At 36.5% G+C, this 144,179-nt stretch overlaps 1 protein-coding gene across 1 annotated transcript; it reads left to right on the plus strand.

The window, feature by feature from the left end:
- The first annotated feature begins 23,645 nt into the window (after positions 1–23,645).
- Positions 23,646–78,878, plus strand: LYPLAL1 (lysophospholipase like 1). Its single transcript, XM_036753438.1, has 5 exons — positions 23,646–23,783; positions 34,011–34,110; positions 53,782–53,951; positions 77,507–77,622; positions 78,521–78,878. The coding sequence occupies exons 1-5, from the start codon at positions 23,684–23,686 to the stop codon at positions 78,758–78,760; spliced, it is 726 nt and encodes a 241-aa protein (XP_036609333.1). The 5' UTR covers positions 23,646–23,683; the 3' UTR covers positions 78,761–78,878.
- Positions 78,879–144,179: the final 65,301 nt, after the last annotated feature.

Raw genomic sequence — 144,179 nt, forward strand, 5'->3', positions numbered from 1 at the left:
TTAGGCTATGAACTCTGAGGCATGGCTTTAATTCCCATCTCACTTGTAGAGCTGAAGGGTGATGCTTTTCTTCCTTCAAGCTACCAGCCCTGCATATTTCCCTAAGATATCTTTGATGATCCGCCATGCCAATCTCCTTTTCATGTCTCTAAGGAATATATTTTCCAGAATTCTAGAATTTTTTTAAAAGGAGGAAAAATCTCTATATGTATAATAGTAATAAAAATAAAATTCTCAACAGCAATAAAGGGAAATCATTTTGTGTCAGTTCCATAAAGGTAGGCCTTTCTAAGCACAATGTATATGTGTGAGGTGGGGGAGATACAGGAGAGTGGTTGATCATGTAGGCTGTGTATATATTCATATGGGTTTGTCTAAATCCAGTTCAAGGGGAAGTATGACTCTCTCTCTCTCTCTCTCTCTCTCTCTCTCTCTCTCTCTCTCTGTATATATATATATACATATATATATATATATATATACACATATATATATACATATATATATACATATATAAACATACACATACATATGTGTGTAATATATATATATAATATGTGTGTATATATGTGTGTGCGTGCATGTGTGTGTGTGTGTGTGTGTGTGTGTGTGTGTGTGTATGATCTCACTTACTCCTCTCCAAGGAAAATTTTGATTCTTGCCTGCAGAGAAGGAGAATAGAAACAAAAAGCTGGCCACCCTGCTATCCTCAGAGAAGGGGCTGGACTAGAATCATATTATCTGCTCCCCTAAGTATTACTGGTCTAGAGGAAACATTATTTTTTCTAGATGCAAGCTACTTGCCTGGTTGCTGTCCCTTAAAGAGGAAGGATGGCAGCTTATATCTGGAGGTTTGACCCTTCTCAGCAAATACTGCTTGCACTAAAGACCATCACAAATAGTGAATAATGAATAAACCTATTTATCCAAGTATATAGCAAACAGAAATCAGAGAGTGTTTTAACAATCCGGCTAGCAGCTTCTGTGGGGGTGTAAGATCCACCCACAGCCAGCACCCAGAAAGCTGCCGGCATGCCAGGAAAGCACAGGTGAAGGGGTTGACAAGCTTACTTTAATCCAGCATACAGAGAGCATTCAGTTAGTTCAGGGGACCATACAGACAGCATTCAGTTAGTTCAGGGAAAAAGCCAGCACCCTGAACTTCAGAACATTCATTTAGTTCAGGGAAAAATCCAGCACCCTGAACTTCAGAACAAAATACAAACAAATTGCAAACATCAATAGACAGACCCAATACAATTCATAGTTACCAACATCTAGGTTCAGCCTGAGAGCTCGGAACAAGGGCTGGCCCAGAGTCACACTCACCACAACTGCTGCTCCAACCGAAAAGGGATCTTCAAGCTGTCTTCTCTCCTCTTATAGGGTTTTTGACATCATCAAGCGTCATCTGAATGGCCAGAGCTGATTGGTTCTTGAGTTGACCCCTCCCCTTAGGACCCTGAGAGGTTCACATCCACATAGATTAGGTTAACACCCAACAGGGCATGGCTCTGGAGTTAACACCTCCCCTTAGCCAGCCCCATGAATCGTCACAAAGAGGCGGACTTAAACCCATGTGGTCTAAAAGCCTCTGCTGTCCCAGACACGTAAACTAGGCCCTCCCTGGAGTTAGCCCTACCTTGGGCCCCAAGGGCCCAGCACCTAGTAAGGCTTAATGAAATAAACTGAGTTATTCAAAGAAAACAAAGGCCATTTTGCTTACCGACACAGAGAGGTTAGTTATACAGATTAGAGTATTCCAGGATGAATGAACTCTCCCACTGGAGCAAGATTTTTCAGTTCAATCAAGAGTCCCTGATCTCACACAAATGGAAACTCCTTAAAGTCTCTAGTGGAAATCAGGAAAATGTTGGGGGTCTGGCTTTCCCTTACATGCCCACCTTCCAAAGTCTATTCTCATTCTTCCTGAGTTTCTTCCTGAAGAGTGTTTCTCTTAAAGCAGGAAAGAAGAAAGTCTCTTTTCTTCCAAGTCCTCTTGCCACCTCCACCCCTCATAAAGGCATGTAACATTGAGTCATTATCCTCTTCACCAACTCAGAATCACATCCCATAAGTAGCAAGCAGCCCAGGGCAACCGATCCCCCACTGAGTTGGTTGGGAGTCAGGTTACACAGGTAAGAAAGCAATTCTCATCATTTTATTTCCTTGGATCCACTTCTCCACCTTCCCCATTTCATTCAGTAATATAAACAGTCTTTTACTCTTCCAAGCTAGAACCTTTGGAATACTCATTGATTCTTCCTTCTCCTTTTGAGTAGAATATAAGATTGTGAAAGCTTCCCTGTGAATAACTCAGGCAAGGCAATATTCAAATAGAAGTAGTACAGATTTAGTTAGGATGTGAACCTCACTAGGCCTAAGTTTCGTTTTCCTGTAAATCACATGATTTCGGGGAAACCAGATGATATTCCCCTCTCCCCCTCCCATAGCCTACTTACAAACTGCCATCTTAGCATTAAAGTTTCCCTATAACGTAATTCTGTAGTTTCTGTGCTTGTATTGGGTAAAACTTATTCCTGGTTAGATTGTGAGGCCACCTGTCCCCGCAAATGGGGAGGGGGGTCCAGCCTCTGGGGTGGGATTTCTTAGAATTGTTTGTACAAGGATATATATCCCCTTGCTTGCCTTCTCGCCTTTGCCTCTCTTCACTGCTATCTCTGCCGTGGTAGTGAGAGATGCCCAATTCTCACGAGACTTGATCAAATAAAGCTTCTGTTTTTTTTCTGCCTTGAGAAAACCAAGGAGCCTCTGTTTTTTTTTATTTGAGTCAGTGGTCTTTTGACCTACACACTTTCAATTAATAAATAAATGTTTATTACGAGACTATTACATGCCAAGCGATGTGCTAACTGTTGGGGATGCAAAAAAAAAAAAGAGGCAAAAGACTGTCCCTGCCCTCATGGAGCTCACAATTTAATGGGGACAATAACAAATATATACAAACAAGCCAAATACAGGATAAACTGAAAATAATTAAGAGAAGACACTAGAAAATAAGATGAGTTAGATAAGACTTTATATAGAAGGTGGGATTTTAGTTGAGACTTAAAGAAAGTCAGGGAAGCCAGGAGGCTGAAATGAGGAGGAAGAGCATTCCAGCATTCCAGACATGGGACAGAGACATTCAGACAGCTAGATAAAATGCTCAAAATGGAGGGATGGCATGTCTTGTTCATGGAAAAAAAGCCAATGTTACTGGATCAGAGAGTGCATGGCAGGGAATGAGGTATAAGAAGATTAGAAAGGTCAGACGGGGCTAGGTATTAAAGGGCTTTGAACACCAAGCAAAGGATTTTGTATTTGATCCTGGAGGTGATAGAGAACCATTGGAGTTTATTGAATAGGGCAATGACATGGTTGGATCTGTGCTTTAGGAAAATTACTTTAATGGCTGAATGGAAGATAGATTGGAGTAGGGAAAGACCTGAGTCAGGCAGACCTACCAGCAGGTTATTGCAGTTGCCCAATTATGAGGGGGTATACCACAATGGTAGCAGTGCCAGAGGACAAAAGGGGACATATTTGAGAGATGTTACAAAGATGAAATTGACAGGACTTGGCACCTTATATCCAATCTGTCAAAAAGCCCTATCTATTCTTCCTCGAACATGTTTCTTCAATTAAGGAAACTTTTACACTGTTTCCTCATCATAACCGTTCTCTCTGACCATCTCTACCCAACTGGAAACTTGGACCCCACCTCTAGGTCCCTTGGCTCTTATAGGTGAGATTTTACCTTCTCTGGTTAGGGTCTAAGCCTACTTGACATTTCTCTGTGGTCCTCACCATCCCCTTTTACCATGGATATCTTCCTCCCACCCTCCTCTTCATCATTTTTTCAAAACTCCTTTATGCGTTGTCTTTCTCCATTAAAATATAAACTCCATGAGAACAGAGACTGTCTTGTTTACTTCTATTTATATCCCCAGCTTGACAAATACTAAGCACTTAATAGGTACTTTGTCTATCTATCGGTCTATCTATTTATCTTACATTTATTCTATTGTGTCCATTATCATGGCCCCTACTATAATCCAGGCTGTCATCACTTCATACCTAGATTATGGTAAAAAACAACACATGTTGGATTCATAGATTCTAGGTTTTCTTCTTTCCAAACTAATCTACAAATCTAAAATTCCCCTACTTAGTAATCTACAATGACTTCTTTTTCATTTTAATTAGATTTTTATTTTTTGTTTACAACACTTAGTTCTACATGTTCTTGAGTTTCAAATTTTCTTCCCTTCCCTCCCCTCCCCCCTCCCCACAAGACAGCATGCAGTCCAATATAGATTCTACATAAACCTTCACATTAAACTTATTTACACAATAGTCAAGTTGCAGAGAAGAACTATGACCAATGGAATGAATCATGAGAGAGAAGAAACAAAACCAAAAAAGAAGAGAAATAAAAGAGAGCAAATAGTTTGCCTCAATCTGCATTCAGACTCCACATTTCTTTCTCTGGATGTACCTAGCTTTTTCAATCATGAGTCCTTTGGAGCTGTCTCTGAGCCTTGTATTGCTGAGGAGAACCAAGTCTATCGAAGTTAGTTATCACAGAGTCAATATGTCTGTGGTTGTGTACAATGTTCTCCCGGTTCTGCTCCTCTCACTCAGCATCATATCATGTAGGTCTTTCCAGGTTATTATGAAGTCCATATCTTCCCCATTTCTTATAGCACAATAGTATTCCAATAAATTCATATGCTACAACTTGTTCAGCCATTTCCCAATTGATGGGCATCCCCTTGATTTCCAATTCTTTGCCACCACAAAAAGAGCTGCTATAAATATTTTTGTACATACAGGTCCCTTTCCCACTTGTGTGATCTCTTTGGGATATAGCCCTAGGAGTGTTATTGCTGGGTCAAAGGATATGCACATTTTATAGCCCTTTGGGCATAGTTCCAAATTGCTCTCCAGAATGGCTAGATCTGCTCACAAATCCACCTACAATGTATCAATATTCCAATTTTCCCACCCCCTCTCCAGCATTTATCATTTTCCTGTTTTGTCATGTTAGCCAATCTGACAAGAGAGATATGGTACCTAAGAGTTGTTTTGATTTGCATCTCTCTAATCAATAGTGATTTAGAGTATTTTGTCATATGCCTATAGATATCTTTAATTTCTTCCTCTGAAAACTGCCTGTTCATATCCTTTGACCATTTCTCAACTGGGGAACGGCTCTTATTCCTATAAATTTGGCTCAGTTCCTTGTATGTTTTAGATATGAGGCCTTTATCAGAGACACTCGTTGTAAAGATTTTCTCCCAATTTTCTTCTTCTCTCCTAATCATTGTTGCATTGGCTTTGTTTATACAAAAACTTTTCAGTTTAACATAATCAAAATTATCCATTTTGCATTTTGTAATGCTCTCTATCTCTTGTTATCTAGATCTGGTAGGTAAACTATTCCCTGCTCTCCCAAATTGCTTATAGTATCAACCTTTATTTCTAAATCATGAACCTATTTTGACTTTATTTTGGTATACAGTGTAAGATATTGGTCTATGTCCGGTTTCTTCCATACCATTTTCCAATCTACAATGACTTCTTATTGTCCACATCATCAATCTATATATTCTTTTGCCTTGTTCCAAGGTTTTCAATAATCTGCTCCCAACATATATGTTCAACTTTATTTTTTGACACTCTCCAATGGGGACTCATTACTCCATCAGGCCAATCTCCTCACTTTTGCCTATATGCCCCATTTTAATTCACACTACCATTACTTTGCTCATATTATATTCTCTCTGTTTTTCTCCACCTATTCAACCTGCTACCCTTTTAAAATTTTAGTTAATTAAATTCTGCAGACAAATGTCATGCCAAAATTCAATGACTACTATGTGCGAAGCATTAAGCTAGGCCCTTGATATACAAAGATCAAACAAATAACAACAAAACAGTCTGTGTCTTCAAAGTGTTGAAACTGTACTAAGTCTAGCTAAAGACCCATCTCCTTCCTGGAAAATTCTCTGGCTATGAAAATCCACTTTGATCTTTCCCTTTTCTGAACTTATATTACTTTTAGAGTCAGTACCAGTCAATTAAATACTTATTTATATTTTGTTTTGTATTCTTGTGTAATTATCTAATGTGTCTTAACTCTTGTCCCTCAACAAATTGTGTGCTCCTTGAAGCCAGGGACTCTATTATCTCCCTAGCACTTTGCTGAGTCCTTGGTAAGTGGTACATATAGTCATAAAAACGTACATATATAAATATATTTATTCATTTCAATCAGAAGACACTCTGAGATGACTGTTTCAGGGTGCTAAATGATATTCTAGCAGTACCTTCTATATCAGAAGAAGCCAACATTTTGTGTAGTTTACTGTTTTTCTCCCAATTGTTTTGAGTATGTGAATACACATGTGTGAATGGGCATATACATACATGTATAAAATGGACATATACCCATATTCCAGGGATTTACTAGAGCTGATTATTAAATTTTCAGTATCATCATTCACACCCCTAAAAATTGGCAAACACTACAAAGTGGGGCTTGATTGACTGTTTTGTTGATTGTCTAGGCTTTAAGAAGTAATGGAGAAAATATTAATAGTGAAGGTTAAACTTAAAAGCATATTGTGGGTAAATTTTTTTCAGAGCCAGTTGTTAAACACTTACCAGCACACTTATGTGTGCATTCATGCATGTGTATGTGAGTTGGCAATAAGCGCAAAGTCTGAAGAACAAAGTCCCAGTGTCAGCCCTATCACGTACAAGCTGCATGGCCTTGAACAAGAACCGATGCTTTGATTTTCACTCTTAGAAAACTGGGATGATAATATTTGCACTAAAAATCTGAAAGGGTGATGATGAAGATGAGAGTAGATAATGTATATAAATGCTTTCTAACCAGAGTGCTTTATTAATTGGGTTATTAGTACTATTATTTTCTTGTCTGATTATGATGCATTATTATTTTATGACAAGTGCCATTTTAGTTTCATTTTCTTTTTTTTTTTTGCCCCTGTAGTGGATGGTTTTTGTATCATCACTGTTTGAGGATGTGATCCTCCATTATAGCATACAAGAATGTTCTATCTCCTTGCATGTCATATCTTTGTTTTGGGTTCCTGAAGCTTTGCTCAGTTTAGCCTGTAGGAGTTAATAGTCTTCTCAAGAAATCTTATTTATGCCTTGAGGATAGTTTTCTCCCCCTGGCAGGCTCTAGGTCTGTCTTGCAAAAGTAAAACTTTATATTGCTTATTTTAAAATTGCTGCTCAGGGGCCCAGTATCCTGTCTTTGTGGGGAAAAGTTCAGCTTGGAATAAGATAGCTTTGGGGTTTAAAAGAAAGCTGCCTAAGGGGGGGTTAGCTTGGGATTTCTGTGATTATTTACAGAACATATAATTGTGTATTGAAAGCCATCTCCAGTTTACCTTGATAGCACTGGATGGCACTTATTCACCATTGGTGCCAGCCTTGGCTATATTCAAGTTTTGACTTGTGATTTTTTTTTCATGACTGGGGAAGTCTGGGCATATTTTATAAGCACTGATTATGATTCACATTTGCAAAGGATGTTCCTTTGCTCTACCTTGCACTTTGAATCCAGATATTGCTCAGCATAAGACAAAGAACTTGTTTTGGGTTAGGATCTAAGCCTTTCACACAAAATAAATAAAAGAAGGTTTATCTGAATTCATTTGTGCTGACACATTGTACTGTCTCACTCAGGATGAGTCTTTAAAAATATTTTGTAAGTTCCCCCCACTTGCTTGTTACATGTTAGGGTGTGTATGAGAGCAGGGGGAGAAAAGAAGCCAAGGATTAAGTTTATCTTAAAACTTGTAGTTTTTAGTCAATAATTTCATTTTAACATGCCCCATCATGCATTAGTAATTGTTTTAACCCTTGTTCTGCTGGTTATTTAGTAAGTTGAAGCCAGTTAGTTTTCAGTCAAGAGAAACCTTATCTCTTTGTGTCTGAATATCTAGGAAAAAGGATATTGAGCTGAGATAGTATTTTGGAGACCTACATTAAGACTCACACTACTTAGGATGAAGTGTGATATTGGCTTTAATTTTCTAGACTTGCTGTCTACATCAATGGAGATACAAAATATTACATTACTGCTACCCCCCAGCCAATTAGTCACCAAATTTTCTTGATTCTACATCTTCAACATCTCTCCTATTGGTCTTCTTTCTACACATGCCACAGTTGCCATGCCTCAAGTCCTCATCACTTCCCTTTTGGACCTGCTCATTGGTCTCTCTGCATCCAGACTCTCCCCTCTCCAGTATCTCCTCCACACAGCTGCCTAATTGATGACTATTCCTAAAGTACAGGTCTGACCGCATAACTCCCATTAGCAAGAAGCTTCAGTTACTCCCCACTGCCTTTAAGATAAAAAAGAAACTGCTTTGTTTGGTGATTACAGTCCTTCTTGGCAGCCTATACTTTCAGGCTATCTACATGCAATTCCTCATCAGGAACACTACTCTAGTCAGACTGGGTAACTTGTTCTCCACACACTCTATTCTATCTTGTACCTCTGTACTTCTGTATGCCCATGCCATAAATGTTCTCCTTCTTTATATATGCCTCTCTCTGGGGGTCAGATGCCTCTCTAGGTGGTATCTAGGGTCCCTTCCATCTCTAAATCTATGATCCTATGGTATCCCACTGGTTGAATGTAGAGCACAAAACCATTTCACTTTTCTATTTGTATTCCATAGCCTGGCACACTGCATGGCACATGGAACCCATTTAGTAGGATCATGAAGGTAGAACTAGAAGTAACCTCAGAAGCCATCTAATCCAACTCTGTCACTCAAGAGATGAGATCGTTGTTTGTCCTTTGTTCTCAAAGAGGATCATGACATCAGGGAAGTGATGCCATGACATGCAAGTGAATTGGATTTAACTGGTTGTGCAAAGTCACCAGGCTCACTTTTTCCCCCGGAGCCAACTGGATCCAGTGGCAAGATATAGATCAGGACCATTAGAGATGGCCCTGGATGCAGTGAAAGATTAAGGAACAAAGAGGTTAAGTGATTGTGATTCAAGTGTAAAATGGCAGAAGCCAGATTTAAATTCAGGTCCTCAGACTTCAAGTCCAGGATGCCTTCCACTGGGCATAGCTTCTTGATTCACTGGTTGGCTGATTGATTGACTGCCTCCTTGCTTTAGCTTTCTCAAGCCTGGAATGTGCTCTGTCTCTCTCAGGCACACACACACACACACACACACACACATACACATACATACACACACACACACACACACACACACCTCAGCCTCTTATAATCACCAGCTCCCTTTCAGCCTCAGGGCTTTCACTTCCCACCTGCCACCTTTCTAGATTTCCTCCAAACAAACCGTTTTTGTATTTGCTTTGTATATACTTTGTATGTTCTGTTTTCATCCTGTTATATCCTACCCTACCACTGCCCTTCACCACCCAGTATTAGATAACAAACATACAAACAACTATGCAAAACAAGGTACATACTTATGTGTACACACACATATAAAATTGTAGTCAACAGAGGGAAAGCACCAACATATAGCAGGCTATTTATAAATGTTTGTTGAACTGAACTGAATTGAATTGATTGGATTATCTAGATAAATGCTCAACTTTCCAGTTTACTATGCCTGTATAGAGCCAACAATCAATGTTACTTTAGGAAAGACAAATATTACATATTGATTATCACGGCATAAACTGTTTCCCTCACCAGGTGCCAAGGTTCTGTGGGTTGAACTCAAGACTCACAAGATTGCATTAAGTCCATTAAAAAATCTTTTTTCCTTCCTCACAAACGAAAAGCTATAAATTTAGGCCAATATAAACTTGTCAGAGTTATCCCTCTCAATTTCACACCAGGGTGTGGTGCTACACAGCTGGGGAGCTGAGCTAATAAGTGTTGAAAAATGAAAAATGCTGCTTTATGGCATCACATAAACTGGCAAAAAAAAAAAAAACAACTTCCACCTCCACCCCATTTTTTGACAAACAAATGGCAAAATCTATATGCCAGAAGAGTGAAGCTTCTTGGGCTTAGACACATGGGGGCAAACAAAATGGCCTGAATGGGAGTATGTTTTCCTAAAATACTATATGTATTATGAAGTGGCATACATTTGTAAAAACCTAACCACATTTGGTGCCTGCTTGATCCCCAAAGGAGCCATTTCCAGAAATGTTGGAAATGCTGCATAATGATCTATTTATCCAGTAGTGAAGCTGGCTTATCCCCTTTATAAAGAAACTGAACTTTCTTTAACAATGTAAATTATGTAGTATAAGTATCCAAATAGAGGTTTTTAAGTAATAGTAACAAATATTATTAAGTGATCATAAAGAATGTATAATACCATATGAAGTATTCTTAACTTATTTATAAGAAGAAATATCCTCTATACCAGCGGTTCTTGGGGTTTGTGAATTTGGATAAATGATGGATAGAGAGAGAGAGAGAGAGAGAGAGAGAGAGAGAGAGAGAGAGAGAGAGAGAGAGAGAGAGAGAACTATTTCTACATAATTGGTTTACTTTGTAATCCTATGTATTTTATTTTATGCATTTAAAAACATTCTGAGAAAGAATCCACAAGCTTAATCAGAATGCTAAATGAGTCCACTGTAGCAAAAACGGTTAAAAACTCTGGCACCCCAGTTCTAAACTCAATTGCGATACTGAGATTAGTATCATCACTGCCAGTCAGACAGAAATAAGCTGAAGAGTTGTCCCCTAAGTGTTATTGAGAGGAATTTTATTTTAATTTTCCTCTGGCCTTTAGATTGGTGGAGTGAGGTCTAGGTACCAGTGAGTCTCTGACTAGAACACAGAAAGAGATACTTCTTTAGTCTCCTCCCTGGGATTTCTATAACACTGAGGTGATGAAGGCATGACAGAAAGTAGAGAGTAACAGAGATGGGATCATGATGGCAGCAATCAACCTGAAAATCTACCAAGTACAGAATTAAGATCTATTGTTGGAAATTATTTATAGTTTTTAGATCTCTGGTTTTAATATTTAGTAAATATATCACATAACACTTCATGCAGTCAATTTATTTAACTAGTACATAAGCAAATACTCATTTTAAAAATAACATTAATAGTAAGTGAAGGAATTTGCTATCGTCATAGAACCATACTCCTTTAGAGTTCAAAGAGAACATAGAGAATATCTAGTTCAACTTCTCACCTAGCACCAAAATTCCCTTGCAGGTAGTCATCTAGGTTCTGCTTGAATATTTCTAGTGACATGGAACCCATCATCTTATAAGAAAGATAATTTCATTTTTGGACAGTTCTTAGAGAAAGTTCTTCCTCGTGTTTACTTTGATGGATGCATGAATTCATCAGCACAAGTGTTTTTTCCATGAATGAAGATCAAACTTACTCCCACAATCTCTTGTCTGATTCTTGTCCACATCTTTCTATAAATCTTCTACAGAGACTCTGTCCAATGAATCAGAATCCTTCTGGTTATTTTAATGTCTAAAGAGTACCAAGGCTGCAGCACTCAGGCTGTCTTTCAGTTCTCCTTCTTTCTCACCACATGATAGTCCCACCTCCTGTGCCTTCTGTCACATTCATAAGATCAGCTTTTGCATGGAAATCATCATTTGTAGCTTGTTGAAACTTAACTTGACCCAACCCTGTGTCTCTCCATTGCCTTGAGTTACTTGTAATTTTGATTTTTGTATGACCTATTCTTCTTTTTCATAAACCAAAATCTGCCTGGTTGTATCTTCTATCCATGGGTCTCAATTCTGCATAGTGCTTCTCAAACTTTTTTTTTATTTCACTAAATAGGATTCCTTATGTCATGAGGCATTGTAACACAATGGGCATATAAGCTGGCAACCAAAAAGGGCTCCTGAACAGTCAGGCCTCCAGACTCATTACCCAAAACTTGGGATTCTTCTACCTCTTCTTTTCTCTCTAGCTTCCTCATTCTTTGCTTTATTTAATTCCTCAAAACCTGGACAGGAGAGGAGGGTCCACTCTGCACTTCCAGGAATAGAACTGTTATTGTAGCCTTTCTGAAGTCAAGCTAGGAAAAGCAGACAACCAATTCTATCAAATTTGTTACTCATACCTCAGTGGTACCTTCTGCCCCTCTGACTGGAGGGTAGAGCTATAAACTTCTCCAGGTAAGAAGAGGGGATAGGACAAATATCTCCTCATTTCCCACCTGCCTGGTCTCATTTTGGTCTTCTTTGACTTCTTTACCATGCCCATGGTGCCTCCCTCTCTCTTTTTTCAGTTTCCTTATGTACGTTGCCATCCCCTAATTATACTGTAAGCTCCTTGAGGGTAAGGACTGTCTTTTTTCATATTTGTAACTCCAGGCCTTAGCACAATGCCTGGCACTTAGTAGGCACTTCATAAATGTTTATTGACTATTGACTATCTTTTAGAATGTGCTTCCCAGTTCCAGACCCAGTATTCGAAAGGTTCATTAGATTATCATAAAATACAGAGAAATTATTACCTCTCTTGGTTTGGACATTGTATTTCTATGCATATAACCTGAAATGACATGAGTTTTTTTTTAAGCAATATCATTTCTAGTTAAAGTTATGCTTATGGTCACTTAATATCTCCCACGTATTTTTCACTTCTTATCCCTCATCTGAAGAGAAGGAATAATGATATTAACTTTCCTGGCAACACCATGAGCAATAGCTGGGCTCCAAGCCTTTAAGAGTTGCAATAGCCTACTTGAGTTTTGTCTTCTCATTGTTGTCACATCAGATCTGGATTTACTCCATTGCTAACAAAGCCAGAAGGGCATAGTTAAATAAAATTCACGTGCAAGTCCCCAGTGAGTAATTTAGAGTTCAGATCAATGCAAGAGCTGCTCAAAACTTTCAGCAAGTCCACAAATTTGGCAGGGTATATCTGATTGGTACTTCGTGTTCAGTGGTTCAGATTCAAGTACCAAAGATTTCTAGTCTTACATCTCTTTAATGGCATCTTTAAAACAAATTTTCACACTTAATCCATAATTGGTAATATACTGTAGCCTGTTAATGTCCATGCATCTCTCCATCATCTTTTATATAACCTGCCATATAGCATTATCAGAAGAATACAATGTTAAAAGATTGGCACTTAAGACCCTGTATAATATGGTTCCCAACTACCTTCCTAGCCTTATCTCTTATTTTTTTCTTCATCAACAAATTGGAATACTTGCCATTGATTGCAGGATTATATTCTAAAATACAAAATAGGACCATCATTTTCAGATATAAAAGGCAGCTTTCTCTCATCTTTGTCATTAATTGTATTAAAATAGACTTATTTTAACTATTAAAATAAAACTACATCACCATTTATGTTATTGATGTATTCTTTTGTATATATTCCATGTAGCCCAGGATTCTCAAATGTTTTGCAGTGGGAGGAACCTTCATTTTAAGCAAAACTTCAGTGGAACCCTAGACATAAGAGTAATTATCTTCCACCTTGCTAAAAATCTATGAACCCTAAACACAGGAGTCAAAAGATCATGGATTTAGAGCTGGAAGGTCATCTAGCTTAGTAAAATCTGCCTCATTTAAAGATGAGAAAACAGATGACCATAGAGTTTAAATGATTTGGCCAAAATCACATTGATAATAATCACCAGAGGTAAAATTTGAACTCATGTCCTCTGACACCAAATCCACCCAAATACCGTGGTGCCTCTTGGCAGAAAAGCATGTTCTGCATTTAAAGCACTAGAACAGATTAGATTGTGCTGGAAGCACCAACAATTTTTAAGATTCCGAAGAGTTTTGTCAATCAGTCAGTCAGCAAGTATTCATTAAACACCAGATGCTAAGTACTGTGTTGAGTACTGAGGGAAAGAAAACACAACAACAAAATCCTTCCCTCAATGAGTGCACATGCACAGAGTAGAAGAAGATAATCTACAGGGTGAAGGCATTACCCCTGAAGGGAATGGGAAAGGTATCCTGAACAAAGTAGAATTTGAGTTGCCTTGAAGACAGAAATAAGCGAGTAGAGCATTCTAGGCAAGAGGGGACAGCCGTTGCGAAGGTTCAGAGACAAGTGATGGAAGATCCTGGTTGAAAAACTAAAAGGAAGCTAGAAGGAGTAAATGGGGTGAAGTAAGGTGTAAGATGACTGGAGAGGTAAGGAGGGAGCAGGTTATGAGGAGTGTTAAATGACAAACTGGGGACTTCAAATTTTGTTTTGGAAGTAATGGGATCCATTGGAGCTCATTAGAAAGAAAGAGGGGGAGGTATGTAGATCTACCTATTAGAAAAGTCACCTTAGCTGTGGTAGTAAAGATGAGAGGAAACAGGGCTGTGGATGAGTGAGTAGAGAGAAGGAGATATGTAAGAAACAGTATGAAGGAAGAAATCACCAGATTCCAGATTCTGAGGCAAGCTCGCTAACTAGTGCATGACATTGTCTTTATTTTCTTATCATACTACGATTTACCCTCCCTCTCTCCGTCTTTCATTCCTCCCTTCCTTCCTTATTCTCCTCCTTTCCTCCTTTCCCTCTCTCCTTTCTTTCTTTCTTCCTATCTCAGAAGCAAACTAGACCTTATAGTTTACTTAAATGAAGAGAGTGGTATTTTGTACAAAGCAAGGCTTATAGGGTGAATTTATATGTCTTGTGTGTTTATGGCCAGGGGCATGGGTTAAGATGAAAACAGAGTCCTATGTGAACTGAAATAATCAAGACTCCATACTGAGCACATCTTTTTGTGTTTTCTGGGAGTTTGTTTTAAGGCAACAAAAATGTTTATTGATAACTAAATAGTCTAACTGGTTCAATGACTGTTTTAAAGGGCATGGTGAGATTTGAGTCTGTGTAGGTCAAAAGAGACACAGTATTTCCCTTCTATACTTTCTATTCTGGTATGTCTTTTTCTGAATAAAGCAACAAATTGGTGGAAGATATTACCCAACTGGCCTGAGTGAATTCCAGATGTTAACCATATGACTGACCATCCACTGACTAACAAAAAAAAAGAGTTAAGGGAGAGGAATTCTCAGCATACACGACGTTTTTAATAACCATGCAAAAACGACTCCTTATATCAACTCCACCTGCATGATGGAATGAACCTGCATAAATAAAAGCCTCTTCTTGGGGGGTGGGAGGGAGATTACAAACTATGTAGCATCTGTGATCCAATTCTTTCATTAAAAAAAAATTGCTGAATCAAGGCAAGCTGACTACAAACTAGGTTTTTTTTTCTTCAATAAGCAGGGCCTCTATATTTAAAATTAGATTTCTAAAATGCAAAGAAAGGGAAATCCTTAGATCCCATACTCAATTATAGAAAGCTCCTTAGATGTTGTACAAACTGTACATAAAAACACTCTGTTATATTGTTTTCATCTGAAGCTGAACATTAAAGACCTTTTCTTTTCAGAATATGGAAAAGAAACAACTCACATACTTAAAGGTGGATACGGCTTTCTTGGCTTTCTTGAAATGGGATTATCGCCTAGAGTAAACACCATCAAACTTCATGGGTGGCATTTCTCACTCAGGAGCAAGCCATGCATAAATATTTTCATTAGAATTTAAATCTTTAATCTTTATAAATGGAACATTAGTAAAATTTATCCTTGAGTCTAAGCAATAGCAGGATGACCACTTGTTGGGTATGTTACAGAGAGATTCTTGCTCAAGAATGGTTTGAATTGGATAGCCTCTGAATTTCCTTCCAGCTCTGAGATTTTTATGAGCCTGTAACATAATTCTGTATCAGACAAAACTATCTTCCCCTGATGAGATTGACTTTTTTAAAGTCTATGTTTCCACAGATGTAGCAAAGTAGGAAAATTAAGGTTTATAATTCAAGTTCAAAAAACTTTCTTTGAATCTAAATTGAGGGTCCATGTTGATCAAGCCACTCAGGTTATATTGTATTACTCTTGTAAAAAAGAGAAGATAAGTCATGAAATTAAAATAACTTCAATATGACCTATGTAAATACACTATTGAGGAAAAAAAGAATGAATTAATCAGTAGATATTGACATCAATTAAGGTCCCTTCCTAAAGAAATTTAACCAGAAATTATATAGCAGATGTGCACTTAAGAGACCTGGGTTCAAATCCTGACATTGTCCTTTATAATCTATATAACCTTTAGTATATTACTTAATTTCTCTGGCTCTCAATTCCCTTATCTATAAAATGAAAGTATTAGATTATACAATATCTAATGAATCTTTCAGTTCTAAGCCTGGATTCTTTGTGTAATGAGGACAAAAGAGCCTAGAGATTGTGTTAGCCAAGGAGCTATAGTGTTTAATATGTTTTATCAATGCCTTGATTAAAGATATAAATGACATATTCATCAAATTTGCAGCTGATACAAAGATGGGAAGGATAGCTAAAATATTGGATGGCAGAATCAAAAGGCAAATGAATTTTAACAGGCTAGAGAGTTAGACTTAATCTAATAAGATGAAATTCAATGGAGATAGATGTATAGTCTTTGGGTAGAAATATTAATTCAACAAGTATAGGAAAGGTGATTCAGTTGTTCTGAATAAGATATTGGATATTTTGGGGACAATAAGGTTAATATGTATCTGCAGCCAAAAAAGCTTAATGCAGCCTAGAGCAATTAAAAGATCCTTAGTAACTTTCAAGTGAGCAGTTTCAGCTGAAAGATGAAGTGGGAAGCCAGGCTGTTAAGTTGTTAAAAAGAATGAGAGGAAAGGAAAGGGAGGCATCAATTAACCACGGGCTTCCCAAAGAAGTTTAGTCACAAAAGGGAGATGAGATGGATGATAGCCAGTGGGATGGACATATCAAGTGAAGTTTTTTTTGAGGATGGAGGAAACATGGGCATGATTGTAGGCAGTAGACTAGGAGAGTTTGAAGGTAAGTGAGAGGGTAGGGATGATGGAGGGGGCAATCTATTGGAGAAGATAATAGTTTTCCTTGATAGAGGTGATAGTTCCACTCTACCCTCATTGGACTTTATGTTGAGTACTATGATCTGTTTTAGGCACTACAGTTCAAGAAAGATATTGATAAGCTAGAGAGAAGTGCAACTAGCATAGCCAAAGTCTATGTATAAGAATTGGTTGAAGGAAAGGGGCATATTTAACCTAGAGAAAAGACAAGTTAGGGGGACATTATCATGGCTGTGTTCAAGTATTTGAAGGGATGTCATATGAAGGAGTGATTGGGCCCCAGATGGCAGAATTAGAAGTAATGGGTAGAATCACAAAGAGGCCATTATCAGGGGAGGAAAAACATTCCTAACATTAAGAGTTGTCCAAAAGTGGAGGGCTGCCTAGTGAAGTGGTGGGTTCTCCCTTTTTGGAGCCATCAGGCAAAGATTGGACAGGCATTTGATGGATACATTATAGCAAGGATTCCTTTGACTTAGGGGTTGGACTAGGCAACTTCTGTGGTCCCTTTCAACTCTAAAAATTAAAAAGATATGGGAAAAGAAACAGATGGTTTGGAAGTTATTGATATTTTCATAAGTGGCCAAACTACTTGAGGAGTAAGTAGGGTGGATATTTAGCAATTTAGTGGACATGCTTATAAAATCAAGGATAAATTTTTAATCAGTGAATATACACACTGTTTCTCTACTTATCCAAAGGAAAACTGGAAATTCTACATTTAACTTTCCTAGGAACAACAGGTCAGGATACTCAAGAATAAGAGAAGCCACACTTAGGAAATAAATGCACACATATGAGAATCATATTGCCCACACTCCCAATGCTGTTTCATTCATTTAATAAAAAATCATTTTCAAAGTACTAACATACTACTTTAAGGGGCTAAGATTTCATGAGATTTTTTTTGTAAAGCTTACCAGGTGTGCCCTGAAGCACTGCCAAGCACTTTATGGCACTACAAAATCCTAAACATGCCCTTCATTCTCTAGACCCTATCATAGCTTGGGAATAAAATGGTAGGTTTCTGTTTTTGCTTGCTTTTCTTGACTTGTACATAGACAACACCAAATAAACACAAGAGGAGGCAGAAAATTAAACTCTTTACGTGGTCCCAGTGAAAGTAAGCACATAACAGTAACAAAGAAGTTAAGAGATGCATCAGAATGTTTAAATAAAACTTTGCCAAGAAGATTTTCCACAAGATCAACAGGTCAAGGCTACAAAACCCCCAAACAGTCATGGAGAGACAATTAAACTTGAAAGCTATTCAACTCACTGAGTGAAAGGAATAACTTTTTTTTTTGGTCAATTGCTCACTTCCCAGATGGCATTTCTAAATACGGCATAGTAATTGCAAAACCTTCATTTTATTCTATGAATAGACTAAGAAGAGAAGACAGGCAACAAATAATCGAACATCTAAGTCATCTTTAGCAGATTCCCCTTGGAAAGACCACTTCCATGATGAATAAAAACAGGATTTGGAGAATCCAATTCAGTTTTGAATACTCCATTCTATAAATGGTCCTAAATCTGGAAAAGCTCAAGTTCCAGCTGAAACTGAGAATTTACCACAATCCAGGGAGCTCTTGACACAGGTCCTCCTACTTCTTAGTTTGCTTGGACAGGTGCTCATTTGGTTACGATAGCAAATCTAGGAAGTGTTGAAGATGGAGTTGTCAGCTGGCAATTTGGAAGTGAGGAACACAGAGAGTTCTGGGCAAAATTTCAAGAATTGGAAGTTGTGAGCCTTGAGAAAGGTAGTAGAGGAAGAAAGGGAACTATATCAAGAGCCACTGAGCTCAAACAAAGCCTGTAATATTTCTTGTGATTTTTTCATAAAAAACTTTTTGGAGGTATTTTCTAATCTCAGCTTCAGCTTTGGCATGTAAAGTGTTTGTGTTTACCCTCAGTGACACTGATGTGTGATTTTTAGGAGCTTCCTGCACTTGAAACATAATGGTGGTATTACGTACAAGTGGTCCATAATCAAGTAGTGATAATTTACTGATGTGATATATGAACTCACAACAGTCTTGTGAAGTAGGTAGTGGAATTATTAAAATATACTTGAATATGTCAATATAGGCATCAATTTTAGAGAGTCAGTTCATCGATAATTGCATGTCCAAGGACTTGAGTTAAAGAATTCCATGCACTGGCTACTCTCTTAAGAGAAGATTTTCTGATACATTCTGCTCCTTGGAAAAGGAAGAAGTTAATCCATACAGTTTTTGTACAATATCCTATTTGAAACACAAAGCCAGATAAAGGTTCCTATTCTTTCTAAAAGAAATTCTCTAGTCAAGGATTTTAGATGATCAAGAAGTTTGAGGTGTGTGTTTGTTTGTTTGTTGTCTTTTGTGTTTGAAGAAGAACAAAATGGCATCGCTATGTTGGGATCAAGGTACATTGTGTTGGACTGTGGCTGATCAGACCAATACAAACTCAGAAGGCTCTACCACAAATCAGGCATAGATAGTCCATGGGAACATTCGGAGTGGTGATGTCTCTAAATTTGCACACCTCATGTTTCTTTCAAGCTACTGATGTTCTGCTTTTCTTATAGAACACAGCACCTTCTTTGATGTGGGCACACCATGCTGGATGGTCCTGTGTCGGTATCTCCCATGTCTCAAAAACTATTTCAAAGTTCTTCAGAGAAATCTTGCGAGTGTCCTTGTATTGCTTCTTCTGATCTCCACCAAGCACTTGCCTTGTGTGAGTTTTCTGTAAAAGAGTTTTTTAGGCCAACATACCTTTGGCATTTGAACAGTATGGCCAGCCCATCAGAATTGTGCTCTCTGCAGTACAGTGTGACTACTTGGCAGTTCAGCTCAAGAAAGGACCTTAGGATCTGGTACCCTATCTTGCCAGGTGATCTTCAGAATCTTCCTAAGGCAATTCAAATGGAAGCGATTCAATTTCCTGGCATGGCGTTGGTATACTGTCCAGGTTTCACAGGCATACAACAATAAGGTCAGCATAACAGCTCTGTAGCCCTTTATTCTGGTAGGCAGCCTAATGCCTCTTCTCTCCCACACTTTCCTTCACAGCCTCCCGAAGACTGAGCTAGCTCTGGCCATGACTGTGTCAACCTCATCATCTCTGGACATCCCTGAAAAGTAAACGAACTTATCCACAGCATGCAAAAGTTCTCTGTTTGCTATAACCAATGGTTTCATGTATGGATGGTGTGGTGCTGGCTGGTGGAGAACCTCTGTTTTGTTGGTGTTAAGTGTTAGGCCAAAATTGGCACAAGCAGCACCTCAGCCACAGAGACTGCATTAAGTGCATAATCATCTGCAGATAGAAAGTCACGCACCAGCTCTTCCTCTACTTTAGTCTTGGCTTGTAGCCTTTTCAAGTCAAATAAGTTCTCAAAAGCAGCACCTACCTACACTGGAAATTAGCTTTTATCCAAGGACCAACTTCACTACATTAGTGAAGCTTATTAATAGGATTTCTCAGCTAGGTGGTGCCATAGTGCAGAGAATTTCAGGCCTGGAGTTAGGAAGACTTATCTTCCTGAGTTCAAATCTGGCCACAGATACTAGCTATGTGACCCTGGGCAAGTAATTTTACCCTGTTTATCTCATTTCCTCATTTATAAAATAAGCTGGAGAAGGAAATGGCAAACTACTCCAGTATTTCTACCAAGAAAACCCGCAAATGGGGTCCCAGACTTAAAAAATGTCTTAAAAACAACAATTTTGTTTCCCAAGACTTCTTGGCCCCTTTACTCCTCTGCTACATATTTACTCCACCACATGCATATTAAATCTTCTGTGCTATCTTCTATCCCCAAATCTCTTCCTTTCCCCATAATCTTTAAGGACAGGAAATGCTGTTTGTTTTGTATCTCCAGAATTTGGCCCAGTGCCAGGCATTGTGGTACCTGGCACCTAGTCAAAAATTAATATTTACCAATAAATGGATTGTATTGACACTCAATAAATGGAATGGAACAGACAGCCTGGTCTGTGGAAATGGTACATTATAATATCTTGTTGACAGTTATTACCTATATTTCCAAATCTGTAGCATATCATTCCCTAAAGAAAATTTCAGAAGATAAAACATCTCCATACATGTTAAGTATAAAATATTCAAACAAAAATATTATATACCCTATTTAAAGGGAGAAGTGTTGTCAGCCATTCAAATGGAAAACTTGTAGTAAAAGCTCAAAAGATAATCTTCAGTCCTAGTTCTTTTCTACCGTCTATGGCTTGAGAGATTCCAAAGTTGCTGCTACTATTACCTGGCCCCACCATGAGTGTTTCATCCACTTGGACTAGCCTCCTCCCATGTCATAGATCTCTCTTTCCAACCTCCAATATTGTCTTGGGCTGGAAGAATGTTTCATCTAACTTTTTTGCTGCTTCTGCCACTCCAGAATTCAATCTGAGGCATTATTTTAAAGTTGTTTGGAGGGGAATGTTGGGAGAGCTCAACTGAATGTTTTCTCTACCATCTTGAATCCACCCCTGCAAGTTCAGAAATGATTTAATTCTTGATAGATTAATAGCAGACCTATTGTCCCACAGAAAAGAAAGCAAACATTTCACTATAACGAAGTGAGAACACTAACTTTCTTCAGAGACAGGTAGAGAAGATACAGGTAGAGACAGGCTGGTGTAGTGGAAAAAGCTGTGTATGTAATCATCCTTAAAGTTGAAAGATCATTGGTTTACAGATGGAAAGGACCTTCTTTTTATAGATGAAGAATCTCTGACCAAAATGAAGTGATTTTCCAGAGGTCAATCACTCACTTCTGTATTAGCAACTGGGTACCCTAGCATACCCAGGATGGCCCGCTAGCACAGTTTCTTTGATCTGCTTTTATAAAGGAAAGACAACTTCAAAAGGGTTAACAAGTAAACAAGGCTGTCTCACCTTCTCACAAGGATGGCCCAGCATTAACTCCTACAGCATTCCCTAATCATCCTTCTTGCAGGAGGGGGCAACTCCATGGGGGTCAATCAAGATAGGCACAACTTGCGCATTCCCCTAAATCCCCTCAAGCCTCAGTGGGGGCCAGATTCCCCCCCAAGCCTTGAGGGGGCTGATCAAGGCACACACATCATCCTAGTTTGTGCATTTCAACCGTAAAGATTCCCACTCACTGACCAGTGCCCACCTGCTTTATACTTACACTCCACCCCTCCAGGGTCCTGACCATTACAATCTAAACAGGCAACACCTGGCCCTTACAGTCTACACAGGTCGGGGTGATATTTTGAACCATAGAACTCATATCTAACACCTGGGGACAAGAGATTGTTATGGCCATGGATCCTGGAAAACCAAACTCCAAAAAATACTAACAAAAATCCACTTTGCTTAGGCTTAGAATATCATTCTCTTATTCAATAAATTCCAGGGGATCCCTATTACCTCCTGGATCAGATATAAAATTCTTTGTTTAGCATTCAAAGCCCTTTATAACATGGTTCTTTCTACCTTTCCAGTATTCTTCCACCTTACTCTCCTTCACATACTCTAATCTGCTGACACAGAACTCCTTATGGGTTGCACAAGACATGACCTTGGGACTGTGTGTTTTCACTGGCTGTTCCTTCCTCACACCTAGAATTATCTTGTTTGTCTCCTGGATTTGTTGGTTTCCTTCAGGACTCAGGTACAATCCTTCTGGGTTTTCTTCCAATTTAAATTTTAAAAAGTGTTTTTAAACACTCGTTGTAAAAATTTGAGTTCCAAATTCTCATTCCCTCCAGCACCTCCTCCACCCATTGAGAAGGAAAGCAACAGGATATGCTTCAGGTGAAGTAGCACAAAAAATATTTCCATATAACCTATGTTGTAAAAAAAAAAAGCAAGAAAAATAACGAAAGTGGAAAAAATATGCTTCAATCTGCACTCAGGCTGCATCAGTTTTCTCTGGAGAATGATAACATTTTTCATCATGAATCCCCTGGAATTGTGAAAATAACATCTCCTGAAAGAAGCCAGTCTGATTAATATTTAGTGTCTTCCCTCTGAAATTACCTTTAATTTGGTAATATATCATTATATTATTAATTATATTCATGTATTATATTTATAATATTAAACCATTAATTTACATCTTGTTCGAACATAGGTGTTTGCATCTTGTCTTCACGTTCCCTAACCCCACCCCGTTAGATGGTGAACACTTTGAGGGCAGGGACAATTTGTGCCTTTCTTTGTATTCCAGGGCTTAGCACAGAATTTATTAAGCACGGGAGGTTATTAAATACTTCTTGAACGCTGGAGGATTTGAAACCATCAGTTGTGTTCCAAGTCTAGAGCTTATAGGTTTATAGATTTAGGTCCTGAAGGAAACTTAGACTGTTAAGTTCAATCCTTCATTTTACAGATAAGGAAACGAGGTCTCCGAGAGTTTAATTGCCCGGGGGAAATGCAACTAGCAGGTGTCCTTGACCCGAGTTTCCTCAGGGACCCCAGGTCCATCCACTGGATTATCCCCTGGCCCATTTTCCTACCTACACTACACCTTAACAGGCACAGGTATTTGCTACGTGGGTGACCTCTCTGGGTTTCCCTTTCCACGTCTACACAAGGAGGAGGCTGGACTTTGGAGACCTCAGTATTGGCTGTAAGCCAACCACCCTCGGCTAGCCCAGGACAGCGGGCGCGCGCCCCAGCCTCTCTGCATGCGCTCCCGATTTCGGGAACGCGACCCGATCCCGTGCGTGCGCGAGCCCGTTGGCAGACGCGAGGTGGAGAGGCGGGGAGAGGAAGTGGGACGACGATGGCGGCGGCAGCAGCGGCAACCTCCGCGCGGCTGCAGCGATACGTGGTGGCCCCGGCGGGGCAACAGAGCGCCTCCTTGATCATGCTGCACGGTTCAGGTGGATTGCGGATTTATGCGTCGGTTTTCCGCGGCGTGGGTTCAGGGGTCGCCCCCCCCCCCCCGTTCGTGATCCCCTTCCTGTCCGGGTCTGAAAGGCTCGGGGCCTGCCTGGTGGACTTCGGGCTAGACGGGGGCGCGTGCCGCTCACGGCCTAGGCCCCACCGCACAGGCCCAGAACTCCCGGGCCCCGCGCCCCTGCTCGCCCCCTCTTGGGTCCTCTACCTCCAGCCTTTAGAGGCATCACTCTTTGCAACCCCACAAGATGTGGGATCTTTGGCGCAGAGATTGTAGATCTAGAAATGAAAGAGACTTCGGAGGCCATCAGGGCCAGCCGCCTACCTCATTTTACAGATGAGGAAACTGAGGCACACGTAGTAAACGTTTCCCTCTCTTATCTCCTGAATCTCCTGGGCGGCAGTCTGACCTAATCCATAGAGTCCTAGCACTGAAATTCAGCGAGACCAAAGTTCAAGTCCTGCCTAGGACTCTGACCATGATCCGCCCAAGTCACCTAATAGATGGCATTTTATATACCGTTTTGCACAGCTCACATCAACCCTGGGGGGTGGGTGTTATTAGCTCCATTTTACAGTTGAGGGATTTGAGGTTAAATGCCTTATCAAGCTGGTCAGTGTCAGGCAGGATTCGAACTCGGCGCTCCATCTGTTGTGACAGCTTGGCACTTCTTTTGAAGATTTAAGTTGCAGAGAGAGGATTTCTATCCGGCATTGGTAGAAAGTTTTCTCACCTTGTTCTCTCTCTGACTTCAGAGCCCAGTCACTGCTTCCTTTGAGATCAGGCACAGCCTTCAGTACTTATCATAGTCCCTGGCACATAGTAGGTGTTTAATAAATGTTGGTTGATTTTTGTCGGATGAAGGCTATCTTTCCATCAATAGCTTTCACTTACTGCTTCAGACCTTAGATGTAAATTGATGGGACTATTGCCTTTGAGACATTTTCATTTGCTTTTCAAAGTTAAATATAAGGAATATTTGGATTTTCCGTCTTGGAGTAGCAGCATTGTACAGTGGAAAAGATGATGAATTGGGAGTGAAGAGAATTTTTAAAAGTCTCAAACCTTCCTTGTAATTTGTATGTGGTCCGGAGCCTATGATTCTCTTGTAAGCAGAGCTCTTTGTAAATCATGAAACATTGTATAATCATGGGCTATTTTGTGTTTTGGAGGTTTACACAAAATGTAAGATAGAGACAGTTACACCTGGAAAGGATTGTAAAATTATCTAGTCCCTCATTTAACAGAAGAAAAAACTGAAGCCCGGAGAAATTAATGGATCCACCCCAGGTCAGGAACCCAGGTCTTAAAGACTCCCCAAATTCAGACTGCATTTCAAGACAATTATAGTCTAGATGGGGAAAATAAACATGTGAAAAGTTAACAATTATCAAATTATTATCACAATTGAAGATGACAATAAATTGTTTTTAATACGTAATCATCAGATACAAGATGACATAGTGGGTTGAGAACTGGATTTAGAGTTGGAAGACATAGATTCCTGCTTCTGACCCTTACTAGCATGGCAGTGTTACCAAGAATTCTAGAAGAGTTGGCAAAAGAAGTTCTCCTTGTTGGTGAAATAAATGCTGTGTCCTCTGGTACATGTACGTGATCATCAAACGGACAGTTAATAATTGCCATAGTTAAGAGACTAAAGACATGACTCAAGCTGAAATAGGGAATCCTTTTCAAAGAAACTGGGATTTACTCTGAATCTTAGATAAGCATTAAAGCATCATAAATTTAGAGTTTATAAGCCCTAAATTGAATCTAACCCTAATCATCTAGTCTAACTAATCATTTAGAATAACCTTCTTTGTTTTACAAACAAGGAAAGAGAGGCCCAGGGAATTGAAGTGACTCTAAATCCAATCTCATTTGTTCATACCACTACACATTGCTTCCTGTAGAAGAGATCAGGTTGTGCCTTGAACTATGGTTTAGGGGGTTTGGGACATTATCCTATAGGCAATGGGTATCCTTTGAAAATTTTTCACTGGAGGAGTTATAAGGGATGTAGGAAGATTAGTTTTTATGTCACATGTGGGATGAATTAAGGCTTTGGGAAAGGTAATAAGGAAAGATTAAAAAAGGAAATTGCAGGTAGGCTATTGAAGGTCTTGAGATTATATGAGCCTAAACTATGTGATGTCAGAGAAATAGAAATGGAAGAGATGGACCATTTTAGGAAGAAAGAATTCATAGGATTTTGTGACTGGATGAGGGAACAAAAGAAGAGGGTGGGGCCAAAGATGGTTCCACAGTTTTAAGCTTGTAAAAATTTCATATCCTAAGTAGTTAGAAAACCTAACATAATCATGTTTGATTAAAAAAATCTTCTTTTAGAAGTACACAAAGCCTTGTTTTCTTATTCCCCTTGCCTATTTTTATTCAAATGCCTTTCCTCATGTTTAATTTGAAAAGAATTACTGCCGTTTTTTTTCTTACTGATGAAGGAAATTTTCCAAAGATTTCTTTCAAAATGCAAGTAGTGGAACCCTTTTATATTGGGTTCTCAATAAATACTTGTTGAATTGAATAATGCTGCTGTTGGGGGATAGGACTGACATCCATTTTGGAGACTAGCCATATTATATTAAGATTTTATTGTATATAGTTAGGTTTGAAGAGCAAATGTTTGACTCATAGTGTATCTGAATTTGTGTAAAAATGAGCCATTATAACAGGGTTCTATTTTACTGTTCTGTGATGGAGAATAATTCTTCCCAGGTGGATTTTGTGAATGTATTAGCATCTCTTCTTTGTAGCATTTTGTTTTTCTTTCCAAAATGGAAAAGAGATTTTCATAGACAACTTTTTGCTAGTTAAAAACTTGAAAGGAAGCAGATACTGGGCCTCACTTGTCATTTGTAGGAAAACAGGTGGAAGGTAAGGTTTGGCCCAATTTAATTTGAGGCTTTCCTACCACTAAGGCATGCACTGAAAATAGAATGAGATCTTTCTTTAAAGTGACAGGGAAATACATTTATTGTCCATTTAACTTTTCTTAAATGGAAAACATAATAAATTTCATGGAGAATTTTTCTAATTCAATCAGCTGGTTTTGTTTTGTTCTTTTACTGAATGCATGAATATAAGGAAATTAATGAGGCATACTATCTTTTGTATCTGTTAAAGTATTAACTTTATTTTTTTGAGGAAATAATCTTGAGTAGAAAGAGAAAATTATAGCTGGAGGGACACTCTACAAATAGTTTAGAATCTTACAGTTTATTATTTTTTTTCTTCATTATATTTGGAATTCAGCTAAAAGAACAACTCATGAGAAAGCAGATTGTTTTAACAGATGTTGTTGTTGCTATTTTGTTTTACTTTTCTTTGTAGTGTTCTTTACCAGTTAGGTAGTCATTTTATTTAATAGTTGATGTCTCTTCTTCCCAGGATTTGACCCAGTATGGATCCAGTATGTAAACAGTGAGAGCTGAATGGGATCTTAGATTCTCTGTAGTACATCTCCTTCATTTTAAAGATAGGGAAATTGAGACCCCAAGAGATTAAGTGACTTGCTCTTGGTCACACGAGTAGATGAAAGAGTTAGGATTTGAACCCATATTCTCTGTTTTTAAAGCTAGATATAAAGAAATTATTATCATTATCATTTGTATCTTTTCGATGGAGTTTAAATAGAAACAAGTCACTACTTTACTATTTTTCAGACTGGGACAGGTGGGTTAGATAAAATAAACAGGTCATATAAATACAACTTTAGGACAACTCCAGAAGCAGACACAATGAGAAGAATGATGTATTTCTCATCCTGTTTCCACATGACCATTTTTTTCTGTTGGATCTCTATACTTTAAAGCTTTTACAAAACCACAGAACTTGGAGATTGAGTGTTTGGCATAGTGACATCTATTAAAGGTGTTATTCTTAAATTTTTACAGATCATTGCTATGTATGAGTGATTATTGGCAATAATTTTGTCTCCGATAATGATCAGATTTTAGTACAGGTTATTTGTTGAATTCTTGAGTATTTTGAGATTTGTATTTTGGAGGTCTGTCATTTGTTAATTTATGAAAGACACAGAGTTTCTGATGTCTAATTCTAGCCACCAAGTAGTGCCCAGCACATACTATTTACTTAATAAAAGCTTATACCTTTCCTAGATTTCACCAAATTTTCTGATAAGTATCTCATACTATTCTTGGGAAGAAGATGGAGCTAGGTGGATTAAATTATAATACAGTTAGATGGATTCACAATAGTTGGATAGCTAGACTCCATGATTAGTAGTTACTATTTTATTGGCACCATGGGAGGATGTCTTTAGTGGAGTGCCTTTCCCTGTGCTCCCCGCAATCTGTGCTTGATCCTTTACTGTTTAACATTTTACCAATAATTTGGATAAAGGCATAGATGTAGTGCTCATTAAATTTTCATGTGACATTAAATTAAGAGGCATTGTTAACACACTGGGTGACAGAATTGGAATTCAAAAATGTTTTAACAGACTAGAGCATTAGGATGAATCCAATCGTTTGAAATTCACTAGGCATAAATATAAAGACTTACACTTGGGATTCAAAAAATCAACTTCACAAATACAGGATGGAGGAGGCATGGCTAGACAGAAGTTCTGAAATACACTTTAGGGGTTTAGTGGATTGTAAGTACATCATGAGTCAGCAAATGTGATGAGTTAACCAAAAAATGCTAATATAGTCTTGGGCTGCATTAAGAGAGTCATAGCTTCCAGGGATAGGGATGAAAGAATCTTACTGTGGTATTCTCTTATAAGACCTCATCTGGAATATTAGGTTCAGTTCTGGGTTCCATAGTTTAAAAACATTGATAAACTGGAGAGTGTCCACAGGAGGACAACCAGGATGGTGAAGGGCCTTGAGTCCATGTCATATAAAGATTGGTTAAAGAAACTGAGCATGTTTAACCTAGAGAAGAGATGATCTAAAGGGCTGTGCTGAGAGGCAACATGGTATAGTGGAAAGAGCTCCAGAGCAGGGGAGCTGGAGTTAGAGGACTTGGGAAATGATAGCCCAGGTAATCTGGAGCCAGAAGCTGTGGAGATGGGGCTACGTACATCCCCCAGTTCTGCCACTTCCTACCTTTGTGACCTTGGGGAAATCATTTCACAGTGGCTCTGGGTTTCATTTTCTTCATCTATAAAATGATAGCTTGTACTAAATGACCTAAGATCCCTTCCAGCTCCAAATCTGTGATGGTGATTTTATTATGACTGTCTTCAAGAATGTGAAGGTCTGTCAGGTTGGAAAGGGATTGGATTTGTTTTGTTTAATCCCAGAGAAAAGAACCAGGAGCAATAGATAGAAGTTGCAAAGAGTAAATTCAGGCTTGATGTTAGAAAAATACAAACGACAAACTTTCTAACAGGTATCTAGAAGTGGAATGGGCCCTGCCTTAGAGGACATCTTCAAGCAGAGTTAAAATGACCATTTGTCACATATGTTATAGTGAATATTCCTTTCATACATGGATTAGAATAGATTGCTTTTGAGGTCAGTCAATCAATAAGTATTTATTAAGCAGCAACTATGTGCCGGGTATTGTGCTTCTAACTCCCTGTCATTATGCTAATTTCACATAAATTAGCAATTTGTTTGACAACTCTTTATTTGTATATTGTTGATCAAGTTCATGTTGAAGCTACCCATGGAAAATTTTTTGAGATGATGATGATAATGGTCTTTGAAAATAGAACTTTTAATCGCGGCTATAATTGAATGTTCTAGTACAGATAATGTTTTTATATTGCAATGAATTATTGTTCTTGTGTTCCATAACTTTTGTAGAATAGGAAACATAACTAATTAAAATGAGATTTAACTAAAGTAGACTGTGTAAGTGAATACCTTCTGCAAGATATAATTTGACTTTTAAAGAAATAGTTGGACATGAACTTAATAAAGTGATAGTGATCACATATGATTCATGGACTTAATTGTCTAAAGCTATTTCATCTTCATTGGGTTTATACTTCATATATATCACTATGCCAACTACTGAAGGTTTTTTTAAAAATTCTCACTGACATATGCGAAGCTACTATACAAATATTCTGCAATATTGAAAAAACGATCCATTAAATTGTGTTTTTTTTTAACTTACTGGTTCGGAAAGTTTAGTATGATGTATATTTTAAATTTGGTAGACATCTGTGTCTATAAAGAAATTTCAATAGTTGGCTTTGAAATTCTTTTGAAGGAATGCCAGTTTTTAACTGCCTATGTAATACTAATATGATATGACATTGTTGTGAATCATCGATGATAAAACCTCAGTTTTAAGTCTTTGATTAGTAAAACCACCACTACTCCTTAAATTACTGAGTTGGTTTTAGTACCATTTCAATAATATAGATGAAAATCAGTAATTGGCATTCGTTTTAAATGGGTATATGCATAGAGGATGATTAAGCAATTAAACTTGATACAATAAAAATCCTGTCTTTAGGTAAGAATCAAAGACAAAGCTGGAAGGGACCTTAGGGGTTACCTAGTTCAATTCTTTCTCATTTACTCCCCCCTGGATTGCACCAACAGGAAATTAAGGTCTAGACCTAGACCCTACTTGCAAATATCCGCAGACTCTCAGAAGGATTAATTCCTAACTCTGGGTTTTTTAGATACCCCAAGGTGTATATTGTTTTCTAGTATATAAAAAATTTATCAAAACAAAATTTAAGTTTCTTTAAGTGAATAAATCAAAATGTACCATAGAATCATTTTGGAGAAGTGGTAAGATAATGAAACCAAGCAATGACAGGGTTTCGCAAACTTTAGCTACTCTTAGGAATTTATTTGCTAGCCTGAGGAATAATTTTTTTTTAAAATTTAAATTTATTTATTTACATATTTGGTTTTCAGCATTGATTTTCACAACAGTTTGAATTACAAATTTTCTCCCCATTTCTACCCTCCCCCCCACTCCAAGATGGCTTATATTCTGGTAGCCCTGTTCCCCAGTCAGCCCTCCCCTCTATCACCTCCCCCTCCCCTCTCATCCCCTTTTCCCTTCCTTTCTTGTAGGGCAAGATAAATTTCTACGCCCCATTGCCTGTGTATCTTATTTTTTAGTTGCATGCAAAAACTTTTTTTGTTTTTGAACATCTGATTTTAAAACTTTGAGTTCCAAATTCTCTCCCCTCTTCCCTTCCCACCCACCCTCCCTAAGAAGTTGAGCAATTCAACCTAGGCCACACATGTATCATTATGTATAACCCTTCCACAATACTCATGTTGTGAAAGGCTAACTACATTTTGCTCCTTCCCAACCCATCCCGCTTTATTGAATTTTCTCCCTTGACCCTGTCCCCTTTCCAAAGTGTTTGTTTTGATTACCTCCACCCCCATCTGCCCTCCCCTCCATCTTCCCCCCTGCTTTTTTTTTTTATCTTCCTCCCTCTTCTTTCCTGTGGGGTAAGATACCCAACTGAGTATGTATGGTATTCCCCCTCAGGCCAAATCTGATGAGAGCAAGGTTCACTCATTCCCCCCTCACCTGCCCTCTCCCCTCCTCCCACAGAACTGCTTCCTCTTGCCACCTTTATGCAAGATAATCCACCCCATTCTATCTCTCCCTATCTCCCTCTCTCAGTATGTTGCTCTTTCATCCCTTAATTTCATTTTATTTCTTTTAGATATCTTCCCTTCCTCTTCAACTCACCCTGTGTCTGCTCTCTCTCTTTTACATATACATATACACATACATACATATACACATAGATATATACATACATACACATACATATATATATACATAAACACATATATATATATGCATATTCCCTTCAACTACCCTAATACTGAGGTCTCATGAATTATACACATCATCTTTCCATGTAAGAATGTAAACAAAACCGTTCAACTTTAGTAAGTCCCTTGCAATTTCTGTTTCTTGATTACCTTTTCATGCTTCTCTTGATTCTTGTGTTTGAAAGTCAAATTTTCTATTCAGTTATGGTCTTTTCACTGAGAAAGCTTGAAAGTCCTCTGTTTTATTGAAACTCCATATTTTGCCTTGGAACATGATACTCAGTTTTGCTGGGTAGGTGATTCTAGGTTTTAATCCTAGCTCCATTGACCTCTGGAATATCGCATTCCAAGCCCTTCGATCTCTTAATGTAGAAGCTGCCAGATCTTGGGTTATTCTGATTGGGTTTCCACAATACTCAAATTGTTTCTTTCTGGCTGCTTGCAGTATTTTCTCCTTGATCTGGGAGCTCTGGAATTTGGCGACAATATTCCTAGGAGATTTCTTTTTTGGATCTATTTGAGGAGGCGATCGATGGATTCTTTCAATTTCTATTTTGCCCTGTGGCTCTAGAATATCAGGGCAGTTCTCCTTGATAATTTCTTTTAAGATGGTATCTAGGCTCTTTTTTTGATCATGGCTTTCAGGTAGTCCAATAATTTTTAAATTATCTCTCCTGGATCTATTTTCCAGGTCAGTGGTTTTTCCAAGGAGATATTTCACATTGTCTTCCATTTTTTCATTCCTTTGGTTCTGTTTTATAATATCCTGATTTCTCTTAAAGTCACTAGCTTCCACTTGCTCCAATCTAATTTTTAAAGTAGTATTTTCTTCAGTGGTCTTTTGGACCTCCTTTTCCATTTGGCTAATTCTGCCTTTCAAGGCATTCTTCTCCTCATTGGCTTTTTGGAGCTCTTTTGCCATTTGAGTTAGTCTGTTTTTTAAGGTGTTGTTTTCTTCAGTGTATTTTTCAGTATTTTTTTGGGTCTCCTTTAGCAAGTCATTGACTTGTTTTTCATGGTTTTCTCGCATCCTTCTCATTTCTCTTCCCAATTTTTCCTCTACTTCTCTAACTTGCTTTTCCAAATCCTTTTTGAGTTCTTCTATGGCCTGGGGCCAGTTCATGTTTTTCTTGGAGGCTTTTGTTGTAGGCTCTATGACTTTATTGTCTTCTTTAGGCTGTATGTTTTGGTCTTCTTTGTCAGCAGAGAAAGAATCCGAAGTCTGAGACTGAACCTGGGTGCGTTTTCGCTGCCTGGCCATATTCCCAACCAACTAACTTGACCCTTGAGTTTTTCAGTGGGGTATGACTGCTTATAGAATAACAAGTTCTATGTTCCACGTTTGGGGGGGAGGTGCCAGCTCTGTCAGACCCGCACTTCTCCTTCCCCAAGAACCCCCAGTCCAGACTGGGCTTAGATCTTCAGCAGGCTGTTTCACTCCTGCTCTGATCTGCCACTTAATTCCTCCCACCAGGTGGGCCTGGAGCCGGAAGTAACAACAGCTGTAGCTGCCCCACCTCCACTGCCCCCAGGGCTGGAAGCCTAACCTCGAACTCCTTCCACTCCTGCAGCTTTTCCCACTAACTTTCTCCGCAGTCTTTGGTGTTTGTGAGTGGAGGGGTCTGGTAACTGCTGCAGCTCACATATTCAGGGCGCTAGGGCCCCCTCCGCCCGGCTTCTGGTCTGGATGGTCCACGCTGTTCAGGCTGGGCTCTGCTCCACTCCGTTCCCAGCTCCCAGCTCCGTGTGGAATAGACCTCACCCAGAGACCATCCAGGCTGTCCTGGGCTGGAGCCCTGCTTCCCTCTGCTGTTCTGTGGGTTCTGCCGTTCTAGAATTGGTTCAGAGCCATTTTTTATAGGTTTTTGGAGGGACTCGGGTGCAGAGCTCACTCTAGTCCCAGCTTACCAGCCGCCATCTTGGCTCCGCCAGGAATAAATTTTTAAAAATTTTAACTTAAGCAAATAGAAAATATAATTTTTTAAAGTTTGTCTTTTTGTTTCCTTTTAATATATTTGCTAAGATAAATTTAACAAATGAGAAAATCCAAAACTTCATAATCAAACCACTCCCCCAGGAACTAGTGGTGAAACCATGAATTAAAGTCATAGTATTTTCTAGTCATTATTAGTTAAAACTAGCAGTTCTGTTACTTTTTATTATTTAGTCTCCAGGGGTATAGTATGACAGTCTTGAAAATGTTTGAATAATATAAATCTACCTTATTTTAATATATTTTCCTGCTTATTGAAAAATGTATGTTATTTATCAGTTAAAATGTGAATGTTATCTTGTAAGGATTACTCTAATAATAATTGATTTTATAAAGTATGCCACAAATAAGTTTAGTGTTTAAATTTGCTCTAATAAATATTTATCAATTTCAGTGGAACAATTTTGGATTTCTAACCTTTATAATTGAAATCTTTACCTTCATGTATCCCCAGGTGATTCTGGCAGAAGATTTAGAGAATGGATCAATCAAGTTTTAAATCATGATTTAGTTTTTCAGCACATAAAAATTATTTATCCAACAGCTCCTTCCAGGTATGTAGTGACTGGAGTCATTGACCAATATAACTTTTTTTAACATAAAACGCAAATAGTAAGGGTGTTGGAAATACGTTAAAATTACTTCCTTTTGCTTTGACTTTTTAGTAAATGCACTATTATTTTAAATTAAATTTTCGTTACTTAAATTTGACCCAAAAGTTAGGGAGGATGTCTAAGATTCTTTAAACTTGTTCCATTATGGTGAATCATAGTAATTTTTTCCTCCAAAGAAATTCTTACTTGAAATATTGCTTCTAGACCATTTCTTACCATGTGAATAAATTAAACCTTCTGTATCAAGGAGATACAGAAGCAAGATCCTATATAAGTCAATCGCAGGTAAGAAAGTAGTAGTGTTTTTTTTTTCATTCATAAGTAATACCCAGTGGGTGGGAGTGGACAAGCTTTAACAGGTTTTTCAAGTAAGGGCTAAGATTTCAGGGGATTTTTTAAAAATTATATTTAAGGAGGCCTTTCATGTAATCCCAGAGTTGGAAGGGACCTCAGAGCCCATCTTCTTCAACCCCTGCCTGAACAAGAATCCCCTCTATAACATCCTGGATAAGTTTATTCAACTTTTGCTTGAAGACTTCCAGTGGGGGGGGAATGTACACTAAGAAGAAATGATCAGACACATAGGAAAAGATCTTGGAAAGATTATGTAAGTGGTCAGTCATATCACAAGGCACAGAGAGGTCAATAGGATAAGAACTGAGAAAAAAACAGATTTAGCAGTTAAAGACATTGGTAAACTGGGAGGAAGCTGTCTTGGTTGAGCGATGGGGATAGAAACTAGATTTCAAAGGGCATAATAAAAACCATCTTTCAGAATGAAATCCTGAAGATACTGAAAGAAATTCCAAGGAGGAAGAAAATGGACAGTGTTCTGAAGAAAGCAATGTCTTTTCACATACACCTCACCAACCAAGTGTTAGGGAAATGTCACCTGGAATAGATCAACTAAAAAATGTAATTACTTGAGCTACCATCAGCAGTATTTGAAAAGTTCTGGAAAAGGGCAAAAGTCCCAATTTTCAGAAAGGGAAGAGTAGAATTTGTCAACTGTAGGCCAGTAACATTGACTTCAGTTCCTGGGAAAGCTGTAAAAAGGTGTCAGATAGATGGCCCACAGGCCACAGCACTCCACCTTGGGGCAGAACCAAATTAAAATGTAATTGACGAATTTTTAACAAAATAAAAACACAATAAAAGATAGATAATGTTAATATATCATTTTCTAAGTCATTATGCATCCTACAGGGATCTCTATTAGAGAATAGAAGGGTAAGTGGGAACATCATAAAAGCAGTTGACTTGGAGAACAGGTCAAGAAGAGATAATTTAAAAATCACTGGACTCCCTGAAAGCTATGATTTTAAAAAAAAAAGGCCTGAATATACCTATATTGCAAGAAATCATAAATGATGATGTAGAACTATGGGAATTATAGGGCAGAGCAAAATTGGAAAGACTGTCATTCACCTCTGGAAAGAAATCTCAAAAGGAAAATTCTCAGTGATATCATAGCCAAAATCCAGAGCTTCCATGTCAAAGAAAAAAAAAATACTACAAGAATACAAAAGGAGTTACAGTACCAAGTAACTACATCTTCTATTTCCTTCTCATCAGAATTTTTGTTTTTGTATATACATCTTCAGAATTTTATTCTTGAGAGCTTCCCAGACCTCCTTGGTCTTTCAGAATTTTAGTCCATGAGATTTTTCCTCTCATTTCTCTAAACCTTGAAATCTGTTCTTTGCAAAATCTAGAGTGAATATGAAATTATATCTCCATTTCATCTCTTCTATCACAGATTCTGAAATCATAATATAGATTGAGGACTGCAAGGAACTTTGAGATCATCTCATCAAATCCATATAGGTCACTAGTGAGGACACTAAGGCCCAGAGAGATTACATGGGTGTCCCACAGTCACAGCTACAACAGTACCCAGCAGAGGCAGAGTTTCAAACCCAAGTCCTCTGACTCCAAATCAGTTCTCTTTCTACTTCATCATTCTTCAGTAATCATCTCTCTCTGTGGTTCCCATCATTTCCATATCAGCAATTGCTTTTTTGTGGGTGAAAATTAAAATAAAAGGAGAAAATCCCCCTGGTTCTTCCATCTTCTGAAAAATGAAATTGCCATTATGGTAAGCAAAAATGTTATTTTTTGCTCAGCTTTTGCAGAGTGTGAATTTCAACAGAGGTTTAAATCATTGAAGTTCTTCGTTATTGCCTCCACACCAGACTCATGATCTGTTTCCTTGAACCCATCTCTTTCTTCTTCCTGTAGTTTGATACACCCTTAACAATACCTTTTATGTTTCTACTTCTGTTTATCTTCATCCCAAAAATTTCCACCAAGCTTTCCCTATCCTTGGTTCCTATATTAACTGACGTGAATTCAGGGGTCTCCTTTGTCTCTTCGTATCCTTTTTAAAAATTTCACATCAAAACCCTTCTTTTGTTTTAAAAATATTATCAAATACTTTGTTCTATCAGAGGACCAGGAAGAGTGGAGAAGCATTCTTTTGTCCCTTTTTTGTTTTTTTTTTTTTCAGTAGGGACACCAGCCTGCATTTTGAACATAGATAATCATTATTTATCTGTGGTAGAAAGACAAGTATTACCAGATAGTTTTTTCATTATATTCTACCTAGGTGTCTGTAAAATTTGACATCCTTTTCATGTTTTCTAGAAGCAAAATCCTCAGTCTTTCATTGTTCTTGATAATACCTTTTGTGGCCAGCTCCCTTGGAAGACCCACACATGACTTTCCTTAATCATTTCAGCTTCCTTTTCCTGGAGTCCTACTTGTTCTAAAATTTCTTTGCCCTTATGCCAGCTGGTAAGTGACAGAGGGAGCATTCAGTCCCAGGTCTTTACAGTCCCAAGTCTTAGCACTCTCCGCTCAGCTATGCTGCTGCTTTCCAGGTTAGGAAAACTAGGAAGGTCACTTTTAATTCTCTTTTTCATCCTTTATAAAATATGTGTTTTGCATCCAACATTGGTTGGATTAAATGACCTCTGAGGTGCCTTTTAATCTTATGACATCCATCATAAACTAGTTTATACCCTCAGTTTTCAACTTTGTGGCCCTCCTGTTTTAGAATAGGTTAAAGATTGAATTGGCCACTTTAAATCAATTTTTTTTTAGCATCATATTTATAAACACCTTAAGGTAGATGTTATGAGTATTCTTATTCCTATTTTATGGATAAGAAAGCTAGAACTCAGAGAAGGTAAATGAATTGCTTTTGAGCACATGGCTATTTATTGCTAGGGATTTTAACCCAGATTACCTAATTCCCAACTCTGACACCCTTTGCATTGTACCATTAGGCTGACAGGTAGTCTAGTGGATAGAGTGATAGACTTTGTTAGGAAGATTTGAATTTGAATCTTATCTTTGATGACCTGGGGCAATTCACATGTGTTTTCTGGGCTTCAGTTTCCTTATCTGTAAAATGGGGGAGTTGGACTTTCTAAGTGGCCTTGAAGGTGTCTTCTAGTTCTAAATCAGTGTATGATCCTATGATCTCTTTTGGGTAGAATTCTTTTCATTTAGGTGGTTCTTAAGCTTTGAAGAAACCAACCAAATGAGCAGATAAATCTTGAACAGTAAAATCTTTGAATCTTATGAAAGCTTATTCAGTCAATACAAAATTACAAATTCACATGGAAGTAAAGATTAGCCCTAAAAGAGTTATTTAAGAACTAGGCTACTTTTATTTTAAGACCTAATTACTTTCAGCCAGAAGGATTAAATATTTTTTCTATTTCCCCAGAAAGGAGTCTCTACTAGCTGCCTTTCCTTACTCTTTTGAGTTTTAAATTTTTTGCTTCCTTTCCTTAGGGAATGGCTAAAGTTAGTTCTGGGATTTAGCATTCACAAATGATAAATTTATTAAATGTTTGGTTAAATTAAGTTTTGATTTCTAAGAAATTTTACTAACATTTTTTGAACCAAACTTAATTGTGAAAACAAACTTTGTTTCATTTTAGAATATTCCAGATAAAACTGGTTTCTTGTACTGAAGAAGTTTTTAGGAAAATGAGGATATTTTCATTTAGAAAGTCACACAGGCACATAGCATAGTCAAATAACAGACTAGGTGGAATTAACTAGTGTATTTAAAGGAAACTGATTCATTTCTTTTTCTGTATTGTTAATGCCTCTACTTCAAGCATCTATAAAAAATGAAAATGTGGAAATTTTCCTTTAAGTAAAAAATATAGTGATTTGTAGTCATATATCCTTCAACACTATAGCTTTTCATAATGTTACCGTATACTCTTTTTATGAAAGGATGTATCAAAAGAAAAATACCTGAACTTCATTTGTTTTTTTTTTAACCATAAGAAGTGAACTACATTATGGAATATTACGTTTCAGGCCCCTGTGCCTGATAAGAACCATTAAATGAAACAGTGAAATAAAACAGATGCATTTAAGTACTGTAATGCCTGCCACAGTTTGGTACCAATATACAAACAAAGTAAGTTTGCAAAGTTATGCTTATTGGTTGAAACCTAAATACCAGAAGTCTGTACTGACCTGTCAAAATATTCGAATGTTTAAATATACAGCAAGTTATATATTTTTAAAGGTCTGTTATGTTTCATAAGTCTCTTTCTACAACAGCAATCAAGTGTATTGATGAAAATATAACAGTAGGTTACAAAACTTATTATTAAAAATGAACTTAAAGCATCAGGAGTTTAAAAGTTTGGTTTTTTGGTTTCCAAACTTACTAGGAATCTTCTAAACAAAAAATATAGAGAGTAATGCTCATTTCAGTATTTTAATCAAGTTTGAAAATGTATTTCAAAGTTACTCTTCTGTCCCAAGCAGTGATAATTTTTTTCTTTTATTTGTTTTATGTATAATGTAGGAGTTACAAAGTTTTATTTCCAGATATCTTATAGAACTTTTTTTCTAAAGCAATTGGCAATGTCAGCTGTTTATAAAATCTAAAATAACAAGACTAAGAATATTTAACTTGTCAAATATAATTCAACTTTGTGTTGATTAAGAAATAAGATATTGTAGGTTAAGGGTTTCTAAGATTAACTTGGCCATTCCATCTTACTTGCTCTCTCACATTTCTATTAACAATTTAAAATTAAACAGAAAGTTCATTGCATCTATATTATCTGTTTGCATTTTCTTTGTGGATTAAGAGAGGTTAAAGTAATTATTTTTTGCCTATCAAATTATAATGATAAGTGTTTTACTTCTTAGCCTTCAGATTGCCCAATAGTGTTACAAACTGAAAGGATAATCAAGTGTGATAATGTATATAAACTACTTTGCAAACCTAAATCTCTATATACATTATAGATATTATTGGTGTGAGTTTTAGTATTTGTATTCCTGTAGTTTCTACTTTTTAGTTAAACTAGTTGTGGTGATGTTGGTGGATATTGGTCATAATCTTTTTTTAATTCAGTTTTATGTTATTTTCAGTTCCTAATTCTCTTCTTCCATCCTTCCCTTAACTCCTCCATTGTGAAAGCGAGAAAAATAAAATATGTTACAAATATATATAGTCAAGCAAAACAAATTCCCACATTAGCCAGGTCATATATAACCTCTTAATCTCATGCTGCCAGGCTTAGTGAATGTAATATGTCATATGTATATCTGAGTTACTTTTTTTTTTCCCTAGACTTTAACATTTTGCTCCACAAAATGTTAATTACCTACTTCTGTTTTTCTTTAAGTTTATATACTTATGTTATGGGCCATATTCAGAAAATGGCCTATTTATAGAGCTATGTGATTATTTGGAGATGAATCAATTGTTCATGCCTAAATGCAGAGAAATATTTAAGGCTATTCAGTACTATTAGGATTATTAGGGGTGATTACAGATTATCAAATTAAAAAATTTCTAGGCAGTAACTAGTTTTTCTGTCCCTTTTTTACTTCTGATTCAGTAAAATGACTAGAAAATAGAATGCTTTACTTCTGCACCTTGACTCTGCCTTTTAGTAATTACTTGACCTTTGGCAAATCACTTAGCCTCTTTGATCCTCCTCAGCTTCCTCAGCCATAAAATAAGGGAATTGAATTAGATGATCCCTGAGATCCTTCCCAATTCTACCATTAACTATTGGAAATTCTGTCATGAGTCTGTGTAATTTCACATTTATTTTTCTAGCAAATTACTTTCAGAGCATCTGACTTTTCAAATGGTCTTGAATAGCTTTTAATGTTTGTAAGTGCTTGGGCAGATGTTTTGTTTCCAGTTTCATAATGTAGGCTACAATCAAAATATATATTATATCTAATTTTTTAAGAAGTGCCTGTTGGCCCATTGTCAGGTTAGCTCTGCTTCATTTGGAAAAACTAGAGAGATTTGGGCTAGATGATAATACAGTTAGATAGAATCGGAACTGACTGCATGAGTAGGTTCAGAGAAGGGTTCTGAAGAGTTATTGTGAAGGGTTCAGTGTTATTTTGTCCAGGGGTTACCCTCCAGCAGAGTGCCTCAGAGATCTCCATTTGGGCCTTGTGCTCCTTAACATTTTTATAAGTAACTTAGAACAAGAGATTTGATGATCTGCGCATCAAATTTGCAGTTGATACAACCTTGGAAGGGTTAGTTAACCTAATGGATGACAGAATTCAAAGAGATTTTGACTAAGAGAACGTTACACAAAAAACAAAACAAAAAACAATGAAAAAGAGAACATTACATTAGATCTAATAAGATGATGTTTAGTAAGAGTAAATGTAAAGTCTTATACTTGTGTTCAGTACACATCTAACAAGTGCAGGATGGAGGAAGACATGATTGTCTGAAAAAGATACAGGGATTTTAGAGCACTCTAAACATTGTGAGTCACTTGTGTGATGTTAACAGCTAAAAAGCTACTGCGAATAAAGGTTGCATTAAGAGAAGCATAGTTATCAGGTATTAGGAGATGATAGAGCCTTTGTACTCTCTCCTAGTCAGACCATATTTGGAATATTGTGTTCAGTTCTGGACAATATAGTTTAAGAAGGATCTTGATAAGATGGTGTCTAGAGGAGGACAGCTAGTACCCTAGAGTTATGTTGCTGTAAATTATGTCGTGTGAGGATCGATTGAAGTAAGTGCGTATATTTAGCCTGGAGAAGAGAAGACTCCAGAGAAAAATGGTGATTCTCTCTCTTCAAGTATTTTGAAGAAGTTGGACTTACTGTTTTACTCCAGAGGCTGTAATCAAGAGCAATAGGTAGAAAATTCAAAGAGAGAAATTTATATTTGATGTGAGGAAAAATCTAAATTAGAAGAGGCTGGATACATACGTGTGGGGGGGGGGGCGGGATATATATACATGGATATATAGAGACTTGTCATGTATGGCAGATTATCTTTAGATATGGATTGGACTGGTCCCCCAACTCTGAAATTCTATGAAGTACATATGAAATATCACCTGCATGCCTTTCTTAAGCAGGCAGAAGAAACAAAGTTAATTTTTCTTGTCTTTTATCTGAATTCAAATATTTTTTCCTAGAATTTTACATGTTGTAAAGTTAACAACTCAGTTTCATTAAATGCCAAAATACTTGAGAAACTAGCAATAAATATTTAACAAACAGCTCACTGTAGTTGAAAGAAAATTGGATTCAGTCTATAGACTTGAGTTGTATTTGCATATTTACTAGTAACTAACTTCATGAATTTAGGCAAGTTAACTTCTTCAGGAATTTCAGTTTTGTATGATGGGATTTGGACTAGATTAAACAATGAGGCCCCATTCGGCTCTGAACATTGTATGAATTCTGCCAAAAATGTAAGTTTGTTACTGCTGTCTACCTGACTGTGTTTACTATGTCATATTAAGCAATCTTCAAACACATACATGCTAACTGTTGAAAACTTGTTGAAATAGTTTTATCTTTTTGACAAAAATGTAAAATTTTGTCTTTTCTCAAACTTAGTGTATGGGGGATATCTGTTTTGCAAAACTAGTGTCTAGGAGGAGAGGATATAGGGTACAACAGAGGGAAGAAATCTAACATATTAAGGAAGCTTATCTGAGAGATCTTTTTAAAGACTTCCAGAGCTTGTAGTTTAGTTTGAAGTTGTAAGTAAAAATCTTGGGACTCCATTATGGTGTCATAAAATATATTAATGAACTACCCAGATCTAGTCTCAGTATCAGGTATAAAAATAATATTAACTGTGCTGTAAATTGATATATATATATATATATATATATATATATCTTTCTTGTTGGTATTACTATAAGTTATTTGGATCCCTCTATTTGGGATGACAGAACTAAGTATGTAATGTTTTGTTGACCAGATGGTCAAAGTTCCATATTATGGGGGACCTGGTTTAATTTCCTTTTCTTCTTAATCGATACCAATGATGCCTGTTTACTTTTCATGTCATTTTAAATGCTTCCCACTATTGACATGCTTTTAACTAACTTCTTTCATTAAATTATTAAAGCATGACCTTGTTAAGTATGAATTCCTATTATTCTGATTTTTACATTTTCTTTAAAAGTCAGGAGTTGAAATTAGATCTGTAAGAACCGATGCAACTCTTCAATCCATGTCTACATTGCATTTTAAAGAAAAAAAATTATTTTAGGTTAGCATAGGAATAGCTTTAAATAAATTTCCATTTTAATTACTTTGATGCTGCAGTATACCAAAGTATTGAAGTAGTTGTGATGCAAATTGTATTTAGTATAACATTTATTTGTGTGTATACTTACCTTCCTACTTTATAGTACTTTTGAACCTAAATCAGAGATTCTTGGTGTTATCTCTGATTTCCTCATTGTGGTTTTCATTTTTGGTAGCCCTGTGGAAGTGGAACTTAACAAGTCCTTAGTCAGCTTTCATGCTAGTTGTATATTTTTGGTATATTGTTTGAAGAGTTCAGCTATAGTATATATAGTTTATAGTAATACAAGCAAGACTACATAATTAGTGGGCATTTATATATTGTTCTTAGCCATGTAATGCTTTAAATCTTAGTGGAATTTTTGTACAACTTACTGTAGTAACTTACTGCCTTTGATATCAAGAATTTTGGGCATTGTGTTAATTGTATACTTTCTATTGTTTGATGATGTAGTTATAATGATAGGACTCCAGAACAAACGAGGCTAAGTGGTCCAAATGTCCATAAAAGTATATAGGAGAAGATAAACCATTTGTACTTTTCCTCTGTTAACTCTCCGACAGGCATATAAGGGTCACAGCTTTTGATTGGATGAAACTGCAGCTAGTACTCTCTTCTGCCTTAGATAGTTAATATTAGATCCTCTCGTCATTTTGGGGTCCTGATAAAGAAACTCCTCCTACTGAAGCCTGGTGTCAATAAGTGACCCCAAAATCTTCTCTACCACATCTGGGTCTGATTAGGAGTGCCCCCTCCCACATCTGGTACCAATTACATGTTTCAACTAAGCCCATTCTTAAGGTATATAATTTTGCCACCTGAACTCCAACTTTGGGCATGTTAACTCTCTGACATGTTTCCCTCGCCATCACACTAGGTGATTTTCTTGTATCACTGGGGACAAGCTCTGTCTGTTTATATTGCCATTGTGTGTGTGCGTGTGCACGTGCGCATGCGTGTGTGCCTGTGCGTTTGCGCACACCTCCGCACACTTTTGTTTGCCTGCTTTCTGTTCCACATAATAATAAAGCTCTTACGTGTGTCAGCTTCCTGAGTTACCAATTTCCTGGAAATTCCTAAACCCAGGACTTTGCTTTGATGCCAAATAAAGCAGGCATGTCTTCATTCAAGATTTACTTAGTTGCAACGGTACGTCAGTGCTATTATTGAGATACATTGATTGATAGGGCTAGGTAAATTATTAATACCATGCCTAAGTGCAAAAGCATTGACTATGAACATGCTATTAAGCAATTTGAAATTCTCAGCTTTTTTCACTAGTATTTAAAAGACTAGTAGTATTTTGTTAGAGAAATATTGTAGAGAAATATTCTCAATGGCATACTATATTATACTCAGATCATTTGGTGTTTCAGAAAAATTAACTCTTCCCAAGTACATGAATTTTCAGTCATTAATTTTGATGTTGGCAGAATAACATGATAACACCGATGCCCAGAAGGGCAGTTACCACCTCCTTTCAACTCTTGTCAAACATGAAAAAATAGTTATCATGTAGCCCAACCTGCTACATTTCAAGTAATATTAAACAATGTGATAGGCTTAGTACACGGCCTAACACATAGTAAGCACTTAACAAATGCTTGTTGAATGAGGTCTTGTCTTCATTATTTTAATGAACTTAAGATTCCATAAACTTTCATGTGGATATTTGCAGGGTGCAAATTACCAAGCCTGAAAAGCCTATGCATAGCATTTTATTATCTATGTTATATATGTTAGGTATTATATATAAAGTAAAATGCTAGTCATAAGCTTTTTATTTAGGCCTTGTAAAGTGCTTTACTCTTTGCACCCTTGATTCACTGGTCATTGCCAATAATTCTCCCCTTCCTTAGTATCTAAGGTGAAAATTAGAATCTGAGAATGCAAGGCAGTAATCTTGATACCACACCATGAATCCACTATGGGACATAGCCCTCAAAAACTAGGTTGACAAATTCTGACACAGCTATATATTTTTACTGAGGCCTCTTCATAGATGGGGGAGGAGTACAGCTGAACCTGTGACCCTTCTGGGAATGCTTATCTATTTGAATGATTGTGGATTCTCTAGGATGGCTTTGTGCATGGTATATAATTAAGTGGGGACGCAAGCTCAAGACACATAACCCCAGGAAACATAAACCAAAAAAGAATGGCAAAATGAGTTCATTACTATCCTCTAGGTAGTCAATCAGTAAACATTTACTAAGTGCCTATTATGTGCCAGGCATTGTACTAAGCAAAGAGATACAAAGAAAGGCAAAAGACAATTTCTGCTCTCAAGGAGCTCACAAACAAACAAGGCAGTGAGTTGAGTAAGATGAGTCTTTGGAACCAATTTTAAAAAATCTTAACCCAAATGCTGTTCTTTTTGTTTATCTTAAAGAGTTGTTTTGAAAAAAGTGCTTTTGGGGCAGCTAGGTGGAGCAGTGAGTAGAGCATGGACCCTGGAGTCAGGAAGATCTGAATTCAAATACAGCCTCAGACCCTTGACACATGTACCAGCCGTGTGACCTTGGGCAACTCACTTAACTCCAATTGCTCTGCCAAAAAAGAAAAAAAAAAAAAAGGAAAAAGTGCCTTTGTAAATATGTGTTATCAGTCTATAACTACGGTGGGCTAACTAGGGCTGTCAAAGTTCACAGACCCCCTGAAATCTGTCTACTGACTTCAGGTCGAGAGCCCCTGCTGTTAGACTTGTAAACATTGGCTACCTGTCTTTGACTTCACACCCACTTCCCCACCTCTGAAGCTATTTTACTTAGGAGAATGGCTCAGTATGTTCTAGACTTGTTGATAGAGTAGAAGAAAGCACCCTTTAATAGGCAGGATATATCAACAGAACAGTCTCTACATGACAGTTTTCACAAAGCCTTTGATCTTGATGAGAACATCTAATAAAAGAGTTCTTTCAGTACTTGTTTTACTGTGCAGCTATCCACACACCAGTTGATCACATCTTGTTCCTCCTGCATATTTGATATGCATATCGCTCAAAAACTAAACTTGTTTCCCTCCTCCACACATCTTAAGCATGGCCCTTGTTGATTTCTTTGGTTTGATGATGACTAAGTACTATGCAATGTGAAAATAACAATATATGGAGAATATCTAATAACTTTTGATAAGGAAAAATTTTTGATAAGGAAAATGGTTTTTGACTAAGCACAGTAACACATATAATCTTTTAAGTATTTTATTCACACGTCTTTTAGGGGGTGGAAGTTATCTGATATGTACTGCATATGACTTGGTTGATATTGTGTTGGTGTGTGATATGACATAATGCTCAGATTTCAAGGTGTGTTTTGTTTTCACTTAACCTTGAGTAGAAATCACACATGTGGAAAGTACTAATTGAGAGCCAGAATTACCTTCTTTGAACTTTGGATAATGTCTTCCACTGAACAATTTTCTTTGTCACTGTTGTGGTGTTTCATACTGCAAATTAATTTTAAAATGCTAGGGTATAAAAAATTAAAACATTGAGATTCTCTCAGCACCTTTTTAGTTCATATTTCTCTGAGTTCTTCGTGACACGTATCTAATGCGCTATTGCTGCTGACTTGAACCATTGAGCTAGGGTGTTAATTATTTTACCAGTATACTATGGTCAGTGTTTCCAGAATAAGTCTCCTCTTGAAAAGTTTATTATTTGGTCATAAATGTCATTGCAGGGTAGGAATGTAGTAGAGTAGGGGAAAGGGAGTTGCTATTCTCTGTTCAGTTTTAAGTCAGTTTTATTTCTTTTTATACTAATTAACCATCACAGTTGTGAAAGTATATAAATCAAGAGAGAGTTGGACACTTTTTAACCATTCTGTAGATATAAAAAAAGATAAGTTTTTTCATTTAGTAATATACAGTGAAAGATTATAGTTTTTAAAATATTACAGAACAGAATCAATTCTTTTGACCAAGTGGAACCTCAAACAGAAAGCCCCATCATCAAAATATAATAGTACCACAGCAACACCATAGGTTGCTGTCAGTAATAAAAAATGATATTAATAATGCTATCAGTATATGCATCTGTCTGGGACAGATTTAGATGGGGATAATATTTACACAGAGCGGTATCCGACAAACTAGTTATAGCATGACAGGGAATGTTCCAATCTATCTATCTATGACTCAGCAGGGGTTGGGAAGGGAGTGTGATGTGGGGAACTAGCCATAGTGATGGATCCTCTGGGATGGATACAAGTGGTGATTGGATGGCAGAAGATTGTAAGTCAAGGCCTGGGAAAGCATGCCCCCATTTGGAAGAAAGTATCTTGGGAAAGAAAAGCACCTTCATTGTCAGCACCCTGGGGCAAACCTGTTTCCCCATACTAGTTATGGCTATTTTATTTATGCGCAGGTTTTTTTTCCAACTTTGTTTCTCAACTTACTTTCCAGTTCTAGTACTGCATCTCTGTCTGAACTAGATGTCGTCCCACATCTCAAATTCATCTTGCCCCAAACTGAACTTAATCACTTTCCCTCAAATCCCAGTTCTCTTTTTTTTCGTTTGTGACAGCAGATTCATCCAGCTTCACAAATTCAAAAGGATTGGTGTTAATTTTGAATATTCTCCTTTACTTATATCTGATCAGTTACCAAATCAAGTAGATTTGACCTGTAATCTATTGCATCTGATACCTTCTATGTATCTCAGATTCCTAGAATCTCAGACCTAGGAGGGACCTCTGAGATCATTTTTTCCCCAGTAATTGAATGAGAATCCCCTTTCCAACATTGTTGCAAATTATCATGCAACATACTTTTTGAGATACTTTTTGAACTAATTATTACTACCTCAAAGGCAACCCATTTCCTTTTGGACAGTTTTGATTCCTAGGAAGTTTTCCTTATATTGATTCTGAAACTTGTCTCTTTGCAACTTTAACTCAGTATTCCTAGTTCTGCCTTCTGAGACCAAAACAAGTGTAGTCCTTCTTCCCCAAGACAGCCCTTCAGATGCATAAAATAGCGACAAATTTTTTACTTCATTTTTATCTTTACCAGGCTAAACATTTTTAGTTTTGACCACCCTACTAGCCCTTTGCTGGATGTGCTTAAGAACTTCCCTAAAATGTGACACCCAGAACAGAAAATAATATTTGATATATAGTCTTAACAGTGTAGAATATAACAAAACCGTAACATTCTTCATTCACTACACTTTTTGTGATGCATTCTAAGATCTCTAGTATTTTTATCTGTTATGTTATACATATTCTTCATTCATTGATCCTTCAGTTGTCCAAATTCTCTCTAGCTCATTTTCATAGGTTGTATTGTTTCATTCATGTCTCCTTTATCTTGTATTTGTATAGTTAATTTTTTAACCCAAATGTAGGACTTGATGTTTATTTACCTATCTTAAATCCATTTTCTTAGATTGAACTGACAGTTATGTCCTTTTGAGACCTTTTGGATCCTCCCTTTGTAATATATTTTATTTGCAATCATAGATCTCTGTGATCCACATATTGATGATCACGCCCTCAAAGCTACCATGTTGTCATTGATTGGAATAAAGCCAAGGACAGAGACTAGTTGTACTCCATGAGTGAACTCCTTCAAGGTTGACATTGAACCTTTAATCACCACTACTTAGGTTCATTTAATCAGCTTGTTGAATCCATCTAAATTATTATGTCGATGCCTGCAAGGATATGGATTAGATTCTATAGCATATTTTGTGTGTATATTTTTTCCTTCTTATTAGATTGTAAGTTTTTGAAAAGAAGTATCTATGGCTTATTTCATCTTCATATCCTCAGTTTATAAAATAATGCCTTTCACATTGTAGGTACTTAATAAATGTTTATTGAACTGAACTGAGTACACAGATCTAAGCAGTTCATTTCTCTATACAAAAAACCTTCCGGCTTCTCATTATCAAACTCTTTAGCCTAATATTTCTTCCAGATTACCTCTCCAGTCTTATTTCTAGCTATTTTCTTTAATACATTTTATATTTAAGCAAAACTGGACTGTTATCTGATCCCATATCTCCTCAAGACATCTTGTATATCTGTGCCTTTAGCTATCCTACTCCCTATGACTGGACCAATCTCTTCCCTTCTCTTTGTCATTTCTATCCTAGGTCAAAAACACTCACTCCATTAATGGGAGATAGGTCACAAATAACAGTATAATATGAAGAAGAATATGATAAGTGCAAAGGAGAGGTGCAGACAAAGTACTATGAGAAATTTGAGGAGGGAGACATCATTTTAAGCTGGGAGGATCAGAGCTTCATGGTAGAGGTAACATCTGAGCTGGACTTTACAGGATGGAAAGGATTTTAGCAGGTAGAAAAGGAGGTTGGTAGGGAAGCAAAAGAGGTCTTTTCCAGTCATGATGGGATGGTGTAAGTAAAGGCACAGAAATGGAAGGGATCCCAAAATGAATTGGCTAGAGAAGGTAATGTTGTTTGTCTAGAATTATATAAAAAATAGTAATTTGAAATAAAGGTGGCAAGGTAGTTTGGAACCAGATTTTAGAAGGCTTTTGAGTTCCAGAATAATTTATGTATGCCTTGTTGTTTACTGGACAATAGAGACCCACTAAAAGTTTTTGAGGACTAATATGATCAGGGAAAACTTATCAGGAATATATGTAATGGCTCTACTGAAGAAGAGAAAGACTAAAAGCAGGAAGACCTCATAAAAGACTTTTCACAGTATTTGAGGTCAGGCATGCATAATGAAAACTTGAACTAGGGTGGTTTCAGTGAGACTTGAAAGATAAGATTTGCCCACTGATTGGGCAGTGGGAATAATGGAAGGAATTCAGAGTCAAAGATTACTTCAAAATTTTGTGCATGGGTGATTCAGAGAATGGTGGTACTGAAACAAATTAGGGAAAAAAGCAGGTTTTCAGATAAAAATTTTGTTTTGTTTTAGAAATATTGAACTTGGGTGCTAGATGGACATCCAGGTGAAAAATTCCGGTAGGCATTGGAAATTGTTAGTCTGGAGCTCAGCAGAAATAGTCATGTCATGGCTAGAATTTTAGAAGATACCTATTTTATGTAAGTGGATGAGATTGCCAAAGAAGATGCTATGGAAGGAGAGGAAGGTGAAGAAAGATCTTTAGGGAATGCCAGTTGAGTTTAACCTGGAAATCATTGGAAGCCTTTGAGGGAATAATTTCAGTACAATCATGGGGATCAGAAGCTAAATTTTAAGGAATTCAGGAGTGAGTGAGTGGTCTAGAAATGTAGATAGTGCAGACAAGAGGTTTTTACAACCAACATTCAACAGACAATACTCCAAAAACCAAGTAAAAAAAAAAAAGCATCCTGTAGGAAGATAGGCCAGTCCATGTTCCTATTTGACACCTCTGGTCTAGACCATTCTTTTAAGACATTCAGCATTAGCCAGGAGAGAAGAGGTAATGTGGTAGCAGAAAGTAAAAGTTGGCAACGAAAATATGTGTGTTGTTTTAACATACTCATGTTTGTGCAAATTCATTTTTATTATTTCTTTTTTATTAATTTATTTTAAACTTAAATACTAAATCTTATATGCCCAATAAGAAAAGAAACATTATAAACTTAAATACTAAAACTTAAATACAAAATAAGAAAAGAGAAAAAAAGTATTTCCATGTGTACAGCAGAACATGAGAGGATTCAAAATATACAGCAATAAATTTCCATTTCAAGAAAGCCTATATAATAAATACTACATATTGTGTTCAGAGCTACCCATCTTGTCTTTGCTTCCTCTCTGCTGTGCACTTTTTACTTTGTTTTTTTTTTCCCCTTCCTCCCCCCCATTTTTATTATTTTAAAAATTGTTTACCTGACAGCATGTCAATTAGCAGAAGAAATTTGATCCTTAGTTCATTTGGAGATAATTTTAAGGTTTTTTACTTCAAAGAAAAGTAATTTAGTTTAAGTTTGATGCTATCCTTTACTGACACAGGTGGTTGTTGTCATAGGTATAACAGCCATTGAATGACCATTGGATTGTGTGATTTCTAGGGAGCAATAAATATACAATATAAAACTGAATGTACCAACTCTTTATTACCTTGCTGTAAATATCGTTGTACTACAACATCATTTTAACATTGTAGGTATAGTTTAATTGTATTTTAATTTTTAATTTTTTTAATTGGAGGTGTACATAAAGTTCCTTGCTAAATATGTTTACCATGGTAATGTCTGAATTGTATTCTACCAGCTAATAAAGGGATTTTAGTCTTGAGTATTTTTGTCATAATTACAGTGAGTTAGATTAAATAAAAATAGCTGTTCTTCTTAAAATGCCATGCTTCCATTGTCCATATTCCAAGTATCTTTTAAAAACTTTAATTCTTTCAAATATTTTAGTAAAAATACTAACATTTGTATTACATAAGCATAGACCTTTTTCTATTCTTTAAGAGCAGTTAATTCACAACACTGAAGCATTGTTAAAAAAAGTCGGGGGTGTGGGGAGGGCGGGTCTCAGTTCCAAGAATGATTCACATTTTAGGCTATGATATCATCCTTAAATTTAAGTGCTTTGACAGAGAAATAAACACTTGGAGAAGTAGCAGAATAAAATGGTGAACGAAGTAGGGGCAAGATAGAAAAATAACATTTTATTTCAAGCTTTTAAGAGTATCATGAATTCTCTGTGATGCAGAGTATGCTGACATTAAAGTGACAGTTAAAGAAAAATCTTTGCCTTGTTAATGATGCTAATCCTATTTAGAAGCCACCTGTTTTCATTTTTATTGTCACTTTAAGTAGATTGTCAGCAGTTTTTTTTTTACTTCCATTTCGGAGATTGGGGGCGCTCAAGCAAAAATTACGTTTTCCAAAATTCAAATTTAGACCATATCTTACTTCTCTTAACTCTATCCTGAACCAAGAGCAGGATACTAGAAAAATAAAGATGGGTGGGGAGGAACATGATAGCAATCTTATTGGTGTCTGTCACATACTATAACTGAACTATACTCAGCGAAGAGAGAATGTGAGTGATAATCAGGACCTTCTCTAACTTCTTTCCTACTTCTTCTAGTAGGATCAATCTTTCTACCAAATAATTTTGCCATAGGCACATTTGGATCATGAGCTTTATTAATGGCCTCAAAGATTCATTTTTCTTGCTCAGCTAGTTCATAGTTTACAGTTCTCAGTTCTGTGACTACACCAATGTGCTATAGCTCTTTTAATAGAGCCTTTGGTATTGAGATGTAGATTCAGCCCTGAACTATGGGATCTATCTAAATTAATCTAAAACTGGAATATTTTGTATCTAGTATGTCAGCATAACACTCATTCATTATGCATTATTTTTGACTGCCTCATATTATGAGTGTTCTGCTGTGATATTCTTAGTGTCCTTGCTTAGAAGAAGGTTGTTTTTTTTTCCTAGTGCTTCAGTCTGAATAATCACCTTGAGTATCCTATATGGAATATTATACCTATGTTTTAACAAAGCATTTGGTAATGGCTTTCATGTTACTCTTGTGAAAACAAAAAAGATGTGGACTAGATCAGAGGTGTCCAACATGCTGTCCCACTCACAACATTCCCTGGTGCCACCGAACTAGATTAAAATGTAATTGCAAAATATTTAACAAGATAAAATTTAAAAATAAAATGGAAATTAGATAATGTTAACGTGATTTTCTAAGTCAATATTCCCCTGTGGGTTAGTGATCCTGTTTCTATTGAGTTTGACACTACTGGGTTAGATGAAAGCACAGTTATATATATATATCATAATTGTTTAGACTCAAACAGTAATCATTAATTGTTCATCCTTAGCTTGGAAATTGCTAGCAGAGTGCCCGCAAGGGAGTTATGCTTAACTCTGTGCTGTTCAATATTATCAATGACTTGGATAAAGGTATAGGTAGTATATTTATCAAATATTCAGATGACAAAAGTTGGGAAGATAGCTGATATGGATGAGAGAATTAAAAAAAAAAATCTTGAACAGGTAAAACGTTGGATTGAATTCTATAAGGTGAGATTTAATGGAGATTAAATCAGCCTCCCCAGTCAAGACATTGATATGGCTTGATATCTTTTCATTTGAAAAAGATCTGTGGATTTCAAGAATCACAGAATCTGGTTTGAAAGAGATTTTGGAGATTCTCCAGAACCAATAATCCCCTCTTTACCATCCCAGCAAGTGGTCATCCAATATGTCCCTTTGTCTTCTGCTTGATGTTTAAGTTCCATACAGATTCAAAATTTTGCTCTGTTTGGAAGTGATTACAGTTATTTTTTTTTCTATCATTCTCATTGCTTGGGCAGACTTTGTCTAACTAGATTTGATTACTTAAGCCAATGATATGAATATTAACTCATGTCCAGGGCTTAAATTAAACAGGAAGCAAGCCTACTTAAAATTATTTGCTGATTTTTTTTATCTTTAAAATATGCTTTATTGATGTCTTTTCTCTCTTTATCAATATTCATTAAATGAATTTGAGAAAAATAAAATATAACTCACTTTGTTGTCTTATTTTTGTTTTTTTAAGTAGTTTGTGTTTGAAGGGGAAGTACTTGAGTTTTCTTTAAGAAACTGAAGTGTTATTATGTGAAGGAGGGCTTAATTAAAGTTCTTCTCCAACGACAGAACTAAGGGAAGTTGCTTCATGTAGGGAGAAAATTTTTGGCAATTAGAGCTGTCAAAAAGCTTAGATTTACCTTGGGAAGTAGCTGGTTTCCCATTACTGAAGAACTTCTAATATACTGGAAAGAGCATTGGGTATAGAATCAGAGGTTTCTGCTACTCACTACATGTCTGTCAAATAACATCAGTCTCTGGTTCAACTATGAAGTGAGGGGATTGATAAACTCAAAAATGCCTTCCAGCTCTAAATCCCATGGTCATCGGTTAGGGATATTATGGAGGGTTATATATTGATTTTTGAAAACTAGAAAATTTGTTCTCCATCTCAGAAACTCAAAAGGAATTTGAGATTGTTCCTATTTTCTTAAAATTCATTTAAACCTTTTATCTTTGGTAGACTTATTTAAATATCTCTTTACGTTTATTTTCTAGGCCATATACACCATTGAAAGGAGGACTCTCCAATGTGTGGTTTGACAGATATAAAGTATCAAATGATTGCCCAGAACACCTTGAATCTATTGACTCAATGTGCCAAGTACTTGAAAATTTAATTGAAGAAGAAGTAAAAAGTGGCATAAAGAAGAATAGGATACTAGTGGGTAAGACATTCTAGTGTCAGCAGTATATATAAAAGATATATTCACATACATCCAAACATATATATTGAACTATATCTGTGATGTATTTAAGCAATTATGTATTTTTATTAATAACAATAATGTATAAATTATGTTAAACTATATATGTTGTTTTCAGTTTAATTTATAAATTATTATAAATTTATAAGTTATTTTAGCATGAATCTTTTACATGATATTAGTGTATATACTTTGAGGTAATGAAGTATAAGTGTATTTTAAGAGTACTAACACATTTTTTCCTCAATGAATCATCTTTAGTAGATTATAAATTTCAAACTTCTGGGAGAAATTAACATAATTTCTCTGAACAATTATTTAAGCATGTGCAAGACTGACTGACAGTTGCAGTCCTTAAAAGGAATTAAAGTGCAAAAGAGAATACACCTGAAATTTGTTAAAAACTCATTTGTTCAAAACTAGTAGCCTACAGATATGGAATTTGGGCACTTTCAGTTAAACAGGGCTAAAATTTTTCATTTTTAAATTGATTTTGAAATAATTTGAAAGTAGATTTTATTGCTTTATCTGTAGCTGTCAAAAAGCCTAAATTGTTGTGTTTGCCCCTTTTCAGATTAAAAAAATAAAACTGTGACAGACTGGTAAAAGGTATTTGTTAAGAGATAATTTTGATTCTAAAGAAATTTGCAGTAGAATCTAATCACAAGGAAAAGGAATGCCCTTACTCCCGTTTAAGTAAGATTTTTAAAAAGATAAAACATGTCTGAGACAAGGTTTTAGGGAATTTAAATGAATTGTGTTCTTTGAACTGTTAAGAGGTCATAGTACTTATTAAGCTGCTTGAGGAAATTGATTTAGAGGTTTTCTTGAATTCAGAGTAACATTTAAGTCATTGACAAGGCAGTCAGAGAATAATTAAAATTATGCACAAAATTGTATTCAATTTTCTGTTGTAGGTTTCTTGAAAATTTCTCCAAGTTATTAACTTAGTGGTGATAATGTTCAGTATAGATAGTAATTTAGTTAAGGTACATTTTTTAGCATATACCATGTGCAGGAAATTACTGTGTTTTATTCTGTAAGGGCAGAATAAGCATAAATAATGTGCCCCCCACCCCATCAAATTCAGTTAAATTTAACACATTTTTATTAAACTTCTGCTGTGTGCCATCCATTCAATTACCTAGAACAGGATGTATCTTCATAGATAACTGTAATTCAGGGCAGATTGATAATGTGTTTAAGAGAGGTATGGGGGCTATTCAGAACATAGACTTCTAGATCCCAACTGAGGCATCAAGGAAAGCCATCCCAGGGGTAGCATTTGAGTTGGACCATGAAGAGTGAAGATTTTCGTTGTCACATCTGAAGGCAAGAGAGGGAATTTTATTCAGAGAAAACAGCAAGAGCAAAACAGAGGCAGTTCCAGTCAGAAGACAGTGAGTACTCTAGGACTGTGTAGGAGAGCTGTGAGAATATTAGATTGTAAAGGTTAGTTGGAAATAGATTGGATGGTATTAATTGCTGGGCTTAAGAAGTTAAACATTTTTCTATAGGTGATAGGAACCAATATGGAGATTTTGATAGATCTTAATGACTCTTATGATGTGGGGAAATGCAGAGGGAAAAGTTAAATCCTGGTTGACTCAGAGAATATTTCAGGAATGTATGATTTCATTGGCTTAGGTTAGCCCCTCTCTTGACACAGATACAATTGCTGTAGTTGAAAATAAATAAATAAAAATTCAGCATCCTATCGCCAACATGTTAGACATACTCTATAGAATCTCTTAGACATACTTCTCATAAGGCAGGTACACAGTTTGTTACCTGTTTTACACTCAAAGCCTTTCCAGCTCAGCCAGAGGTTTCATTTTCCTGACTTATCCTCTGAGACCCCAAGGTCACCTCCATGCCTTGATGAAGCATTAAAAAAGATTACCAGCCAAATTGGAAAAACACCAGACTTCAAGAATCTGCAGCCTGATCACACTTTCATTCAACAAATATTTATTAAGCATCTCAGTTCCACCTGAACTCATAGTAACTCTAGTCTTCAGTGTAGTGGGCTATCATTGCAAGGCCAGGGTGACAGTGAGTTGCTTGATAAAATGGCTTATTTTCTTCCTTGTGCCCCATAGTCTCACTACTGCAAAAATGACTTGAATTAAAGATATATTCCTTTGAGAAAAATCTAGTGATAAGAGGAGAAAACATTTCGGATGACATTTATAAGAAATAGAAGCAGTATAATCATGAGTGTATACAACAGACTACCTGGATCAGAAGAAGAAATTGATGAAAATAGGACACAAAAAACAAGCTTCACACAAAGAATCAACGGCCGTCCAATCTAGTCCATAGATCAAAGCAGTTCCTACTATAAGAAACATCCAGATTGGTCCTCCTACCTCTACTTGAAGTCCTTCAAGGAACAAGGAAGTCTATTCCTCTTATGGGCAAATCTCATTGTTAAGAAGATGGTTTTTTTTGTTTTGTTTTGTTTTGTTTAACTTGGCCTTTTTGTAATCTTTACCAGTTTTTCCATGTTGTGTTCTCTGGGTCCAAAGAATAAATCCAGTCCCTCCTCCATGTGATAGCCCTTCACATACTTAACAACAATTGGCACATCTCTCTATGAGTCTTCTTTTTTAAGGCTGACCATGCCCAGTTCTTTCAATTGATTGTAAATGTCATGAACTCAAGATCCCTTGACATCCTGGTTGCTTGTGTTGGTCACTCTTGGGCTTAACAATGTCTTTATTAAATTGTAATGGCCACAACTGAACACAGAAACCTAGATGAAGTCTGACAAGGGCAGCATACAATGGTACTATCAACCTTTTATTCCTGGAAATCTGCCTCGCTTAATAAGGTCTAAGATTGCATTAGCTTTTTCCCCTGCTGTATTATACTGCTGACTCACACAGAGTTTGTAATCCATTAAAATCCCAGATCTTTTTTAAAAAAATGACTTATTCAAACAGTGGATCTTTTGGTTTCACAGGTTTTCCTCCCATTGAATCTCGAAGGGCTTTAGTTAATATCAGATTTGCATACCACCCTATTCACTTCACTTGAGGTCAAAACTCTGTTGTCCTCTCTGTGCCATTACCAGTATAATATGTAAATTAATTATATCAATAATACTGCTAGAATATTATTCTCCCTGATACCATGCCAGATAATACAAGGGCAGTTGAACTACAATACTTCACATTGGTAGAGTTCTACCAAGATAACTTTGTATCTCCACCAAGAACATACTCTTCCAACTATTGATGGATTCTAGGTTCACTTAACATCTGCCAATAGGACCATAGTTCTGGCACTGGATAATTACATAAAAGAAGTCACCCAAGCACATCTACAGACCACTCCAGAAGCTTTTTTTTTTTTTTTGCTTTGACTTCATTTTTAATAAAGTCTCCTTGGTAGTAAGAATTGAACAAATAGTTCAGCACTTAAGATGTAGTAAAAACTTAAGATATTTTATTGAGGCCAAAATCATCAGAATAGAAAACCCAGTATGCAAAGACAAAGTGACTTCAAAAGGCAGAGCTAAATGGCAAAGTGTTATTTTGTGATTTCCTTTTTTCTCTATTCTTTATTTTTATAAGTATTGCTATAGTTTGCTTTTTACATCAGGTTGCAAACTATATCTCTTGTTTTTGTATCTGATTGTAAATTACATTTCTCATCCTACCCCTACCATCCCTTATCTAAGAAAAAAAGTTTAGCAAAAGTAACTAAGACATCAGCCTAGTCCAACATTACATATAATATTCCATACCCATAGTACTACATTTTTGCAAAGAAGGGATGGAGGTACATTCTTACACATCTTCTTTGGATTTAAGCTTGTTCATCATAATTTCACAGTGTTCAGTTTTGATTATTTTGTTGTGCTTTCCATTTACATTTTTGTAATTATTGTGAATATTCAATGAATGAATGATGAATTAATGAATGAAGCATTCATTAAGCACTGAGGATACAAATAGGAAAGTAAGACAGTCCTTCCTGTCAAGGAGTTTACACTGTAATGGGGAAAGGTTTCAGCTGTGAGTCAGATAGAAAGGTCCCATGGTCCTTAGGATGTAGGAACAAAGAAAATTGAATGTCTCTTTATTAATATCATTTCCACTGATAAAATCTTATTGGTTTCTGATGTTGAATCATTTGATAGTCTCAAGGACTTTAGTGGTAAGAACTATAACTATAGCACCTGTAGGAATAGTTGGTAGGCTATATCTCCATAGGATTTTCTTCCCAGGATTTTGGCTGAGGGCACTGGGCTGGAAGCATTGCTATTCCCAAGGTTCTTAGGTGCAGGGTTCTGGGCTTTCCATCAGGGTCTGAGGAAGTAGGGTGATCAAAGTAGTAGTGGTAGTGGTGTGACTTGCATGACATGTGCTGTTTCCTGTCTTTCCCTCAGGGTGCCTTGCTGCTTTACCTAGTCTGGTTTGCCTGTCTTGTGAGTGGAAGTTGGTCAGGATGGCTCACCCCTTCTCCACAGGAGTTGCTTACCCCAGTGATGGCTATTAGTGCTGGGCTAGAAGTAGTATTAGTGGACTGTGTCATATTGCTACTCAAGGGCTCTTGTGCCTATCTGCCTTTTGGTAGCAGTTAATCAGCGGTTGTCTCTGGTGATGATGAGGAAGGAGGGCACCTTTTCTGCAAGGACTTTTCTTTTCAGTATTAGCTACGGGGGCCATGTTGGAAGCAGGTGTGGTAGTTTGGGAGACACTGCTATTCTCAAGCCTCTTAGATTCAGGGTGCTTGGCTGTCTCCATTAGGGTTTTAGGAGAGATAATAGTCCTGGTGGTGCTTTGACTGGCCTGGCACATGCTACCCCCTGTCCCTAAGGGTGCCTTGCTGCTTCTTACTTATTGTTTTCCTAATTCTGCTTGCTTTACTTTGGATCCATTCATGTAAACCTTTCCATATTTTTTTGGATAGCAGTTATTATGGTGCAGTAGTATTATATTGCATTCATGTATCACACCTTGCTTAACCATTCTCCAGTCAGTGGGAATCTACTCTGTTTCTCATTCTTTGTTGCTTTAAAAAACTTATGCTTCAGGTATTTGGGCATATATGGGACATTGAATGGGGCAGTATTCTGTAGTTCAGACGTTCTTAACCTTCTTATACTTCCATTCTCTATGAAATTAGAAAGGAAGTATATTCTAGAGTTTATCATAAAGGTGCACATAAGATTTAAAATAGAGATTATTTTTTATACATTGCTTAAGAAAAAAAACTAACATAGCCTGGGTGTGACAGGCTATAATAGTAAAAGTCTTAACCACGGTTGTGTCATTTATCATGGACAACTGCACCCCATTTCTTTCTCTCTAATATGATTCATATTCAACCTATCCTCACCCTGTTAGGGTAATTTTTCTGTCTCTTTCAGCAAATGAAATGTCCATATACTAGTCAGTTCCTCATGCATCTAAAAATTGTTAAAACATTTATCAGAACTAAGTCAAATACATTACTGAGATTCTTGATTCTGTTTCTTGTCAACCAAAAGTTTTATTCTCAGTTTACTTTTTGCTTTGAATTTAAGGACTAAAAATCGTAATTCTTAGAGATAAGTTTTTGCAAATGGAAGTAAAGCCTATGAGCACATTTTGTAAAAATGGAATGTGCTTCTCCAAGTGTATCCCCAAAACATTGTCATTTCATTGATTTGAAAGCAGTCCAGAATGTCCAGTTATTGAGGAGATCCATAGCTTTATCTTTTACTAGATCATTGTTGTTGAATTTTCCTAGCTCAGTATGAAAATATCCAATCTCATTCATCTGGTTTTGGGAAGTAATAATTATTACTTAAACTTTTCAAATGCATTATAACAACTCCTTCCCTATCCGATCCTTCTTGTGCCTTCTCATCATTCTCTCTCTAATCCACAATTTTTTTATGAACATTACTATTTGTGGAATAGTTTAATATTTATTTATCTGACCCCCATAATGCCACTTTGACTAGCTCATATTCCCTCAGGTACATGTTCCCCTGTTAGGGAATAGTGTATAAAATGTCAGCCTCAGGATCTCTGAAATGAACTAGCTGTGCAACCTTGAAAAAGTCATTTAACTTCTCTGTACTTTAGTTTACTTTGCTGTAAAAAAAAAAAATGAGTAGGTTAGAGACTGTTGGTCTCTAAGGTCCTTGCCACTGCTAAATCCCCGAATTGGAATTGGAAAAGACCTCTTCCACATTGAAAGCCCTTCAAACTGAAGATAACTATTAAATAGTTCCCCTGAGTTTTCTCTTCAGGCTAAACATCCCTAGTTCTTTCAGTTGATCCTCATATGACAAGATTACATTAGCTTTTAGGCTGCTATATTACACTGTTTACTTTGGTTAAGAACTTTTTCAAACAAACCACTGGTCCATTTTGTATTTGTGAATTTGATTTTTTTGTACTTAAGAATGAGACTTCCCATTTATCCCTATTGAATGTCATCCTTCTACATATTCAACCCAGCGTTGAAGTCGGGATCTTTTTGGATCCTGTTATCTAATGTGTTAGCTATCTCTCCCTTCTTTGCTTGATTTACAAATTTGATGACCATACCATCCATGCTTTTTTTCAAGTCATTAATAAAACGTCAAGCCGCATAGAACTAAGCACAGAGCCCTTAGAAACAGAAGATCCTCCTCATTGGTGTACCGTTTATTAACTATTTGTTGAATTTGGCTATCTGTTGAGTTCTGAATTCATCTAATTGTATATCACTTAATCCACATCATCAAAACAATCTAATACTGGTTAAGAAATAGGGTGGTGGACCAGCGAAATAGATTAGGCACACAACACAGTAGTAAATGACCATAGTAATGTGAAAACCCAAAGATCAATTTTTGGGACAAAAATTCACTATTTGAAAAAAAAAAATGCTGGTCAAACTGGAAAGCAGTTTTGCAGAAACCAGGTATAGACTAATAACCTATACCTTATGCCAAGATCAAATCAAAATCGGTACATGAGTTAGACATAATAGGTAATATAAGCAAATGAGGGGAACATGGGATATTTTACCTCTCAGATCTATAGATAAGAGAATTTATGACCAAACAAGAGATAGAGAATTACAGTTTGTAAAATGGATAAATTTTAATAAATTAAAATAAAAAGGTTTTACACAAACAAAACCTATGCAGCCATGATTAGAAGGGAAGTAGGAAACTGCGGGGTAGGAGGGAAAGGGAATTTTACAGTTAGTTTCTCTGATAAAGACCTCATTTCTTAAATATACAGAGAACTGAGTCAAATTTATAAGAATACCAGTTGCTCCCCAGTTGATAAATGGTCAAAGGATGTGAACAGACAGTTTTTAGAAGAAGAAATCAAGGCTATGGTCATATTGATTAAAGAAATGCAAATTAAAATAACTCTGAGGTACCACCTCATGCCTGTCAGATTGGCTAATATAAAGGAAAATGTCATATGTTAGAAGGGATGTTGGAAAATTGAGACACATTGATTCACTGTTGGTGGAGTTGTGAACTGATCCAGCCATTCTGGATATCAGTTTGGAACTATACTCAAAGGTCTACTAAATTGTGTATACTCTTTGACCCAGCACTAGGTCTGTATCCCAAAGATGTCAAAGAAAAAGGAAAAGGACCTATATGTACAATATTTATAGCAGCTCATTTTTTGGTGACAAAGAATTAGAATTGATGGGATGACTGTTAGTTGAGGAATGACTGAACAATTTGGGCCATATGATTTTAATGGAATACTATACTATTGTGCTACAAGAAATAATGAGCAAGATCATGTTAGAAAATGCAAAGTGAAGTGAGAAAAACCAGAAGAACATTGCACAAAGTAACAGCAACATTGTACACTTATCATAATAAGTTAGCTGTTATGAGAAGTTTAATGACCCAAGACACTTCTGAAACATTGACAGTGAAAAATGCTTTCCATCTCCAGAGAAAAAAACTGATGGAGTTTGAATATAGATGGAAGCATACTTTTTTTTTTTTACTTTATTTTTTCCTTTTTTTGTGTCTGTTTTCTTTTGTAATGTGGCTAATATGGAAATGTATTTTGCTTGACTTCACATGTATAATCTATATCAAATTGCTGCCTTCTCAAGGTGGGGAGGGGAGGGAAAGAATTTAGAACTCAAAATTTAAAAAAAAAAAAAGAATTGTTAATTTGCTTTTTACATGTAATTGAGAAAACCTTAAAAAAGAAAGAAAATTTCTCTTTTCCTCTTCTCTCATACTTTGGTGTTTAGAACTAATTCAGTTTTCTTTTTTGAAATCAATTTAAGATTCCTTTTTCATGTTCTGTTAATTTGGGCATTTTATATTTTTGCTTAAATTTTCAGTTTCACCAACATTAACTGTACTTAGCAATTGTTGATAACTTTTTGTGTTTCTTTTCTGCTGTGCTGTCCTTTTCATGTTTTATTAATTTGATTTTCCCCTCTTCTTTTTTTTAATCTTTATTCAGAAGTTTGTCTATTTTATTTGTCTTTTCAAAGAATCGGGGTTTTGTTTACAAGTTCTTGTGGTCTTTTCATTCTCTTATTTAACCTCTATTTTTTAAGATTTTGGGCTTTATTTATTTGTTGGTTTTCTAATTTTTTAATTCCATATTTGATTCATGGATCTTCTTTTAAAAATTTTATTAATGTAAATTCTCATGGATATGATTTTTCCCTTGAGGACTTATTAGATACATTTAAGAAATTTTGAAATATTGTCTCATTTTTTTCATAAATTTATCATGTCAATATTAAGTCTCCATTTAGGTGTATGCTTTTATTTATATTATCTGTATTATTTGCAATTTGTATTATTTTATCTATAATATATTTGATTGGTATTTCTGCATTTTTAGAACAGTATTTAGAAAACAGCTGTTATGGAAGGAAGGTCAGTAGCATTTATTAAGCACTTGTGTAACAGGCACTCTGATAAGTGCTTTACAAGTGTTATCTCAACCTTTTCAGGTAGGTGCTGCTATTAACCTCATGTTACAGTTAAGAAATTGTGGCAGATGGAGGTTATGTGACTTGCTGAACATTACACAACTAGTAGGTGTCTGAGGATTAATTTGAACTTGGGTTATCCTGCCTCCAGGCCCCAGCGCTCCATCCACTCCACCACTTCACTGCCTGTAGTGGCTAGAGTAGAAAGAAGCCTGAGTTGGGAGTTGAATCTTGGATCTGCTACTTAGTTCTTCTGTAATCTTGGATAAATCACTGAACTTCCTTTTTCAGTTTCCTCATTTGTAAAGTAGAGGGGTTTGATTAGAGAAAGGAAGGGAACAAAGATTTGTCAAATACCTGCTATGTGCGACACATTGTATTAAGTGCTTTACATGTATTATCTCAACCGATCCAAGGTTCCTTCTAGCTTAAAACACAATAACCCTATATCTGTTATGTTTTGGTGCTTTCACTTTAGTGTGTATAATCATATCACCACTTAGTAGCAGCTTGTGATAGATTTTCTTTGACCTACAAATTTCCTCCTAAATCTGCATTCTTGTAAGTCTTAATTAAATCTCTCTCTCCCTCTTGTAAATTTCTTTCTGCTTATTCATTGGGATTCGGCCAACCTGGGTTCTGTTGTTCATTGCTTAGTAATCCCAAGATTTAGTATCTGGAAAGTGGAGGAATCCATTGTACCTCCAAATTTCTTATTGGAATAATTTTTTAATTACGGAAGATTAATGTAGAAGTGGTGTGGAAAATGGATTTAAAATTGGAAAGAGTGAATGTAGAGCAATCTCTTAGAATGTGTGGACTTGGGGCGAGATGGCTAAATGAGTAAGTACGGCTATGCCTTAGTCCAGCTTCCCTTTATCACCTCAAAACCAGAAATGTTCCAAATAAAGTAAAAGAATAAAGAAGGAAATCTTTACAAGAAAAACAAAACAGAAAAATCAGTAAAGGGACTAATCCTTAACACTGTGTATAGGTGTGGGGCAAATCTTAAGAAGAAAGGAATGATTTTCATTAGCAGCTAGACACCCCAAAAATCTTTCCTTAAGTGGTAGAAGATCTTAATAAAATACTTAAGTGAAAATATAAAGAAGAAGATTAAAGCTCTTTAAAAAATCTTAAAAGAGAATCAGCAATTTTAAACAGATGGTAAGAAATCTTAGTGGATATTTTCTAGACAGTAGCAGAGATGGAACTTAGAAATGCAGAGATAAAGCAATAAATATGAGCAAAATGAAGTCACTAAAGTTGGAAGAATACTCTTTGCAAATCAAAACATCTGATCTTAATGAGAGTAATTGGTAAGAGTAACAGAGGATCCTTGTCCTCCAAGAAAAAGAGTGTAATAGAGCCTGAATATGATATTTCAAGGAGTCACAAAAGAAAATTGCCCACAAATATTGGAAATAGACTACAGATTGATACCTGTGTTGGCAATCAAAATGGGCTCTTATCACTTAGTTCGACCAAGTGCCCTTGAAGAGTTTGGCCTTTATTTCCTTGACCAAATTAGGAGTCCTTGATGACCTCCTTGCCTCAAGGGAAAGCCTAGTTTACATGGGTTTGAGTGACATGTTTGTGACATTAGAGGCTTTTAGACCACTTGGGTTTAAGTGGCTTCTTTGTGACGATTTTAGGTCACGTGGGTGAGTCGCATATGTGACTCACCCTTGACCCTGAAAAGGTATAAAACCAGGGGTTGGCTTTCTCTTTTTCCGGAGCTCTGACCCACAGCCATGGTGGCGTGCGTGACCCTGGGCCAGCCCTTATTATGAGCTCCCGGGCTGAACTTAGATCTTGGTAAGTGTATTTGGTCTGTCTGTTGATGTTTGTAATTTGTTTGTATTTGCTCAGAAGTTCAGGGTGCTGGCTTTTTCCCCTGAACGAAGTGAATGGTATTTGTATGCTAGTAAAGGAGATCAAAAGAACCTGGGCTTTTGCAGTGTTCTGTGAGCTAGTTGTTGTTGATTTTACACCCCTCACCACCACAGCAGCTGCTAGCCAAATTGTTGAAACAATACCATACATAAGACACTGTCAGCGAGTCAAATGAGATAGTATACGTAAAACACTTTGCAAACTTCAACGTGCTATATAAATACTACTTATCATCATCATCACTGTTCCCAAGTTTCACCATCTTCAGGAGTTTTGGTATCAAAGAAAAACCTTGTGAGAAGCCAAGGGGAAGTAGTTCATATGTGAAGGAACACAAATTTGAACTACTCAGCAGTAATACGAAAAATATATAAAAAAGTAAAGGAAAATAGCTTGCACTGCAGGATAATGTAATCTGCAGAGCTAAACATACTTTTGTATTAAAAAGATGGATCTTCAGCAAGATAAACTGTCACTCACTTCTCCTAAGAAAACCAAAAATGAGCAGGTCCTCTGAAATGCAAGTTGAATAAACAAAAGAACTTTTAAAAAGGCTAACCAGTCCATATAATGTTAAAAAGCCAAAATATCCCTTCAAAGTTTATATGTTGTATGAAGGAGCCGCAAATAATGTACCTTAGATGCTCTGTATTTGGAGTCAGGAAAGGGGGCTCATAGAACACGGGTGCTGGTGGGACATGAAGAACAATTTTGAATTATGTAAGATAAAATTCCCTTTTTTCCCAAAGGTTCTACTACTGAGATTGTAACTTGAGCAAGTTATTGATAGCAAGAAAAGACTCATATCTACAAAGTTGTTCATAGCCACATTATTTGTGATAACAAAAAGTTGGGAATAAAGTACCCATCATTTAGAGAATGAATGAACACGTAAGTATATGAATATAATGAAATATTATTATGCAATAAGAAATGGTAAATATGGAAAATTCGTAGAAACAAGGGAAGACTTCAATGAAAAGGATGCATGATGAAGAAGGTAGAACCCAAAGGACAATATATACAATGACAAGAACAACATTTAAAATGTTGGCAATGGTATAGGACACTTTAAACAACATCCAAAATGTATGCAAGACATTGATGAAGATGAGCACTACAATTCCAGTCAATTACCATAATTATGGTTCTGCCAGAATCAAAGGTCGCATCCTTCTTTTTGTTAATTTGTAATTAATGTAATTTTAATTAATTGTGTAATAAACAATTTGTAATAAATGTGATTTCTGTTCTTTTAAATTTATCTTGGAGAATCTGCTTTGTAAAAGAATTTGTTCATTGAGGATACTTGTGTCATCAGAGAAGGTATCAATAAATGTACTTTTAAAATAAGCCAAAAAAAGAGAGAGAGATACTTAATCCATTCTAATTTTTACCACAGTGTATTCTTAGAAACTGTTGACACAGCAAGCAGAATGATTAAAGGCCCATCATTTCTCCTCCCATCACTACCCCCACCCCAGACATACCCCTTTCCCCCAGAATCACTGTTAAATAGTTTAAAAAAAACATGTACCATTTGAATTTGCAGTCACTCAGTTTGACTACTAGCTGTTAATCATGCATATTTGAGATAAGCTCTTTTTTTTTTTTGGAGGGGGGAAGGGAGGGCAATTGGAGTTAAGTGACTTGCCCAAGGTCACACAGCTAGTACATGTGTCAAGTGTCTGAGGTCGGGTTTGAACTCAGGTCCTCCTGACTCCAGGGCCGGTGCTCTACTCACTGTACCACCTAGCTGCCCCAAGATAAACTCTTAATTAAGTTTATTAAGAATATTTTTGTAGCCAGACTAGTGTGAAACCTTTGAAAGATCTCTAGCCCTGGAGTCAGAGGACTTAGGTTCATATCCCACCTCTCACCTATGTTACCTTGGACCAGGGGTGGAGAACCTGCAGCCCTGAGGCCACATGTGGCCTTCTAGGTCCTTGGGTGCAGCCTTTTGACTGAGTCCAAGTTTTACAGAACAAATCCTTTTATTAAGGGGATTTGTTTTGTGTAGGTTCAGCACCCACCTTTGACCTATAGTATATATGTTACCTTGGATCATTCACTTAACCTCTTTGCGCTTCTGTTTCCTCAACCATAAAATAAACTAGATGATCTCTGAAGCTCCTTCTGGTTCTAGATCTATGATACTATGAATCTGTTGAGGAACTGAAGTATTAAAGAATTAAGTTGGCAAGAAGTAAAGTATTATATATCAGCCATGTTTTTTTCCTGAAATGTGGTTTGTGTAAAAACCTGGGTGTGACCATAAGAGTGTTCTTGATAATAAAAATGATAAAACTGAAGAGAGCAGTGGTGATAATAAGAATAAAATATCTATGTGAATAGAAATAAATGTTAAAAAATTAGTGGATATATTTAGGTAATAATTCTCTATCTTTTTTTCAGTGTATATAGTAGGGGCTTTACATTTGGAGTGAGACTATCTGAATTTAAATTCCAGCTCTGCCACAGAATGTCTATGTGACATTAGGCAAGCCACTTATCCTCTCTAGGACTCACTTTTCTCATCTATAAAATGACCTTTACTCTACCCTGGTAAGATCATATCTAGTATATTGTATTCAGTTTAATTGTGTACGCAGGTCTCATTCTGCTGATTTTGCTTTGCACCAGTTAATCAGTTAACAATCATTTATTAAATGCTTAGTATGTGCCAAATACTGTGCTATGCACTGAGGATCCCTCCTGCCCAAATTAAAAAAAAAAAAGCCTTCCCTCAAATAGAGGAGATGAAAATTATCTGAAAGGGGAAGGCATTAGTAACACATCTCCTTGATCATTCCATGTTTCCTTGTAAATGTCATATTTTATGCCATTATAATATTCCATTACATTAGTGTAATTTGTTAAATACCTACTATCTACCAGGCATTGTATTAGGCACTGGGAATACAAAGAATACTGTAATCCTCCTCAGCGATTCTGCATTCTTTTGGAGAGACGAGTACATTTATAATCATGTATAGAATAAATATGAAGAGAATAACTACAAATAATTGCGTACTAGAGTAATAAAAATGTTGTTTAGGAGGGGAGAGGTATAAGTGAGGAAATTTTGAAAAACTTCATGTAGAGGGAGGTGCTTGAACTCTGTCTTGAAGGAAGAGAGAAATTCCTTGAGTGACATTCCAAAGGAGAGTGCATTCCAAAGCATAAGGGATGGTCAGTACACAGGTACCAAGACCCAAGATGGCATGTGCTAAACAGAAGATTACACAGTGAAGAAGGAGGAATAATGTTCAGTGGAAAGATAGCTTGGGACTGGTTGCGAAGGGCTTTAAGAGCTAAACAGAGGAGTTAGTATTCATCTTTGAGTCAATAGAAAGCCACTGGAGTTGCATGAATAGGAGAGTAATTTGGTCAAACTGTTTTTAAGGAAAATCTTTGAACACATAAAGATTGGATTCACTGAATGTTTTGAGGTCAAAAATGGCACAATTTAGCAGCCAATTGGATAGAGGAGAGGAGAATGAGAAGTCAATAATATTGAGATTACAGACCTGAGAAACTGAAAGAATGTTGTACCCTTCAATTGAAATAGCTTAGAAGAAGAGTAGGTTTGGGTGAAAAGACAAATGAGTTTAGTTCTAGACATGATGAGTTTGAGATACCTCCAGGTTTTCCATTTTGAAATGTCAAGTGGGCAGTTGGTGATGTGGACTAACTGGCTCAAAAGGTATTTTCAGTTTTGCAACTCGTATTGTATATTGCCTTCCAAAATGTTTACACCAGAATGTAGTCCCATAAACAATGAATAAAAATGGTTGTTTTCCAACAGCCATGCAAACAATGAATTTTATTCCACCTCCCCTCAGCTTTTTTTCTATTTTTTCCCATGCTAGTGGGTGCAACCTGGTATCTTAAAGTTTTCCTAATTTGCTTTTCTTTGATCATTATAGAATTTGAAGAATCTCTCATTGAATACCACCAGTCAGAACAATGGGCACTTAAAACTTGATCAATATTCACTTCTTATCTCTCCCAGTTAAAAGATTTTGGGGACACTGGTTCTTTCTAAGCAGGGGAGTGTCATAGCCAGATGTGAGCTTTAGAAATATCATTTCAGTCACTATGTTAAGGATGCATTGGCAGGGGAGGGAAATACAAGGGGCAGGAAGAACAGTTAGTACGCTATTAAAATAGTCAGTGATAGAGGCACTGAAGTCTTGCCGTATGGTAGTGGCCATTGAGTGGAGAGAAAGGAATGGGGTGTAAGAGATGTGGAAGAAGGAAGAAGGTATACTTGAGATTTGACTCTTAATTTGTAACTTTGGATGAAGGGAAAGGTGATGGTACCCTCGCTAGAAAGAGGAAAGTTAGGAGAAGGGGTGATTTTAGGAGAAAAGATAAAGTCCTGTTGTGTAAGTGGACATATAAATCTTGAAGAAATTTAGCACTAATGCTGAGTTTCATTTTGAATTTTTGTTTTGACATCAGTAGGATTTTTTTAGGCAGTGTTATTTCCTTCCATATGGTTAATTTCACTTAACCACAATGTCTGACAAAGGTTATATTATTATTATAAAATATCCACTACTTGGCAAAGAAGGATTACAAATGAATTCATAACAATCTAGAAATTCCCTAATGCCTTTTTATACCTTGTTTAACATACTTAGTGAATTACTTGCTCTTTGAGAGCATTTTTGTCTTTGTGTCCCCAGTGTTAATGTCTGGCACATAGCAGGTGCTTAATAAGTGCTTGTTGATCGAGAATTTGGCTACTCAGATCAGCTGTGTAAGATAGATATGAAGCATGGAAAAACTGAATTTGGCTTCTTGGCTTAATTTTAGTTTATAAGGGTAACATTTCTGATTTGGTACTTAATTAACCTTTTCTTCCTTTTGATTTGATAGCATTTATCATTTAAATTGTATTAACTTATTTTTAATTTTTAACATTCATTTCCATAAGATTTTGAGTTCTAAAATTTCTCCCTCTCTTTCCCTTCCCCCTCCCCAAGAGGGCATGCAATCTGATACAGACTCTAGATATACATTCATATTTAACATTTTCACATTAGTCATGTTGTAAAGAACAATTAGAACCAAAGGGAGGAACCATGAGAAAGTATGCTTTGATATGCATTCAAACTCCATAGTTCTTTTTCTGGTTGTGGATAGCATTTTCCATCATGAGTCTTTCGGAGTTGTCTTAGATCTTTGCATTGCTGAGAAGAGCTAAGTTTATCACAGTTAGTCATTGCACAATGTTGATATTACTGTGTACAATGTTTTCCTGGTTCTGCTCACTTCACTCAGCATCAGTTCATTCAAGTCTTTCAAGGTTTTCTGAAGTCCATCTGCTCATCATTTCTTATGGAACATTAGTACTCTATTACATTCATATGCCACAACTTGTTCAGCCATTGCCCAATTGATGAGCATCCCCTCAATTTCCAATCCTTTGCTCCCACAGAAAGAACTGCTGTAAATATTTTTGTACATGTGGATCCTTTTCCCATTTTTATGATCTCTTTGGGATACACACCTAGTAGTTGGTATTGCTGGTCAAAGGGTATGTTTGGGCATAATTCTAGATTGCTCTCCAGAATGGTGTGTTGGTAAGCCAAATGGGCTCCTTAGCACTTAGTTCAACCAGGTGCCCTTGAATAGTTTGGCTTTTGTTCCATTTGAGTAATTCAGTGTATTTCATTGAGCCTTACTAGGTGCTAAGCCCCAGGCCCAAACCCCGATTAGGTGTAAAACCTTAGTGGGTGTGGATTGGCAACTAAGGTGGGGCCCAAGGTAGGGCTAACTCCAGGGAGGGCCTAGTTTACGTCTGGGACAGCAGAGGCTCTTGGACCACGTGGGTTTAAGTCGCCTCTTTGTGACGACTTTAGGTCACGTGGGTGAGTCGCATGTGTGACTCACCCCTGACGCTGAAAAAGATATAAAATTAGGGGTTGGCCACCTCTTCCTTGGAGCTCCTACCTACATCAGTGGTGGCGTGTGACTCTGGGCCAGCCCTTGTTCTGAGCTCCCGGGCTAAACCTAGATGTTGGTAACTATGAATCTGTATTTGGTCTATCTGTTGATGTTTGTAATTTGTTTGTAATTTGCTCTGAAGTTCAGTGTGCTGGTCTCTTCCCCTGAACTAAGTGAATGATATTTGTGTGCTGAATTAAAGTAAGCTTGTCAACCCCTTCACCTTGCTTTCCTTAGTTAAGCAGATCAAAAGAACCTGCGCTGTTGGCAGCTTTCTGGGTGCTGGCTGTGGGTGGATCTTACACCCCCACAGAAGCTGCTAGCTGGATTGTGGAAACAAATAGTTGGATCAGTTCACAACACCACCAACAATGCATTAGTGTTCCACATCTTCTCCAGCATTTATCACTTTTTTTTTGTCGTGTTAGCCAGTTTGATAGGTATGATGTGGTATGTCAGAGTTGTTCTGTTTTGCATTTCTCTACTCAATAGTGATTTAGAGCAGTTTTTCATATGACTGTAGATACCTTTAATTTCTTCCTCTCAAAACTACCTGTTCATATTCTTTGACCATTTATCAACTGGGGAATGCCTTGTATTCTTATAACTATGAGATAATGGTTATAAAAAATGTTTCCCAGCTTTTTGCTTCCCTTCTAAACTCAGATACATTGGCTTCATTTATGCAAAAACTTTTCAACTTAATGTAATCAAAATTATCCATTTTGCATTTCATAATGTTCCCTATCTCTTGTTTGGTCATAAATTCTTCCATTCTCCATAAATCTGACAGGTAAACTATTCCTCGGTCTCCTAGGTTGCTTATGGTGTCAGCCTTTATATATAAATCATATACCCATTTTGACTTTATTTTGGTATGTGAAGTAAGATGCCTGGTTTTCCAGCAATTTTTGTCAAATACTGAGCTCTTATCTCAGAAACTGGAGTATTTGGGTATATCAAATAGTAGATTATTATAGTCATTGACTACTGTGTCTTGAGTATCTAACCTATTCCACTTATCCACCACTCTATTTCTTAGTCAGTACCAGATAGTTTTGATGAATGCTGCCTTATAATACAATTTAAGAACTGGTATGGCTAGGCCACCTTGTCTTGCATTTCTTTTCATTAATTCCCTTGATATTCTTGACATTTTTTTTCTTCCAGATGAATTTTGCTGTTTTTTTCTAGCTCTGTGAAATAAATTTTGGGTATTTCGATGGGTATGGCACTGAACAGGTAAATTAACTTAGGTAGAATTGTCATTTTTCTTATATTAGCTAGGCTTACCTATAAACAACTGATATTTTTCCAGTTTTTTAAATCTGGTTTTATTTGTGTGAAGTGTTTTGTAATTATGTTCATATACTTCCTGGATTTGTTTTGATAGATAGGCTCCCACATATTTTATGATTTCTACAGTAACTTTAAATGATATTTATCTTTCTCTAGCTGCTGGGCTTTCTTAGTAATGTATTGAAATACCAGTGGTTTATGTGAGTTTATTTTATATTCTGCAACTTTGCTAAAGTGGTTATTTCAAGTACTTTTTTTTAACTTGATCCTCTAGGATTGTCTAAATATGCCATCATCTCATCCGCAAAGAATGATAGCTTTGTTTCTTCTTTGACTATTCTCATTCCTTCTATTTCTTTTTTCTTCTCTTACTGCTAAAGCTAACACTACTAGTACAATATTGAATAGCAGTGGTGATAATGGACATCCTTGTTTCACCCCTGATCTTACTGGGAATGCTTCTAGCTTATCCCTATTACATGTAATGCTTGCTGATGATTCTCAATAGATGCTACTTATCATTTCAAGGAAGATTCCATTTATTCCTATGCTCTCTAGTGTTTTGATTGGGAATAGGTGGTGTATTTTGTCTAAAGTTTTTTCTGCACTTATGATAATCATATGATTTCTGTTAGTTTTGTTGTTGATAAGGTCAGTTATATTGATAGTTTTCCTAATATTGAAGCAGCCCTGCATTCCTGGTATAACTCCCACTTGGTCATAGTGTACTATCCTTCAGATAAGTTGCTGTAATCTCTTTGCTAACATTTTATTGAAAATTTTGTATCTATATTCATTAGGGAAATTGGTTTATAATTTTCTTTTCTTTGTTATGGCTCTTCCCAGTTTAGGTATTGGCACCATATTTCTATCATGAAAAGAATTTGGTAGGACTCCTTCTTCACCCGTTTTCCCAAATAGTTTATATAGTATTAGAATCAATTGTTCTTTAAAAGTTTTGTAGAATTCACTTGTAAATCCAGCTTGCCCTAGAGATTTTTTTCTTAGGGAGTTCATTGAGGGCCTGTTCAATTTCTTTTTCTGAAATGGGGTTAAGTATTTTATTTCCTCTTCTGTTAATCTGGGTAATTTATATTTTTGTAAATATTCATCCTTTTCAGAAAGACTGTCAAATTTATTGGCTTACAATTGGACAAAATGACTCCTAATTATTGTTTCAATTTCCTCTTCATTGGCGGTGAATTCACCCTTTTCATTTTTGATACTGGTAATTTGGTTTTCTTCTTTCATTTTTAAAATCAAATTAACCAAAGGTTTATCTGTTTCATTGTTTTTCTTTTCACATATCCAGCTGTTAGTTTTATTTATTGGTTCAATAGTTTTCTTAATTTCAATTTTATTCATCTCTCCTTTGGTTTTCAGAATTTCTAATTGGATATTTAATTGGGGATTTTTAACTTGTTCTTTTTCTAGCTTTTTAGTTGCATGCCCAATTCATTGATCTCCTCTTTCTCTATTTTATTCATGTAAGAATTGAGATATAAAGCTTCCCCTAAGAACTGCTTTCTCTGCATCCCAAAAGTTTTGGTATGTTGTCTCATTATTGTCATTCTCTTTGATGAAATTATTGATTATTTCTATGTTTTGCTGTTTGACTCACTCATTCTATAGGATTAAATTATTTAGTTACCAATTAATTTTTAGTCTATCTTTCCATGGCCCTTTACTGCATATAATTTTCATTGCATCATGATCTGAACAGGATGTATTTAATATTTCTGCCTTTCTTCATTGGATTGTGAGGTTCTTATGCCCTAATACATGGTCATTTTTTGTGTATGTGCCATGTACTGCTGAGAAAAAGGTATATTCCTTTCTGTCCCCATTCCATTTTCTCCAGAGGTCTACCATCTCTAACTTTTCTAAAAGGCTATTCACCTCCTTAACTTCTTTCTTGCTTATTTTGTGATTAGATTTATCTAGTTCTGAGAGGGAAATGTTGAGGTCCCTCACTAGCATAGTTTTGCTGTCCATTTCTTCCTGTAACTCCCTTAGCTTCTCCATACTATACCACTTGGTGCATATATGTTTAGGAATGATATTGCTTCATTGTCTGGTACCTTTTACCAGGATGTAGTTTCCTTCCTTATCTCTTTTAATTAGATCTATTTTTTTGCTTTCGCTTTGTCTGAGATCAGGATTGTTACCCCTGCTTTTTTTTTTTTTTTTTACTTCAGCTGAAGCATAACATATTCTACTCCAGGCTTTTATCTTTACTCTGTGTATATCCCTCTGCTACAGATGAGTTTTTTGTAATCAACACATTGTAGGATTATGGTTTTTAATCCACTTTGCCATCTGCTTCCATTTTATGGGAGATTGCATCCCATTCACATGTGTAGTTATGATTATTAACTGTGTCTTTCTCTTCATCCTATTTTCCCCCCTCCCCGCCTTACGCTTTTCTCTCTCCTTTGATCCTTATGCTCCTCATCAGTGTTTTGCTTCTGATAACTACTTCCCTCAATCTGCCCTGCCTTTTCTTTCATCTTTCTCCTACTACTTCTTCTCTACCTTCTATCTACCCCCTCCCTTTTCCTTCTCCTTTCCCCTTCTGCTTCCTGTTGTGTAAGTTAGACTTCTATACCTGAGTATTTTATTCCCTCTTTGAGCCAAATCTGATGAGAGTAAGATTCAGACAATGTTCCTCACCCTCCTTTCTTTTCTTCTACTGTAATAGGTCTTTGCACCTCTTCATGTGATGTAATTTAACCTTTTCTGCCTCCTCCTTTCCTCTTTTCCCAATACAATCTCTTTTCACCTCTTAATTAGATTTTTATCATCACATCAATGACAAGACAACTCATAACCACTCTCTCTGTCTATGTATACCTGTATTAAAAGTCATAATGAAGATACAGTTCTCAAGGATTACACGTATCATCTTCCCTGTAGGGATATAAATAGTTTGCCCTTATTGAATAATGTGTTTGTTTTCTCTTTCCTTTTTGACTTTTCATGGCTCTTTTGAGTCTTGTATTTGAAGATCAGATTTTCTGTTGACCTCTGGTCTTTTCATCAGGAAGGTTTGGAATTCCCTGTATTGGCAACCACACTGGTATACCCAGGATGGCTGCTAGTGCAGGTTCTTTTATCTGCTTTACTAGGAAAGCAACTTAAAAGGGGTTTTACATAATTTTTTAATTACATAAAATACAAACAAAGAAAATACAGAGAAGAGAAATAAAGAACACTAGACAGGGCTCTACTGCCTGAATCAAAACAATACCACTATGTATACTTTACATTCACCACTAAATTGAGAGAGCCTTTAGCTCTGAGCATTCAGGGAGCTCTCAACATAAGGCCACTCAGAGTCTCAACCAGGGAGTCATAAGATCCTTCTTGTAAGTGAGCCCCCAAAGCAAAAGCTCACTTCTCAGAATATATACTCTTTCAGCTAATAAGCTCAGAGCCAGAACCCTCCTGACTCAGTGCCTAATAAGAAATTAACAAAAAGTGTGTAAGCCTTCCTACAAACAAGAGCACTTTCCTTAATGGGCTCCACATGAGGCCTATTGATGGGCAGGGAATATCTTATTCCCCATTGACATTGAGCGTCTGTCTCCTCCCCTGAAAGATTATGCTATTTCAGTGGGTAGTTGATCCTTGATTATAATCCAAGCTCCTTTGCCTTACAAAATATAGTATTTTAAGCCCTCTAATCTTTTAATGTAGAAGCTGTAAGGTCCTGCGTAATCCTGTGTTTCCATCATATTTAAATTGTTTCTTTCTAGCTGTTTCTTTTTTCCATTTGGCCAATTGTACTTTTTAAGGATTTGTTTAATACAGTTGATTTTTGTCCTTTTTCAAGGTATTGACTCTCTCTTGCATACCTCTCATTTCTTTTCCCAATTTTTCTTCTACCTCTCTTATTTGACTTTTAAAATCCTTCTTGAGCTCTTCCAAGAAGGCTTTTTGGGCTTGAGACCACTTGGTATTACCCTTTGAGGTTTCAGATGTGGGTATATTCACAATGTTATCCTCTTCTTGTGTTTTATAAGAATCTGTGGTCATTGTCTGTTTCTGCTTCTTGTTCATAATGTTTCCCTATTTCCTGGCTTTTAAAGTTAAGCTCTCCTGCTGGAGCACAGGGGGCACTGACCCAAGCTTCTTGTGCTGGGGGCCAGAGACCAATTCAATGACTTTGTGCGCTGGGGCCTCAAGTGCTGGCATCTGGAGGCTACAGGGGTCTGATAGCTTACCTGATGTTGAGCTGGGGTCAGCAATGCTGAATCTTTTGGGGTGGAGTGGGGTCTGGCCCCTGGAGGATGACTGCTCTGAAGCTCCAGAAGTTTGGGCCGTTGGAGGAAGCCTGCCTGCTGGGAACTGTGTTTCCTGGAGTGTTGCTGAGGCACCAGGAGGTTAGGCTGCTGGAGTCTACCAGTTCTCCTGCCTATGCCAAGGCACTTGGAGGGTCCTGGTGTTAGTGTTTGTCTGTTCTACCACCCAGGGGCTTAGGTTCTCCTGCTGGTTTGCTGAGGTGGGGCTTACCATTGGCTTTCTGGGATGCTTCCCATCCTGTATTGCTCTCTTTCCACCAGAGCAAGAGACCTTTCTTGTTACTCTCACAATCGTTCCAGGCTAAAAGACTGCTGCACCCATCTTTCAGCTGGCTCGCCTGTTTCAGTTTTTTCTCCTGAGGCAACATTTTCTGGGTTTTTAGAGGTCAATGAAAGGGGAGCTAGAGCAACTTACTGCTTATTCTGACATCTTGGCTCCCAGAAGTCTCTATTACAATCTTCATAATACCAGTGATATTTGACCTCATCATTTTCATTTTAGTGCTGAAAATTAAGTGAATAAGTAGTTTTAACTTGGCTGATAAACCAAATATACTTGGCCCTCAGATGGATGTCTCATTAGAACACTGGTTGAAAGTTTTAATAAAGGTTCAAAAATTAACTGAGCTTTGAAATAAATAGCCCTTTTCTTCTTAGATTTTATCCCTAGAGAAGGGAATATCTTGGCAGTGTTAGATAACACCTGGCTATGACTTTAAAAAGCCACAGAAAAGAGTCCCAGCCCACTCAACTATCCTAATGATATATTCTTTCCATATTCATTTTACCAAATCGTGCCTACCTAAAGCACTAAAAAGAAAATGGCACAGGCTTTTTCTTAATGACTTTTTTTCTACTTGTTTGAAGGACCCAAATAATAAATAGATAAATCACTACAGTAAATTAATTTTACAAAGTGTGAAAGGTTTACTGGAACAGGTTAATTTCTATTTGATAAGATTTTACTAAGTGCTGCTTTGAGTTCTGAGATATTTTTAGCTTTAGACCCTTTAAAGGCCTTGAAATGTTTATATTTGAAGGTACAGTTGCTGTTCTAATATTTTATGTAAGTAATTAAGACTGTTCATTTTAATTACTACTTAGACTAATATAATTTGTTTCCTCTAGGAGGATTTTCAATGGGTGGATGCATGGCACTACATTTAGCATTTAGGAAGCATCGTGATCTGGCTGGAGTATTTGTACTCTCTAGTTTTCTCAATAAAACATCTGCTGTTTATCAGGTACGTTACAGACTTAAAAAATACTTTGTACAGAATATATAAATTGCTGCTAAAAAAGAAAAATATTAATTTAACAACAGTAACAATAAGAACTGAGCTACACAGCAATTTCTGGGGATTAATGACAAAAAATGTGAGGTTGATTGATTGTGGCCAGTTGATAATGAAAATAGTGAAAACATTATTAAGTGAAACATTTGAGGGAAAAGATTTTCAAGTCCCACTGTACTCTCCTTGGCAAAGTGTATGTATATGCTACATATCTGTATGTGTTAAAGTTATGTCAAAGTTTGTACAGTGTATCATAAACAAGTCAGTGACAAGTCATTTCTAATATTTTTTGTACAGCAGGGTTTTTTTTTTCTGTTGAAGTTGTATGTGTTTTAATGGAGTAACTCATTAGTAGGCACTTCTTCATCAAGAGTAGATACTGTATATGAGGCATAAAAATTCATTCAAGCATATAAATTCCCTTATCCTTCCATCTTCTCTCTATCCTATATCTTGGTCGGGCAATCCCTTCTTCCTCCCTCTTCAGGAAAAGGGGACTGTGAATCTCTTCCCCTCTCAACCACTAAAGGAGGTACTACATCCTTTCTCCCCAATTCTATTAATAGAGAGCCAACATTTCCCCAGCCTCTAAGTGATAAGGCCATGTGAACCTTAGGAGTTCTGCTAACCTCTTAGCTAAGCCCTGATCCTAGTCCTCTTGTGAGAAACTCGAATCTGAGACAGTTATCACTGTCTTCTTCCCCTCAGCTATTTTCCCACTGATGTAGCTTTAAGAAGGTCAAAACTTTATGTCAATCCCCTCCATTTCCAAGCCATTTTTGTCTTGTTCTTGGGTGACAGTTAATTAAATTATTGATATAGAACTTTTTTTTCCCCTTCTCACTAGGCTCTTCAGAAGAATGAAGGAACTCTTCCTGAATTATTTCAGTGTCATGGCACTACTGATGAGTTAGTTCTTCATTCATGGGGAGAAGAGACAAATTCAATTTTGAAATCTTTGGGAGTGAACACAACATTTCATAGCTTTCCAAATCTCTATCATGAGCTAAGCAGAAGTGAGCTAGAGAAATTAAAATCTTGGGTTCTTGAGAAACTACCAAAAGAAATAGAAAAACCAAATGAATAAATCAAGTGTTTGTGTTTTTAAATAGTATGTGTTTGTAATGTCCTTATTATCAGAAGTGAATTTTGCTGCCAAAATATTGTATAAGCAGTGATCACTCCAATTAAACTATTGAAACTAATGTCATGTACTGACTTGTGTCTAATCATTTTTTATGTTGGCTTTTTTACTTTTTCTACTTTCCTCCCTATTATCAGTAGTAACTTAATGCCTTACAGTAGTAGCTCTGTAGTTTGTAGAATTATATGATTTCACAAAATTATCTTAAATGACCTCTATCATATCCCTAGGTACAATTTGTATGTAACAAGATTAGAAAGGGCAGGGTAGTCTGAGGTTAATCACCTCTATTTACAGGTTATCCCTCAAGCCTTACTTGACTGTTTCTCATATTTAATCTTATCTCAAATTTTAGGGCAATCTAAGTGTTTATTTGGATTTTTCCTCATTAATATAATTTTAAAATCTCTCGATCAATTAAGCTCAAATGTCCCACCCTAGTCCATCAAATATTATTTAATCAGCTAGAGAAATCTGCCTTCCTATGAGTAGTTGCTCATAATTCACTATATATTAAAACTCCTAATCTCTTAGAGTTAAACTGCTTAAAGTTATTGAATATATTATTTATTAATAATCAAATCAATAATAACAAAGGCATAAATAATTATTGACAATGTTTTAGCTGTGAGAATGATCTCAGAGATCTCTAAGCATTGTTGGTGGAATTATAAACTGCTTCAATCATTCTGGAAAGCAATTTGTAATTAATTGTGCCTAAAGTTATTAAATTGTGCATAAGCTTTGACCCAGCAATACAGCTTCCAACTTTAAGACCCCAAAGAGATCAAAGAAAGAGAAAGGTGTGAATCTGTATAAAATATATAGCAGCTTTTTTTGTGGCAGCAACAAAATGGAAATTGAGGAGATGCCCATAAATTGGGGTATACCTGAATGGGTTATGGTATGTGAATATGATAGAATACTATTGTGCTCTAAGAAATGATGGAGAGATAGTTTGAGAAAAATCTGAGAAGACTTTATGAACTGATATAGAATGAAGTGATCAGATCCAGGAGAGCAATTTATACAATAACAACAATATTGTAAAGACAATTATCTCTGAAATACTTGGGAATTGTAATAATAATGACCAACCACCATTCCAAAGGACTCATGGTGAAATATGCTCTGCACCTCTAAATAGGAGCGCGATGGATTCAGAATGCATATTTTCTTTCTCTCCTCCCACACCCTCTCTGGACATGGCCACTGCAGGAATTTGCTCTTCGTGATTATACATATTTGTAATGAGTTTTGTTTTTCTTGCTTTCAAAATTGGGGGGTGAGGGTGGGAGGGAAAATTTGGGACTGAAAATAAAATTGAATTGGAATTATCTCTAAATATGATTATAACTGCAGATGACTTCCTTTTCACTCAAGATAGCAAGGAAAGTCTCTTCTCAAGAATTCTCTTCACAAGATTAAGTTAAAAATAGTTTCATCATGAAAGAATATCCTATTCTTTTTCTCTGTTCTCGCTAACATCTTTCTGGCCACAAAAAGAAAAGTTTCTCCAGCAATTCTAAAGCCACCACTTTTTTTCTCTAGATCCCCCACCCCCTCATAAAATTACCTTTATAAAGTTTGTTTAGTAAAATACTTTCCAAGCTTCCCTACCTCTTAAAGAAACAGTAGTGATTTCTATAACTTCTAGAGTGAGCTTTCGAAACAGGTATTAGATTTTTCCCTTGGGCCAAACATTTTCAATCCTTTGAAAATTATTTAGGAGTATATAAAATCCATAATATTATTAACTACAGCACACATATCCTAATACAAAGTACCACTTAATGGGCAGCCTCAATAAGGAGAAAAAGAACCCTAGCAAAAAAAAAGCACAATAGTCAACTAGAAAAAAAAAAGTATAACACTAGCAATAGTACTTCATTAGAATAACAATAGTACACATCAAACTTTACTTCTAGGTGAAAAACTTCTGTTTTTTTGCAACATCACTATTTAGCCTATTCATAGGTTGGATCATTTATTTAGACTATATGATCTGTTTTTACCCATTAATCTGTCTGTGCCTAAATTGGTTGATATCATTACAAGTTAAAAAAAATTGTTAAAGAAAAAGTAAATTGACTTTTTTGCCTTGATCGAATATTTGTTACAGTGGTTTTGTTTTTGTTTTTTTGGAGGGTGGTGAAGAAGGGAGAGAAAATAAATGTAATGTAAAACAAAAATCATCAAAATAAAATTTAAAACAAAATGAAATTATTTGAGAAATGGCATTCCTACAAAGCATACTTTTTAAATGTTGTTAGTGGCTGACTTAAATTTGTTAACTTTTGTAATATGAGGTCTTTTAATTTAATTCATTGTGAAATTTGGAATTTTAAATTTGGAATGGAATTAATGGTACGAAATGAATACTGGATGTTGTGTTTTAAAGAAATTCTGTTTGGGTCAGAGTGCTCATGAGATGATATTTCTCTGTTTTTGGCCAACAATTTAGTTTCTAGGCTTTCATTTTTTAAAAAGAAATGATGTCATTTTATTAGCCCTTGCTTTCACTACACTTTTCTAATCATGTATCTCTCTGATGAGATTCTTTACCTCAAATACTGCTTGGATCTACTGCCATCTCTTTCCATTGTCCTTTAGAAATTAATATAATAGTGCTTTTTTAAAATTTGGCTTTTTGCAAAAGTAACAATGTTCAAAACAAACTGAAGATGAGGCAGAGGTAGAGCCAGGATGGCAGAGTAAAGATGGGACTCTCCTGAGCTCTCCCCCAAACCACTCCAAATACCTTTAAAAATTGATTCTAAACAAATTCTACAGCAGCAGAACCCACAAAGATGGAATGAAACAAATTTCCAGCCCAGGACAACTTGGAAGGTCAGCAGGAAAAGTATTGCACCAGGGTGAGAGAGGAGTGCAGTCCAGCCCAATCCAGGGTGGGCTGCACCAGCACAGACCAGGTCCCAGCAAACCCTGAGCAAACCTTGGGCCATCTGAATCAGTGGCAGTAGTGGCAATTTCCAGACCTTTCAGCCCATAGACTCCAAGGACAACTTAGAAGTTCAGCAGGAGAGATCTGTTGCACAGTCCCAGTCCCAGCGACCAGGAGCAGACATTGGGAGCCACTGAATCAACATGGGCAGCAGCAATTCTGGAAGCAGCTGCTTCTAGAGCTCTCAACCCACAGATCCTAATGGGGTTGAACAGCTGGTCAGAAGGAGATTACAAAAGTCTTTTTGCTAGCACTGAGGCAAGATTCTGTTTGCTTTGCCCTTACTCGGGTCCTGGTCAGTCCTAGGTGGCAATTCCGGAGTGAGGAGGAGCACTAGCATAGCAGAGCTTGTGGCCACAGCGGAGGGGGGAATCCCCCTGACAGTTTGAAGGCAGAGAAGTGTGTTTGTGGTTGCTCATAGACCAGAGCACAGGCCAGGAGAGCAGTAAATACCTCTCCTTAGGTCATACCACCTTGTAAAAACTGAAAACTTACAGGTCCTTAAAAGTATTTCCGTAAACAGCTGAAAAAAACACCCTGAAGTTAGGACAGTGCACCCTGCACCTTAGAAGCAGAGACCTACTTTAACAAACAAGTTAAAGGTCAAGTAATACACTGGGGAAACGAGCAAACAATAGAGGGGTGGGGAGAGGCAACAAACTGACTATAGAAAGTTATGGTGATGAGGAAGATCAAAACACACTCAGAAGAAAACAACAAAGTCAAAGCTCCTGCATCCAAAGCCTCCAAGAAAAATATGAATTGGTCTCAGGCCATGGGAGAGCTCAAAAAAAGGATTTTGAAAATGAAGTAAGAGAGGTAGAGGAAAAATTGGGAAGAGAAATGAGAATGATGCAAGAAAATCCTGAGAAACAAGTCAACAGCTTGGTAAAGGAGACACAAAAAAATACTGAAGAAAATAACACCTTAAAAAACAGACTAGGTTAATTGGCAGAAGAGGTCCAAAAAGACAATGAGAACAATTGCTTGAAAGGCAGAATTGGCCAAATGGAAAAGGAGGTCCAAAAGCTCCCTGAAGAAAATAATTCCTTAAAAATTAGAATGGAGTAAATGGAAGTTAATGACTTTATGAGAAATCAAGAAACAATAAAACAAAACCAAAAGAATGAAAAAAATAGAAGACAATTTGAAATATCTCATTGGAAAAACAACTGACCTGGAAAATAGATCCAGGAGAGATAATTCAAAAATTATTGGACTGCCTAAAAGCCATGATCCAAAAGAAGGGCCTAGATATCATCTTTCAACAAATTATCAAGGAAAACTGTCCTGATTAGAACCAGAGGTTAAAATAGAAATTGAAAGAATCCACTGAGTACCTTCTAAAAGAGATTCCAAAATGAAAACCACCAGGAATACCGGAGCCAAATTCCAGAGTTCTCATCTCAAGGAGAAAATATTGCAAACAACAAGGGGGAAAAAACAATTCAAGTATCATGGAGCCACAGTCAGCATAACACAAGATTTAGCAGCTTCTACATTGAAGGATCAGAGGGCTTGGAATATGATATTCCAGAGGGCAAAGGAGCTAAGATTATAACCAAGAATTACCTACCCAGCAAGACTGAGTATAATCCTTCAGGGAGGAAAATGGATATTCATTTAGATAGAGGATTTTCATGCATTCTTGACAGAAAGACCAGAACTGAATAGGAAATTTGGCTTTCAGATACAAAACTCAAGAGGTGTAAAAAGGTAAACAGGAAAAGAAATCATAATGGACTTAATTAGGTTAAACTGTTTACATTTCTACATGGGAAGATGATATTTGTAACTTATAAGACCTTTCAAATTATTAGGGTAGTTAGAAGGAGTATATAAAGACAGAAGGCACAGGTGTGAGTTGAATATGAAGGGATGATATCTAAAAAATAAAATTAAGGAGTGAGAGAGGAATGTACTGGGAGAAAGAGAAAGGGAGAGGTAGAATGGGGGTAAGTCTCTCACATCAAAGGGGCAAGAAAAAGCTTTTACAGTGGAGGGGAAGAGGGAAGAGATGAGGGGAAGTGAGGGAACCTAATTCTCATCAGAATTGACTCAAAGTGGGAATACCATACACACGCAATTGAGTATAAAAATCTAACTATACAGGAAAGTAGGAGAGGAAGGAAACAAGGGAAGGCAGGGAGGGGATAGAAGGAAAGGCAGATTAAGGGACGGGGTAGTCAGAAGCAAAACGCTTTTGAGGAAGGATGGTGAAAGGAGAGAGAGAATAGAATAAATGGGGGTGGGGAGAGTAGGATGGAGGGAAATACAGTTAGCAATAGTAAGTGTGAAAAAATTTTGAAGCAAGTTTCTTAAAGGTCTAATTTTCAAACGTAGAGAACTGAGTCAAATTTATAAAAATAAAGTTCATTCCCCCATTGATAAATGATCAAAAGATACATCAGTTTTCAGATGAAGTAATAAAAGCTATCTAGAGCCATAAGAAAAAATATTCTAACTCACTACCGACTGGAGAAATAAAAATTAAAACAACTCTGAGGTACTACCTCATACCTCTTAGATTGGCTAGTAGGACAGAAAAGGCAAATGACAAATGCTGGAGGGGATGTGGGGAAAAATGAGACATTAATGCACTGTTGGTGGAGTTGTGAACTGATTCAACCATTCTGTGCAGCAATTTGGAACTATGCCCAAAGGGCTATAAAATGATGCATGCTCTTCAACCTAGCAATACAAGTACTAGGTCTGTATGCCAAAAGAGATAAAAAAGAAAAGGATCCACATGTACAAATATATTTATAGCAGCTCTTTTCTGGGGGTAAAGAATTAGAAATTGAGGGGATGCCCATTAATTGGGGAACGGCTGAACATGTTGTAGTATGCGATTATGATGGAATATTATTACACTATAAAAAGTGATGAGCAGGGTGCTCTCAGAAAAACCTGGAAAGACTTGCATGGGCTGATGCAAAGTGAAATATACTGTGTAAAAAGTAACAGCAATATTGTAAGATAATTAGCTGTGAATGATTTAGCTGTTCTCAGCAATGAAATGATCCAAGACACCTCTTGAAGGACTTATGATGAAAAATGCTATCCATCTCCAGAGAAAGAACTGATGTCTGAATACAGATTGAAGCATACTTTTTTTAAATTTTGTTTTTCTTGATTTTTTTGTCTTATGTTTTCTTTCACAGCATGACTATTATGGATATGTTTTGCATGACTACACATGTATAACCTATATTGAATTGCTTGCCTTCTCAATGTTGGGGGTGGGGAGGAAGGGAGAGAATTTGGAACTCAAAGTTTTAAAAACAAATGTTAAAAAATTGTTTTTACATGTAACTGGAGAAAAATAATAAATACAAAATAAGAAAAATGAAGATGAAAATACTACCATATTAATGAAAAAGTAATTTATTAAGGCCTTGCTTTGTGCCACACACTGTATTATGTGTTGGGAATACAAATACAAAAGCAAAGACAATCCTAGTTATTAAAGAAAAAAATATATTAATGCTAACATAGTACTCTGTGATTGAGGCTCAGCTCTGCCAGAAGCAATTTTATTTAACATTTGTATAAGCCATTTCTAGCTTAGAGAGAAAGATGTCTAAACTGGCATAATCCCCTGTGCTCATTGCCATCACTCTCTGCCCAAGGCAATTTCAGGTAATATTTATAGAAATCTTGAACAAGGAAAAAATATCTTAAACTACTATCTGAGTTAACATTCCAGAAACAAGTAATCAAGTCATTATCCCATTCCTCTTGAACACTTTCCCTGACTCCTCCAGTTAAACAAAGGGACTTACTTCATTTAAAGTGGGTGTTTGGCCAGCCCAGACACTCCATTTAAGGAGAGTGCCCAAACAAGCTATGTCTCATTTCTGTCTAGGCTGTACTCAGGATGTCCTTTACCCATGCATCTAAGTAGCTGTGTCCTCTCCAACTTTTCAGCATTTTTTTCCTGCCACTTAACAGTTTTCAACATTTACTTTTACATTTACAGGATTTTAAGGTCCAAATTTTTTTCTCTTCCCCCCCTCCAAGATGGCTTCCAATCTGATATAGGCTGTATGTGCACAATCATATTAAACATATTTCCACACATTAGTCATGTTTTGAAAAGAATCAGAACAAAGCGAAAAACCATGAGAAAGAAAAAACAAAACAACAACAAAAAAGAATAGTATGCTTCAATCTGCATTCAGACTCCATAGTTCTTTCACTGGATGTGGACAGCATTTTCCATTGAGTCCCTTGGAACTGTCTTAGATTATTTCATTGCTGAGAAGAGCTAAGTCTATCAAACTTTATCATCACAAAGTGTGGCTGTTACTGTGTACAATGTTTTCCTGATTCTGCTCACTTTACTCTGCATCAGTTCATGTAAGTCTTTCAAGGTTTTTCTGAAATCCACCTGCTCACCATTTCTTACAGAACAATAGTATTCCATTACATTCATATACCACAACTTCGTCAGCCATTCCCCATTCGATGGGCATCGCCTCAATTTCTAACTCTTTGCTACCACAAAAAGAGCTGTTACAAATATTTTTGTACATGTGGGTCCCTTTCCCACTTTTACAATCTCTTTTGGATACAGATCTAGTGGTGGTATTGCTGGGTCAAAGGGTATGCACAGTTTTATAGCCCTTTGGGCATAGTTCCAAATTGTTCTCCAGAATGGTTGGATCAGTTCACAACTCCACCAACAATGCATCAGTGTTCCAATTTTCCCACAACTTCTCCAACATTTATCATTTTCCTGTTTTGTCCTGTTGGCCAGTCTTATAGGTGTGATGTGATACCTCAGAATTGTTTTAATTTGCATTTCTCTAATCAATAGTGATTTAGAGCATTTTTTCATATGATTGTAGATAGCTTTAATTTCTTCCTCTCAAAACTGCCTGTTCATATACTTTGACAATTTATCAATTGGGGAATGACTTGTATTCTTATAAATTTGACTCAGTTCTCTTTAAAAATGAGGCCTTTATCTGAAACCATGACTGTAAAGATTATTTTGTGGTTTTCCACTTTCCTTTTAATTTTAGTTGCATTGGATTTGTTTGTGCAAAAACTTTTTAATTTAATGTAATCAAAATTATCCATTTTGCATTTCTTAGTGTTCTCTATCTCTTATTTGGTCATAAATTCTTCCCCTCTCCATAGATCTGACAGGTAAATTATTCTTTGCTCTCTGAATTTGCTTATAGTATCACCCTTTATGTCTACGTCATGTACCCATTTTGACCTTATTTTGGTATATGGTCTAAAATGTTGGTCTATGCCTAGTTTCTGCCACACTATTTTGCAGTTTTTTGTCAAATAGTGAGTTCATATCCCAGAAACTGGAGTCTTTGGCTTTATCAAACAGAAGATTACTATAGTCATTGAATACTGTCTTGTGTACCTAACCTATTTCATTGATTCACCACTCTATTTCTTAGCCAATATGAGATAGTTTTCATGAATGCTTCTTTATAATGAAGTTTTAGATCTGGTATAGCTTCCCTTACATTTCTCTTCATTAATTCCCTTGATATTCTGGATCTTTTGTTCTTCCAGATGAATTTTGTTATTATTTTTTCTAGCTCTATAAATTATTTTGGTAGTTTCATTGGTATGGCACTAAATAGGTAAATTAACAGGTAGAATTGTCATTTTTCTTATATTATCTCAGCTTACTCATGGGCAACTGATATTTTTCCAGTTATTTAAATTTGATTTTGTTGTGTGAGAGGTGTTTTGTAATTGTGTTCATATAGTTCCTGGGTTAGTCCTGGCAGGTTGACTCCCAAACACTTTATGATGTCTATAGTTATTTTAAATGTAATTTATCTTTCTGACTCTAGCTGCTGAGCTTTGTTAGTAATAGATAGAAGTGCCAGTGATTTATGTGAGTTTATTTTGTATCCTGCAAAATTGCTAAAGTGGTTAATTATTTCAGGTAGTTTTTTACTTGATTCTCTAGGATTGTATAAATATACTATCATATCATCTACAAAGAGTGATAGCTTTGTTTCTTCTTTGACTATTCTCATTCCTTCTATTTTTTTTCTTCTCTTACTGCTAAAGCTAACACTACTAGTACAACATTGAATAGCAGTAGAGATAATGGACATCCTTGTTTCACCCCTGATCTTACTGGGAATGCTTCTAGCTTATCCCTATTACATGTAATGCTTGCTGATGATTCTCAATAGATGCTACTTATCATTTCAAGGAAGATTCCATTTATTCCTATGCTCTCTAGTGTTTTGATTGGGAATAGGTGGTGTATTTTGTCTAAAGTTTTTTCTGCACTTATGATAATCATATGATTTCTGTTAGTTTTGTTGTTGATAAGGTCAGTTATATTGATAGTTTTCCTAATATTGAAGCAGCCCTGCATTCCTGGTATAAATCCCACTTGGTCATAGTGTACTATCCTTCAGATAAGTTGCTGTAATCTCTTTGCTAACATTTTATTGAAAATTTTGTATCTATATTCATTAGAGAAATTGGTCTATAATTTTCTTTTCTTTGTTATGGCTCTTCCCAGTTTAGGTATTGGCACCATATTTCTATCATGAAAAGAATTTGGTAGGACTCCTTCTTCACCTGTGTTCCCAAATAGTTTATATAGTATTAGAATCAATTGTTCTTTAAAAGTTTTGTAAAATTCACTTGTAAATCCAGCTTGCCCTAGAGATTTTTTTCTTAGGGAGTTCATTGAGGGCCTGTTCAATTTCTTTTTCTGAAATGGGGTTAAGTATTTTATTTCCTCTTCTGTTAATCTGGGTAATTTATATTTTTGTAAATATTCATCCTTTTCAGAAAGACTGTCAAATATATTGGCTTACAATTGGACAAAATGACTCCTAACTATTGTTTCAATTTCCTCTTCATTGGCGGTGAATTCACCCTTTTCATTTTTGATACTGGTAATTTGGTTTTCTTCTTTCATTTTTAAAATCAAATTAACCAAAGGTTTATCTGTTTCATTGTTTTTCTTTTCACATATCCAGCTCTTAATTTTATTCATTGGTTCAATAGTTTTCCTAATTTCAATTTTATTCATCTCTCCTTTAGTTTTCAGAATTTCTAATTGGATATTTAATTGGGGATTTTTAACTTGTTCTTTTTCTAGCTTTTTAGTTGCAGCCCAATTCATTGATCTCCTCTTTCTCTATTTTATTCATGTAAGCATTGAGATATAAAACTTCCCCTAAGAACTGCTTTCTCTGCATCCCAAAAGTTTTGGTATGTTGTCTCATTATTGTCATTCTCTTTGATGAAGTTATTGATTATTTCTATGTTTTGCTGTTTGACTCACTCATTCTATAGGATTAAATTATTTAGTTACCAATTAATTTTTAGTCTATCTTTTCATGGCCCTTTACTGCATATAATTTTCATTGCATCATGATTTGAAAAGGATGCATTTAATATTTCTGCCTTTCTGCATTGGGTCATAAGGTTTTTTGCCCTAATACAGGATCGGCTTTTGTGTATGTGCCATGTACCACTGAGACAAAGGTATATCCTTTTCTGTCCTCATTCAGTTTTCTCCAGAGGTCTACCACATCTAACTTTTCTAAACTTCTATTTACTTCCTTAACTTCTTTCTTACTTATTTTGTGATTAGATTTATCTAGTTCTGAGAGGGAAATGTTGAGGTCCCTCACTAGCATAGTTTTGCTGTCCATTTCTTCCTGTAACTCCCTTAGCTTCTCCATACTATACCACTTGGTGTATATATGTTTAGGAATGATATTTCTTCATTGTCTATGGTACCTTTCACCAGGATGAAGTTTCCTTCCTTATCTTTTTTAATTAGATCTATTTTTGCTTTTGCTTTGTCTGAGATCTGGATTGTTAGTCCTGCTTTTTTTTTTTTTTTACTTCAGCTGAAGCATAACATATTCTACTCTAGGCTTTTACATTTACTCTGTGTGTATCCCTGTGCTACAGATGTGTGTTTCTTGTAATCAGCACATTGTAGGATTATGGTTTTTAATCCACTCTGCCTTCTGCTTCCATTTTATGGGAGAGTTCATCCCATTTACATGTATAGTTATGATTACTGTGTCTTTCTCATGCTATTTCCCCTCTTGTTTATGCTTTTCTCTCTCCTTTGATCTTTATCTTCTTCATCAGTGTTTTGCTTCTGACAACTGCTTCCTTCAATATGCCCTGTCTTTTCTTTCCTCTTTCTCCTACTACTTTTTCCCTCCTGTCTACCCCTTTCCTTTTCTTTCCCCTTTTCCCTCATTCTTCCTCTTTTGTAAATTAGATTTCTATACCTGAGTATTTTATTCCCTCTTTGAGCCAAATTTGATGAGAGTAAGTTTCAAATAATGCTCATCTCTCTGAGCTGGGATCTGCTGCTTCCCTTGGCCACACTAAGACATGTGGGGGGGTTTTGATGTTAGTGTTTGCCTGCTCCACTCCCCTAGGGCTCAAGATCTCCCACTGGTTTACTGAGGCGTAGCTTACTTTTAGTTTGCTGGGACTCTTCCTGTCCTGGAATGCACTCCCCTTTTACCCAAGTGAGACTAACTTTCTTGCTTCTCCTCCATGTTTCCTGGGCTAAAAGACTGCTCCACCCCATCCTTCTGCTACCTCTCCTGTTCCAGGATTTGTTCTGTGGCACTATTTTATGGTTGTTCTGAGGTAAATGAGTGAGATTGACAGCAATTTACTTCTTACTCCACCATCGTGGCTCCTGGAAGTCCCTCCTCAGCCTTCTTGTGTGTGTAATTCTTCCTCCTACTAAAATGTAAACTCCTTGAGTGCAGAGACTGTCTTTGTATTTGAATATACATTCTTATTGCTTAATACAGTGCCTGGGCCATACTAAACACTTAATAAAAGCTTATTGATTGATTGACTACCATTGTTATCTTAATCCTTTTTAATGGGAACTTGAGTCCTAGGGCCAATAGCTCTCTAGTGCCAGGAGTACATGAGACTGCCTCTAAATGAGTCAATAACCAAATTACTTTTGGGGTGGGAAATACAATGAAGTAAATAAAACAAAAGGGCAGCTAGAGTGGCTTCAGTCAGCAAGACTTCTTCCTCAGTTCAAATCTGGCATCAGACACTAGCTGTGTGACCCTGGGAAAGGCACTTAACTCTGTTTGCCCAAGTTTCTTCATCTGTAAAATGAGCTGAAGAAGGAAATGGCAAACCACTCCAGAATGTTTGCCAAGAAAACCCCAAATTGGGTCAGAAAGAGATAGACATGACTGAAACAACTGAACAACAAATAAGGCAAAAGTTATTCATTGTTAAAGGTTTGGTAGCACCTTCAATCCATTTCCATAGGAAATGAATCCCCTCCCCTCCTCTTTTTTTCCCTTTTGTCATCCATTTTCCTGTGGTGCTCTTCCAAAGATTTTGCAAAGGGGTATTTAAATTAGATAAAAACTACTTCTTAATATTTTCAGTTTTCCAAAAAAAAAAGACTTTGTGTTTCTGGTTTTTAAGTATGCTTCCACACTTAATTCCAGTGTGTAAGACAACATACATTAGGGAGTGGTAGCCATAGAGAGGCACTTTGGTCCAGAAATTTATGTGGTTGGTGAGTGAGGCCAGAGAGGAATAGATCAACACATCCCATTCCAAAACAATGGCAGAGTTGATTTGATCATGGCTCATGGTTCCGGAACTGGATAGGTGGAAGAGAGAGGTGTGTGTGAAAGAGTGTATAACCATTCTGGGGAGTAGGGCTTTAGGGCAGATGTTTCTCTAGGACAGAGGTTCTTAACCTGGAGACCATGGACTTGGTATTTTTTTTAATAGTATAGTAACTATATTTTATTATAATTGGTTTCCTTTGCAATTCTATGCATTTTATTTTATGCATTTAAAAACACTTTGAGAAGATGGGGTCCACAACATTAACAAGTTTTAAGAATTCCTGTTCCAAGGCCAGATCTCTAGTGTGGATGGCAAGGAAGTTGGTGAGAAAGTTATAGAGGAGCCAGCCAGGTAGGAAATAGTGAAATGACACATGAAAAAATAATTTGCTATTATCAATAGAAATATTGTTAAGGAACAGCTAGGTAGTCTAGTGGATAGAACATGAGGCCTGGAGTTAAGAAGACTCCTCTTCCTGAGTTCTAGTCTGGCCTCAGAGACTTACTAGCTGTGTGACTGGGCAAATCCCTCAATGCTGTTTACCTCAGTTTCCTTATCTTTAAATAAAATGAGCTGGAGAAGGAAATGGCAAAACACTCCAGTATCTTTGCCAAAAAAATCCCAAAAGGGGTCACAAAGAGTCAGACACAACTGAAAAACAGCTAAACAATAACAAATTGTAAGGTAGTAATATTGCTGTTATTAGAGGCATGTAGGTGTTGCAATAGATAGCTCACTAAGCCTGGAGTCAGGAATCCAGTCTCAGCTATGCGATCCAGGGCAAGTCACTCAACCTCTCTTTGCCTCAGTTTCCTCATTTGTAAATTGAGGACAATAAGAGTACTGAGAGAAATTATTACTTTGCCACTGTATTAACAACCAATTATTAAATTAGGATCAAAGCTTTTACTCCTTTATTTCCCCATTTAGGGCCCAGCTCCTGTAAAATGTCAGTCAGTCCCTGAAGGAAATGGATCACTGATAAGATATTGCTAACCTTCAGGGAACATGTTCCTCAATCTTGAGCCAGACCCCACCCAACCAGAATAGTGGAAGGTATAAACAGAATCCAGTCTGGGCAAGTTCTTGCCCCAAAGAGAACAGCCCTATCCTTGAACCATTAGAATTTAGGGTGACCCAGCTCATGAAGGAGAAAACCAACCAGAGTGGTCTGGGTGGGAATGGATTCCTCTGTCCAGATTGCTGGAGGCAGCTGAATCTCATGATCAAACCACCTTCTCAGCAGGAGGAGCTGACCACTTCGAGCCTACCTCCCCATTAAATGTCTGCCAATCACAGTTAATTTTCACTTACCAGGACATCCCCTTTTACAAAGATATTTAAAGCATTCATTGTCTCCACTGGGGGTCTTTGGTTACTGAGAGAAACCACTGACCTTCAATATACTGATTATTAGCTAGCCTAATTAATAAAATGATTATTAATTACCCAGAAATTCTATCTCTTGGGTTTTTCATTTGTCACAGTAACTTTGTCACAGGATTGTTGTGAGGATAAAATAAGATGATATTTGTAAAGTTTCTTTTAAAGGTCTATATAAATGTTAGATATCATTGGTGGTAGTAATTTTATTATTATTAATCATAATAATCATAATAAATGGCATTGTTTTCTATAGGTATAGCAAAATAGCCAACTAAAAATGTTGAGATATTACAAGATATCTTAAATAGACATAACCAAATTACTCTCTTTTGATAGGCCAACAATGCAGATCAAGTGGGAAAACTGCCCTACTCAAATTGCTTATATAGAATCTTGCACACTGTTAGGTAGTTCCACTCTGGCATCTTGTGTCTACCACAGAAGGATTAGGAAAACCATTAGCAAAATAATGATTGTATGTTGTTAAGTTCGTATTCCCTAGGCAAACTAATTAAAGACTTCTGTTTTGATTACTACTTTTCTTAAGCAAGTTGTTGTTTGAATGTAACCCCTATATATAATGTTATATTAAAAATCCGGGCTAAAATATTACACAAATAATTTTGATCAAGACAAAAGCTTTTCACTAAAATGTGGGTATAGAAGATAAGCTGAACTCAATTCAATAATTTGCTAATTGTTCTTTGATTCAACAAAGATTCATGCAGATTCTATTCCAGCTCAATTAGGATACCTTTAAGACCTTGGATAAATCACTCAGCCCTTTCAGGCCTCAGTTTCTTTAAGAAGCAAACACATCCTTATATACTTTAGTGACAAGGATCTTGAAATGTAACAGATGTTAGACAAAGGATTGAAACAGTTAAAGTTTTGTTGGCCCTGTTGCACACTCTTACTGCCACCACCCTACTTCAAGCCCCTAATCTCTTGCCTAGGCTGCTGTAATAAATAGCCTTCTAAATGGTCTCCTTTTCATAATCTGCTGAAGAAATATTTTTGATGTGCAGGTCTAAATATGTCACTGCCCTTCTCAAAGACTTTCACTGACTTGCCATTGTCTACAGAAAAAGAATACAATACAATTTCTAGACTAGCATTTAAGACACTACAATTGCTCTTCAACCTATTTTTCCAATACAAGTAAAACTGGATTAGTAACCATTTCTTGAAAACTAGGACCAGGTGGATTTACAAGTCAATTCTACCAAACATTTACAGAACAATTAATTCCATTCCTACATAAACTGTTTGAAAAAATAGGTAAAGGAATTCTACTAAATTATTTCTACAGTAAAAATACAGTCTTGATACCTAAACTGGGAAGAGTCAAAACAGAGAAGGAAAAGTATAGAACAATATTCCTAGTGAATATTGATGCAAAATTTTAAAATACAATATTAGCAAGGAGCCTACAGTAATATATCACAAAGATCATTAGGACCATGCAAGTTTTATACTAGGAATTCAGAGCTGGTTTAATATTAGGAAAACTATAAAACTTAAGTGAACATATTAATAACAAAATGAAAATCATGATTACTTCAGTAGTTGCTTCAGAAAAAACTTTTTTTATACCAAATACATTTATTCCTAGAAATATTTCTATTCCTAGAAAATCCTAGAAAGCATTGGAATAAATTGAGCTTTCCTTAAAAAATGTAGTAGCTACATAGAACCAAGAGGTCAGCATTATTTGTAATGAAGATAAGCTAGAGGCCTTCCCAATAAGATCAGGGTGAAGCAAGGGTGTCTATCATCACCATTACTATTTAATATTGTCCTTGATATGCTAGCTATAAGAAAAAGGTAATAAAAAAATTGAGGGAATAAACATGGAAAAAGAGGAGGTAAAACTATAACTTCTTGCAAGTGATATGATTTTTCTTAGGGAACTCTAGAAAGTCAACTAAAAAATTGATTGAAAAAAACAGCTTAAGCAAAGTTGCAGGATACAAAATAAACCCATGTAAATCCTCAGTATTTCTATGTGTTACCCACAATATCTAGCAGGAAGAAATAAAAAGAAAAATTCTATTTAAAGGAACTATAGATAGTATAAAATACTTGGAAGTCCACCTGTCAGGATATGCAGAAGAAGAAACAACTACAAAACACTTTCCATAAATAAAGACATCTAAATAATTGGAAAAAATTAATGGCTTGTAGATAGGCTGAGCTAATATAATAAAAATGATAATATTCAGTGCCATACCAATCAAACTACTAAAAGATAGATTTATAGAACTAGAAAAAATAATGACCATTCATCAGGCAAAGAATATCAAGGGAATTGATGGGAAAATGGGAATGAGACCTAGTAATATCAAATCTCAAACTATAATACAAAGCCATAATTGTCAAAAACAATTTGGCACTGAGTAAGAAACAGAGAGGTTAATCAGTGGAACAGAGTAGGTACACAAAAACTGAAGCATATGGGAACAGAAGCCTAGTGTTTGATTAAACCTAAAAATCCCAGCTATTAGGGCAAGAACTCACTATTCAATAAAAAATGTTGGAAAAAGTAGAAAATAAACTGACAAAAATAAGTATAAACCACCATTTCATACCATATACCATCCGTGCAAAATATTTTATATGAGCTCTTTTTGTGGTGGCAAAGAATGGGAAAATAAGGAGTTTCACATCAATGGGAATTGGCTAAACAAATTATGGTATATGGATGTGCTGGAATACTATTGTGCTATAAGAAATGATGAGCAGGATGGTTTCAGAAAAAAACTGGGAAAATGTAAATGAACTGATGCAAAGTGAAGTGAGCAGAACCAAGAGAATAATTTATACCATAACTTTAATATTGTGAAGAAAAAACAACTTTGAACTCTGAACAGTGACCAATCACAAAGCCAAAGAACTCATGACAAAACATGCTATCCACCTCCAGACAGAGAAATGATGGAATCATTACAGTTTGAACCCTCTTTTGTTTTCCTTTTCCCTCTCTTTTTCCCCTGTGGAATGTAGGAATTTGTTTTGCTCGACTATACACGTTTGCAATGAATTTTGGGTTTTTTGCCTTCTCAATGGGTAGAGGAGGGGGAGGTAGGAGGAAGAGAGTATAGAACTGAAAATAAAATAAAATTGAAATTTTTAAAAAAATTCCTTGATTTTATTTTACCTTTTTTTTTCCTACTTCCCTGCATTAGATATGGGGAACTCTCTTTTCCTCAAATGCATTTTTTTTAATCTCTTCCTGTTGTAATCCTCTTGCCTAAGACCCAGCTCAGGTGACAGGTCTTCCATGAAATCATCCTTTACTATCCTCCAGCTAGAAATGGTTTCTAGTCTAAATCCCTCTACCTCCATCTAGAAGTAATTCCCTTTCCTGTTTTAGACAGTTCCTTGGATTGCATGTCTACCACCCTAGTGTAAGCTCTTGTATTCTCTTCTTTGTATTTCCAGTGCCATAATACATGATTGTGTGTGTGTGTGTGTGTGTGTGTGAATGTGTGTCTGTGTCTGTGTGTGTCTGTGTGTGTATACAGGGTATCCATAAAGTCCTTGTGCAATTTAAAATAGTTGTAACTTTGTAACTATATGTGATAGAATCTGTAAAAAGCAAAAGAAAAAAAACTTAATTTTTTTATTGTTCTTGTTCATTTTCAACATGTCCACCATCATTACTGATACAAAGGGTAATATGATTCTGTAGTTCGTGGAAAACATTTTCAAGCTGATTTTCAGTAATGCCAGCAATCACATCAGTTATCCTAGCTTGCAAGTCTTCCTTAGATCAAGGTTTAGCTGAATAAACATTAGTTTTCACATGTCCCCATAAAAAGAAATCTAATGGAGTCAAATCTGGTGAACATAGAGACCAAGAAAATGGTAGACTTTGGACAGCGGTGGTAGATTTTAGTTCAGCCAACCAAAGAACACAGTTTACTTTCTCTTCTAGTGAAGCTATGGGTCAACAGTAATCCTGAAAAATAAGTAATTTTTAAGTTGAATTTCTAAAAATAAAAATAAACATAAAATTTCTAAAGACAAAAATAAACTAGATACATCAAGCTTTCTAATCCTTGTTACAGATATATATATATGTATATATATACATATATACACACACATTTGTACGTATGTATATACACACACACTCTTACATATGTGCGTGTGTGTGTGCCTGTGTGTATGTATACAGGGAGAGTTAAATTAAATTGAAACAATGGGATCTGTGAAAAGAGCACTAGAGTTGTAATGTAAAGACCTGGTTTCCAGCCCCAGCCCCATCACCTATTTATTAGCTTTATAATTTGGGGAGAGTTGCAAATACTTCTGAAACTTAATTTCACCATCTATGAAGTGGGGATAATAATACACTAACTGTCTGAAGTATTTGTGTATGTGTGTGTGTGTGTGTGTGTGTGTGTATGTGAAAAGCAGTTTGTAACCATATATAACAATGTAGATAAAAGTTATTATTATAATTCAGTGGCCGAAGGAAAAAGAGATCAATTTCAACTTATGTTTTCCTTGGCTCAAGAAATTTTTTCCATATTATTTAAGACCAAAGAATAAATGATATGCTTATGAATATATTAATCTCATCTCACCACACATTTTTTATTTAAAGGACTGTAATTAAATAATAGTTTAAAATTTTAAATGATAGCTTAATAAATATAGTATTTTACAATTTTTAACTTCAAATTTAAAGTCTTGAGATTCACAAATATTTTAGCACTTTAATACCATAATCATGATATTATTGCAGGAAAGTGATGCTATGACTTGCAAGTGAATTGGATTTAAGTGAGGCAGGGCTGTGCAAAGTCACCAACCTCACTTTCTCCTCTTGAGCTATCTGGATCCAGTGGTAAGATATAAACCAGGATGACCGGATATAAATCAGGACAACTGAAGATGACCCCAGATGCAGTGGGAGACCTTGGCCTTTTTTGGGCTAAGGTCTTTCCTAGGTCTTGGTTTGACTGAGGCAAAGCCCACTCAGTGATTATAGTTAAGTAAGAGATGAGGCAAAGAATAGTCAACCTATTCAACCTAGTCAAATAAAAACATTGATCCGGGAGGGAAGACCCTCAGGATTTCTGGCCAAAGCAGAAACAATTGCTATTTGCATTCACTCTGAGCCACCTGAGACTCAAAGAAAGACCACTAAGTGGGGTGAGGGCTGGGACCTATTGTTGACCAATCAATCATGATGATAACTTTAATAAAAATGTAAAAACCACCTTTGAACCCTGTAGTTCATGTTCTTCCTGGTACCTTTTCTAATTGTAGTGCCTGGATAGAATTATAGTCTCATTTAATCTGAAGACATCTGTTTCTAAAAGTGGAGAAAATATCTTTAACATCAATATGAAAATATTCAAAGTGCCTGATGTCTGTTTAAAACATCTACACATGCTGTCACAAGAAGTACAAATTTTTCTTTGCAACTCTAATTATCTCTTCAGTGTGAATTCTAGCTACCTTTGTCCCACAAAATCCCCCAGCCACCCACCCAAGGAGTCACTTAACTACTTGGAGGAGCTATTTGTAGGTCATGGCAAATGCCTTCTTTAGAATTAGATATCAATATCCAATTACATGGATACTAGAAAACAACAAATCAGCCCACTAAAAAATGACAGCTAACATAAGTTGGCCATATCTCTAAAATATAAAGTTATGCCTTTAAATTAATCCCTCTTACTGGTATATAAAAACAATTGGAATTTAAAGTAAATCATCTTTTAAGACCATTTAACAATCTTGTGCATATGGAAAGAGAGCCAAGTGGGTAAATATCTTGCATGCATGGAGATGAGATCCAGATGACTACAAACAGGGAGAGAGTCTTTTGAAATACATTAAAAGAGGAAAAAGAAATGAAAACATAGAATAGTTACAAACAATTGAAATGACTTTCCTAAGCTGTTAGAGGCAGTTTGACATACTGTGTAGTGAACTAGCCTTAGAATCAAGAAGATCTGGGTTCAAGTCCCAAGTGCTGGCTATGTGACCTTGGGAAAATTACTTACCCTCAATGCCTGAGGCACCTCTCTGACCATAAGTTGCAAAAAGAGATGCCCATCTGTATTGATGGAGGAAATTTCCCCACAAGGAGCTCCCTATACGATGAAATCAGAAGTCTAGTTAAAAAACATAACAGAACAAAACATACTGTGCTAACTAGTCGTCTGGTCTGAAAATATTTTATCCTATATTTTATGCTTCCCCTTCATGTTAGACATTTATTTAGTCTATAGTTTATATACATATATATATGTATGTAATATATATATACATACATACATATACACATACATTTATATATGCATATATACATACATATACACATATTATGTGATGATCTATTATTCAAATCTTATCCTAACTAGAAACAAAACTCTTTTTTTGGCTCCTGAAATCAAAGAATCTAAAAACTTGTGCGTGTTGAGTATTTATATTGCTTTGTATATTTGAAGATACATTTTTTATTGTCAGGTATGTGCATATGTATATGGCTGCAAATAATACCATAATTCACATGTGAAGATTGTCAATTTATTCCTTGCTAGTACTCGCTAGTACCGTGACACAGCAGTTCTCAGTGTGGTCTGCACACCCTTGGGGGCTGCTGAAACTCTTTCAGGGAGTCTGAGAGGCCAAAACTATTTTTATAATAATACTAAGAAATAATTTGCCTCTTAAAATCCTCCTCCCTTTTCCAGTTATGTATGCCAGTGAAGCTTTTTTTTAAAAAAAAATATTTTAAGCCAAAGCAATATATCACAAAACAACCTATTGAAACAGATTGAATGCAGAAGCAAATTATATGAATCCAGGTGTCATCTATTAAGTCAAACATAAAAGAGATTTATAAAACTATGTAAAACAATGCTACTCTTTGCACTAATTTTTTTTTGCTTTGGAAAATAGTCACATTTTTAAAAAATTGTCATTTATCTTAGCATGCGATAGGTTTGTTGCTGCTTTTAAATAAATACATATTTTTAAATTTATCAGTTTTGCTTTGCAAATATCTTTAGATATGCATAAGCAAAACTTTTTGGAATCTGTAATAATTTTTAATAGTGTAAAGGGGTCCTGGGAACAAAAAGTTTGAGAATTATTGCTGCAACCTATTCATGTTTGTGCTGAAATGTTACAGAGGTTTCACATGCTTCCTTTTTCCAGAGAGCTACATTTCTCTTCCAACTACAAAAGCCCATCTTAAAGTCCTGTAGATTTCAGTGATATGTAACAACAAACATTTATTAGGCACTTAGTATGTGCCGAGTTAGGTACTAAGTAAGCATTGGGGACAGAACGAAAAGTAAAATCAGTCCCTGCCCTCAAGGAGCTCCCATTCTAAGGGAAAAGACAAAATGTAAATAAGTACATACAAATGTATACAGAGCACATGAAAAGTCATCTCAGAAATGAAGGCATTAATAGCTGTAAGGAAAGGCCTCCTACAGGAGATATTATATAGATTTATCATGTTCGTGTGAACATAGGTTACTTTTTTCACTCAGACCTGGTTATTGCTTATAGTGAGTGCTGTTTTTTCAACATATGAACTTTTCTTTTCCAAGAGACTTCATCTTAGAAGTGAAACCCATATTTAGGGAATGGCAATATTTTAGAGTATTTAATCTGTCCATTTTATGCCAGATGACTGAGATTCTCTCTGCATTTAAAAAATAATACTTACAATGGTTTGGTCTCACTTTGTTTTTTTTACTCCTTTGTAGGAGTTCAGCAGTATATGCACCCCCAAAATACAAATATTGAATAGATGACTCACCCAAATGCTAGTAACACCCTTTCCAAAATAGACAATAATGATGTAAGTCCAAGTTCAAGGAATTATAAAGCCGTAAGTATGTGAAAGACAGTTCAGATTTATAAAGTCAGTCAATAAATGCTTATTAAACACCTACTATGTGCCAGGCACTATGTAAGCACTGGGTCATCTATAATTAAATAGATATGCTACTAAAATTATATAAATCATTGATGATTTTCAACAGGAAGTCAAGTTAAAAGCAAATTATTACCATGTTTCTAATTAATTGGTTAATTAATTCTTCCTGATTTCTGTATTCCTTTCCTTTCTTTAGCTAAATAAAAGTTCTTGAATAAACAATCATATTTTTACTGTAGGATTCTTATGGTAAGTTTTTCTTGAAATACTTTGCCTTTCACTCAGTTTCTTAAAAATGTTAATTTTCATTGCTAATTCTATTTATTTATTCTAATTATTATTTATTAACAACGTATATTAAGAGCTATTGTGTAGCTCACTGGACTAGTTGAAATTGGGGCAGCTAGATGGCACAGTGGATAGGGTGCTGGGCCTGGTACCAAATCTGGTCTCAGACATTTACTAGCTGTGTGATCTTGGGTAAGTCGCTTAAATTTGTTTGCCTCAGTTTCCTCATATGTCAAATGAGCTGGAGAAGGAAATGGCAAATCGCTCCATTATCTTTGCCAAGATAACCCCAAATGGGGTCACAAAGAATCAGATACAACCAAAAACAACTGAATAACAACTTGCCATGTATTACATATGCAAACACATATATACTCTAGAATAGATTATTATAGGATCATTGATTTAGAGTTGGGACGTAGGAAGTTAACAAATCTAACTCTTTAATTTATAGATAAGGAAACTGAGGCATGCCAGTTATGAATTGACTTGCCCAGGGTCACTCAGCTAATAAGTATTCGAGATGGGAGGTTTGAACCCATGTATTTCTGAATCCAAGTCCAGAGCTCCATACATTTTTCCACACTCCAGTTTTATGTAGACAATGAATAGTTTCCTCTTGCTTCTTACTGTGCAGTTAGGGTGAGCAAGAATTAAATCATTTTTTTTTATCCTGGTACTTGAGAAATACAGCAAAGATGTGGCAAATTATCAGGGCCACTTAATGTGCAAAAAATATTTATTTCTAGCATTTGGATTGTATACATTTCTTGCTAAAGTTGTGCAGTCCAAGATCTCATGTGTGTCGATAATTCATTTTGACTTTCAGGCAAGAGGCAGGAAGGGTTTTCACGATGAAAGGAAAAGATTAAGATAATCTTACCAGATTATTAGGAATGCTGGACTACATTTGTATGTAGAAAAGTGACAAGACAGTGTGCAGATATTGCAATAATTGCATCATTAAATCACACTTTTGATGCCCTCGCCAAAGTGTTTTCAAATAGATACTTCTGTAAGCAAAAATGTAAACATTTGAAACGTTAAGGTGACTTTCTTGAAATGGCAGATTTTTTTTTTCCATCAAGGACATAAACTTTCTAAAATTGATACAGAAGTACCGTTGATTACTACCAGACCTCGCCGAATTGTAAAGGGAAATTGTCGAGCCATGCTATTGTTTGCATGACACAATCCAACCACATATGTATCAGCATGAAGAATCAAAGCTGGATCTGACTTGGCATTGCCACAGGGGAGTTTAATAGTGTTTGCGCATTTGTCTTTAATATCTGAGACAGGGCTTTTAATGTTAACACTAGGAGTGTATGACATTGGCCAAAGTAGTTTCTGCATAGTATCATAATAGTCAAGGTAGCCACTTCTCCTGTTCGTGATTATGTGCTATGGGCCATACAAAATACTCTACTTGTTTTATTTTAGAATTATTCATGAAATGAGCCCTAGAATTAGAACATAAGTCTTACTGGCACCAGTAAGACTTCTCGATGCCAATGTGGAGATTAGGTATACCATGTCTGCTTTATATACCAATTCCCAATATGTAATAATGTTCCTGACGATTTTTGGCATGTGTTGTATTGGGAGCTGCAAAGATAAGTTGACGTTCTGAGTACCCCCTCTTGGATCAAGGCCCAAACACGTGGCTTTAAGGCTTAGCGTTCATTCATACCTCTACAAATATTGTTTTCATTATGGTGAGCTTAAATAAGCATTAGCAGCCTTCCTATCAAATAAATTAGTCTTTATGTGAAAGGCTTGTAAATAAAATTGTTGCATAGTGGAATAATAGGAGTATGTAATGAAACTTGGTTTTTAGCCAAACAAACATATGGATGTTAACTTTTTTTTAAAGGAAGAAGCTCAATCCATGGCTCCCATGTGCTCTGATTGAAGTCATGTACTCAGGTATATCTGGACCTTGTTCATTTAGCAATACAATATTCTTTTAGGCAGGGTGACATTCTTATTGTCCAGGGTGTTAAATGTGACTAGGTATACTTTTCTTTGGAGGATAAAGGGCCTGGGAGAAGTTTCCAATAGTTAACATAGTTTTTCTCTAACAAATTTCATTGGATGACAGTAAGCCTTATGACACATAGCAGCATTAGAATTTTTTTTTTCATATAGACCTGTGATTTCTTTAAAGTACAGAATTCCTGGAAAGGAAATTCCCTCTATCAATGCAGATTTGCAATTGTTCTGTAACTTACGGTGTTATGGACTTCACTAGAATGATAACTGGTTAAGTGCCTTACCCAGGGTCAAGAAGCCATTATGTGTAAGAGCCTCCAAGGCTATCTTTCCATTCACTAGGTCAGGCTACCTCTTAATTTGTATTATCATATAGTATTGTCTTGTAGTAGTTAGACATTTTCTTAAGATAGCTTTTTCTGCAAATCTAGTTGCTTTCAAAGGACCTCTTCTTGTTAGCTAATTGTTTCATTCACCCAACATACACTGAGCCTCTTTGACATGCAAAGTTCTAGGTGTTGTGAAGAGTGCTAAATGTGTGTGGTTGTGCTTATGTGATGCCAAAATATGCTATCAATTTGTCATAAAAAATGTCCTCTGTTTTAATATAAAGTTCTAAAATGATGGAATATGCTGTTGGGTAGAAATCCTCATATGACCTTCCACATTCTGTAAAATTTCCGAAAAGCCAATTTTATAAAAAAAAAAAAAAGAAAGCATCTTTTAGATAGGGAGTCCATATTTCATGTTATTGATCTTTATTAATAATAATGGTAATAATAATAAATAGCTAGAATTGATATCGTGCTTTAAAGCTTGAAAGGTACTTTTTGTGTGTTACCTCAATTGATTCTAACAACAGCATTGTGAGAAGAGTGCTGTTATTATCCTCATTTCACAAAAGAGGAAACTGAGACTGAAGCCAACTGATTTGCCCAGGGTTGCACAACTTGTTAATGTAGGAGGGAAGATTTGAACTCAGGTCTTCCTGACTCCCATTCACTCCAATTTGAAATAATTAAGTACAAATACTAAAGAATGAAGTAGTCTTAAAGGACAAATTATCAAAGAAAAATTCTAGATAAAATTCAATACATTCATCACTAATACTTATGAATCACTTCTTAATCTAACTCCTCAGCTACGGACTTAAAGCCAAACTGGCGCTAGCCTTCTTTTCATACTTATTCCATATTATTAATTTTCTCATATACTCTGTGTTCCAGTTGAGTTGGCGTACTATTCATTCTCTTAAACTTAACTTCTCATCTCTCACCTCCATGTCTTTGTCCAGGCTGTCTTCATGCCTGGAATGTCCTCACATCTCACCTATGCTTTTTAGAATCTTAGCTTCTTCCAAGGATCAGCTCAGGTTCTACCTCCTATGGGAAGCCTTTCCTGGTCATCCTAGTTGTTTGAACTCTTTCCGTCCTCATATTATCTTGTATTTGCTTTTGTGTGCGCATGTATCCCTTACTAGAATGTAAATTCCTTAAAGGCAGGAATCATTCTTCATTTTTCTTTTTGTATCCCTGCTGCTTAGTACAGTGCCTTAGACCTAGTAGGCCTTTCTTAATACTACTGCCTGGAGTCAAGAAGAGTCATCTCCCCGAGTTCAAATCTGGCTTCAGACACCTACTGGCTCTATGACCTTAGTCACTTAACCCTATTTGCCACAGTTTCCTGGAGCAGGAAATGACAAACCACTTTAGTATCTTTGCCAAGAAAATTCTAAATGGGGTCACAAAGAGTCGAACACAGCTGAAAAACAACACAACACAAAATATTACTGATTGAATACAACTTAAGAAGTAGTAATAGTTTAACTAATATTCCCATCCTAAGACATCCTTTGTTATGGCGCTCCTATTGATTTGAGGAAGTCAACAATTAAAACTATACAGACATTAAGTCAGCAAGTCTTTATTAAATATCTGAAGTGGAAAGTTAATATTATTTAATTTATGGGCCAACAAAATGAACTCAAGGAACTGTTTCACTAAAGAATTTCATTCAGTAGCGCACAAATTATTTTTGTCAATATTAGCATAAAATGGACAACTCAGAGGAAGATTTAAGAGTGAGAAGTTGCCAGGCATCTAAAATCTTTATAGTTCCCCCTCAAAATAGTAACAGAAAAAAAAAATTGGTGCTCTCTTTCTAACCCATTGACACCTTGTATGTAATTTTTTTTATATATGGCTTCCTATAAAGCCTCCCTGGAGCGAATTTGCCTGGGAGTTCTAGGCCTTTTAACATTCCACAAATACTGCATAACCATGAAATACATGTGTCCATCTGTTATTGTGTTGGTAAACAAAATGGACTCTTAGCACTCAGTTCAACCAAGTGCCCTTGAAGAGTTTGGCCTTTGTTTCCTTGATTAGATTTGGGTGTCCTTGATGACCTCTTTGCCTCAGGGGAGGGCCTAGTTTACACATGAGTTTGAGTGACATGTCTGGGACAGCAGAAGCTTTTAGACTACATGGGTTTAAGTAGCCTCTTTGTGACAATTCTAGGTCACGTGGGTGAGTCGCATGTGTGACTCACCCTTGACCCTGAAAAAGATATAAAACCAGGGGTTGGACTTTCTCTTCTTTGAAGCTCTTACCCATAGCAGTGGTGGCCTGCGTGACTCTGGGCCAGCCCTTGTCATGAGCTCCCGGGCTGAACCTAGATGTTGGTAACTATGAATTGTATTGGGTCTGTCTGTCAATGTTTGTAATTTGTTTGTATTTATTCCGAAGTTCAGGGTGCTGGCTTTTTCCCCTAAACTAAGTGCATGATGTCTGTATGCTGGATTAAAGTAAATTTGTCAACCCCTTAACGTTGCTTTCCTTACTAAAGCAGATCAAAAGAACCTGGGCGTTTGCAGCATACTGGCAGGGTGCTTTTTGTTGGGCTTGTGTTGGTCTTTGACCCCCACAACAGCAGCTGGCTTGATTGTTGAAACAGTTATCCCTCAATTTTGCCCCATAATATGCCACTATCTTCTAGTTGTGTGTTTCTTGGATGGTATCTTTTATGTCACATCTTACATGCAAATTACCATTGGAAATATGTTGAAACCTCCTTAAATTTCATGAATTTCTCCACAGTCCTTTGACTAAACTGAAGAGTTAGAAGCTACATATGTGTATGTTTAATAAAGAATTCTATACAACAATATATATGTAACATAATAATTTTATATGTATGTATACATACATACATATATATATACACACACACACACACACACACACACATATATATATATATATAAATTATATTAGTTAAACTATCCTTCCAGGCTAATTACTCAATACTCTTCCTCATGTTCTCTACATTCCAGGCAAATAGGCTTACTGAATTTTCCCCAAACATGACATTCCATTTCCACTTTTATGGTTTTTCCTGATTTGTCCCCCATACTTGGAATTTTATCCCCTCCTCACCTCTGCCTTTCAGAATCCTTAGCTATCTTTAGAAGTCTTCTCAAGTGTCATTTCCTAGAAAATAATTTTCTTAATTTTCCCAGTTATTCACCCTTAAAATCGCTTTGTGTTTATGTTGTACAGATATCATTTAATTATCTGCGATCATGTTGTATCTTCTATCTCCCCCATTCCACCATAGGATATACCCCTAGAAGACAGAGAATCACTTTTACATTTGTATGCCAAGTGCCTGACAAATAGGAGGTATTTTCAACTGATTCTTAATTGATGGAATGAGTGAGTAAAGTGGTGAAAGCTGTAGTTTTGTCTGAAAAATTAAAATTAAAAAATGAATGTTAGACTAAACTGTAAGTTACTTTTTCCTGGAGAATTTTTGAAAATTCTGGTTTTATAGTCTTTAAAATAACAATTTCTAAACACAATAACCACCATACAGAAAGAGCTATTACTGAGTCTATTAAAAATCGACAAAGTCCTCCTCTAATGCCGTATTGTAGTGTGAAGATATTTTGCTATGAAATTCTGGTAGTGAAATATTGAGGTCCCCTACTGTTAATACCATCCTGCCAATAGAAGAAAATGTGTGGCTGTAACCATACAGAGAAGGTTGTATTATATAATAGTTTTGAACTCTTTCTCCTGGTAGGAAATACTCTTAAAATACACTCAAGAAAGTAATTATACTTATATTTCTTGTATGTACTCTATGTAATTTGTTAGGGAGTCTTTTGTTAGCATAGTTTTTGCCTATTGTTGGTGGTATTAGGTAGCTTATGTACGAAATATATATCTAAAAGGAAACTCAGCTCCTATGACATGGGTGGGAAACCTTCAGCCTTGAGGCCACATGTGGCCTTCTACGTCCTTGGGTGCAGCCTTTTGAATGAGTCCAAGTTTTACAGAACAAATCCTTTTATTAAGAGGATTTGTTCTGTGAAGTTTGGATTCAGTCAAAGGGCCCCATGTGAGAACCTAGAGGGTGACATGTAGCCTCAAGGCTGCAGATACCCCACCCCTGTGTAACTACCATATTTCACCATGTATAAGACACTCCCATGTATAAGATGCACCTTAATTTGGGGGTCCAAAATTTGAAAAAAAAATGTATTACATAAAGTTATTGAACTCAAGTTTTATTCATCATAAAATTCATACAATTCCTCATCACTGTCAAACTCCCATCATTAGCTTGTCCTCATCTGTGCTTGATGACAAACCACTGTCTTCATATATTGCCTCATCCTCAGTTCCATCTATGGCATTTGAAATGCCACACTTCTTAAATGACTTGACAATGATCTCAATCTTGATATTATCCCAGGATCTTTTTACCCAGGTACACACTTCTCCTACAGTTGATTTCTTCACTTCTCCTGCTGGTGTCAAATTGTCCCCAGAAGACTTCATTCATTGGTTCCATTTGTCTCTCATGACAACTGTACCAAAATCTTTTCTGAGCCATTTCTGGGCAGAATGTGGAAAAACATAACCTAAAATACTGGTAATAAATGCGAAACAATGAGCGCAAAGACAAGAGCAAAAAAGCGGGAAATGCAAGTAAAAAATCTACAACCACTGTATAAGATGCACCCAGTTTTTAGATCCCAAATTTTTTCAAAAAAAAAAAAGGTGCATCTTATACATGGGGAAATATGGTATATTTTCAGGCAAAGGGTGGAATGAGGCAGGATCAGACTTGGCCCCTTCCCTACATCAGGGGCATGTAGACAGAAATAGCAAGTGACTGATGATTTTACCAGGGAGAAATTAAAACTGAAAATAAAAACTATAGATTAATATAACTATTGAATATTGATACAAAAACATTAAACCAAATATTAGCAAAGAAGCTATAGTAGAATGATATGATTTTTGAAAAATCTTCTTTTTACCCAGACAAGGTTGGACTCATAGCAAATATTCAACAATAAGTTAACATTAAGAAAACAATAAACACAGTAATTTATACAACAAATAGTAAATTAGTAACAAAATAGTAAAATTCTGTGACTACATCAACAGAGAAATATTCAACAAAGTAAAGAGGTCACTTAGGCAGGTAGGTGGCGCAATGAGTAGAGCACTGTAAGACAATAATAACAATGTAGATGATAATTGTCAAAATGCCTAAGTAGTTCTGTATTGCAAAGTATATGAGACTCTCCACATAGAAGGTAGAAGAAGTAAACCATTTATTCAGACACCAGAGAACCATATCCCACAAGCCATTTATCCAGTCTATCACAGCAGTAAAATATTCTACACACAATATTACAACCCGGAACCTCACCATCTCAAAACCTCTCCAACACCCTGCTGCGTCTTCCCCAAACAAACTCACAGTACATCTAAGTCAGCCTGTTCAGTTCTAACAATCACAAGGGAAGCTGTTAGCGGCTATTAGCAGCCATAACTGAGCGCGCTCTCTCTCTCTAGCTCTCTCTCTCTCTCTCTCTCTCTCTCTCTCTCTCTCTCTCTCTTTCTCCCTCTCTCTGCACTTCCTGTGTCATAACTTCCCTTTTCCTGTCAGGAAGCTCCTCCCACTACATGTAACTTAGGCTTCCTGTGACCTAAGCAGGTCGCATGGCCTATTAACTGGTGGGAAAGATCTTCAAATCCAAATTGCTACTACATTGGGCCCCAAGATCTTTCTTATCCATTACATAGGGCAGTGGGAATTCTGGGATAACTGGTGTCAACAGAACTTTACACAACACTATAACAGGGATAACATAAGATAAGCATATAAAACAATGTTATCATTCCCTCCTTGAATGAATGGGGCTCAAAATCTTGGGGTAAGGGGCAAAGATCTTGTCTTCCAAAGCTTCTTCCTGCTGGAATTGGATATAGAACTGTCCCTGCCCAAGAGATTGAGTCCTATCCAAGAGGTCAGTTCTTTAGCAATCTGGAATTTGGTTGATGTCAGGTCCAGGGATGACACATCACAGTTGTGGACAGGTGCAGAGATGACACATCACAGTCATGGACAGGTCCAGAGATGATATCTGAACATATCAGAGGGTGACATCTGGCTTAAGCAATCGGGCATCTGCAGGTGGATGGCACTAAACATGCAGGAAACAAATCTCACAAACAAATTCAGCAGACAAAAGCCAAAAAGAAACAAAGAGACTATCATTGTCTCATTCACGATAGAATATATGAGTCAAGGGTATAATTTCATAATCATTTTCTCCTGGGTAAACTATTGTTACAGTATTGTCTTTCCCATGTGCTATAATTTCTGCAGCCTTTGGATAAAGTGGAAGAAAGCATTGGTCAAATCAATAACTGCGTACCAAGTCCCATCATATTTCTGGATCCTTTCTGTTAAGGTAACAGTTTCTGGAACAGCAGCATACAAGGGTGGAGTCACTTTATTCAATTGTCTATAGTCCACTGTCATTCTCCACATTCCATCTGACTTTCATACTGGCCATACAGGATTATTCCAATGAGTAGTTGTAGGTACTAACACTCCTGCTTCATCATATTCCTTTATAGTACTGGCAATTTCATCTTGCCCACCTGGAACAAAATACTGCTTCAAAGTAATTACTTTAGAACGTTCAGGTAAAGTGATTGGGTCCATCTTTATTTTTCCCACCAAAACTGTATTAATTCTTATCTTCCTTACTGCAAATTGATATCTCCTCTCAGGCAAATTCAGTCATGCCTTTCAATGTATCTATTCCAATGATGCATTCAGGAATGGGTACAATGACCACAGTATATTCTTTCTTAGGCAATTGTCCAATTTTCATTATCAGTTTCACTTGTTTGGCTGATATTTCAGCCCCTCCTAGTCCTGTGATGGTAATAGGAGTTCCATGCTTAAATTTGTCAGTGTTTCCATAAATCAAGCTGGCTTCTGCCCCAGTGTCTATCAATGCCCTAGTTACAGTATTTGATCCATTCTTCCAAAATATAGTCAGATTAATACGGGGTCTGTAATCCCATCAGTGTGTTTCTTTAATCTGAGCTGGGGCTCAGCCTATTTCCTAGTCTCCTTGAAGGTGTGACTCACTTAGATACAAGGGTTCAAGATCTGTAGAATTTGTAATGGCAGTTCTTACTTCTCTATTCTGTTAGCTATTAAGCCCCTTATCTTGGTACATTTTGTATAGCTTATCAGTTGGAATACCATCTATTCTTCTGAAATCTACCCCTGCTTTCAATAGAGTAGTAAACATTTCTCTCCTTATCATTCTATTACAACATTGAATCTGTGGGTTTTTTACTCTTCTCTCCTGAGGAAATTTATTATTCCTCCAGTTTCATAAGTCACTTAACTGTGAAATCTTATCCAGCACCTATGAAAGAGGGTTCCCTACTTCTGCAATCAGGAGAGTCAGAATCACATGTTTATAAGTGGGGGGTGCCATCTTAACTATCAAATTTCTATGAGAAATTCCCAAGGGAGTTTCACAATAAACTTCAGTGTTCCCTAACATAATAGCAGTCTTCATTACCTCTCCTTTAACTTTCTTGTACAGTCCCTAATTGAATACCAAGGTCTATCTGCAGTAGGCCACATAGTATCTGCAGGATATTCCTTTTTACAGCCCATTGCAGCCAAAGCCATCAAATTGGTTGTTTGGTTAGTTCTTTCCAAATGATAATCCCTAAAAGCTTGCTGTACAAAAGAATTCTTTTATTTTTTAATAAGATTTTTTGTTTTTCATTTATAACACTTAGTTCTACATGTTCTTGAGTTTCAAATTTTCTTTCCTTCCCTCCCCTCCCACCTCCCCCCCAAAATGGCATGCAGTCCGATATAGATTCTACATAAACCTTCACATTAAACTTATTTACACAGTAGTCAAGTTGCAAGGAAGAATTATTACGAATGGAATGAATCATAAGAGAGAAGAAACAAAACCAAAAAAGAAGAGAAAAAAAAGAGAGCAAATAGTTTGCCTCAATCCGCATTCAGACTCCACATTTCTTTCTCTGGATGTAGCTAGTGCTCTCCATCATGAGACCTTTGGAGCTGTCTTTGAGCCTCGTGTTGCTGAGGAGAACCAAGTCTATCAAAGTTAGTCATCACAGAATCAATACGTCTGTGGTTGTGTACAATGTTCTCCTGGTTCTGATCCTCTCACTCAGTATCAGATCATGTAGGTCTTTCCAGGTTATTATGAAGTCCATATCTTCTCCATCTTATAGCATAATACTATTCCATTACATTCATATACCACAACTTGTTCAGCCATTCCCCAATTGATGGGCATCCCCTTGATTTCTAATACTTCGCCACCACAAAAAGAGCTGCTACAAGTATTTTTGTACATACAGGTTCCTTTCCCATTTGCATGATCTCTTTGGGATATAGCCCTAGGAGTGGTATTGCTGGGTCAAAGGGTATGCACGTTTTTATAGCCCTTTGAGCATAGTTCCAAATTACTCTCCAGAATGACTGGATCTGTTCACAACTCCACCAACAATGTATTGATGTTCCAATTTTCTCACATCCTCTCCAGCATTTATCATTTTCCTGTTTTGTCATGTTAGCCAATCTGACAGGAGAGATGTGGTACCTAAGAATTGTTTTGATCAGCATTTCTCTAATCAATAGTGATTTAGAGCATTTTGTCAATATGCCTATAGATATCTTTAATTTCTTCCTCTGAAAACTGTCTGTTCATATCCTTTGACCATTTCTCATTTGGGGAATAGCTTTTATTCCTATAAATTTGGCTGAGTTCCCTGTATATTTTAGATACAGGGCCTTTATCAGAGACATTGGTTGTAAAGATTTTCTCCCAATTTTCTGCTTCCCTCCTAATCTTTGTTGCATTGGCTTTGTTTATATAAAAACTTTTCAGTTTAACATAATCACAATTATCCATTTTGCATTTTGTAGCGCACTCTATCTCTTGTTGGGTCATGAATTCTTCCCTTTTCCACAGATTTGATAGGTAAACTATTCCCTGCTCTCCCAAATTGCTTATAGTATCAGCCTTTATTCCTAAACTATGAACCCATTTTGACTTTATTTTGGTATACAGTGGAAGATATTGGTCTATATCCAGTTTCTGCCTTACCATTTTCCAATTTTCCCAGCAGTTTTTGTGGAATAGTGAATTCTTAGCCCAGAAGCTGGATTCTTTGGGTTTATCAAAGAGTAGATTGCTATAGTCATTGACTTCTGCATCTTATGTACCTAACCTATTCCATGATCTACAACTCTGTTTCTTAGCCAGTACCAGGTAGTTTTGATGACTGCTGCTTTATAGTACAGTTAGATATCTGGTATGGCTAGGCCACCTTCCCTAGCATTTCTTTTCGTTAATTCCCTTGATATTCTGGACTCTTTGTTCTTCCAGATGAATTTTGTTGTTATTTTATCCAGCTCTGTAAAATAATTTTTTGGTAGTTCAATTGGTATGGCACTGAATAAGTAAATTAACTTAGACAAAATTGTCATTTTTATTATATTAGCCCAGCCTAACCACGAGCAACTGATGTTATTCCATTTATTTAGATCTGACTTTAATTGCATGAGAAGTGTTTCGTAACTGTGTTCATATAGGCCCTGGGTTTGTCTTGGCAGGTAGATTCCCAAATATTTTGTAGTGTCTACAGTAACTTTAAGTGGAATTTCTCTTTCTCTCTCTTGCTGTTGGGCTTTGTTAGCAATATATAGGAATGCCAAGGATTTATGTGGGTTTATTTTATATCCTGCAACTTTGCTAAAGTTCTCTATTGTTTCAAGTAGTTTTTTACTTGAATCTCTAGGATTCTGTAAGTAAATCATCATATCATCTGCAAAAAGTGATAATTTAGTTTCTTCTTTGCCTATTCTAATTCCTTCAATTTCTTTTTCTTCTCTTAATGATGCTGATGTATGGTAATAGGTTTAATTCCCCTCTTTTTGTTAAGCAAAGTAGTGATTGCTGAGAATATGCCATAGGAAGGATTTTACCACTGCCTGTCTGCAGGTCAGAAACCAGGAAACATTCAACACTCTTTTCCTGGTTTCCACTGCTGCTCACCACATGCTTCTTTAACAAAAATTGATAACATTGTAGTTCATAAACAATTTAAAATAAATACAGAAAAAATACCAGTGCTTTCTTTATATGTAATAGCACTAAAGTAGTAATAAATAATGAATACTTTTAAAATTTTTATTTATTTATTTTTAGTTTACAACATTCAATTACACAAGCTTTTAAGTTTTAAATTTTCTCTCTTCTCCTCCCCTCCCCCTCCCTAAAGTGGTGTGCAATCTGATATAGACTTTACACATACATTCACATTAAATATATTTTCACATTAGTCATGTTGCAAAGAAGAATTATAACCAATGGAATGAGCCAAGAGAGAGAAGAAACAAAACAAAACAAAAAAGAGAGAGTGCAAATAGTATGTTTTGATCCGCACTCAGACTCTGTAATTCTTTCTCTGGATGTGGATAGAATTTCCCATCATGAGCCTTTTAGAGTTGTCTTAGGACCTTGCATTGCTGACAAGAGCCAAATCTAAAATGTTAATCATTGCACAATGTGGCTGTACTTGTGTACAATGTTTTGGTTCTGTTCCCCTCACTCAGCATCAATTCATGTGTCTTTCCAGGTTTTTCTGAAGTTTGCCTGCTCATCATTTCTTATAGCACAATAGTATTTCATTACATTCATATGCCAAAACTCATTCAGCCATTCCCAATTGACGGGCATCTCCTCAATTTCCAGTTCTTTGCCACCACATAAAAGATCTGCTATAGAGGCAGCTAGGTGGCACAGTGAGTAAAGCACCGGCCCTGGAGTCAGGAGGACCTGAGTTCAAATCCAGCCTCAGACACTTGACACACTTACTAGCTGTGTGACCTTGGGCAAGTCACTTAACCCTAATTGCCCAGCCTTCCTCTCTACCAAAAAAAAAAAAAGATCTGCTATAAATATTTTTGTACATGTGGGTCCTTTACCTATTTTTATGATCTCTTTGGGATATAGTCCTAGAAGTGGTATTGCTGGGTCAATGGGTATGCACATTTTTATAGCCCTTTGGGCATAGCTCCAAATTGCTCTCCAAAATGGTTAGATTAGTTCACAACTCCACCAACAATGCATTAGTATTCCAATTTTTCCCACATCTTTTCTAGCTAAATAATGGATATTTGCTTAAAAGAATAATCTTTGGGAGAGGATTCTGGGTAGATGGCAGAGTAGGTCAGAAAAAACTTTTGGCTCTCCAAACTTCCCCAAGAAAAAAAGACAGAACATCATCTCGGAGCAGCAGAAATAAAAACGGAGTAAAGCAGTCATTCTCCTAAGACAATTTGAAAAGACCCCAGGAAAGACCCAACCTCCAGGGGTGGAGGCTTGGCCTGAGTGAAGTGCAGACACCTCCAGACTGACTCTGCAGAATTAACAAACAACAAGCCCCGGAAGCAGATGGGTTGACAGGCAGCCTCGGTCTTAGAAACTTTCATCTTACAGGCAGTGTGAGGGTCTGAAAGGCTGACTAAGAGAAGACTGAAGGACCTCCCACTGTTGAGGGATGCCAGGCACATCAGTGCTGACCAGACACATTCTGGGCTGTGGCTGGGGAGGCAAAGAGTCAGCATACACCTGGGGAATTCAGTAGCAGTGGGGCAGGGACCCTGTTGGGTAATTATCTTATATAAATGAGGCATAAAAGGAAAAATTGAAACAGAAGAAGCTAGTTGGGGGGGGGGAGGGCAGGTAGTGCTGGAACCTTACTCTGATTGGGAATGGGTTAAAGAGGGGAGCAACATATATAAAGAAAGATATACACCCTGGTCCTGGGACTTTGCAGGAGCAGAGTCCCTGCTTTCAGTTCTGGGGCAGAGAAACTATAGTTTGCAGCCACTGGAGGGAACACAGGGCACAAGATCATTTGCAGGGCAGCCCTAGCTGTGGCTTAGGACTGGAGAGGAGAACAGAACCCAAGGTTGGGCTCTGAGACACACCTCAGAAAAGAGTAAGAAGGACCTGAGCCTTGGGGCATCATTCCCCATACCTCAGGACTTAATTACACTAATAGCTTACAACTTAATTACACTAATAGCTGCTAAAAGCAAAATAAAACAAAAAATAAATAAATGAAAAGGAGTAAGCAAAGGAGAAATAACCCAGCCATAGATAGTTACTATGAGAATGGAGAAGATCTAGGTTCATTCAATGAGAAATGTCAAATGGTCCCAAGCACAAAGAGAGTTCTTGAAAGAACTTAAAAAAGATTTTGAAAATAACATACAAAATAAAATACAAGGACAAATTAGAAGAAAAAATAAGAGCAAGCCAAGAAAATTGAAAGGCAATCAACTGGAAAAAGAGAAATCAAAAAATCAAAAACTTAAGGAAGAAAATAATTCCTTGAAAACCAGAATTGGGTAAGGGGAAGCTAATGACATACTAAGACATCAAGAAATCATAAAGCAAAATCAAAATAAATAACAAACAGAAGTAAAAACACAACATTTCATAAGAAAAACAACCAATCTAAAGAACAGATAGAGAATGAATAATATAAGAATAGTCAAACTACCTGAAAATTACAATAAAAAATGATCTTGATACATTACAAAAAATAATCAAGGAAAATTGTCCTCAAGTTCTACAACAAGAAGGCAAAGTAGAAATAGGAAAAAATCCACTATTCACCCCTAAAGGAACTCCTAGGAAGAAAACTTACAGGAACATCATAGCCAAGTTTCAAAGCTCCCAGGATAAGGAGAAAATACTAGAAGCAATAAGAACCAATAAAATCAATTTAAATATCATGGAGCCACAACAAGGATTGCATGAAAGCTAGCAGCTACTACACTGATAGACCATAGGTCTTGGAATACTATATTCCACAGAGCAAAAGAGCTGGGGTTACAACAAAGGGTAATTTAACCAGCAAAGTTAAATATACTCTTGAGTGAAAAAAATGGACATTTAACAAACTCAAAGACTTCCACGGTTTTGTGACAAAAACCTAGAACTTAAGGAAAAATTCAACATATAACATCCAGGAGAAATATAAGGCAAACATTAAAGACCAATTTTAAGGGACACAATGAGGTCAAATTGTTTACTTCATATATGTGAAAATATTAGCAGTCATCTTAAGATTGTCATTATTTGGGTAGTTTGAAAGAAAGGAATGGGATGAGCTAAATATGATGGTGTGATTCTAAAAAAAAAATAAAACTGTAGGGAGAGGTAAAAAAGGAGGATTATCTCATAAAAATGAGGCATAAAAGGAAAAATTGTTACTGAAGAAGCTGTTGGGGGGGAGGGCATGTAGTGCTGGAACCTTCCTCTCATTGGGAATGGGTTAAAAAGGAGAACAACGTATATATCCAGAAAGATGTAAAAGTCTTCTAAATTCAGAAATAAATAAAAGGGCAAGGGACAGCATGGAGGGAGAGGATAAGGGAGGGACTCAGGGATGGGTAAGTTAAGGAATAGGAGGCAAGGTAGTAAGTAGAAGTAAAGCAGAGGCATGAGGAAGGATAGGGTAAATAGGGTAAGAAGGATGGTGAGGAAAAATGGGAAGGAGGAAAATACACAACAAGAAATTGTAGCTTAGAATGTGAATGGGACAAATTTGCCCATAAAATGGAAACAGATAGCAGATTACAAATTTGAATTCAACAATTTGTTACTTTCCAGAAATATTATAAAAATGAGAGAGATACACACAAAGATAAAATAAAATGCAGGAGTGGAATTTAGTATGTGAAAATCAAAGTTAAAGTTAAAATAGATTTAGTCAAAAGTGAAAAATAGAGAAACTACATTATATGTCAGCAATATTATTCAATATTGCTTTAGACCATTTAAAATACCTAGATAACATAAAATACTTGAGTGTATACCTGCCAAAACAGACGCAGGAACTATATGAACATACACATAAAATACTTTTTATACAAATAAATTCAGATCTAAATAATTGAAGTAATATTTATTATTCATGGGTAGGTAAAGTCAATATAATTTTTAAAATGACAATTTTACCCAACTCATCATTTATTCAATGTCATCTTAAATTACTAAAAAAAATTTAGAGAGTTAGAAAAAATTATCACAAAATTCATTTGGAAAAATAAAAGGTCAGGAACTTTAAAGAAACCAGGGGAAAAAGATGTAAAAAAAAAAAGTAGATTCAGCAGACCTTCAATTATATTATGAAGTGAGAGCATTGCTGAAGTGTAAAAAAAATTTTTTGATCATTTTAAGTTAAAATTTTCTTTTGTAAATAAAACCTAAGTATCCAAGAATAGAAGGAATACAGAAAATTTTCATAGACAATCTATAAGATAGGATGCGATTGCATTGGAATATTGCTGTGGCATGGGAAATGAGCTGGTTGATTTAGAAAAACATGGAAAGACTTGGACTTAGGAAGGAAGATGCTATCCACTTTCAGAGAAACGATAGGAAGAAATAAGTGTATATGTGTATATATGTGTATGTCTATAGATAAATATATATATAATTGTAGCCTTCTTTAGGGGGAGAAAAAGAGGGGGAAAAAGTAAAAAGTGTACAGCAGAGAATACAAGAAAACCAACAAAGAAGTAAAGAAAAACTAGGAAGCTTTGAAAACAGTGTGCAGTACTTATTATACAGGTTTTCTTGAAATGGAAATTTATTCTTTTGTATTGAATTCTCTCTTATGGTCTACTGTGTACATGGCAATGTTTTGTTTTGTTTTTGTTTTTGTTTTCCCTTCCCTTAAAATAAATGATGAGTTAAAATCATCTGAACCAGAATAAATACACCCAAGAGAAATAGAAAAATTTATGATTGTTGAGCCATAGTCAGTAATTTCTAAAATACCATGCAAAATATGGAAAGTATGGTAATATCATAAAAAGGCAAATATTGTAAATGTTCAAAAATGGGATGAGAATTCAATCTTGAAGCTATAGGCTGGTGAGTTTGATTCAGGTCCCTAGCATATTTCTAGACTGTATTATGAAAAGACAATTAGTAAGTACAGTCAATCCTCAACTTTTGTGGGGGTAAATAAGATTGCTACAAAATATCTTGAAAGTAAAAAATATGAATGTTGAAACAATGAACCTATGGGACATAGGGAATTAGGTTCCCATGATCAGCAAACACTATAATCTTTTGCTATAGATTGCTAAAAATACACTTTTCTACATGTAATTCTTTATAACAAAACACTAATTCTGATAATATGTACTTTACCTAACACAGTAACCATGAAATAACCCAGACAATGCAGTACACAAAATAAAATTGGTAACATGCAAAACATTTTTCTCTCTAGTAATTCCCTAGAATTCTATGACCTTAACAACACAATTAAAAAGAAACATTTATTTCAGATTATATTCAATTTTCATAACACATGATGTCTACAATTCCATAAATACTGTAGAGCAAATAAAATTCTTAAAATTAAAACTTTTTTGAATCTTTTTTCTCTGTGTCAGATGGTAGTATGAGGGCATTGTACTGTATTCTATACTGCTGTAAACCTATCCATCTTGTTCACCCTCTGAAAACCAAGAGAGAGGTGGCTGGGACTTTAGTCACTGCTATTGGAAGATGCTGAGTCTGGCAAGGTCTCAATATCACCTGTGACACTCTGTCCTTCATGGCTGGTAGATGGAGCTGGAGATCTGGAAGGACATGCCACCTTGAAAAATCCATCAGCAACATCTGTTTCGTGTGCTGTTTGAGATCTTTCAGGGTCTCTGAGTATGGCAGCATAGCAGAGGTGAGTTAACATTTAACCTTGAGGCTTGATAGAACTAACAACCTTGATATCTCTAGCCAGCTGGTTGATTTGGCCAACAGCAGTTGCAGACAATCTTGCATGAAGTTTGTCTAACACCTTTATTTTCTCACTAAGCCGCATCACTGACTTTGTATGCTTCATCTTAGAGCCCAAAGGATTTGCAATGTGCTTTGGGGATATTATTGCAACACACTTGAGTTTTCAAGGCAAACAATGAAAATATTCAACAAAGTTACAGGGAGCTCTTTATTCTAAAATGGTAGAGTGAACAGGACCAGTGAAGCTCCTAGTAGGGTACTGGTCACTCCACACACTTGACCTCATTGCATCTCTAATTTTTTTTTATCAATGTGCATAGAAAGTGAAAATGAGGTTAGTAATAAAATCACCCTAATCACAAAAATTAAAAAGCTTGAATGTCGAGGATTGACTGTATCTAGGAAAGGAAAAGTCAGTATACTTTCCTAGGTTATTCTAGGGAATCAGCCAGCCAGAACAGGCCTTGGGGCCATAAAAACAGTGAGCTGTGGCAGTTACCATACTTCTCAATCCACAAACGCCAAAGAGCAGGTTAGGGGGAAACTGCGGGATCAAATTCAGAGTGGTCTGGCCGCCAGCTCTGGGGGTGGCAGAGGTGATGCAGCAGTTTTGGTAGCAGCAGCAGGAAGCTCCCTCCTGAGGCTGCTTCTAGAACTCCAGTGTCAGCTGCTTTCCAAGTCCCTGGCTCATACAGTGGGAGGAATCTAGCAGCAGATCAGAGTGGGAGTGGAAGGAGCTCTTTGTGGCCACAAAGGCAAATTCTCTTTCTGTGCCCTACTTGGATCTGTATTGTAGTCCTGGTTGGTAGCTCTTGGGGGAGAAGGAGCGCAGGTGGGACAGAGCCTGGGGTGACAGTGGAGTAGAAGTAGCTCTGAAAACAGCAGTGCTTGGACCCTAAAGCTTGGGACAAAGTACTCTCTACTCTACAAGCAGTCATATACTGACAAAAAGTTCAAGGGTCAAGTAGTTGGCTAGGAACATGAACAGGCAGCGAAAATGAACTCAGACTCAAACTCAAACTCCATATTCCCTTTTTGGTGACAAAGAAGTGCAAAACATACAGCCAGAAGAAGTCAACAAAGTCAAAGAGCATATATTAAAAGCCTCCAAGAAAAATATGAATTGGGATCAGGCCATCGAAGAGCTCAAAAAGGATTTGGAAAAGCAAGTTAGAGAAGTAGAAGAAAAATTGGGACAAGAAATGAGAGTGATGCAAGAAAACCAAGTCAACAACTTGCTAAAGGAGACCCCCCAAAATACCGAAGAAAATAACACCTTAAAGAATAGACTAACCCAAATAGCAAGAGCTCCAAAAAGCCAATGAGGAGAAGAATGCCTTGAAAGGCAGAATTAGCCAAATGGAAAAGGAAGTCCAAAAGACCACTGAAGAAAATACCACCTTTAGAATCAGATTGGAACAAGTGGAAGCTAGTGACTTTATGAGAAAACAAGATATCATAAAACAGAACCAAATGAGTGAAAAAATGGAACACAATGTGAAATATCTCATTGAAAAAACCACTGACCTGGAGAATAGATCCAGGAGAGATAATTTAAAAATTATTGGACTACCTGAAAGCCATGATCGTAAAAGAACCTAGACATCATCTTTCAAGAAATTATCAAGGAAAACTGCCCTGATATTCTAGAACCAGAGAGTAAAATAGAAATTGAAAGAATCCACCAATTGCCTCTTGAAAAAATCCCAAAAAGAAAACTCCTAGGAATACTGTCACCAAATTACAGAGTTCCCAGGTGAAGGAGAAAATACTAATACTGCAAGCAGCCAGAAAGAAATAATTTGAATATTGTGGAAACACAATCAGGATAACACAAGATCTAGCAGCTTCTACATTAAGGGATTGAAGCACCTGGAATATGATATTCCAGAGGTCAAAGGAGCTAGGATTAAAACCAAGAATCAACTCAGCAAAACTGAGTATCATGCTCCAAGGTAAAATATGGATTTTCAATAAAATAGAAGACTTTTAAGCTTTCTCAATGAAAAGACCAGAGCTGAATAGAAAATTTGACTTTCAAACACAAGAATCAAGAGAAGCAGGAAAAGGTAAACAGGAAAGAGAATTCATAAGGGACTTACTAAAGTTGAACTGTTATATTTACATTCCTACATGGAAAGATGATGTGTGTATTTCATGAGACCTTTCTCAGTATTAGGGGAGTTGAAGGTATTATAGACAGAGGGCACAGGATGAGTTGAATATGAAGGGATGATATCTAAAAAAAATGAAATTTAAGGGGTGAGAGAGGAATATATTGAGAGAGGGAGAAATGGAGAGATAGAATGGGGTAAATTATCTCACATAAAAGTGGCAAGAAAAAGTAGTTCTGATGGAAGGGAAGAGGGGGCAGGTGAGGGGGAATGAGTGAATCATACTCTCATCGGATCCAACTTGAGGAGGGAATAACATACACACTCAATTGGGTATCTTACTCCACAGGAAAGTAAGGGTAAGGGGATGAAAAAGGGGGGATGATAGAAAGGAGGGCAGATAGGGGAAGGAGGTAATCAAAAGCAAACACCTTTGAAAAGAGACAGGGTCAAGGGAGAAAATTTAATAAATGGGGACAGGATAGGATGGAAGGAAATAAAGTTAGCCTTTCACAACACAAGCATTGTGGAAGTATTTTACATAATGATACATATGTGAACTATGTTGAATTGCTTGCCTTCCTAGGGAGGGTGGGTGGGAAGGGAAGAAGGAGAGAATTTGCAACTCAAAGTTTTAAAAACAGATGCTTAAAAATTTTTTTAAAAAAGTTGTTTTCTGCATGCAGCTAGGAAACAAGATATATAGGGAATGGGGCATAGAAATTTATCCTGCCCTAAAAGAAAGTAAGGGGAAAGGGGATGGGGGTGGAGTGAGGTGACAGAAGGGAGGGCTGACTGGGGAACGAGGCAATCAGAATATATGCCATCTTGGAACTGGGGGGAGGGTAGAAATGGGGAGAAAATTTGTAACTCAAAATCTTTTGGAAATCAATGTTGAAAACTAAAATATTAAATAAAGAAAATTAAACAAAAAAAAACAAAAACAAGAATAGGTTATTCTAAATTAACTATATATATGTTTGTGTGTGTGTGTGTGTATGTGTGTGTATACATATAGACAGACAGATAGATAGGTAGATAGTGTTACTATAGTTTTCAGATGTGGTAGACTTATAATTTATCTTCATTTACAGGAAAAAAAAATGGAAAAGGCTTTCATTCTACTTGTATGAAAAAGCTGAAAAACTGTGGGCTATATGACTATACAGTTAGATGAACTTGGAAATGATTGAGTATTTGGGCCCATTGAGCAATTTAATGATCTGACATCAGCTTGGAAAATGCCCATCAATATAATGCCCCTGGGGTTTATGGTTGGTCCTGTACTGTCTAACATTTTTATCAATTACTTGGATAAAACCAATGATGGCATGCATATTAAATTTGAAAATGGGTCAAGGCTGAGGAAAGGCATAGCTAACAAGCCAGATAAAAGAATAAAGATTCCAAAAGTTTTTGACAGACTAGGATGTTGATTCTAATAAGATGAAATTTAATTGACATAAACATAAACTTTTATATTTGATTTTTTAAAAAGCAGTTTGTCAAGTATGAGACAGGAGAGGCATGATTAGATAGTTTGGTTATTTTTTAGTAATAAAGATATGAAGTTTTAGTGGAATGCAGGCTTTATATGTTATATGGCAGCCAATCAGATCAATTTGAATACATTAAGAGAGGCATGACTTTGTGGGTGATAATTCAGTTAGACCCTGCCCTTGTCAGACTGGGTGCCACATTTTAAGAAGAATATTAAAAAACTTGAGAGCTTCCAGAGAATGGCAAACAGAATGGTGAAAGTTATTGAATTCATGACATTCGAAGACTAGTCAAAGGAAAAGGGCATATTTAGCCTGAAAAAGAATATTCTCTGCAGATACTCAATAGCCATCTTCAGTTTGAAAGACTGTGATATAGGAGAGGGAACAGATTTGTTCTGCTCAATTCCAGAGGCTAGGACTAATTGAAATGAGTGGCAGTTGCATTCAGCTTTTACATAAGGAAAAACTTCCTAATAATTATTATTATTTTTCACTCGTTTATTTTTTGAGTTGTGTTGACTCTTCATGACCACATTTCGGATTTTCTTGGCAGAGATATTGAAGTGGTTTGCCATTTCCTTCTCCAGCTTATTTTATAGATGAGGAAATTGAGGGAAACAGGGATAAGTGACCTGACCAGGGTCACACAACTAGTAAGTGTCTGAGGCTGGATTTCAACTCAGGTCTTTCTGACACCAAATCACTGTGCCACCTAGCTGCCCCTCCTAATAATTAGGTCTATCATAAAATAGCTGCCTCTGGAGGTAGTGGGTTCTCCACATTAGTGGTCTCCAGGTGAAAGCTGAATGGGTAATAACTTGTCAGGGATTTCCTCAAAGGCATTCTTATTCAGAATTAATTTTATTAGATGGACTCGAGTCTAGAGACTCTGCAAATCATAAATTAAATGAAAAACATACATTACAATTGCCAATTACACACCAAATCATAAATAACATAATAATAAAAAAGGAGAACATCATAATGATTGGATAAGGAAAATTGAAATGATCCATTTTTCTCAGCTACTTACTGACAAAATTTACATGAAGAGAGGGCGGAGCCAAGATGGCGGCTGGTAAGCAGTGACTACAGTGAGCTCCGTACTGAGTCCCTCCAAAAACCTATAAAAAATGACTCTGAACCAATTCTAGAACGGCAGAACCCACAGAACAGCAGAGGGAAGCAGGGCTCCAGCCCAGGACAGCCTGGATGGTCTCTGGGTGAGGTCTATTCCACACGGAGCTGGGAGCTGGGAGCTGGGAACGGAGTGGAGCAGAGCCCAGCCTGAGCGGTGTGGAACAACCAAACTTGGAGTCGGGCGGATGGGGCCCCTAGCGCCCTGAATATGTGAGCTGTGGCAGTTACCAGACCCCTCGACCCACAAACACCAAAGACTGCGGAGAAGGTTAGTGGGAAAAGCTGCAGGAGTGGAAGGAGTTCCTGGTTAGGCTTCCAGCCCCGGGGGCAGCGGAGGTGGGGCAGCTACAGTTGCTGCTGCTTCTGGCCCCAGGCCCACCTGGTGGGAGGAATTAAGTGGCAGATCATAGCAGGAGTGCAACAGCCTGCTGAAGATCTAAGCCCAGTCCGGACTGGGGGTTCTTGGGGAAGGAGTAGTGCGGGTCTGACAGAGCTGGCACCTCCCCCCCAAACGTGGAACATAGAACTCGTTAGTCTACAAGCAGTCATACCCCACTGAAAAACTGAAGGGTCAAGTTAGTTGGTTGGGAATATGGCCAGGCAGCAAAAGCACACCCAGATTCAGTCTCAGACTTTGGATTCTTTCTTTGGTGACAAAGAAGACCAAAACATACAGCCTAAAGAAGACAATAAAGTCATAGAGCCTACAACAAAAGCCTCCAAGAAAAACCATGAACTGGCCCCAGGCCATAGAAGAGCTCAAAAATGATTTGGAAAAGCAAGTTAGAGAAGTAGAGGAAAAATTGGGAAGAGAAATGAGAAGGATGCAAGAAAACCATGAAAAACAAGTCAATGACTTGCTAAAGGAGACCCAAAAAAATACTGAAAAATACACTGAAGAAAACAACACCTTAAAAAACAGACTAACTCAAATGGCAAAAGAGCTCCAAAAAGCCAATGAGGAGAAGAATGCCTTGAAAGGCAGAATTAGCCAAATGGAAAAGGAGGTCCAAAAGACCACTGAAGAAAATACTACTTTAAAAATTAGATTGGAGCAAGTGGAAGCTAGTGACTTTAAGAGAAATCAGGATATTACAAAACAGAACCAAAGGAATGAAAAAATGGAAGACAATGTGAAATATCTCATTGGAAAAACCACTGACCTGGAAAATAGATCCAGGAGAGATAATTTAAAAATTATTGGACTACCTGAAAGCCATGATCAAAAAAAGAGCCTAGATACCATCTTTCAAGAAATTATCAAGGAGAACTGCCCTGATATTCTAGACCCACAGGGCAAAATAGAAATTGAAAGAATCCATCGATCGCCTCCTCAAATAGATCCCAAAAAGAAATCTCCTAGGAATATTGTCGCCAAATTCCAGAGCTCCCAGATCAAGGAGAAAATACTGCAAGCAGCCAGAAAGAAACAATTTGAGTATTGTGGAAACCCAATCAGAATAACCCGAGATCTGGCAGCCTCTACATTAAGAGATCGAAGGGCTTGGAATGCGATATTCCAGAGGTCAATGGAGCTAGGATTAAAACCTAGAATCACCTACCCAGCAAAACTGAGTTTCATGTTCCAAGGCAAAATATGGATTTTCAATAAAATAGAGGACTTTCAAGCTTTCTCAGTGAAAAGACCAGAACTGAATAGAAAATTTGACTTTCAAACACAAGAATCAAGAGAAGCATGAAAAGGTAATCAAGAAACAGAAATTGCAAGGGACTTACTAAAGTTGAACTGTTTTGTTTACATTCCTACATGGAAAGATGATGTGTATGATTCATGAGACCTCAGTATTAGGGTAGTTGAAGGGAATATGCATATATATGTATGTTTATGTATATATATATAAGGAATGTGTATGTATGTATATATCTATGTGTATATGTATGTATGTGTATGTATGTGTATATATATATATATATATATGTGTGTGTTTATATATATATATATGTAAAAGAGAGAGAGCAGACACAGGGTGAGTTGAAGATGAAGGGAAGATATCTAAAAGAAATAAAATGAAATTAAGGGACTAGAGAGCAACATACTGAGAGAGGAAGATAGGGAGAGATAGAATGGGGTGGATTATCTCGCATAAAGGTGGCAAGAGGAAGCATTTCTGTGGGAGGAGGGGAGAGGGCAGGTGAGGGGGGAATGAGTGAACCTTGCTCTCATCAGATTTGGCCTGAGGAGGGAATACCATACATACTCAGTTGTGTATCTTACCCCACAGGAAGGAAGAGGGAGGAAGATAAAAAAAATAAAAGGGGGGGATGATGGAGGGGAGGGCAGATGGGGGTGGAGGTAATCAAAACAAACACTTTGGAAAGGGGACATGGTCAAGGGAGAAAATTCAATAAAGCGGGATGGGTTGGGAAGGAGCAAAATGTAGTTATCCTTTCACAATATGAGTATTATGGAAGGGTTATACATAATGATACACGTGTGGCCTAGGTTGAATTGCTCGACTTCTTAGGGAGGGTGGGTGGGAAGGGAAGAGGGGAGAGAATTTGGAACTCAAAGTTTTAAAAACAGATGTTCAAAAACAAAAAAAAAAGTTTTTGCATGCAACTAAAAAATAAGATACACAGGCAATGGGGCGTAGAAATTTATCTTGCCCTACAAGAAAGGAAGGGAAAGGGGGATGAGAGGGGAGGGGTGTGATGGAGGGGAGGGCTAACTGGGGAACAGGGCAACCAGAATATATGCCATCTTGGAGTGGGGGGTAGGGTAGAAATGGGGAGAAAATTTGTAATTCAAACTCTTGTGAAAATCAATGCTGAAAACTAAAAATACTAAATAAATAAATAAATTTAAATTAAAAAAAATTTACATGAAATCTATTTACAAAAATATGAAAATTTATATGAAATCTATAAATGCATACAAAAATATGAAATATCCAGATCTGCAAAGCAAAAAACTATAACCTTAATAAACTTACTTCAAAAAGAGAAAATAAAAAGTTATCATCGAAGAAATACCTAGACCAGACAGATTCACAAGTGAATTTTAACCAACATTTAAAAAAAATAACAACCCTATATTGTATAAGTTATTTTGAGTGTAAAGATGGCACTCTAGATGTTTCTTTCTATGAGACAAATATGATCCTAATAACTAAGCTGTGAAGGGCTAAGACAGAAACAGTGAGCTATAACCATTAATGAACAGAATCATAGAATTTCAGAATTAGAAGGGACCTCAAGTGACTTTCATTTCCAGCCTATACCTGAAACATAATTCCCTCTCAGAAACCTGCAAATGGTTATTACCCAGGTTTTCTTGAAGACCTCTAGAGAGAAGTCCACTACAAGGCATAGTGTTTCGATTTTTGGATAATGACGATTGTTACAAAGTATTTCTTTCTAAAACTGCCTCTTTGAAAGTAGAACTTTATTCTCCTCATTCTGTCCTCTGGAACCAAACATATGTAATCTAATTCTGTTTCCCCATGACAGTCTTTTAGATCCTCAAAAAAAGCTATCATGCCCCACCAGAGTTGTCTGTTCTCCAAACAAAAAATGCCTAGTTGCTTCACATAATCATTGCAGGACCTGGACTATATAAAACACTGGGAAATGGAATCCAGCAGTGTATTCTCTTCATCATGTTCCCCAAACCTTGTCATCCTGGAAACTTACGCTAGCCCTGGAATTCACACAGTGGAAAGACCCTCTGCACCCACTGCCTCTCCCTCTGATCCACTGGTTCCTCCATTTAAGCCAGGCTGTACTTCAGACTTTTTCTCCCATGCCCCCACATAGGTTACTTCCATCCTCCCCATCTCCCCTCTTACCACAGTTCACCTTCCTTTAAGTGTTGTCTTTGCCCAAAAGAGTGTAAACCCCTTCTGACTTTATTTATATTTCCAGTGCTTAGCACAGTGCCTGGTACATAGTAAATGCTTGTTAATACTTATTAACTCACTGGCAATTACATTTAGTGGATCTAAGGATGGTTTAAAATCAGATAATAGCCCAATAAATCACATCAATAACAAAACAATGAAAACCAAATCTTATAAAATTATACAATTACAAAAAATCTTTGATAAAATAAAGCAATATTACTAAAATTATTTTTGAGATCTGATGTTATAACAATCAAAATATCAGTGGTGTATTTTGCGGAATTAGATAATAGGCAGCACACTATAATGGTTAGAGAGAGGGCTTTGGAGTAGGGAGGACCTGTGTTCATGGTTAGCTTCTGACTCAAAATGATTATTTAAATCCTGGGCCATTAATTTTTCCTCTCAATTCTCCAGCCTACTCTCTAAGATTGAGCCAAATTGGACTTTACTAACTGAGAGCTTTTTACTGATAAAATTACAGTTCAGGACAAAGGGGGGAAAGTACATAACAGAATTATACAAAAAAAAATAAGCTTTGCATCACTAAAAATACATTCAGAAGGAAAGTTACATCCTGGGGAAAATAGTCTTTGTTTTAAATATTTCTAATAAAATTCTGACATCTAAAATCTACACTAAATTAACAGATTTATATAAGTAAAATCTATTCTCCAATACATTATAAGATCAAAGGCATAGTGTTAAAATAAAGCAAGTGTTAAAATAAGAAACAGAAACTATAAGCAATTACTTGGAAAAAAAGTGTACAAAATCCCTAAAAATCAGAGCTTTAAAATATCTGAAATAAGAAAATCATAAATTTAGGGCTGTAAAAATCAATGAGTCCACTGTCTTCATTTTATAGATGAGGAAACTGAGAGACAGAGGTTGAGTGACTTACCTGGGGTCATAGAGCTAGTAAATGTCTGAGGCTAAATTTGAACTCAAATCTGACTCCATGCCAAACAAGGAAGAAAGAGAGAGAGAGAGAGAGAGAGAGAGAGAGAGAGAGAGAGAGAGAGAGAGAGAGACAGACAGACAGAGAGAGAGAGAGAGAGAAAGAAGAAGAAGAGGAGGAGGAGGAGGAAGAAGAGGAAAAAAAAGACAAACAAGAGGAGGAGGCGAATGAAGAAAAAGAGGAAGAAGAAGAGGAGGAGGAGGAAGAAGAAGAGGAAGAAGAAGAAAAGGAGGAGGAAAAAGGAGGAGAAGGAGGAAGGAGGGAAAGAGGGAAGGAGGGAAGGAAGGAAGGAAGGAAGGAAGGAAGGAAGGAAGGAAGGAAGGAATGAAGGAAGAAGAGAAAAGCCAATAATAAAATTGTTGGTCTTAGATGTCTATATATAAATGGACAAAGTGTGTATAACAGAAAGAAAAACTATAGATCCTAACACAAAGAGATGGTTTTGACCTTGGCAACTACTGTGACTTGCCCTGATGGACACATGTATCATCTCTGGCCGGGTATTGCACAGGAGCAGAATATGTTGTTGAATAGAATTTTATGTTAAGACCTACTCATGTGAAGAACCTAGGAAACAGAGAGTGGGAAGTGCAGTAGAGAGTATTAGTTGAAGATCAACAGAGTCAGAAACAAAAGCAATACTATCATCACTACAGACCACCTGGACAGAAAGAGGAAATAGATGAGAAGATTGAGAAACAGATCATAGACTTGCCTTAAAGGCAGAGCAATGTGATACTCATATAACCCACACATACTGGTGGATCATTCACTCTGCCCTTGAAGAGATGCTAATCATTTCTTGACTTTCCTTAAGATAATTTCATATTTTAAGATTTGGATAATTATAGCGAGCATTCATATAACATTTTAAGGTTTGCAAAGCACTTCATAAATGGCATCTAATTATATCCTCATATCTCATAGGTAGGTGCTACTATTATCTTCATTTTACAGATGAGGAAACTGAGGCACAAAGCTGTAAAATTACTCACCCAGTGTCACAGAGCTATTTGAGGTCAGATTTAAATGCAGGTTTCTGGACCTGAGATGTAGACTTAACCACCTATCTTCACCACTAGTTAAGGAACCAATAAGAGAAGATTCTACTATGGATTTCATTCTAACTAGCAAAGAGGAACTGGTCACTGGGTTGTAAATGATAACAACCTTGTTTGTTCCCCTTATCCATAAAGAATGGAACTATGAGAGAAGTGCACTTCATATTATGGAGTACAAAGACTAATATTCTTTCCATTATTAACCTGCTTAAAATATAGTTAATCAACTGAGCCAAATATTAAATAGTCTCATAAGCTGGGCTGGTCTTTGCTTTCTTCCGATGCTTTTTGTGGTTTATAAAATAACTGGTAACCAGTAAAACCAGTAAAGTGCTAGAGAACCAGCTCATTTCAACTGAATTATAAAATATGCAAAATTATTAAAAATAGTGGCAATGATTTAGAACTTAGAATGCTTCAGCAGTTGCAAAAACAGAACTTCTGAGCATTTATTAAAAGATCTATTTATCTATCTATTGACCTATCCAGACATACAGCATTTACTTCATGGTTTATGAAGTTTGTTTTGTTTTGTTTTTAAATAGTAAATCAAGAGATCGATGCTAGAGGTTTTTCACAGAGTCTGAGTCAGTCATATGGACCGTATCCAAATCTTATGAAGAAATCTAAGAGAAGTGTAAGGAAGCCAAGAGGGATTTGGGGGTGGCGGGGGGGGAGGAGATTTACAAAGGTTAACTAAGAAGAGGGAAAAGGTCCTTTTAATGCAAAATCAACTTTTTGGATTCTTTTTCTAAAAGAGGAATATTGCTAGACCAAATTCTCTTTGTAAAGAGAATACCAGTCCTATATACCAGAACTACCACTTCTCAAAGTATTTCTTAATACACATCTAAGGTTTCATTGTTAAAGAGTCAAATTTTCCAAATCAGAGAGGAGTATTACTTCATGGTTCCCAAGTTTCCAATCACTTAACATATGAAACACTGAAGTTTAAAAGTCAAATGCTCCAAGTGAAAAGCATCTGTTTGATGTATATAAGGTCTCAGACAAATTCAGTGTTAAAAACCTCTTTGTGCTGTTTTTTGAAAACGTATCACTTAATAATGATTCTCTGGGCTCTGACATACTCAGTGATCAGACTTTTTTATGGACTTATGCAAAAGGATAAGTTTGCAACACCTGGTTTTCTCCAAGATGGGAGTCTCAGATTTAAAAATCCAAATTACATTCAACTCCATTTTTAAGGTGATGACCTAAGTGTTCTTTTTTTTTCCCTTCACAATCAGATGTTTGCAAGACAGGCTTTTCATCCCCTGATTTTTCTACCTTAGGAGAAAAAATGTCAATGCCAGTGAGTCTGTGAAAGAAAAAAAGAAGCTCGAGTCAATAAGAGCATGATATAAACAGAGAGAGCCTGCTTATTTCAATTTCAATTATTTTAGTAGCTGCTCATCTTAATAAAAGTTTGTTGACTAGAATTTTTGTTCTAAATTGAATATCTGTAAGGTGGTTAATTTAAAGTAATAACAACTCATCATTCTATCGTTTAAAATTGGCAGAGTGCTTTCCTTACAACAAACAGACAGGTAAGGTCGATAATAGAAGTATTATTCTTTCTGTTCTACAGACTGAGAGGCTTAATGACTGAGGTTCAGAGAGAGCAAGCTTAAATGACATGTCCATGTTCATAGTTATTAGTGTTTGAGACAAGAGTTGATTATAAGCCTCCTGACTCTAGATCCAAGGCTTTATCTATTAGTCCTTGTTAGTGACCTTTGGACATAGCTTTAGGGTTTAGAGGACAGATCTATTCTGTTCCCAACACCCCTCTCGTGGTGCTGTGTAACTATGGAAATTCTGTTGATTAGTAGGAGAAAAAGTTTGTCCTACTCCTACTTCTGTTAGTCATGTGTTCATTATAGGGAGCCCTGCTTCCTCACTGCAGTCAAGAGGATCTTTGGGAGTTTTATAATTACCCTTATCTGAAATATTGCTTCCTAGCCCAAGAATGTAGAAATGTAGATTAATCATACATTTGAAGATAAATCTGACTGCTCTCTGTCTTATCACTATTTTTGTAGGGTTTCTCTTCAGCAAATTATTGAGTGTTAGTACTATCTTGTAAAAGGTGCTATTATGTTTGGGGATTAATATAGCTTTTTCCCTTGATAAGAATGTTTTCATTCCATTTGCTTCACTCCAGCAAGGTAAGGCATTAAGACATCAAGGACTTTCTTCCTTCCTTCCTTCCTTCCTTCCTTCCTTCCCTCCCTCCTTTCTTTCTTTTTCTTTCTTTCTTTCTTTCTTCCTTCCTTCCTTCCTTTCTTTCTTTCTTTCTTTCTTTCTTTCTTCCTTTCTTCCTTTCTTCCTTCCCTCCTTCCTTCCTTTCTTTCTTCCTTCCTTCCTTTCTTTCTTTCTTCCTTCCTTCCTTCCTTTCTTTCTTTCTTCCTTTTTGAAAGGGAGATAGCTGCATTATGAATTAAGCAAATAAAGGAGATCTACCTAAAACTTTGATACTGGTGATTGCATTTCCTGTCCTTGAATCTTTATTTTGTATAGAGACATTTTTAAAAATTCAAAGGAAGCATTAATTTAGCAATGTGGGAAATTGAAATCTTCTGTTAATTCTCAGAGTGTAGATGTATTTAGTTGTCCTTACTATCTCCAATGTGGTCCAGTACCAATAAAATGAAGCTTCTCTGGGGAATAAGAAGGGAGTTCAATTCTCCAAAATAGATGTTTCGAGGATTAAAGTTCTCACTGAATAAAAAGCTGGTGTATGTTGAATTATCCACTGAAATCCAACACTCATATGTTGTTATGGCATGGAGGTGACTTGAGTGAGTGCAAGTTAAGGCATCACAGTTTATGGTTGTTGTCCAAGGATGAGTGCAGCAATGTTTGGAAAGGCTCCTCATCACGGGGTTGGTCAAAGCAATTCATGAAGATGCATCCCATGCAAGACATGGGACACTGACTTTGTTTTTGGAGAATGCAACCCACTTATACCTGAAGTATACAAAAAGGAGGTCATTGATTTATAGGATCTTACATGAAGAATTGGAAGGAACCACAGAGACTATGTAATCCAACCCCTCCTTTTAATATATGGTGAAACAGAGGCCCCGGGAAAATGAAGTGAATTGACTGCCAAGATGGTGAAGTGAGGGAGGAGCCCTCTGAAGCCTGCCCAAATTCCCCTCTAAACAACCAAAAACCTGCCTCAGAATTGATCTAGGAGCAGGGAAGCAGCTCACCAGCCTGGCAGGAAAGGTCTGTCTCACTGGAGTGGGAGGGGAGAGAAGTCCGAGAGCAGCAGCAGCAGCAGCCTCACAGCAAGGGCTTGTGGCAAGGCTCCAAGCCTGAGGACCCACCCTACTGCAAACCAGCAGACCCCTGGGCAAGTAAGACCTCCAGCAAGGTCTTGACCCCATTGCTGACCAGGAGTGAAGCCCTGCCCCAGGGCTGGCCAACAGCAAAACCCTGCCCCTCAGACCTCCATGCAGAGGTACCCTGTTTCCATAGCAACCCACCAGTAGGGCCCCACCCTTGGGGCAAACAAGCAAGAAGATCTCTCCTCCAGGGCCAGCTGCCAGAAAGGCTCTGTTACAATAGCAATCCAGAAAAAAGGCCCCACCCCTGGGGCAGGCCAGCAACTAAACCCCACTCCCAGGAGAGACCAAGAGGGAAGCCCCTGCCCCCATCTCCCCCCTCCCAGTACAAGCCAGTAAAAGCAAGCAGCTAAGCCCTGATGCCCAGTGAAAGCCAGCAGTAAGACCCTGAGGCCAGCACAAAAACCTTGGGACAGTATAGGACCAGAGTCCAACTCTCACATAAAAGCAGCAAGTAACAAAAAGAAGGCACAAAAAATGAGCAAAAAAAAAAACAAACAAAAACAGCAAAGAACTTGACTATAGAAAGTTACTATGGTGACAAGGAGGATCAAGGCATAAACTTAGAAGAGAACAATAGTTTCAAAATCACTACTTGTGAAGCCTCAAAGAGAAATGTAATTTGGGCTCAGGCCCAAAAAGAATTCCTGGAAGAGATTAAAAAGGATTTTAGAAAGCAAATTAGAGAAATAGAAGAAAAATTATGAGAGTAATGCAAGAGACTCATGAAAAAAGAGTCAATAGAATGAGAAAAGATATACAAAGATTTACTGAGGAAAATAACTCCCTAAAAAATAGAATTGGCCAAATGGAAAAGGAAGCACAAAAGTTTACTGAAGAAAATAATCCCTTAAAAAATAGAACTCAGCAAGTGGAAGCTAATGACTCAATGAGACATCAATATATGATAAAACAAAACAAAAAAATGTTAATAAAAATAGAAGAAGATGTGAAATTACTGATTGGAAAAATAACTGACCTAGAAAATAAATCCAGGAGAGATAACACAAGAATTATTGGACTACCTGAAAGCCATTTGAACAAAAAGCCTAGAAAACATCTTTCAAGAAATCATCAAAGAAAACTGCCCTGATATAGTAGAATCAGAGGACAAAATAGAAATTGAAAGAATCCACCAATCACTGCCTGAAAGTGGTCCCAAAATGAAAACTCCCAAGAATATTATAGACAAATTCTAGAGCTCATAGATCAAGGAGAAAGTACTACAAGCAGCCAAAAAGAAACAATTCATGTATTGTGGGGCTATAATCAGGATTACACAGAATTTGGCCCCTTCCACATTAAAAAACTGGAGGGCTTAGAATATGATATACCAGAAGGCAAAGGAGTTAGGATTACAAACAACAATTACTTACCCAGCAAATCTCTCAGGGGAAAAAATAGACATTTAACAAAATAGAGAACTTTCAAGAATCCCTGATTAAAAGACCAGAGCTGAATAAAAAATTTGACTTCCAAATACAAGACTCAAGGGAAACATAAAAAGGTGAGAAAATATAAGAAATTCATTAAGGTTAAAATGTTTATATTTCTATATGACAAGATAATATTTGTAATTCTTAACAACTTTATTACTTTAAGAGCAATTAGAAGGAGTAGTGAGATGGTATGGATATAAGGTGACTTTGATGGGATGATACTCCAGAGAAAGGATGAGAAAGAAATTTGTATTGTATGAAAGAGAGAGGAGACTGAATGGGGTAAATTATCCCACATAAAAGAGTCATGAATGAGATATTATAATAGAGGGAAAAATGGGGGAAGGGAGTAAAGCTTAAGCCTTACTCCCATCAAAATTGGCTCAAAGAGGCAATAACAGACACACTCAATTGGATATAGAAATCTATCTTGCCCCATTAAAAAGTAAAAAGGGACAAGGATAATAGAAGGAGCTGTGGGGACTGATAAAAGAGAGGGTAGATTGGGGAAGGTAATGATCAGAAGTAAAACACTTGTGAGGAAGAAAGGGGGGTGGGGGGAGAGAAAGGGATAAACAAGCAAAAAATAGCATCAAGGGAAATACACAACTAATTATTATAACTATGTGAATGGAATAAACTCATCTATAAAATGGAAGCAGATAGCAGAATGGATTAAAAACATATTTAAAGCACAGAGACACACACAGAGTAAAGGTAAGGAGCTATAGCAGAATCTATTATGCTTCAGCTGAAGCAAAGAAAGCAGGAGTAGCAATCATGATCTCAGACAAAGCTAAAGCAAAAATTGATCAAATTTAAAAAGATAAGGAAGGAAACTATGCTCTGCTGAAAGGTGCCATAGACAATGAAGTCATATCAATACCAAACATATATGCACCAAATAGTATAGCATCTAAGTTTTTGAAGGAGAAGTTGAATGAGTTACAGGAGGAAACAGAAAATAAAACTATACTAGCGGGGGACCTTAACTTTCCCCTCTCAGAACTAGATAAATCAAACTAAAAACTAAACAAGAAAGAAGTTAAGGAGGTGAATAAAATTCTGGGAAAGTTAGATATGATAGATCTCTGGAGAAAACTGAATTGGAATAGAAATGAATATACCCTCTTTCTCAGCAATATATAGCACCTACACAAATACTGAGCATGTATTAGGGCATAAAAACTTTACAACTAAATGCAGAAAAGCAGAAATAGTAAATACATGCTTTTCAGATCATAATGCAATAAAAACTACATTCAATGATGGACAAAGGAAAGAGAGGTTAAAAATTAATTGGAAATTAAATAATCTAATCCTAGAAAATAAGTGGGTCAAAGAACAAATCATAGAAACAAACAATAATTTCATTTAAGAACACGACAACAAGACAACATACCATAATTTATGGGAGGCAGTCAAAGTGGCACTTAGGGGAAATTTTGTATCTCTAATTGCTTACATCAATAAAATAGAGAAAAAGCAGATGAGTGAATTGCGCATGCAACTAAAAACAAAAATAGAAAATAAGCTTAAAATCCCTAATTAAACAACAAATTAGAAATCCTGAAAATCAAAGAACAGATTAATAAAATTGAAAGTAAGAAAACCATTGAACTAATAAATAAAACTAGAAGGTGGTTTTATTAAAAAAAATAAAATACAGAAACCGTTAATCAATTTGATTTTAAAAAGAAAAGAAGAAAACCAAATTACTAGTTTCAAAAATGAAAGGGGTGAATTAACTGCCACTGAAGAAGAAATTAAGACAATTGTTAGAAGTTATTTCACTTAATTATTTGTCAATAAGCTTGACAATTGAAAGAACATCTACAAAAACATAAATTACTCAGATTAACAGAAGAAGAAATAAAATACTTAAATAACCCCATTTCAGAAAAAAGAAATTGAACAAGCCATAAATGAACTTCCTAAGAAAAAATCCCCAGGACCAAATAGATCCACAAACAAATTTTACCAAATATTTAAAGAACAATTATTCCCAATACTATAAACAACTATTTGGAAAAATAGGCAAAGAAGAAGTCCTACCAAATTCCTTTATGACACAATATAGTGCTGATACCTAAACCAGGAAGGGCCAAAACAGAGAAAGAAAATTATAGACCAATTTCCTTAATGAACGTTGATAAAAAAATTTTAAATAAAATACTAGCAAAGAGATTACTAGCAATATAGCACCAGCATCATACACTATGACCAGGCAGGATTTATATCAGGAATGCCATAGCTGGATCAATATTGGGAAAACTATCAGCAAATTGGTGATATCAATAACAAAACTAACAGAAATCACAAGATTATATCAATAGATGCAGAAAAAACCTTTGACAAAATACAATACCCATTCGTATTAAAAACACCAGAGAGTATAAGAATAAATGGAGTTTTCCTTAAAATGAATAGACGGTATCTATCTAAAACCATCAGCAAGCATTATCTATAATGGGAATAAGCTAGAAGCCTTCCCAATACAATCAACAGTGCAACAAAGATGCCCATTATCACTTACTTCTATTATTTAATATTGTAATTGAAATGTTAACTATAACAATAAGAGAAGAAAAAGCAATTAAAAGAATTAGAATAGGTAATGAGGAAACAAAACTACTACTCTTTGTAGATGATATGATATACTTAGAAAATCCTAGAGAATCAACTAATAAACTACTTGAAATTATTAACAATTTTAGCGAAGTTGCAGAATACAAAATCACCAGCATTTATATGTGTGTGTGTGTGTGTGTGTGCATGTGTGTGTGTATTACCAATGAAGTCCAGCTGCAAGAGATAGAGAGAGAAATTCTATTTAAGATAACTGTAGACAACATAAAATCCTTGGGAGTCAACTTGCCAGGATAAACCCAGGAACTTTATATACACAACTCTAAAACACTTCACACAAATAAATTCAGATCTAAATAATTGGGAAAAATATTAATTGCTCATGGATAAGCAGAACCAATATAATAGAAATAACAATTCTACCTAAATTGATCTATTTATTCAGTGCCATGCCAATCAAACTATCAAAAAATTATTTTGTAGAGCTAGAAAAAATAATAACAAAATTCATCTGGAAGAACAAAAGCTCAAGGATATTAAGGGAATCAATGAAAAAAAAATGTGAGTGAAGGTGGTCTAGCCATACCAGATCTCAAACTGCATTATAACATAGTTATTATCAAAATGATCTAGTAAGGGCTAAGAAATAGAGAGGTGCATCTGTGGAATATATTAGGTACAAATTACATTATAGTAAATGACTATAGTAATCTAGTATATGATAAACCCAAAGATCCAAGCTTTTGGAACATAAACTCATTATGTGATAAAAACTGCTGGGAAAACTGGAGTACAGTATGGCAGAAACTACATATAGACCAACATCTCACACTGTAAATCAAGATAAGATCAATATGGATATATGAGTTACACATTAAGGGTGATACCATAAGCAAATTAAGAGAGCATGGAATAGTTTATCTGTCAGCTTCATGGATAAGGGAAGAATTTAGGACAAAAGAAGATCTAGTGAGTATAACAAAATGTAAAATCACTAATTTTGACTATCTGAAATTTTAAAATTTTGCACAAAAATACTTAATGCAACTAAAATTAAAAGGAAAGCAGAAAATCGGAAAAAAATTTGCAACAAATATCTGTAATAAAGGCCTCATTTCTCAAATATATAGAGAACTGAGTCAAATTAATAAAAATACAAGTCATTCCCAATTGATAAATTGTCAAAGGATATGAACAGGCAGTTTTCAGACAAAAAAATCAAAGCTATCTATAGTCATGAAAACATGCTCTAAATCACTATTGATTTGAGAAAGGCAAATTAAAACAACTCTGAGGTACTACCTCACACCTATCAGATTGGCTAATATGACAAAAAAGGAAAATATTGGATGTTGGAGGGTTGTGGGAAAACTGGGACACTAATGCACTATTGGTGGAGTTGTGAACTGGTCCAATCATTCTGGAGAGCAATTTGGAACTATTCCCAAAAAGCTGTAAAGCTGTGCATACCCTTTCACCCAGTAATATGGCTGCTAGATCTATATTCCAAAGACATCCCAGAAAGAGAAAAGGATATATTTGTACAAAATTATTTATAGCAGATCTTTTTGTGGTGGCTAAGAATTGGAAATTGAAGGGATGCCCTTCAATTGGGAAATGGCTAAACAACTGTGGTACATGAATCTGATCGAATATTATTGTGCTATAAGAAATGACAAGCAGGATGATTTCAGAAAAACATGGAAAGATTTACATGAACTAATGCTAGTTAAGTGAACAGAACCAGGAGAACATTGTACATAGTAACAGCAATATCATTCAATGAAGAACTGTGAATGATTTAGCTATTCTCAGCAATACAGTGATCCAAGACAATCCCAAAGGACTAATTATGAAGCATGCTATCCACCTCCAGAGAAAGAACTGATATTGTCTGAAAACAGATTGAAGCAAGCTATTTTTCACCTCCTTTCTTTAATTTTTTTCTTTTATTCAAATCTTATACAAAGTGAAATGTTTTACATAATTGCACACGTATAACCTATATGTGACTGCTTGCCATCTCGGGGAGGAGTTAGGGGAGGGATAGTATTTGGAACTCAAAACTTTAAATAAAAATGTAAAAACTTAAGAAAAAGAAAATAAAGTGATTTGCTCAGTCATACAGGTAGTAAGCATCGGTGACTTTATGACAATAGAGCTAATGAAATATAGCATTATTTATTTGTTAGATTTTTATTGCACTTTTCTCTTAGGCATTCTGGGCATTGTTCAGACCTCAACTGGGAATGTGTGTCAGGTGACTAAATTTTTTTGCTTCTCTGCACATGTCCTTAAATGATCATGAAAACACTGCAAGTATTGATTTTAGGGTCACAAAATAACTTTAGCAAGGAAGCAAATTCACAAATATGGAATCTGAGAATAATGAGAATCAACTTTATATACAAAGATATGTATATCAGTCATTTCTGGTTTAACAGAGAATTTGAAACAAAACAGGTGCCCAATTGGGGAATGACTGAACAAATTATGATATGAATGTAATGGAATTTTATTATGATTAAGAAATTATTAATATAATGAATTCAGAGATTATGAAAAGACTTACACAAACTGTAATCATTTTTATGATGACCATTATAATAGTGTGAGGGGAATCTTCTTTGAAAGACCTTAGAACTCTGACCAAAGTAGTGATCAATCATGACTTCAAAAGACTGATGATGGTATACCTCCCACTTGTTGTCAAAATGGTGAATGGACTACAGCAGGGGTGAGCTGGAGTCAGCTCCAACCTCCTCTCAATAACTGATTCATTAAATTAATTTTCAGAATGAGACTTTAGACCTCAGAATTTTTCAGTTTGATTGTCTAGTCTTAAAATGATGAAGAAAATGTTAATAATGAAGATTAAACTGAAAAAGTCTCTCATGTAGCTGATTAAACTTTTCCCAGTACACCTTTGGACTGGAGACAGTGTTTTGAGAGAGGCAATGCATTTCTTTAGCTTGACTACATTTACTTATTTTGAGGAAAAGCTTCCACTTCAGCAGTGGATCACTCAATGAGTAGTCATTGACATGATAAAACAATAAAACTTTTTTTTTCAATTCACAGAGGAAATGAATTGCAGTAAAGAACACTTATGGGTGACTGAAGTAGGATCCTAGATATGGAAATTTGGAGCTGGAGGGGAATTTGGAGATAAGCTAGTTCAACTCATTCTTATTTTCCTCCTTTTCTTTCCTTTCCTTTTAAAAAAAATCAATTTTATTTTATTTTCAGTTAATAACTCCCTTCCTCCTACCTCTCCCTCTTCCACCCATTGAGAAAGCGAGAGAAACAAAATCCTTTACAACTATGTATAGTCCAGCAAAGCAAATTCCCACAGTAGCCATGTCCAATATCTATCTATATCTATCGTCTATCTATCCTTCTATCTACTGAAACAATATATTACCTACATTAAATTATTCATACACATATGCATATGAAATATACATTATCTGAATCTACAAATATATACAGATGAGGAAACTGAGTTCTACAAAGATGAAGTGCTCACGATCCCACAAATAGTACTAGTGGCAAAGAGCCAAGACAAGAACCCAGGTTCAACACCCTTTTGACTACACTGTGCTATTCCCCATGATATTTCATACTCCTTTTGTTGTTGGGCATTGGTCAGGCAATTTTATAAGGTGGAAGAGGATGCACTTTGTTGGAGGGAAGAAGTGAAGCCACAACTTATTTTGGGGGGGGGGCTAAATTCTACTGTTGTTTCACAGTCTACCCCACTGACTCTAGTGTAGAATAAATTACATCTGAGGCAAAGAAGTGAGACTCAGCTCCTACCAAGGAAATCTTCTGTCAACTGCAGAATCTAGTGCATTGATGTGGGTTTGATTGGTGGGATTTGTTTCACATTACATTCTCATGTAATAACACCAAATCAATCTGAGAAGAGGTGGGAGGAACAAATCTTTGAGTGTGGAAAAAAGTATATTTAGCAAACATTTTCTGCCTTTTATAAACTGTGAGTATGCTTTCTTTTTCCCTTATGTTAGAGCCATAGTTTTACACAGGAAATAGGCCATGTGATGATGTGTCTTCAAATTCTGTCATATGCAAGCATTTTGAAATTATTATTATAACTGCTATAACTCCAGTGCCGAGACGATTCTGGTGTACTTCACACATTATCAACCAAACAGTCACCTCTGTTCTCAGGGCAGAATCTTTATTACCGGTGATGATATAAGAGACAGAAAGAAAACAGCTGGATTTTTTAGAGCATAGGTTGTGTTAGGCACCTCATCTTTTGCTCTGAGTACATTGCAGAGAGTTTCTCATCAAGGTAAACTCACATATTTAATGTTGTTTTCACAAAGCCCTTTTTGGCTGGAGGCTGAAAAAGTTTTTTGTTTGTTTTGTTTTTCATAACCCCTGGAATATTATCACAATAAAACAGCTTCAGTTTTGAAACTGACCATTAGAAAGTTTACTTCAAGACACCTACATGGACAAATTTAATTGTAAAGTATAACAAAGAGACTCTTTTTAAATTTGCTTAAATGAATGGTTGGTTGGATGGATGGATGGATGGATGGATGGATGGATGGATGGATGAATGAATGAATGAATGAAGCATCTATTAAAGAGCTTCTGCAGTGCTAAGCTTGAGATACAAAGAGAAAAAGTGAGATATTCCTATTCTTAAGGAATTCATGTTGTAGATGAGGAAGACAACACACAAAAACGTTGTGTCCTAGAAGCTGCCTCTTGGAAAGGTGACTTTCTTATCACTGAGGTCTTTTCCACTAATCCTATGATGAAGTGATGGGGGCAGGGGAGGCCAGACAAGAGCAGCCTATGAATCTAGGATTGTTCAGTTGGTCTTTTCTTCTCTTGGGGTTTTAAAAGGTCCTGGTGTGAACCACTTCAATGCCTTCCACTGTTTTCTTTTGCATTTTATAGTGCCTGCGAGGGCTCAGGAGGGAGCACATTTATTGCATGAGCCCTTCAATTTAGAGTCTGCTGGAGCACGTGATTGCAGGGACTCTGAGGAAAGACTGGAAAATAAGTCCCTGATGTCAAACTAGCCATGGAGCCAAAACAGTAGTGCCAATTATTATTTCAGTGCCTTACACACGTTGCTTTACGAATTTGCCTTTCTGAGCATTGGTAGTTTTTTTTGTGCACCTTTTAAAAATTATTTATTGGTAGGTTTAGGTATATTAATTTTTTTTCTCTAATAGTTGTCTTTGTATTAAAAGTTTATGTTAAAGTCACCAGTTCACATTGACTCCTTCATTTCTGAAATGAGGGGTGTTTATGGTGGGCTTACAGGGAAAAGGGAAAGAGTGACTAGAGTGGGAGCCCATAGTGGGCATAGTTGGGGGGGGTGGCTTATATTGACCCTTACCCTATCTTTCCATCTAATATTCTTTTACCTCATTAAAGAGGTAAGAACTGTTAAGCTATGACAGGGGTGGGGAACCTGCGGCCTCCGGGCCATATGGCCTCAAGGCTGCAGGTTCCCCACCCCTGGGCTATAATATCCAGTTGCTCAATCAATACATAAGTGTTGATGGAACCTGTAGGGCACATAACTGAGTTCACTTAGAGAACTGATTAATCAGCTTACAATTTTATGTCAAACTTGTCGCAGAGAATAGAAAGACTGACCAGAGTTGGAAAGATCTGAGTTCAAGCCTTCTTCCTGACAGTTTATGTGACCTTTGGTAAGTCACTTAAGTTTTGAATGCCCCATGGCAGTTCTGTAAGACTCTAAGTTTCAGGATAATCACAGGTGCAGACATATTCATCCATGTGATAGAGAGCCCACAAACACAGATACACACATACACAGACATGTCCACTCACACAAAGTGTCAAAAGAAGAAGACAAAGGAGGGGGAGGAGGAAGAAGAAGAGGAAGAGGAGGAAGAGGAGAAGGAGGAGAAAGAGAAGAAGAAGAAGAAGAAGAAGAAGAAGAAAGAGAAGAAGAAGAAGAAGAAGAAGAAGAAGAAGAAGAAGAAGAAGAAGAAGAAGAAGAAGAAGAAGAAGAAGAAGAAGAAGAAGAAGAAAGAGGAGGAGAAGGAGGAGGGGGAGGAGAAAGAGAAGGAGGAAGAGAAGGAGGAGAAGGAGGAGAAGGAGGAGGAGGAGGAAGAGAAGGAGGAGGAGGAGAAGAAGAAGAAAAAGAAGAAGAAGAAGAAGAAGAAGAAGAAGAAGAAGAAGAAGAAGAAGAAGCAGAAGAAGAGGTAGAAGAACAGGGAGAAGAAGAAGAAGAAGAAGAAGACAGTATGACATAGTGGATAAACAGCTGGCTTTGGAGTCAGGAGGAGCTGGGTTCAGTTCCTATCACTAATGTTTACTAGTTTTGTGTCCATGAGTAAGTTACTTAACCTTTTAAATCTCCAGGAAATTCTCTAAGACTAGAAGTTACAGAGGAGTTTCTGAGCTTCATGAAAGGAGTTTGTTTCCACGCCAGGGAATTCCTGACACTGATGAAATCACACACAAAAGTCAAGAAGTATAAAATTAAATTTATGGAAAAAACTGTTGAAAATGAAAAATTATGAAATAGCATAAGTTTTAGGAAACCTGCAAGTCAGCTGTGTGGATTCCCTCCCAGCATTCCTAAATTCTAGCTCTTTTACCAGCGCATGAATTTAGCTTCTGTATTCACCCAAACCCCAGGGAAAACCTTCTGCAGTGACACAATCAGTGAGTCAAGAGAACATGGGTTCAGTTCAAGTATGACCACTCATCCATTCCCCATGGCAAAATATTACTCATTTGTTTATATTTTAGATGTTTTAAATGAACCCATCATATAAACTTGGGACACTTTTCCAAGTAGTTAATAACCCTGAAACTCAGGCCAAAGTCAATAACAACAACACAATAACTCACTAGACTCAGCCAACACCTGTATCGATTCCAAGTACAGGGATTAAATAGATCAGGCCTGGACGAAACCCCAGTCAGCTGAGGCTT

Source organism: Trichosurus vulpecula, chromosome 4 (genome assembly GCF_011100635.1).
Source record: "Trichosurus vulpecula isolate mTriVul1 chromosome 4, mTriVul1.pri, whole genome shotgun sequence".
NCBI classification, from domain to species: domain Eukaryota; kingdom Metazoa; phylum Chordata; class Mammalia; order Diprotodontia; family Phalangeridae; genus Trichosurus; species Trichosurus vulpecula.

Excerpts from the sequence above, each read along its gene's own strand:
- LYPLAL1 (XM_036753438.1), top strand. The coding sequence starts at position 23,684 with ATGGCGGCGGCAGCAGCGGCAACCTCCGCGCGGCTGCAGCGATACGTG. Across the intron at positions 23,784-34,010 it reads GATCATGCTGCACGGTTCAG|GTGATTCTGGCAGAAGATTT; the intron begins GTGGATTGCGGA and ends ATGTATCCCCAG. Across the intron at positions 34,111-53,781 it reads TATCCAACAGCTCCTTCCAG|GCCATATACACCATTGAAAG; the intron begins GTATGTAGTGAC and ends TTTATTTTCTAG.